This window comes from Zeugodacus cucurbitae, chromosome 3 (genome assembly GCF_028554725.1).
Source record: "Zeugodacus cucurbitae isolate PBARC_wt_2022May chromosome 3, idZeuCucr1.2, whole genome shotgun sequence".
Classification (NCBI taxonomy): Eukaryota; Metazoa; Arthropoda; class Insecta; order Diptera; family Tephritidae; genus Zeugodacus; species Zeugodacus cucurbitae.
In genome coordinates this window covers 71,171,242-71,293,220 of record NC_071668.1, presented here as the reverse complement: position 1 = coordinate 71,293,220, position 121,979 = coordinate 71,171,242, and the positions used below count along the sequence as shown (strand labels likewise).

Below are 121,979 nucleotides of genomic sequence, written 5' to 3'. Positions count from 1 at the left end.
TTGCCAGAAATGTAGTAATAGGATATGAAGCATATAGAACCGGATATGGGGAAACCGGATACGATGTTAATCCGGTAATGTGTAATAGGATATGAAGCATATAAAATCGGATATGGCGAAACCGGATATGTGGTAATGATGTTATCAAAACCGCAAATGATGTTACCGGAACCTAAATTATTCAACTGGAACCAGATGTACAATTACGCTCATTTTCCATCCGTGTCATCAGAGTGTGTAGAAAGTATTATGTACCGAATTTAATTGAAATCGGTCGAGCAGCTTTTGAGATATGTTTTTTGACCCATAAGTGGGCGACGCCACGCCCATTTTCAATTTTTTTTTCAAATCTGAGTGATGACCTTTAATAATTTTTAACATAACCTTTGTATGGAAGAAAACGACTGCAGAGAGTTTGGTTGATATAGCTTTATTGGTTTCCGAGTTATTCACAAGCAAACTTATTTAGGGGCGGAGCTACGCCCATTTTTCAGAAATAATTACATCCAGATATTCTTCTTCCTAGTGCGATCCTTTATACCAAAGTTTACTTGCGTAGCTTTATTTATGGCTTAGTTATGACACTTTATAGGTTTTCTGGTTTGTGGGCGTGGCAATTAATAGCAATAGCAACCCTCCTACGGTCCCAAGGAACATGTGTACCAAGTTTCGTCAAGATATCTTAAATTTTACTCAAGTTATCCGTTGTACGGACAGACGGACGGGCAGAGAGACATCCGGATTATAACTCGTCTCGTCATCCTGATCATTTTGATATACAGTGGCTCAATATTATAATTGGACACTAGGTATAAGAAAAGTTTTTATGCTGAATTGTATTATATAAATTATTTCTGATAAGTGAAAAGACAAAAAATAATCACATTTAACAAGTTTTTTCAACTATCAAGTTTTCTACTATCAAGGATGGGAGAGATTCGTTCAAGGTGTGGGGATGTTTTTCTAGTGCAGAAGTAGGGAACATTCACATTAGAGTAGGTAAAATAATTGTATCCAATATTTGAATAACTATGAATCAAAATGCGTATGAATTAAAAATGTGGATCATTTACAATTGTCTAATATTGCTTCAAACTCCGACACAGTCGCCAAACCTCAACATTATTGAGGATTTCACTAGATGCCCCGACATATAGAAACAATAATAAAAGAAAAAAGGTTTTGCATCCAAGTATTAAAATTGTAAAATTACGACTGTCTAATTATACATTTGAGCCACTGTAGTACGGTACAAAATTTTTTAAGGAATATTTTCTAAGAATGTGTAACTCTATAGTTATCAGTCGAGCTTGGTATTAGTGATGAGCGATATGTCACTACCGGTGATTTTTTCACTGTGATTGAAAAATCACATATAGCAACTGTGATCAATTTTTGTAAATATCAGTTATTTAAAATCGCTATTGCAGTTAAGTAATTTGAGTTCGATCACAGTAGCTATAGAGAAGTTCAGTGCTTTTGTTCGATCACAGTACTTATAGGAGTTCAGTAATTCTAATTCGATCACTGTAAGAATATCAGTTCGAAAGTAGCAATCACTGTTCAGTACCAATATCAGTTCGAAAGTAGCAATCACTATTCAGTACCAATATCAGTTCGAAAGTAGCAATCACTGTTCAGTGATCACAGTAGGAATTTTAGTTGTGATTTCGATAATTTTGGATACGGTGATTACAAAAGCAGTTAAATGTACCCAAAATTTATTAATTAGTGATAGTGATTACAAAAGCAGATAAATTTTTGATATTGTTAAAATTAATAAAAATGTGTTATGTAAAAATTAAAAAAAAAATTGGAGTACAAATTCTCATAAATTCGTTTTTTTTGTTGTGATCGCAATAGCAATAAAAAATCACAGTGATTTAAAAGTAGCAATCACTGAAATCGCAGTGATTCAAAAATAGCAATATCGCTCATCACTACTTGGCATTTTAACCTTTTTCCGAAAAGCTCTCTTCAAGTAATTTTGAAATGCAAATATTGCTTGGGAAATTTCGCAAAAGTTAGTCAAAGCGAAACACGAAATCGCAACAATTAAACTGAAATAAAAATCGCATGCGATAAATTTTTTAGTTCATCACAAATAGCTATATATTGGATACAAATAATTTGTTGCATACTTTCAGGCAGTATCCTAATGGTCAACATACTCTCAGTACACACACCAGTAAATGAACTGAATAAACATTATTTAATTTTCCAGTTATATTCCCTTTAAAGTATAGAAATATTTTCCTTTGCGTGAACTGAGCTTTCCACTTTTTCTGAAGTAAAAAAAAAAACATTTTAAACATGCTTTTAAACGCTCACTTGCATTTCGAAAGTGGAAAGCATACTTTATTCTCAATAAATCAATACTTTAAAATACATTACATGCACACTTGTTTTATATATGTATTATATATAAAAACATTCACATATATAAACACACTTACATACATGTACATAGACTTTTCCTTTGTAAATGAACGACTGCAGACATATTGCCTTTGCTTGCAATCGTTTGAGAATACAAGCCTGATAAGTAATTTTTTAATTAAAAATCATCAAAGAGTGAAGATAATAATGAATTTGAGGTAAGTGTATGGCGCTTCGTAATTGTTTTATTGAGTAGTAATTAAATTCATGTAATTAAAATTATAAGGAGTAAAAAATATTGTGGGGCCACAATATAAAAAGATTTAAAAAATAAATGGTATGTTGAAATTTATGAGCAAGAGATGTTCATACAAACTTATAAAATGCATGTATATTTGTATGAAGACATGAAAAATTGCACTAAAGCAAATATGTTAATATGTGGTAAGAAAATTATTTGCCAAAAGAAAAAATTAAAACGAATTTAAAAAGATTTTCAGAGAAGATTTTTGAAGAAAAAAATAATTTATGGTGGTTTTGAATTTAAGTTTGCTTTGCTAAGACTTTTATTACTCATTTGAATTTTATATTCGATATTAAGTCCATGACTTGCTAATATTTTTGATATTAAGAGGCACACCTAGTGTGAAATTTCAAAAAAATCGATATTTTCATATTCAAATAATTTTTGAGTTATAGCAATTTAAAGAGCAGCCGCTCGGCAGCTAGAGAGTCTCATTAGCTACGAGACGTACCTGAGGTATTGTTCAGAGACTACTGTCCCTTCCAGCCCCTATAACACGATTCCGGTTTTTATTGTTGGCTCTCAGGTATACTAAAATATATCATTATAATAATTTCTAGACATTTTTCACTATCCACTTATAACAGTGAAAACGATCATTTTATCTTTAAAATCGTTTTTCTCGAAACAGCATTTTCCGAATTTGCTGCAGTGATTACTCAAAAATAAATGATCCGATCACTATCGATTTTTTTACATGTTCTATATATAGTTCACCGTACAATGACCTATCAATTTTTGATCTGATCTGATGTGGCAGGCCAAAAACGACCAAAATTTTGGGTAAAATTAGACTATTTTTTTTAAACGCCGCCTTATTGCCACTTTTCGATTTTTTTTTATCGTAGGTCATTGTACAGACAATATTATCTAGTTTAATGAGAATTTTTTTTTTTAGATTTCATCCACGGAGAAGGCCGGAATCACTGCAGCAGTGAAGGACAAGGATAGCTTAAAAAATATTTAATTTTTTTCTTCAAAAATTTCACTGTATATTCTTGAAACATGTATAAATAGGTATATTCTTAAAATTTACTGATAAAGTATTTTTTTTTAATAAAAATTCTCAAAAATCACCTTTATTTAGGCCATTACACTAGGTGTGCCCCTTAATACTATTTATATTAACACTACTAATCAGTATGTTATTCTAAAATACCATAAGTGGCTACACTAGTGTAACCCATGAAAAATTAGGCGATTTTCGTGAACTTTTTTTAAATAAAGTATTCGATCGAATGTTTCGAAATTTTTTGAACATACAAAAAAAAATATAAAAAAAAAGAATTTTTTTACAAAAATATTGAAAAAATAATTAAATAAAACATTGCTATATTCGAAGGTGTCAAAAAAAAGTTCCCCAACTGCTGATATGATTCCGGCCGAAAGAAAAGCTGAAACAAAAAAATTCAAAAAGGTTATTAAAGTTGAATATATTTCCAATATAATGGCATACGATTTATGAAAAATATCAGAAACTAACCAAATGGCGTAGTTCTGAAAAAAGTGTCGTTCTTTTAGGTAAAAATTGTTGAATGCTATATTGACAATTTTCAATCAAACAAAAAGAAAATAGGTCAATCCGTTCTCACAACAGTCGGTTCTACGTAACCGGAACGGCCCCGGATTTTTATCCGGCCAAGGACTGTCAAATCGGCAGCATTCCTCAAAATTATTTGGGGAATGTCTTAAGCCGCTACAATAACAACAACAACAACTTAGGTCAATTATGGTAAATATATTCAAGAAAAATCAGTTTAAATCGGTCAATTTCCCATTGAGTTATAATGTCAGCAATTTTGAGAAAAGTCGTTTCGAGAAAAACGCGTTTAAAGTTTCGACTATAGCGGCTTATAGTTGCGAGCGGTCGAACTTTAGAATGCTGACATTCAAAAACTATTCAAGACCAATATAACGACGCTTTTTTGACCTTACCTTCACAGGATATTTTTGAAAAATGTAAGCTATCGAATAAGTAAAAAACAAAAAAAAAATCGAATTTTTTAAAGAGTCACTCTGGTATAGCGCCTTAAACAGAACACACAATATTTAACAATACTTGAAAATCATAGTATTGTAATTATTTTTCTCCGAAAGGTCTTTCTTTTCTTGCTACCCTTATCTCTAATGAGGCCCAATTAGAAGTTTGATGATCGCTGAAACAATTTTCTCATACATTTAGTTTACTAAGTTGGCAACTCTAGTGAGAATGTACGCTTTTAAAAATAAATATTTAGTTTCAATCTCAGATATTCCATTTTAGTTCTGTTCAGCTAAAAAAATCATTTAAGTGAGGTTTTTACAATATCACTCTTTTCCTAACTTCTTCTTCGCGTAGACACTGCTTATGCGGTTATGGCTGAGTTTCCAACAGCGCGCCACTCGTTATGCCTTCTCTCAGTTTGGCGCCAATTGGAAATCCCAAGGGAAGCCAGGTCCTTCTGCACCTTGTCTTTCCAACGGATGGCTGGCTGTACTGCAACCTTTCCTTCGAAAAGTTTTAGTGCCGTTCATCGGATGTTGACATCGTCCATGCTTCTGCACCATAAACTAAGACGGTGATGAGGGATTTGTTGGGGTTGGTTTTTGTTAGTCGAGAGGGGACTTTACATTTCAATTGCCTAATCAGTCCAAAGTAGCACCTGTTGGCAAGAGTGTTTCTGCGTTGGATTTCCAGGCTGACTTTGTTAACGCTGCTTCTTAGATAGACGAAATGACGATGAGACTAATAATTGATTATGTGTCAAAGATTTCAAAGATTCTGATATGTTTCAGTGTTGGATACTTGTTTTACTGTTACTGTTGTATTCTCTCTTATAAAAATGTTTTTGCTTTTTTATTTTTAGGTATGGGTATATGGCTTGGTTGTTACAAATGTTTTTTTTTTTTTTTTAAATATTGAGCTTAAAATATTTTTTAACTCTGAACTATTTCTATTTGCTTCAAGTTCAACGTGGAACAATTTTAAAGTTGCTGTTGTTGCTTTTTATGAATTATTTTCTATTTTAGTGAATATTCCCCAGTTGCTGCCTCACCACCAGACAACGGGGCAACTGTTATTTCATTAGACGTGCTGCAATGTAAGCCACTGCTAACACAATTTCCAAAGCAGCAGCTAAAGAACAAAAGTCAACAGCTGCGGTCAGCGGCGCGCAACCAAACAGTTGAGTTCACAACAGCAGCAGTTGAGTGAAAAAGCAGCGCTGCGGCTGCCGGCTATGAGTGAGCGCAGTGAGTGTATGAGCTTAAAAGTCGCTTGTCATGTCACAACAACTTCATTCAAGAACTAACTAAATTTGGTGAATGCGGCTGATGTATGAAATCAATCAGCTGGCAGTAGAGGAAGAATTAAGTTTTAATAGATATATATTTATGTATATATCTACACAAAGTTTAGCTAACTCTCTCACACATAAGGCAGGCGCTTCATTAACGCTTAGACATTCTAAGTTGGTAATTGCTAAGTCAATCAACTGCTGCATGTTGCTTGTTGTATATGTATATATACAGACGCTTGTATATAAATATGTGAAGTAATACAAATAGAAATAATATTTTACCGCGGTTTATGATTGTTTCCAATGCTTTTGCAATATTCCATTCACATTTTGCGCGAACTTTTCACCTGCTGACGGTTGGCCACATTTTTATTTCTTATTGATTATTATCTTCTTCGGGCACACATACACACTCATACATATGCAAGCATGTCTATATTTCACAATCGTTCTGTGCATCGGCCTAGTTTCAGTGCTTTTGTTATGTCATTTCTTAGCATTGAAAATCAGTAGTCGCAGCCTATTATATAAGCCCAGCTTTGGAAAATATTGGTATGGAAGAAATGGCAGCATTGATTATTGCTTTGGACATGCTCAGCGTGCTAAGCTTAATATGTGATTCACAAGTTTAATGACATATATATATATATATATATATATAGCATACAGACATTCTATTCGGCTAATAAGTCTTCTACCAGCTGGTATATGCTCCATTCACTACCTCTTGCCACTCTACTGACAATTACAACTACAACATTTTGTTGAAAACGGTGCTTAATGAATATATATAATTTTTCAAAAAAATATTTTTTTTTGTAATTCTCTGCTCTTGTTGTATTTTTCAATTTTTTCGGCTTTTTCGATCTGTTTATCATTTCTTTTTGCTTAATTTCTACTATTTCTCTCGGCTTCGTTTTATTTTGCGCTCGGTGAACGTCTGTATATTTGTTGTTTACCAAATTATTGTAATTTTTTTTTGGTTTTTTTTTTTGCTCAGTGGACAGTGGTAAATTATTTTTGTTAGAAATTTCGCGCTTTCTCGCCAAAGGTTCTGCGGGTCACTGTCTTCCTTGACTTCAGTTACTTATTTGTGTTTTTATTCAATTTTTTCTTTGTAGCTTTCTCAGCAATTCGCTAATGATTTATGTGTTTACATTATATATATGTACACATATATATATATGTATATATGCTCGCACATGCAAACATATGTACATATGTGGTTGTGCGTAGATTGTTTACTTATAAATATATTTGCTTGTACCTGCTAGTGTATAACGTGAAATATTTGTCAGGCAATTAATATAACGTTAGTTGAGACATTCCAAAGGGACTTTGAATTTTTGACTCTGAAGAATATTAAATCAAAACAACACTTAAAGAACCACAACACGCAGGCAATATTTAAAAAGGGCGTAAGTCTTTTATTTCGATGAAATTTAAAAACGTAAGTAACTTGAGTTAGAATTAAATGCTCGACATTATAATTACGTATTTCCTATCCAATTTATTTCATACTCTACTCTATATCACTCAATACTCAACACTTATTTATCACATGAAATAAAATTGTTGGACCAAAATCAGATAGATGGCGATGGTGTCAAAATATTGCTAAAATTCATTTAGATAGTTCATATTGAGAACGTATACCTGTATTTTTTCATAGAGCTCATCGCAGACTAATAAGAGAAATCTGTCAATGAGTTAACGTCTTTACATCAGTTATTATTCGTTGAAGTTAAAATATTTCATATGATGTACAATTATAATTATCTGGAAACTAATGAAAAAAATCTTCACTTGTTGGTGTTGTTTAGATTGTATGAGTAAGATTGTCTTATTGGCAGTATAATGATACCAAGTGGGTATGCTAGATATTGAACTTTGGAATACTGTGAATCCATTTGGTATTCCCTTTGAGTCTTTTGATTTTTAAAGTCACATTCTCATATCACACAATATGGTTATATGGAAATATGTATTTGAGAAGCATTTTTTGCACTATATTTATTTTTTCGATATTTTATAGCATGCCACTCTGTGTGTTTTTTGTTTAAATTCACCATGCCATACTATTACTTATTTACTTAATTCCATATCATATCACTTGTTATGGTCATGTGATATCACATGAAGTGAAATCATAAATTTTCGACTAAATAAAGTTATGATACTACATATATCATACCACATCACATAGAATATAATCACATCAATTCATCGTACCATGTGATATCACATCACATCTTATTAAATCATATAACGAATTATTATTTCACATCGTATTAATAACTGTATAATATTTTAAATCAATTTAACTATTTTGATACTGTACACAAATGTAATTTAATACGAATTTAATATTCTTGCGTGATTTTATTTTTGTGATTTAAAGCCGTTAAATACGGATCACATCATATGACATAGCATCACATCACTTCATCAATTGCACTGTATTAATTTGTTATATGTTTTAACATTACATTAATCATTCATATATCATTTTAATTGTGAGATTTCATTTAAACATATATTTCCCCTACTTTACATCACATCATTCCATAAAAGACAAATCACCACAATTCTGTGAAGCAATTTTATGTTCTTTTCTTTCAGGCATGTGCTGGCATTCGTTTTCGCATGAAATTGCCATCGAAAACGTAATGCTATGTGCTGTATTTCCCTGTTCCGTTTTCGTTTTGGAACATCAAATCGTAACGATTTAACAAGTGCCAGAAATCGTCATATTTTTTCCGTTTCGAAATCGGCCTGTCATGTGTATCTGATTCGTATACATACTTGATGGTTTAAAAAGTAGTTAATTAGTTTATTTGCTTTATTTAATAAATTAAACAAAAATTGTTCGCATAAAATTTGCCGATTCAGTATGAAAACGGCGGATGAACGGCAGGCTTATATTGGATATTTTTTCATCAACTTCTTCCATGACAAAATATAAAATATGAAGGCGGCGTATGGAAAGCACAACACACACGTTCGGCCAAGCGCTGGATCTATGAAATTTCTTTCCGTGAGAAATATCAACGTAGCTGCTAAACAGATATCACCGTTTTTCATTATGTCGCTTATATCGCTGGGAATATTTTTAAAGACTTATTTATTTATTCTATAAAACGAAATTAATCTATAATCAGACTCTGTATGTTGGCATACAGCTTTATAAGTTTATGCACTTATATTGACCCTGGAATATCTAAAGTATACGTTCGGTAACTTTTTCGCGATTTTCCAATTATTTAAGTATAGTAAATTAGCAAAAAAAGTGCGATTTAACAATCTGCTTATATTTACAAAAATATTTTACACACAATTTTTATGAAATGGCAATTGTTTGACTACCAGCTGTTTCGAATTTAAGTTCGAATCAGAATGAATTCGAGGGAATTTTATCACACCTCAAACGAATTCATGCGATTTGATATTTCAGTATCAAAATGAAATCACACGATTTCCAGCACATGCCTGAATACTTCATTTTATTAATCTATTAAGTTTAGTTATTTTTGTATTAACCATTTAAAGTTATATATTCATAATTATCATTAAATTTAACACTCAGTATAATTTACAGAAGAATAAACACCATGTAATACACCCGTGGAATTCAATATGGACAGATTTATTACATACGTATAACAAACTACGTGCAATAATTTAAACAAAGACATGCTGTCATAGCTGAAACATGTTAAGATAAAAGATAAAAATTATAAAGTATTGATAATCCAATAAAATTTTAATGGCTGGGAAATTTTTTTAATTAGAAATTTTTTAACAGACATTTTGTTGAATGTTGCATTCAATGCAAAAAAAAATAAATAAATTGACACTAATTAAGTAAGTCTTCAGAGTATATTCTTTAATTTAGCTTTAGCCTTGAAATATTTAATGTTTTTTTTTATATATAGGGTTGCTACTTTTGTTAATATTTTAAACAGAGTATTTAAATAGCTTATCACAAAATAGAGTGACTAACAATTTTAGAATGGGTTTGAGAAATTTTGCTATTCATTTTTCTTAAAGTTCGTATTTACGTGATTTTAAGATTGCTTGTACACCCTAAATGTAGGCAACATATTTTGCTAAAAGCGTAGTAACCAAGAAATATGAAGAAATGTTGCCTACATTTAGGTGACATAATTTTTTAATTATTTATGAAACGATAGAAATGATTTTTTAGTAAATAAAATTTGGTTAATTTTAATACTAATACTAAAAAAAGATACTGTTCACAAAATATTCTACACAATTCCTCCTTAATACCGTTAACATCAATCCCCTTTGCATATTATCCTTTTCCACTCGCACCTGTTAAGGATACTGTCAATTTGTTGATTGTTAAATTATTCCATTTTCTCTACACGCTCTGTTTCTGAACTTGCGACACTTTACAAATACATGCAAACAAGCACATCGATTTTAATCAGCGCAAAGTACGGTTACACTACCAGAGGACCAATGAACTGTTGCTGTCTGTTTATTGACTTGACAACATGTAAGCAATAATCTCCGTTCTTTGTAGATCAAATGATAAGAGATTTCTTAGAAAAAAAAATATATTTACATTTATATTACTTATTTACTTTGCTCTGTCTCTCCCATTTGTTTTTGCTTTTCAACTGCTCACTGTTGCTCACAGTTTGTTGACATTTCGCATTCCTACAAAGTGCACAGTGATAAGATAAGCTTCTAACGAGCGGATGCGCGCTACATATACACAAATGGATTTACTTAACAGCGGCAAATGCATGAAGTCAGGGATATATACTGTTGTGTTTTATAGCGAATTGTTGTTGCTTGTCGCTCAAAATAGAGCGCTGTATCCTTGTACTGTTAAAATAGTTGTTGGCATTTGCAGGTGAATTGATTTCTCACAGCTGGGTGCAGTCTATTTACCGCTTGCAAAATAGTTTGCATGTGTTGCAGACAAATTACAGTTATATAATGCGCTTAATGTAAGCTATGCAGCTCAATAGGATCTGATAAGTGTAATAGTAAAGTTAGACAATAGAGCAAAGTGTAGATTAGTGAAGCCTTGCTTTGTAGATTTGCATGGTGGAGACAAGTTCATGCAACTAATAGATTAATAGGATTAAATATAAAATAAGATGAAGAAGCTTTGATTAGAATTGATATTTAGGGATTTTAACTAGGATTCAAGAAAGTTATATTTTTGAAAACAAATTTCAATATATTTTGATTACTTAACAAGTATTTTTTTGGTATATTCTTTAGAGTCTTTTATGGCGGTTAGATGCAGTTTTGTAGTATTGGACTGAACAGATCTATTATAAAAGATATTTAAGAAGAATAAAGGCTCTGAAAGTAATTTTAGATGAATTATAACAATTAAACTTATATGAGAGAATATACCTCATAACATCTTTGGAACAGTAACAATTTCAAGAAATATTTTAACTCTTCAACGACCAGTGAACTGTTGTTTCTTTAGTTTGTTCTTGAATAAATAGTCAAGGGGACTAAAGGTGTAAAATGTCTGCGAAAACGGTCTCAGAGGTCTTCTTCGCTACTAGTCAGTTGCAATAAAGGACATTCTAATAAACTCAGCGAGTTCCACTTTCTACCAAATATTACGGACGTAATTTCGTTTAGAAATGAATCTTTATTCGGTCTTTCACATATACTTCCTCTCTAGAGAGGAGTGGGTATCAATCAAATCAAAGTGAGTATCAAAGATAAGTATCTATACAGACGGGTTCAAACTAAACAAACGAGTGAGAGGCCGTGTCTTTTTAAAAAAATTAGGTAGCAGAATCGCCTTCCGGCTATCGGATCACTGCATTGGCTACAAAGCGTATATTACTGCTAGTAGAGAAAGTCTTGTCGTTAAACAACAACAAATATTTTTATATGTACAGATAGACAAGCGGCTCTTAGGAACACATCGAAAGTAGTGAAAGAATGCCCGGAGATATTAGTGGGGCCCACATAATGTTTAAGGATAAACCTGTAATGTTCGAGGACGTAGTGATATTACTGTAAACTGATATTTAATCGAATGCTGAAGTCATAGCTGAGTCCCGGTGAAAATAATCTCTGACTTGCTCAACAAACAGACAAATGTGCAATAATGGCCGCACATGCCGAAAATTGAAATTTATAAGGAAAGACATAACAAAAGTAGATTTGTTAACGGGTCTAATTGCCTGATTGGGAAATACGCCAGCAAACTGGGGATACTTTACAATGATTGCTGCAGAAGCTGCCAAGAAGTAGAAGATCTTGTATGCGGATATAAAGCTCGATATAGGAAAAGAAACGTTAATCTCGGTCACGGTTTCCTCGACCATGTAGCGGGAAGTTGCATATATCAAACTCTGTGAATTATTTTTTTTTTAAGAGGACAGGGTAGTTCAGAGAGGATATAATAGTGTGAGGTAGTGATTTCAGAATGGGTTTCTCAAAAGCTTAAGTGCGTCAACAAACTTCCATTAAACCCAACCTAACCTAAAGAGTAAAATATTTTATGAAAATAATAAATATAATATTTAGATGTAAGAAGAACATCATCTTTCGAACAAATATTTTACGGTAAATATATTGGAAATCTCCAGTAAGTGTTAAGCTGCATTTCTAATTTTAACTGATATTTTTTATACTCTCGCAACAAATGTTGCTAAAGAGAGTATTATAGTTTTGTTCACATAACGGTTGTTTGTAACACCCAAAACTAAACGAGTTAGATATAGGGTTATATATACCAAAGTGATCATGGTGAAGAGTGGAGTTCAAATCCGAATGTCTGTCTGTCTGTCCGTCCGTCCGTCCGTCTGCGCAAGCTGTAACTTGAGTAAAAATTAAGATATCTTGATGAAACTTGGCACACTTATTTCTTGGCACCATAGGAAGGTTGCTTTCGAAAATGAGCAAAATCGGACCACTGCCACGTCCACAAAATGGCTAAAACCGAAAACACATAAAGTGCCATAACTAAGCCATAAATAAAGCTATGGAAATAAAGTTTGGTATGAAATATCGCACTATGAAGGGGCATATTTGGATGTAATTTTTTTGGGGAAGTGGGGGTGGCCCCGCCCCCTAATAAGTTTTTTGTACATATCTCGCAAACCAATAGAGCTTTATAAACCAAACTTTCTGCAGTCATTTTTTATAGCCACTTCCTAATACAGTCCAAAAATGAAAGAAATCGGATCATAACCACGCCCACCTCCCATACAAAAGTTAGATTGAAAACTACTAAAACTGGGTTAACTCACTAAAGAAAAACGCCAGAAACACTAAATTTCACATAAGAAATGGCAGATGAAAGCTGCATTCAGAGTTTTTTATAAAATGGAAAATGGGCGTGGCGTCGCCTACTTATGGGTCAAAAACCATATCTCAGGAACTACTCGACTGATTTCAATGAAACTTGGTTTGTAATAGTTTCCTTACATCCCAATGATATGTTGTGAAAATAGGCCAAATCGCTTTACAACCACGCCTACTTCCTATATACCAGAACTTTGAAGACATTCTGAATCGTTTACTTTACAATATATAAAGTAAGTACTAGTGAAGATATCGGTGCAGAACTTTGCACAAATACTATGTTAATAGTGTGGCAGCCCCATTCTAAAAATCGCCGAAATCGGACCATTGGTTTTTAAGGCCCCATATATCGAACACGAGGACCTTGGTGCTTCTAACCTAATATTATAGTTTCCAACTTTCAATGGACTTTATACAATATATATGACGAATATGTGGGTCAAATTGTGTATTATATAATATAAGTAAAGTTAAATAAATAAATTGCGAGAGTATAAAATGTTCGGTTACACCCGAACTCAGCCCTTTCTTACTTGTTTTTTTACGTTTTAATTAATAGTCAAGGTGACTTATGAGGTAAAATATCAGCGACGGACTCAGACTGAGAGAATATTCGCTAATAGCCAGTTGCAATAAGAGACATTATAATAAACTCAGCAAGTTCCTCTTTCTACAAATATTCAAATATTACGGACTTTCGTAATTTCGTTTAGAAGTGACTCACGGTGACTCGGTCTTTCACATACACTTTCTCTCTAGAGGGGAGTGGGTACGAGCAAGGTGAAGCAAAATTCAAAGATAAGTATCTATACAGACGGGTCTAAACTAGAAGACCATCATCTTTCGAACAAATATTTTATGGTACATATATTGGAAATCTTCAGTAAGTGTTAAACTATATTTCTATTTTTAACTGATATTTTTTTAATAATAATAATAAAATTTTATTTAATTTCATAATATTCATGACTGATTTTATTTTTTATAACACTTAAGTATTGCTGTCCAGAAAAACAATTTAATTGCAAAGCATAAAAGTAGACATGCCAATAATATTTGTATTTGTATTATTTTCTTACCAGAAAAAATCTACCAACAAAATCAAAACTCTTCTCGCTAACTCTCTTAATAATTCATACTCATATTATTAACCAACACTCTCTCATACGCTCTTCTAACGTTATTAACCTCTCACCATTGCGTTCCGCTCCGCTCTCTCCCTCTCACTCACTTGTTACGCCGCCGGCATACTCTTATCACAACAATAAAATTATATTCTTTAACATAAAAAACCGCTTAAACGCATGCACCTACGAATACTGCTTGTGCGCATGCGCACTGCATACACATAAATAACACCAACTATTGTTATTGTTGGCAACAGCAATCAACAGAAAGTCAGGTTCAATGCCTGCCCCGGCGATCTAGTCATCCACTACATATACTCGTGTATCACCCTATCGGCGCGCTACGCCAATCGTTAAATACGAGCAGCACACTCGTAAATACTGTGTGCGTACTAGCGATATGATCGCATATTTTGCTTTAAACAGATCTTCTACGTATTTTTAGACCATGCGTATGCAACACGGACTGTGTTGGCAACTTAATGCGCGATCGTAGGTTATTGAGAGAAATATATGTATTTTTGTATAGAGAGGCATACATATATATTATAGCATATATAGTCACTGCGTTAATGCCATCATTCTGCTTTTATCTTTCTTTTGCGGTTTTTTTATTGTTACTATTTTGCCTTCACTCACCTTTATAATTCTTGCTTGCCACTTTGTCCACAATCTGCGCGCGATCATTGCTCTCTCCACTGCTTCTGTGCGCTTCTTAAATAACTCATTGCTGATACTCATCAGCTTTTTGCTTTCTTTTACTTCCACTACTTCAGCGCTTTATAACTTTCTTTCTCTACTTTGTTTTCTTTTTCTTCGCTTTGCTGCTTTTGCTTCTACCATTTCAATTTGCTGTTTGGCTGTTTTCTTATTGCCTCTATTCGTTGCAGCGGTCTAAACTTGATCTTGTGGTAAAAGCAATTTCTTCTTCAACGGCCGACTGTGATTTGCCTTGACACGCTCAGGCGACATCAGTTCTCTTGCGACTGCGTGCGCGTTAGCAACATAAAAGCGACTCTTCTTCTACAACTGATTTGGTAAAATCGCGTCGGGATAGTGTGTGTACACGATTCTTGCTACATGAAGTGTGGTGAAAGAGCACGATAAAGGAGTAATAAGTGATTATATATGTACATAATATATAGAAGTGCTAAACAAAAGACTTAAGCAACGAACGTGTTTGAATTAATAAACATCTGATTTTGAATTAAAAATATTTTTGATATATAAAAAATTCTAGAAATATTCTATACAGTGTACTTCTTCAACTTGCAAACTCTGTAAATTCTACTTTGATTTCCATACATACAGACATATGACTGTGTGCGCTGACTTTGAACTCGCCACTCAAGTTCATTGACGAACTTTTGTTGGGCGCTTTGTGTGGAAACTGAAGACTGACTGAAGTTGGCATTGTGGCTGCAGCCATTTTGAGTGCTACTTAAACTGTATACTAGTGCTGTTTCTCTAATAAAAATTAATAGATTTTTGCAAATTCGAAAATATTATTGTTTGCTCTAAAGAATTATATGTGAATTTTCAGTTTTGTATTCACTTCCATTTATAGTTTAAAGAGCCTTGTGACTTAAAATCACTCAGTGCAAATTATACTTGTAATATATTTGTTTATGTGTAAAGTAAATGCAGTTTTTGACATTAAAAGTGGCAGCTGAAGTACTATACTTTTATGGTGAGTACTGATTTTATATATTTATTTATATTTTGAGTGCCCAAAAATAAAGTTTCTTTTAATATTTCTTAAAGAAAAATATTTTTATTTTAACATTTTATTTATTTTTGTTGTTTTTTTATGATTTTTTCGTTAAAGCATTTTTTGTAAGAAAATATATATTTTATTTCATTTAGGGAGATTTGGAAATAGAGTATATAAATTTATAGCTTACTTAGGAAATCAATATGTAATATATAAAAGAATGGAATTTTTTACTCGAAAATGTCTTAACTGATTTTGATAAATTTCGCCGTAGCCTCAGAACCTACAAATAATAAATAGTTGACTCTTACTCAGTAGCACCAGAAAAATATTTTTCGTATAATTTTTATTTTTCATATAATCCACATGTCAACTCCTGTTGCGGCAATTCTCTTCGTAGCGCCCTCTCCTATAAACAAAAAAATGTTTTTTGAGGAATTTTTCATTGATCATACCTGGATCACATATTTTTTGTATAAAAGATAAATATTTGTAAAAAATCATAATAACCATTCAATTCAATTGATATCTGGATCTCGCATATTAAATATACCGACGGGGGGACATGAAAGACGGTCTATATAATCGGACCGACCCTTGTTTTGACCTAGTCAAGGACTGCTAACTATACAACAATCATCAATATTGTTTGGGGAATGCTTTCTGTCACTGTAACAACAACCGAATATGCTGAAGTCTGTTGTAAGAAGTAACAATCTCTTTAGAATATGTTCATATGTATTAGAAATATTTCTTACATATTTATTACGCGCGTTATACACTAATCTTCGGTTCTCAATATGTCAAATTCAATGACGCTAAATTTACAATATTAAAACATTAATGACATGTGCCTCGAGTCATATTACAACAGGCTACAAATATGAATTATGAAGGCATTTCAAATCAACTTAAAGAATACGTAATAACAACACTGGAAAAATGAAATACCAACCACTTTTACAGGTTGGATTAAAACTGTCATTAAATTTGACATAATGAAAATATCATATAATAAAGGATAATGTTTAAGCAATCCTCTTTGGTGAACATATGTTTAAAGTGCTCAAATATGGCAATCTCTCGCACTTCTTTGAAGTGTATGTAAGTCTTTGTACTTGTGAAGATGTCTTTCATAAAATTGTACGAAATTTTTACAATATTATGACACGATGATGACACACTTTTCTGTTTTTATAAATTATTGTGATATACAGTTGAACTTCCATAACTCGAACTTCTGCAAACTTGAAGTTCTTCATAACTCGAACACTTGAATGGGTAATAGAAGCAAGATTTCATATATATTAACTTCCATAACTCTAAAGTCTCTCTAACTCGAAGTTTTTTTGTGGATTATGGTGATTCGAGTTAGGGAAATTCAACTGTACATCGGTTCTGCATAATTGTTACTTTGTGGGATTAATGCTTCACATTCCGAGTTCAACATAGATAATAGATTAAAAAATAATAGTTTCATCAAATTTTGGTTTTAATTTTCTAGATGTGGTAGCGCATCATATCAAAGAATATTTTTTAGAAGAGTTGAATAAATTGACTGATCTTCCAATATCTGATATATTTATAAGGTGTATATGAGATTCATTCATGGCTTGTTTCGAATGTCACTCAATTTAACTGTACATTCACATTGCTGTGAAAAATTCTATCATCACCTTAATGCTTTTTACTGCTTCTCCGTTGTTTTCTCACAACTGACTTAGTTGGATGAACTTGTTTAATGTTTTAAATACCCTAGACGATTATACACAAACTTAGAGTCACCTATAAGTTACTGCAGGTTCCCCACTACAAGCCATATTACAATCGCTCCCACACAGCACAGTAAAAATAATGCTCTCACGCACTGCAACTGGCGGCTATAAAATTCTTCGCAGAACTTTAAAAGTTTTCAAGTACAGTGTGTCATAAAACACAAATGACATAAAATGCAGTTGCGCCGCGTGAAATATATAAGCGCACAGTCTCAAAGGTAAGCGTGAGTTGTGCACTAAGGTGACTATAAAAGAAGCACCTTTGCACTGAAGAGAGGTAAATGCCTAAGATATGAGCTGCCAGCGTTAAGTTAAGAAAATTCGCAGTTGAAACCTGCAACTCGATGCTGCGAATAACAGTTTTACGCTTCACCAGTTTCCTGCGCAGTGTTCGGGGAAGAAGACAGCAGCACCTAAGCATTGTGCGTATGCAAAGAGTGCCTACATAGACAAGCAACATAAACTTTTCGCTCGCGAGATTGTGCACATTTCATTATCCTGCCACGCACTGCCGTTGCACTTGAGCTCGCGCTCTGCTTTGGCACTAACTTTATTGAGGGAGGCTGCTGAGCTGACTCAGTTTGCAGTTCTTACAAATACTTGCGCGCATCATTGTAATCTGCAGTTAAGTTTGTGTCTTTTATCAGCTGCCAGCGTCGGTTTCTTGCACTAAGTCCACGCTCGGCACACTTAAATGCAATTTAGTCGTTTTTTATGCGCTCTGCATTGCCTTTAATAGCGCATTGCCTTTAATAGCGCATTGCTTTGAAATTTAAGCCTTTGAGACTGTTTGTGTTTTAGAAATATTGCAAAGTTTTATCAGCTAGCTGTGATTTTATTAGTAGGGTTCGTAGTAAAAGGTTAATTCTATCATTAGCACTATTTGTGTGTACCCATGTAGTCATGGAAGGGTAAATTAGTGAGTTAGTTTACAATGATGGAAATTCACTTTTTAAATTTCTTAAATTTCATAGATGATCTTAGGAGTTGAAAAGTCCTGTACCCATTCCTCTCATTGTGTTTAAACAGGTAAACTAAATCATGCGCTCTTCGGATGTTGGAACTTTACATTTAGTTGGTGTTTAAGCCGAGCTAATGTAATTGTATGTTTAACAATGCCAATAAACTCGAGTTTGTTGTGTAAGAGCACGAGTTAAAGGTAGTTTGTGAATGACTGTTATAATTGAGAAACTCTCAGTACAATCGATTAGTAACTCTAGAAACACGAAAAACCCTTGTATGGGGAACATAAACAAATATAATAAACTCGAGTTTATGATACAAGTTGAAAGTGGTATTTTTAGGTCCTGTAGTGCTATGTCCAACCGATGATTTTTAACCTGAACTCTCAATGTTAACTATTCTACGAAATCTAGTCCCCTAGAAAGAAAAATTGTTAAGCGAGTTAGTCTAAATTCATTGCTAAGCTGCCGACAAGACTTTGAAAATCAGAAATTAAATTCAGCATATTACTAAAAATTCTGTTTAGTTCTGAATACTAGCTTTAGTATCTATTTTCTTCGACTTAAATCTGTACTGTATCAAAGGACGAATTGAAAAGTTTTCCTTTATTGACTTGACAGTCTATGAAAGACCTGAGTCTTTCAAGTTAGAGCTTAACTTACTTAACAAACCAAAGTTGGTGAAAAGTTTTTTTTTGGCATAATTTGAGAAAAAGGTTATAAGAGCAGACTAGTTTAATGGCTTGAGAAAGTGGCTTAATATTCATTAAGAACAATCTCATTAAAAATATAAACATTTTCACCAAAATCGCTATAAATAATATGCTAATATACCACCTACGGAATTTCTACAACCTCAACTCCTAATTTCCCACTTTCCACCGAAAAAACAATGATCAATATGCGCTTGTCTCGATTTCCCATCAGACTTTAGCCATTGCCATCTAGGAATATAAGTTTCTTAATCGCAATTAATGCTTAATTGCCTGTCTAAATCGGCGGTCAATCAGACATGATGGCGACACGCTTAATCTGCTCGCTAATCTGTTACTTTCGCTGGCTATCGTACTCGTAGCAGTGTTGGCGGCATTGTCTGGCTTGAATGAGCAGAAAAAAAGAGAAAACAAACGCGAACAAGAAACAATTAGACGCACATAAAATGCCTGCCAAAATAAAGAATAAGTGAAAAAAGTAAAATAATTAGCGAATTTTAAGTGAATATGAAACAAAAGCAATGACAATAGAAGCGACAAAAGAGTGCGGAGCTTAGTTACAATTACGATTGGCAACGCTGACAACTGGAGTTAGTGGGAAAAAATTTCAATTTGTCTTCTATGTAGTGACAAAGAAGTGTCTTACAGACATATGTATATAAGTATAGAATATATAGTATATAAGTAAATGTATACAGCGTTGTTTACAATGAACTTGAACCGTCTGCTTTGTGATCATTGTTTAGCGGAAGCAATTACCATTACGACCATGAAAATAAGAATTGTTCTTTAATATTACTCCTTCTTCTCTTAATTTCTTTTTGGCTTGTAATTTTTTTTAATATTATTTTATATATATATATATTTGTGTGTTGAAAGCCTTTATAGCTCTATTGTGCCTGTCTATAGTATGTTGCTTTGTTAAGATGTGCGCTGAAGAGGCTTAAAGTTAGACTTTGTTACAATAAATGAGGTTAGAAACGATATGTATATATTTTTATGTATATAGCTCTTTGAATTCTTTGCTGTCATTGACACTGTTGTGACTTTTTGTTGAGTTAACAATTTTTCGGTTAAACCTATGACAAGAAGGAAGTGTGTGGCAAGAACAAAATGCTATAATTATATATAAGAAAGAGTAATTGTAATGAAACAGAAAATATAAGGAAGAATGCTTGACTAAGCTTCTTCTAATATTTTTTGTGTGGCCTTGGTATTGTACGAAAAATAAAAGGTTTAAAGACGCTTTCGAACAGGTAATCGAGGAATAATATTCGTGTCAAAAGTACGTTCATAGCTTTAACAAAGCCTGTCGAAGTAAGACTTTATATATCTTTTGCTTTATTTGGCTCGGTTGCGGGAATATAACACGTGAAAATGGTAGTTCAACATTCCATTAAGTAAGCTACAACTGAGGCAAATTGGTATCATGAAGCACGATTCGGGTTTCACAAATATTCAGTATTCACAACTTCTTGCATACTTTTAAGATTGCACTGTTTAAAGACCTTGATCAAGGCGACCTATTAGTATTACGTTTGTTGAGGAACACTTAGCATTTTAAATCGTACACGAATATTATTACAAATCTATTGTATAATCATTTCTTGGAACAATATGTTGAAAAACATGTCACAGAATAGAGTTTTCTAAAATTAGACGCTAAAAAACTATGTTTTCAGAAGAGTCGATATACTTATATACATATCTTAACTTAACCTACCTTCTTACTTTATGAGTCTCTGTGTATATTAGATTCGACAGGTCTGAAACCATACTCAATAGTTTCGGTATATCAAAGTGCGACAATCTTCTTCACAATTAGTTGTTCAAAATGTAATTTTCGGTGCAGTAAAAGCTCTTTATTCGTGGGGTATATGTTCCATAAATATGCCGCGAATACAGATACCGTGAATACGGGATGGTAATTTATAAGGGATTATAGGGGATATGTTCCTAGGTAACAAAAAAAAAAAAAAACAAATAGGTATATAAAAAAATTATTTAATTAAACATTTTAATTAATTATCTTAAGGCTTAGGCAATGGTTTGAAGAATTCTGTAATTTTTTTTTGCTTAGCAGTTTTCAAAAGCTCCTTCAATTCAGACTGATACACAAAAGTCGCATTAGCAATTTGTCTCTTAAAAATTAGACTTCGTTCCATACACGGATCAATGTTCATAAAGAAATCGCAGAGCTCATTTGCCATTCTTAAACCTTCTCTAAGATTTTTCAAATTGAATGTCACGTTTCCAGTGCTTGTTGAGGCCTCTTTTTCAATAGGTTGTGAATTTAACATTTCCTCCAAGTCAAATCTTCATCTTGCGATTCAAACAATTCCTGAATGTCACTTGATTCTATCTGTTCGAACCCATCTCGTCCTATTCCATTCGCGATTTAAAAATAAGAAATAAGTATCGTGGTTGGCGAAAAAAATTAAAATAAATTCGCAAGTGATCTAGTCGGGTGTACTCATATAATTAAGCCAATGTAACGAAACCTTAGCAATCACGATCTGTGTAAAAAAATTATTATTAAAAAAGTGAAGAGTTTATTGGTTCCATTTAATTTAAAGTGTTTTTTGAAAGTTTTCTAAAAAATGGGTAAGAACAAGAGTTCAGAGAGTCCATGTGAGCCCCTTCTATATGTAAATATTACCAAAAGTTCAAAAATATTGCGAAAATAATGGAATATTTAACATTTTCTTGTAATAAGATCTATTTTACTTTTTTATTAGTCCATTTGACAAGATTATTCGGTTTGACCCCTATTGGAATAATTTCATTATTATGTATGAACTTATTAGATCCGCGTATAAAACAAAAATTTAGACGCGAATATAGAAACTGGGCCTCATTTTTTTAATCCGCGAATAGTGAAAACGCGAATAAAGGAAGCGCGAATAAGGAGCTTTTACTGTACTTGAAAATCGGAAATCGAAAACTTTGGTTATTTTTGTATCAATATTCTTTTTTAGGCTCATCTGAAGAATTGTTTCGATAGTCGTTGACGAATTTTAGAAAATCTATCAGTAAATATTCCTTCGCTGACTTTGTTAAGCTTTAGTTGGATTATATCTGATCTTTCCTTCTTATTGTCTCAATTCATACTCATAAATTGGAAATCTATCGTTTGAAATATTGCTCGATTATAATATTGTCTCTAGTGTCCACATATCATATTACGGTATATTAACTATGAAATAATATTAGCTCTATTTTATAGCAAAAATAATCAGCAAAAATTTATTACACTCAGTTTCTCAATTTAGGAGTTCCTCATACGATTACCTTTAAGTAGTATTGCGATATATTTCCTTGTGTTTATGCATATATTTTCAACTACATTCGCCTTCATACCACAGCTTTTATACTTTGAAAGCATAAACACCACAAAATCTTACCAAGTTTTATCATATCAATTTCAGTTTCTCATCTCTCGCCTATTAATCTTCAGAATCCATAAATCACTTTAAAAACGCCAGCAACACAAGTGAAAGTTCAAAAATCCAATCAATATCAATTCTTAACGATATGTATGGCTTAAAGATGCTTATTACAGCTGCGGCTGCTGTTGTTGTTGCAAGAGCGTTGGATTGTGCTAGACTTTCTACGGCAGTTGTAGTCGCTACAAGCACAAAGCTTTGTTGAGCTTAAGTTTGAAGCAGTTGATTTCTTGACTGGTCAGACAGTTAGTCAGGCGAATTGTTATGCGGTGATTCACACACAGAGAGTTCTCTGCTGTCTTACGTTGACGTTTAGTTGTCAGCGTTGAAAGGTGTCTTAATAACACTTATCTGTAAAATTTGCTTTAGAAAATAGCAATTCATTTGACTTTATGTAAATGTTTGTGCTTTCTTATTAGTTGCAGATTTCTGATTTGCATTTTTTTCTAAACTTATTATTTTAGATTTTTTTTTGCTAATGATTGCTTTGTCTTTTGCACTTTCATTGACAAGCTTTCACTTTTCGTTGCTAATTTCTAAGAAATTTGAAATATTAGCTCGAGAGCAGACAAGAAATTTTGGCAATTTTCTATTTGCATTCTTAAGTGGTGTTTATGTTGCTTTTGTTTTTGTTTTTTTTCTACCTTTATCTGTATTTATCATTGCTAAAATAGTTTTGTTAGCCTGCATATTTTCATGCTTTTAAATGCTATCTTTTGAATATCGATAGTCTTTATAAGCTTTTTATTGACATTAATCAGAAAGTTGTTTGCATATTTTTTGAGGTTATGTGAAAGTAAATGTGTATTTTATTATGCAAATATTCTAATCTTTAAATTTGTGGCATAAATTGTTTATCAAATGATTTATTGAAAGTAAATTTTAAATTTATTTGTGAAGATATGCAGAGTTGTTTATGTATATAGTAAGTTATTTATGCTCTTACATGTATATATTATATAGATGTACACACAAGTAAATATATATAGACATTTATAAATGTTAAAATTTTATTATGCCGGCATTTTAAGAGGATTAAAATATTTTTATGAAATTTTAATTACATTCTCTAAAATATTTATATTTGTAAGCTTCCACATTGTTATTGCATTTTGTTGAATTTTTGATGAAACAAGTCATTTGCAGTGTGAGTAAATACAGATAGTTAATTAAATTATAATTTGTTTGCACTAAAAATGTAGAGATCTTAATTTATAAGCGTTCAATAGAAAAATTATATAAAGAAAAAAATAAAATGGAATAAAAAGAATTATAAATAAATTCAATGAAAATTCCATTCTGTATGCTAACAGGCCCAATAATGTTGCTTTTGGAACATATGCTTTTAAGAGAAAATATTTCCAACTTATATAAAAATATATAAAATATTTGAATATGTAAATAAAATATTTAAAATTGTCCGCTTTGATTCTACCTTCATGCCCTAGTTAACTATGTTTTAGAGGAAACATCTGCTTACCGTCAGCTGATTACTTTACTGCGCTCTGTCGAGAAGAGTAAGGTGTGCGCCTTTGGGAAGATTTCTTGACAGGGAATTGTTAAAAATTTTTTTCATTGATTTAGCATCAGTTGGTAAAGGCAAGTATCTGGGTATAGGCAATGAAGGAATTGAGTATGGAGTTCTCAACAGTTAAAATGTTCGGAAGTATAATTACTGCACCAACGTAGATAATTGGAGGAAGGTTATACATAGAATATATTTTAGGGTTTTTTTCTGAGCTTTAAGTTTTGAGACTGTAGATTAAGCAATATTGCAGTTTAAAGGTTATGTTAAATTATTTATTATAGATTTATTTTCTGATATCAAGACTTAGATAGGGTTAATGTCTCATCTACGGTTAATCAGGAATACTATAAATGGTATTCTCTTTTTTGAAAGGAAAGCGTAGTACATATGACTCTTTCTTATGCTTTAAAATATCCTGATGTATACATTATTCTAAGTAAAAGTACTTCACTACTTAATACTCCTAAAATGTTCCAAATTCAATTTGAAATCTGTAAAGCCTTTCATTCTAAATAATTTATTGGCAACTTTCTTCTTTATTTTAACTTTTTCTCTGGCTGGTACTTGTATCCAAAATCTTCACTATTGTATTCGTACGCTTATTTCATCCAATTTATTAGGTTGGCATATATCTCGCTTCCGTTTTTTTGCTCTTTTTGCAATGCTTTATAAAAAGTGTTCAGTGTTTGGATTTAGTTCAAATATGCGCCATGTTCGATAATCTGTTTCCATCTAGACGGCAACTTCATATCTCTCGTAGAAGCCCCTTCCTTATTTGCGAAGAACTCGGATAGCCTCTTTGCAAAAGCCTCTTTTGAGTTACCACCAAGGGCGTTCGCAATTAACAGGAACAGGTGGTAATCACCTGGCGCTATGTCCGGGCTAAATGGTGGATGCGATAAAACCTCCCATCCAAGCTCCCGTAGCTTCTGACAAGTCATCAACGAAGTGTGTGGTCTGGCGTTGTCCCTACTACACCCTTCCTGATGGCCTGATGATTCTGGACGCAACAGGTCGATCGACTGTTTCAAGCGGTCCAGTTATTCGCAGTAGATGGTAGAATTAAGCGTCTTGCCATATGGAAGCAGCTTATAGTAGATGATTCCCTTCCAATTCCACCAAACACACAGCAAAACCTTACTGGCCGTCAATTCCGGCTTGGCCAATGTTTGGGACGATTCATCAGTCTTCGACCACGACCGTTTTCGCTTGATATTGTCGTATGTGATCCATTTTTCGTCGCCAGTCACCATACGCTTCAAAAATGGGTCGAGTTTGTTCCGTTTCAGCAGCATATCGCAGGCGTTGATTTGGTCCAGAAGGTTTTTTGTAATAGTGATAGAGTACCATCCCCCAAAACACAATTAATCTCACGGAACATTTCTCTAGAAGATTTGCCTCTAACGAAGGAAAACTTTAAAGTAGCGCGAAAATAGAATGCTGATGATCGATTATCTTCAAAATCGAAAATTTTCGATCAGAAGAGATTTTTCAAGTGAATATCTTCTTCGCGTATGTTAAAAGTGATTTTAACGGTACCAAAAAATTCTAGGAAAAACTATTCATAAAAACAGTATGGAGATTATACATTTCTAAAACGTATTATTCTTTCGTTGGCACCACTGCCTTCAAATCGTTTTTTCAACACTTATTCACCAAATAGAACTTCAGAACAAAAAATCAGCTCAATATTAAATTGGTCAACTTTGCGTGTTGAAGCAACATAACCTCAAATTAACACGCTGATAGCAATAATTATACACCATTTGATTTTCCACAATTAAAATAGCTAAACAAATTTGGATCGGTGCATTTAATGACACAGTAAGCTAAAAACAAATCAAGTTCTTGTGTAAAAAAAAAGAAAACAAAGTTAACTTCTCAAAACATCGGAAAAGCATTTCCATCACCAATTAATGGGTAAAACTGGAAAATGAAACATTGTTGTTTGTCACTTTGGACGGCAGCACAACTCTAAATAGCCATGTCAACACACGGCAAGCAGCAACAACTTTCAATTACCAACGAAAACAGTGTCAACAGCACACCTCAACCACAACAACTCCAATAATTATGACAATAATAATAAAAAAATAACAACAACAAACACAAAAATAAAAACAACAAGCGTTTAACATATAGAAACTTGCGTGCGGAAGAGAGAATCGCATGACAGTGATAACACTTAACCTGTATAAGAGTTGTTGTTGTCACTGCAATAGCAACAATAACGAAACTCAAATATATACAAAAAATGCCAAACCAGAAAAAACGCAATATAAACGTGAAAGCACGTAAATTTATGAAGACTTCAGCAGCAGCAGCAGCAGCAGCAGCAACAATAATAATATAACAACAACAATAGCGTCAGCATTAGCATCAGCATCGACGCTCATCGACCACCCGACATTGATGCAGCACACAACTTCGATGCGACAACTTTATTTCAATTGCTAAGTATTTGTTGTTGTTGTTGTTGCGGTGGTGACTGCGCACACACCGCGCAAACCCCTTTCGATTGCATTGTGGCGGCTGGTTGCTCATCACAGCACGGCTGTGGTTGTTGTAGTTATATTATTTTATTGTTTGTTGTTGTTGTTGTTGTTGCTGCTGAGATTTTTTAGTGTACTTCTTTTTGTGGTTTAACCACTTTCACATTTTTTAATGGAGTCAAGCTGACACACGCACATACTTACTTGTATTCATGCCACAATATTCACACATTTGAGGTGTGGAAAGAAGCGAAGTTTATACAAATATACCAACATACAAACATATATATAGGTAAATGTATAGGTGAGTGCTTAAAAGTATGTATGTATATATTGTGTATCGAAGCGCAACACCTCGGGCAACAGCTTGTCACAACGCTGTGGCGGCATTCTTTATAAAATGCAATAAATTCGAACTGACGTCGCTCTTGAGTGACGGTGTGAGCATAAAAAAATATTTAAATCTGGAGACATTCATATACATATATTCCTATATATAGTACGAATGCATTTTGAGGCATATGTGGAGGAATTTTCTGTTAGTCACACTCAGATTAATTAGAAATTATTTATTTGGCGGAATTTTTTGGAAATTTCTCTTACTGCACAGAGTCACATGTGAGCCTCTAGTTGATCTCCAAATTTCAGTGGAAATTTTGTATGTGTCTTCACTGATTTGCTGATTATTGAATTAAATATTATTTTTGGACAGTGTAAATCCTTCAAAAGTATGTTCATAAAATCTGTTCTAGACGAAAGAACTCTCAACCTTCCGTGTGAAAACCAGAGCTTTGGGACAAAATTTCCTACCTCTAAAAACCGAAATCTCTTATATTCCTTTAAGTAAAATATCTAACTAGTCAGGCATCGTCCATTGCAGTTCTTGGTTGTTTATGAAATCTACTGAGATATACCAGAAGATCAAAAAGGTATTGTGAGATGTTGGTAGAAGCTAAAGACAATATTTATTTAATAACAAATTCCAAAACAAGATATCATCAATGTTGTCCCTAAGTGTTTTTCTTAGATGAATACCCAAGCTTTACAATGTTGAATACAATTAAAGAATTTTTAAAAAGTAATTAGCATGAAAGGTTTCCGCACTCTCTCCGTTGATTCGAATGTTACCAGGATTCTAGCTATAACTTAACTTATGCCTAAGAAATCTTTGAGAACCTCCGATGGTTTCCGGAAATACCATACAATTTCAGAAAATATAAGATGATAAGATTTATATAATATTCTGAGTCCAAACTCTGAGCTAAGGTCTTCTCATTTAAATACGTAAGATAAATTTGGTGAATGCTTGCCTACCTTATACTATACTAGCTGACCGCGCAGTCATTGCCATGCGTGAAATTATTTGTTTTGAAAATAAAAGAAAGTTGAATTTATATTGTACTAACCTACTTATTTAATTAATAATCTACATGAAAACAAAAAAGGATTCATTACTGTGAAACTATTAGAAACAAAGTAATATACTAAACAAAAAAATCTACTATGTAGAAAACAACTACAAAATGAAAATGTGTTTAAAAAGTATTATTACGATAATAATATATCGCAAAAACAAATTAGCGCTGCTGCGTTCGACCGTTCAGTACGGAGCCGACCAGCCGGCCAGCAGAGCAGCGCAGAGTGCGAGTTGATTTTGATTCGGAGTTATTTATTTGCAATATTATCTTTTAAGCTGTTCGTTGAAATTAAGTGTCGTCAAAGACAATTTTATTCAGAATTAAATATTCTTAACCAACAACACATTTATTTGGAAAAAGATTAATATTATTATGTTAATACAACTCTAACTAATAATTTCGACCAAATTAGTTATCACCAAAACGGTACTCACGGACTTTTTTTTAGATAATTAAAAAAGAAATAATTCTTTCATACATAACTTTTGTGTATCTTGAACCGCTTTCGCAGCACAAGGAACGGAAGCCGTCAAAGATAAATAATTTCCCCCGTTTTTTACACATTTACCACTGTTTCTTCGCTCTATCGCTATTGGTCGATGCTATATAGCCTATTGCCTTCCTCGATAAATGGACTATCCAACACAAAAAGAATTATTCAATTCGAACCAGTAGTTTCGGAGATTAGTGCGTTCAAACAAACAAACATACTCTTCAGCTTTATAATATTAGTATAGACATTAGGTCTACTACTTTGGTTCCTCTTTTTTTTTGTAAATTTAAGTTTTTTTTTGTATAATAACGGTTACAAATGTCGATGAGCCTCAGCCGCACTTTTCTTGGAATTAAAAAAGAAAAGGAAAATATCCCGCAAATGTCGAGAATTCGACTCAAAAAGTGACATTTTCAGTTGAGAATAAGTTTGGGATGCAAACAGATTTCTACAAATATTTGGGTTAATATTGGGTTAATGTTGACGCAAATGTCCAAGATCGACATAAAAAAAATCAATTTAATCGACCGGTGCTTGACCCTAGAGACATCTATTGGAAAACGGCGGAAGCAAAGTTGTAGACCTAATAGTATATTTGGTGTTTGTGTTTCAAGAGTAATACAAAAATCTTATGTTCTTTGTTCAACGCGGATGATTAAGACTCGAGGGCTAAGGCTATTATATGGACTATCTCAATTAAATTGATAATCAATTAAGACTTTGATTACATTGCTCTGCATATGATTCCTAGTGGGATTGTTGGAACGTTCCGTCTTCTGGATTCAGGTGTTTGTCGGTCGCGTGTTGGAAGATCACCATTATTTGTAGTATAAACATGACGAACGTATCCAATGTCTGAGATTTTGAATAAATAAACTAATTGGAAATTGATAAATACTAGTGTATTTTGAGAACATATGAAGCGGTTCGCATAAGATGCCCAGAATATATTATGGACTGTGATATAAATTGGAGATAGAGTTTAATATATGTACATATACTTCGATAGAGTAAAGTTTACATGATCATTTATATATTACTATTGTAAACCTTAAGGATTGGAAAAGTATTTTCTAAGTGTTCAATGATGGTATGAACTTACACTTTGAGTAGCACTCCAACATTCCGTCGTAATATTTACTCTATAAGAGTTAGAGTTTAAATTACATTGTTAGGTACTTGAAAGTTAAGAAAGAACACTACTTCAACAGAGTTTCTTGGAGACATATTTGATTTTTGAAGAATTGTATAAGATTGCTGAAAATAATACCAAAAATGAGGATGCTTTAATTATTAAAATGTATTATTTGCATAAATAAATATATAGATGTACACTATTTGTAGTTTAATGTTACATTTTGTAAGCAGAAAACTTAACACTTTCTTACAATTTAATTAAATGTGATTAAAACATGTTAAAACTTAAAATTAGTGCCAACAAAGTAGACAATATTTGCCAAAAACTAAAATTTAAATGTTTTAATCACATATAATTACCAAAGAAAGTGTTGAAGACGCCATTAAAGGTAAGCTTTAATAAGTAGCATACATACATACTATATTTAGTGAGCGAGAAAACCAGCATAGGCTTGAGAATTATGAGCAATAAAAGCACAAAACAACTTTGTTGTCATTCGTGGAACCAAATCATAAAAACGAAACTTGTTGTACGCGGCTGCACTTAAGGAAAAAACAAAACAAAAAAAAAATCAAAGAAAAAAGTGAAAATTATACGATTCGCGGTAGCAATTAATAAAGCGATTAAAAGCGGCCGCCGCAACAACAATCACGCGTATAGGCTGCAAAGAAAACTAAAGAACTGAGGGAAAAAGTGGAAATTATAATTATGGCGGCAACAAATATCGAGAGCAAGCAAATCACAGCCATACGCACACGCACACACACACACACACACACACACACACACACACACACACACTTAAAATGCCCGACAGGCACGTGTACTTAATCGAGCGTGGCCAAGCAAAAGGGCAATAGATGGATTGGCTGCAAGACGATGGCGGGGAAAATCACCAGCAAGTGAGAAAAAATACATTAATGATGGAAAATATGCAAGAATAAAGTTTATGAGACAGCTTGAACGGCAAAAAAAAGAAAGAAAACAACAACAACTAGAAGTTATAATTTCTGCGTCAGAGAAAAGCTCAAGTAATAGTATAGTGCAAGCAGGGCAAACTATCCATCGCCAAAGAAAAGTAGAAAATTGCGAAAATTTAGAAAACAGCAACACAACAATTAACACAACAACAAAAACTTGCATACAACAACAGAAAAATCACAAACGATTAACCCGCAGTTCAAAGGTGTACGCCGATTATTTGCGAATTCTAGGGAAAAAGCAACACGTATGTAGGTAGAAACACACCTTTGCGAAGAGAAATTGACCAGCAATCGCTGTAGGTCGCCCGCTGAGTAAGAAGTAAAAACAAAAAGCCATAAATCAAAAATGTCAAAACTGACAAATAACGGTGAAAATTTGCATTTGATTGTGCCGCCAGAGCTGCAATTGTCATAGAGTTGCGGAGAAATACACCGTTCAATGAGAGTGCAGACTTTTAATTGACAGTTCGAATGGAACCTTGTGCATGAGTTTTAAAAAATAAAGGTTTACTTTTCAAGAGAGAGGGGAGTTTCAGATTATTTTATGACATCTTTTGGAAATTTATGGTACGAAAGGGAACTCTTAAGTTTTTGGTATTCTACTTTCTCCTATATCTTGTTCCTTAAAAACGATTTTGAAGATAGGCGTGTCGATTCTCGAAGAACTCGAAGGTATATTACCAGTTATCTTCGACAACCTTGGATAAATAAGGGATTCTTTCTAATGACATCTGAGAGTCAATCACGTAATAATATGCTTGAAGTCGGGGGGAAACATGAATTTTGTAACACTAATAGTCTCCTGTCGAAAATTTTACGAAAAGATCCGGCGACTAACTGAAGGTTTCAAGACCGGAGCACACACCTGTAGGACCCCCAGAGGTGATCTAGTTATTGATGACCAGAGTATACAGAGTATACTGAGTTGGTGGAGGGAACACTTTTCCAGCCTGCTGAATGGCAGTGAAAGTACAACACCAGGAGATGGCGAACCCAATCGACGACGATGGAGCAGATGTTCCATTGCCCGACCGTGAAGAAATTCGAATAGCAATTACCCGCTTGAAGAACAATAAGGCGGCGGGGGCCGATGGATTACCGGCCGAGCTATTCAAATACGGCGGCGAAGAGCTGATAAGGTGTTTGCATCAGCTTCTTTGCAGAATATGGTCGGAAGAAAGCATGCCTGACGATTGGAATCTCAGTGTACTCTGCCCAATACACAAAAAGGGAGACCCCACAATTTGCGCCAATTACCGTCGGATAAACCTCCTGAACATCGCGTATAAGGTTCTGTCCAGCGTATTGTGTGAAAGACTAAAGCCCACCGTCAACAAACTGACTGGACCTAATTAGTGTGGCTTTAGACCTGGAAATGGGATCGACACACACCATCTCTTTGTCGACTTTAAAGCTGCTTTCGACAGTACGAAAGGAGCTGCCTTTATGCCGCGATGTCTGAATTTGGTATCCCCGCAAAACTAATACGGCTGTGTAAGCTGATGTCATGTTGTTCGAATGGATGAAAGTGGTCCAGCTCTGAAAGTATTCGATGCAGTACCCGCTGGTGGAAGCCGAGGAAGAGGGAGACCTCCACTCCGATGGAGGACCTCCTGTGAAGTTCCTAATTTGGTAATTCAGTGAAAAAGGGAGATTGCCTGAATGCATGATCGGAAGCGACCGCACTTGAGCCATCCTTGGTGTTATTGTATTCCAGATTTACAAGAACGCTAGAATATTACATAAATATTTTTTTCTAGTAACTGTTAGCGAAGTCAAGGTAAAGTAGACTCTAATTGAAGAGGTTTGGACATACTTTTATGTATCCAGAACTGATTCCAAACTAAAGTTCCTTACATTCTGTGTATGAAGACACCCCTTCATAGTACGAACTACCTTTCGGTTCATCTTCCTTTGACTAAACCGGCCATAGTAGTTGTCTTCTTGATCTCCATTTACTGTATGGTTGACTTTGACTAATTTTATGTTTGATATAGTCTGAAGCTAATATTGCCACTGCTGAATCTAAAATTGTAACACACTAGGATCGTCCGTATCTTTCAATGAACACAATATCAGAAAGGATATTGCAAAATGACTTAACCAGTATGAGATTAGGGTATTAGTGATACGATGATAAGGCTTGAAGGGTTCTTTGAGCTATATATGAAGCATCTTCATCAAAGAATTGAGTTACTAGGAACAAAGAGAATATAGACTTAGAGTAACAACTCTCATAGCTCATGATCTCGGAATATAGTATTCTATTAATTATAGACATTATAGAAAGTTTTCATATATCTGGGTTATAAAAACTGAGATCGTTCCAAAAAGAGATCATCATTTGACATGTTTCTAATTACTGGGAGAGGTAAGACAATTTTTCATGACGATTTTTAAATCCTTTCGAAGTAGATAGAAGGCGAATTTAATAATTGCTTTGTAATCGAGCCTTAAGTAATTTGTAATATCAAAAGGTCTAAGGACAGAGATCTCTTTACGATAACCATTGGCTAGAAGGGAAATGGATGTAGTTTTATAGGTAAAGAAGTTGAGTATGAAGCCATAGCTCGCTGAGCCTTGGGTCCGAAGTTTTAGAAAGAAGAGATTTTACAATGAAGGCAAGTGTAAGCATGAATATTGACTGTGATACAATAAATTATCCTTTGCGTTCAAATCACGTATGGAATCACTGGTAGAAAATCAATTTTGGGATCCAGGCTACAAAGATTGGTTAAAAAGAATTGCTTATTAGAAGACTCTTTCTTCCGATCTTTGAGAAGACATTAGGGTGTGTTAGAAGTACTTCTTATATTTACCAACGAGAGTTCTCTGCCATAAAACCCATGTCTTTGCTTACACATTTGCCAACGCTATGGCACATAAATCGCCAACGAATGCATACACTTTAAAACGACAAAGCCGTAATGCTGGGCAATAAAGTATGACAATAGATTTGCTTTGGCAGTGATGTTGCACAAACACCAACTGATACAGTCAACACACTTTTTGCATTTATTTGCAAGTTATTTTCCACTTGAAGAATTTCCCTATTTTTTTCTACGCGCACTCCATTTCCCTACACACCGTGCCGCTGTGACTACTCAACTTCATTACGACAACTTTCAAAGTTGTGTGCGTGTGCTGCATGTTGCACGTTGCTATGTAGCCAGTATGCATATGTGTGTGTGTTGTTTGTGTTCTTTACGACTGCACTTTGTGTCAGTGGCGCATTTATGCGTTGAATTATGATGCCATGTCTCGCAGAGAACTTGTTGCACGTACCCCTGCACACGCACACGCAAACACACGCGCACCCATATACACGTGCAGCAAAGTAAACTTGCTATTTATTCACATGTGTGTACCTTTGCTGCAACGCTGCACGCTCAACGATTGCTGTCCGTCCCGGCACTTATGGGAGTCGTTAGTAGCATGAGTGTGTTTGTTGTTGCTGCCGTGCCTTGCCTTGCCGCCCACCACTCATGCGTGCGCTGTGCTTGCCACTCGTGGAAATTTACAACTTTTTTCATTGCCCTCTTAAAGTCTCTCTCACAAAGAAGTATTACCTACACTTTTCCGCTTCAATCTGCGGCAGCGTCATTTAGCTGCAGCCACGCGGGTATTATGTCTTGCCACAGTCTGCCCGCTTGCCTGCCGCACAGTGCTGCATTTGCCGAGTGCATGTGAGCCAACTGAAATCTTATAGCCTTGCATGTTGTTGTTGTTTTACACTCCTGAGTTATAGGTTGCTTGTTGTTGCATGTTTTTGTTGTTGCTGTACATGCAACCTTTGGTTGTGCAACTTTTTCGCCCATTTTTGTTCTTACTACTTTTGTATTATTTTTGTTGTTTTTTTTTTTTACTTCAAACTGTCTCAAACTACGGTAAATTCTGTGGCGTTCTTTTCGAAACTCTTCGGCTGCAGTGTACGCCCCTTTTTGCCACCGCCATTTGTTCTCTGCTAGAACTTTTATGCGAAGTCGTACTTATATGTGGTTATTATTATTATTGTTGTTGTTGTTGGTGCGAAAGAAATATGTGCTCCGGCGTTACTCACACGGTCTCGGCGGTGTTGTGAAAAAAATGAGGAAAAAATAAAAAAAAATAAAAAAAGAGTTTTTTACTTCGAAATTTTATTTTTTCCCTTTGCTCTGCACTTCAGGCGCGATTTAACATATAAAATAACGGTAATTAAATGTTACAAATGTGCTATGAACGATCGTCTGCTACGGTTGCACGTTTCGCATTGCTTGAGCCTGGGAAGTTACTTAACATTTGATTATGTGTGTAAGAGTATACACCCATCTGAGCTGTCTGGTTGTAATGTGTAGTCTCTTAAGAACACACACTTCGCAGCGTCTGATTTTAATTAAGGAGGTGTGCAATTTTTACTACTTTGAATGACATTTCAACTTTGATGACGCTTACTAACCTGCTTGTAGTAGGTGTGGGTATATAACGATAAATTTATATATATGTGGTGTGTTCAAAAAATAACGGGAATTTCGTGAGTTTGGTAAATGCAATTACCAATTTTTTTCTTTTTAATGTTGATATTCATATATGAATGAATTCATGAATTCTTTGCCAAAACAATAATGTAACGATGCCCCAGCCTCCATATTCGTCACACATGACTGAATGATTTTACAAAAATAAATTGAACTTTGAAGGGCCATCATTTTACAAGCATACCAAAACTCGTTGAAGAAGCTAAAGGTTATCCCAAAAATTTCAAAAAAAATTGAGAAATGTTTCGACGATAATAATATCGAATGGCGACGTCGTGAATAATTAAAAAACGAAAATTATCGTTATTTATTGAACACACCACCTATAAGGGTGGGTCTGAAATAATTACTATTTGGAAGATGGAATTAAATTTTATATTTTTTTCGGTTTTTATCTAGAATTGATAGTAGTATGTAATACCGAAGCAATTATTTTTTAATATGTTCCGATATTCATTTACCTCATTAATATGGGACTTGTGAATGTTAAAGGTTTCTTCCATTCCATTATTTTTATTCTTTCACTTCTTAAAACGAACGAATATATTAGATCTTCTACTGAAGGTATGTATGGCAATGCAAAAGGCGGTGAAAGCTTAGGAAAGACTAAAAAAGCTTAAAAGATGGTTCAAACGCTCGATGACACCATAATCACACCAAAAATTTCTATTGTAAATTTTACTAGAAGACTACTATCAATATTTCAGTCAAATGTCGTTATAGCCTTGACAGACGGCAGCGTTAATCCCGATTAACTCTGCACTTAATCAGATCCAAATTTGTAGGTTACAGACGGCAGTACAGTGAGTTTGAAACTCTCTTAAATAGCCATTTTTAACAATGTTGCCAATGAAAGATTTTGAGGATTAAATCGGAGTTGGCAAAATAGTTAACTGAGACGATTAATCCGGATAAACGCCGCAATTTGTCAGGGGTATACAGACCTCTTATGGTAATGAAATTAAATAAAAGAAGATCAGTATCGGTTGTAAAATTTTTATTTTCCATTAACAATTGAGTATTTTATCGACAACTACTCGTAATATAACCTTCGTAGCCTTTAGCGGTACCCTAATATTCTTACGAATAAGATATATTGAAGTAGTAAAGGAATTGATTTCTAAGTTGCTCTAAGTTTTATAGTCAGAGTATCGAGTCTATAGATGCATGTATAGTATTATTCCATACGGTGAACATAAAAAGAAGCTTTCTGAGAATCAGTGAAAAGCCGAAACTTTGAAAGGTGATATTTTGGTAATATGAAAGTTATCTTTGACTAAACTTGTGGTGCAATGAGGTTGTTCAATGAAGTTGCACTATATTGCCGGTGATATCAACGAGGATGTTTCTCGCTGCTGTTGGCAGACAATTTAACTGTTCCTGCTTGGTATTGTTCTGAAAAGTTGGGAAACTGATGTAAATCTCGAATAACTAATAACAAAAAAAAAAAAAGGATCTTGAACGATAAATAAATAAAGCTAAAAATTACTTAGTTAGTGCTGTGTTCTAATGATAAAGAAAGAACTTTTACTGATTTCAAGAGTAAAGGACTTACTGGAATACATAAGTAATTTCAGTAAACCACTTCAAGAAAAGTGTAATCTCGTAGACTATTTCTTATTATAATCATTTAAGCAAAGATTGAAGAGAATGAAAAATCTTTTAAACTTGAGTGAAAAACATTTATTTAACCTTCAGCTTTCCATCATTATATTTTACAAAATTTGTGTGCTAATTAATTTAATTTTCCCATAGACAAACACTACACTTCACCTCAGTTAAGCTCTAAATTTCCTATACTTTATACCACCTCAAGCTAGTCACAGTAATGAAACTTTTTATAAACAACAAATTCATCGCAAATTGCCTTGATTTCTGTTGACATGTAGAAAATTGCTTGTAATATTAAGAGCACTGCAATTTTTTGCACATTTTAACTTTTTTTTCCAAGATTTTCTTTACCTTCAAGCATGAGTAATATGATTTTCATGGCCCATACTAAACGTTGTTGCTATTATTGTTGCTGCTATTTTTCCAGCAGAGTGCACATTTGCTCATTACTGAATGGTTTACCGCATCTTTCTAACGCGCATTGAGGTTTTTTTTTGCTACTTTTCTATGTCTTTATTGTTGTTGTTTGCGCTGCCTTGAACGTACTCAGTCAATATTTATTGCAGTTATGACGTTTCCAACATGAGTGTGAGTGTGAGTGTGTGTGTGTGTGTGTGTGTGTGCGGTGCATGCAACGTGCAACCGAATTCGTTCTGTTCTATTAAACAATATGCCGTTGCTGTGCAAAATGTTCGTATTATTGTTTTTGCTGCACCGTTCATCGTTCGCTTTAACCTTAATGTGCGGCACACAAGCACGCGGCAGACAAATAGACAGACAGACAGACAGACAGCTGGTAGGTGTAATGTTGCCATCGCTTGAGCATGCTTGCCACACATTACATACATACTTGCCACACTCGCTGCTTTTTAACGCCCATTGGCTTTGATTGCACTTTGTTTTTGTTGCAAATTGTTGTTGTTGCTTGCTGATTTGCCATTTCGCCAGCAAAATATTTTGACTTTTATTGAACGAGCAAATATTGCGCATTCGACTTGACAGTTTTGCCGTGCAATGCAGTGTGCAACATTCTGCTGCTGCCTCTTCAATCTCTACTGTTTACTTTGTTGTTGTTGTAGTTGTTTGCCAAATTTTCTCCTCCTCATTGCCATTTATTGCGCTCTAATATTTTTTTATTACTTTTATTATGATGTGTGTTATTATGATTTGCAACAATGTGTGTGTGTTTGGCAGTTTGTGCTTTGTCATTGTTGTTGTTATTGTATGGTATTTTGACATTAAATAGGGCACTTTGTGCCAAGTCAAATGTCGTTGAAAGTCGTATTTGCAATTTTCCACGTGACCGCTCAGCATTTGCCAATCCAACGTACCGCTTTCACATCGTCCGTCACTTCTTCGCATCGTTTCCAAGTGTTGCCCTTCGACATTGGCGACAGGTTATTATGGACACTTAATTCGTTGCATAGTTGCTAAGATTTCACTCTTAGTTACACATCGGTATTTGTAGACATGTATTTCGTGTATGATAGGTACAGTGACGTGAAAAATTTGGTAAAGGTAATGTTCTGAGATCCCTAGTCAGATCAGTGTCCAGGAATATTAACGTTTCCTAGTAAAAATTATTAATAATAAAATTATAAAGGTTCTCTCTTATTGTTATAGAGAGAGACTTATATCACTGGTACTCTCTGTGCAGTTTAGTTAGCACAGACCTTGCTCTTTAACCTAATCATCGTTCTAGCACTATATGATGAAGAATAAATAGTAATCGGCTAATAAAATCGAATATGAGGTTTAAATAAAATTTTGTCTCGAGAAGAACTTCAAAAATATGAAAATAGATTTTCTGAAGACTGTGTTCCATTCGAAGTACTCTTCCCAACGATTCGTATTATATTATATTTGAATACATACCAAACATACGTGATTGTTTAGTCCTCAGTCGGATTAAGTTTTTTTTTTGCTACGCGCTGAATTGTAGGCAATGTTTTCGGAACACAAATTTCTTGAGTAGGAAAAATTGGAAGATTGTTTATTGAAAGTCGGCTTAAGAAGGATCTCAGTAATCGGTGTTTAGCACTTTTCATTCTATTTTTGAATTGTCTGCCAATATTTTCGAAACAAGAGTTATAAAACGGAAAATTAGGAATATAAATGTTTGTAAAAACTTAGTTATGTTTCATTTAAGGGGGGGTAAGGTTTGTTTCGTCGAAAAAAGACCTTTTTTCATGAATTTTTTTAGATCATCCGAAACCAAAATATCAAAATGCTTTCATTAGTTTATTAGTTTATCTTTCAATTGACGTCGAGTTTTTTTTTAATTTTTCAATTTTTGGTACCATTTTCAAGCCAAAATGACGTTTTTAGACGAAAAAATCGGCCTATTTGTTATTGTAAAATTGTTAGTAATTAAAATTTTTGGAAAAAATTCGTCATTCGAGAGCTATACATATGTAGAATATTTGGTCAAAATTGAAAAACGATCGATGCAGTAGTTTTTCCTGTAGGCTGGTCACCGACTTTAAAAATGACATTTGGGAAAATCGATTCAAAGTTTTGTACACTCAGCGCAGGTAGCTGGAGGTACCGTCATTCAACCTGCTGTAACTTCGTTAGTTTTTCTCCGAATGACCTAAAACTTTAACACAATATTCTTGAGATGTTGATGGTTCTGAAAAAAAAAATAAAAAAAAATGGAAAAAAAAGTTGCATGAATCAATTTTGAAAGCTTATAATAGAATTTTCGCACAAGAATTAATTGATCAATTAACCGGCTCGATTATTGCTTGATTTAGATAGATTTACCATACAAAATAAAAATCTTGTTGTACTACATTAATTTTTAATCGAATATAAATTGAATTAAAACTGGAGCTTTGCGGGTTGTGGTCTACGCCTTAAATTTGGCTGTGTTTATTGATCAAATAGCAATCAGCTGATGAACCTTACCTACTTTTTATGAACAACTAAAACCAAAATATATTACAGCTGATCTTTAATCGAGTCGCCGGCTGTGTGAAAGGTAAAAACTGATTTTTCAATTATATTCTTCATGTATTAAATTTATTTGGCTGTGCCAAAAGGCTATAATGCTTTTTATTTTTTGTTTTATATTTCGGAATTATTTCAGATAGCAACATATTTTCAGAGAAGATAAGTTCCGAAAGGAGTATATAATTTAATGGTTGGTGATGATTGCGTATACTTTTCGGAGCATTGTAAATTTAACTTTCTTGTATCTTCATTTAACAATAAATTGACGGCTATGAACTTAACTAATAATATATCATTATAAACACAGATTTAAGAAAGAAAAGAAGGAGAAGATTATGTTTTTTAATTTGTTAAATTTTTATAGAGCCCTAAAATATTTAATGCTAATATTTTCTAAGGTCAGGACTATCTCAATTTTTTTTCACCACCACTTTACTGTTAGTTATTAATGATTGACTTATATTTATTTATGTTAATATGCCAAATTGTCAACTCATTTTTTATCAAGATTTTTATTCTTCATAATTGCACTCTATCTGTTGACTTCGCCATAAATAAAAACTTTTCCCTGCCAACATTTTCTAGACCATTTTGCGGTCATTCGAACATAACTTGGCATTTTCTCACAGATTAGAATTCTAATGAAGATATGTGTGGCAAAGAGTTACTCGCCATGCTTTTAATGACATTTTAAGTGTGTAAATGTGACAGTTTTATTTGCATTACAAGTGCTATTATTATGGTTGTTTGTTGTTGTTGGCAGTTGTCATAGACATTTATAAATGACCAGTTGGATGCGACTAATAATAAATGCTGAAAAAGGGGGAAAATTGGCCAGCTGAGCGTCATGAAAATGGTACATGCTAAGAATTTATGCAGATGATTGTTGTTGCAGTGCTTGGGTTTTAGAAGCGTAAACAGAGCGTAGTAAAAGCTTGGTTGAGAAAATTCAGTGAAGTGTAGAAGCAATAAAACAGTAGCATCCACTTTTTTCATTCTTTCTAGGCTTTGATTTAGCACGAAAAGGGCGATAATTGTCAGCGCGCCGCAAGCGTGTGAAAAATGCTGAGAATTTTGCTTAAACAAAAACAAAGAGTGTGTTGCATAAAATTACAGTTAGGTTTTGTAGACATTATTATCAGATAAATTCTAACTTAAAATGCGCTTAAATAGGCTTTAATTAATTGAAAAAGTGACTGTGAATGTTAAGTATGTGATTAATTACAGAGAATCAGTGAACATGGTTGTCACCCTTCTTTCAGCCGCAGTCATATTATAGCAAACTGTATTTAACAGCAATCCATAATGAATATTCGTCACACTATCGACTTTTTTCTTAAATTTTAATGAGCGAAAGTGTCGCATGTGGCCAGGGTACTCATGGCAACACTGACTGCTAAGCACCAAGTAGATCCATATTTCATACATATATAAAATAAACGCTGTAATTTCTCCTGTCTGCGGTTGCTTTATGCTGGTAGGTTAAGGTTGTGCCAAAATACATAATGAAATAATTATTGTAGGAATTCAAAGGTAAAGAAAAGAAAGGTTTTTTATTAGAAATTTTAAACTAATAGCGACTTTTTGAAATTTTGAACATGTTCATATAGCAGAGATAGCTTCACCAAAAAGGTGTATAACTCTCATATAATATGTTTTGAGAATTTATTGCCTAATTGTAGGCAACGATCTATATTTGAATGCTATTTGCCAAAAATGAATTAATTAAACTCAGAATGAAATGATTAATTTAATAATATATATTTTTTTGATACCACTTATTTAATTCTATTGTCGCGATTGCTTTCAATTCACCGCTTTTATCCTCATTTAGGTTGAGCTTTTAAAAAAAATAGAATCTATTCAGTTGAGTTTGATATTTTAAATAAAGGGTTTTCAATAAGAGTTTTTTTTAATAAAGCAAAAACGGTTCGACTGGGCCATTTAGTGAGATAACACGTTTAGCAAACTTGGTTTTCAATAAATCGATTGTGACATTCGCTGTGGAGCTTGTGGCGCCGTCCTGTTGGAACCACATATTGTCTAAGTCCATAACATCCAGATCGGGCCAAAAATATTCGGTTATCATTTAACGGTAGCGAGAAGTAACGAGTGGGTTGCTGCATTTCAGCAGAAATAAGCCGACCATAAATTGGACGTAGTCTGGTTGAGGTCACTGACTCCGAATTTCGGTAGTTGATTTTAATAATTTCGACTCGTTTTTGTATCGTTCCTCTTTCCATGATGAAATGGCAAACCTTACGGAATAGAAATGTCGTTTGCTTTCCCTATCGGTCTACTTTTATAGCGTTCCTATTGAAAACCCCTTTGTATATTAAAGTGTAATAACAGCCATTCGATATCCGTTTGATTATACCAGTCCATTTATACTAGTAGTTTATTCGATTTGTTAGTTTACAAGGTCTACAGAATTTATAGCGTCTAGTACATATTATAGGTGATTAACTATTATTTTTAAGTAAATTTCAGAAAACGTTTTTTCAACCTTATAAATCGATTATATATAAATATATAATAAAAAAACGTTAAGCATTAATTATATAATTACTCTTTTCTTTTGTTTTTTGCAGAATGACTCTCCTCAATAATATAATTTTTCAACTTTGACTCAAAGGTAAGTACTTGAGTCTAGAGAACAATGTTAAAATTATTATTTTCAAATAAGATTTAACCCTTTCGTCTGAAAATCCGTTGAAGTAAATAAAACATATTTCGCATAATCCATCGAGACAAGAGGCATCGTAAAGTGGTCCAACCATTCGCTCTATTTTGGCAAATGAACACGATTCTATTTAAAATATCACGAATGCAAACAAATAATGTTAAGAATAGACAACCAATAACCCATTTTAACACTTATTTTCTACGATAGGTATCTTTGAACATTCGGATTGAGAGGGTTAAAGGGTATAGATAACTGTTCTTCTTATGACATTTATCGTAATTACTGAGCTTACTTACTAACAGCCAAACCTCTTATTAGAAACGAAATTATTACCATATTATTAAACTGTAGCTTAGGTTATATTACATTTGTTAGTGCCACAATAAATTAAAGGGTTATTTTATGGAATACATTAATTTTTAATTTTTCCTTAAGTGTTGCTGTGAAAAATTCGATATGGAATGTAGATTGTGTTCTCAAAGAGCTTCTTGGTAAGAAAATCGTTATTATTTAGAATCCCTTACTTAGTAAACTTTCAGAGCCGCAGTTGTCCGTAATTTTTAAAGCCACCGAGAGAAAATTAATCAAAAATATTTTTTGTAATAAAGAATAAGCAATATGGAAAATCTGATTGACATTTGGCCACCATTTCGGGTACGAATTTAGCTGAGGTGAATAGTAATGAAGTTGTATTTCGATTACTCAATTAATATTCGTGAATCTTATTTCAAAGCACTTTATTTTTATTTGAGTCTGCTGTACTCCCATCATTCTTCTCCAGATAGAATTAGACAGACAGAGAAAATATTCAGCGGCTTTGCATAGACTCTTGTTTTATGTATGCTTTGAAAAGTATCATGAAACCTTTAATTTTACTGCAGCTCTTATACATACATTTCTAACAGTGCACTAATTAATTTACTTCCTTCAAGTCTCCACTCACTCTTTTACTTACTGGTTACTAGTTTGTGCAAATAAAAGTCAATAGGTCAGGTTAAACCAACATCGAAAATATGGTAAAGCAACTAGAACAAATCGCTTGAATGGAAAAATTGTGCGTTGAAAAGGCAATTGTGGTATGACACTTCTTTCTATACGGCCAGCAACATAATACAATAGAACAATAACAACAGGCGAAAAGCAGAAAAAAGTAACAACAAAGCAAAAAAACACACGAACAAACAAATGCAAAGAATGCGTGCAACAATCATAAACCAACAACAATCACGACAACAACAGCGCGCTGAACTTAGTATGGCAAAAAGTATGAGAAACAACAAAAACAACAAAACTATTATATGGTTTGTCATAGCTATAAAAGCATGCAATTGTGCTACAACTGACACCATTTGCGTGCATGCGGTGGCGTATGAGTAACCGCCGAATGGCCTACTTTTTCAGGCAGTCAACCAAACCAACCGAACAGACAATGTCTATTAATGAAGTGTCTTCTTGACTATGTGCGAACTATGCGAGTGCATAAATGTAATGTGTGTATATGTGTGTGTGGTTGATTTTGCTTCTCACAGTGCTGACATTTTCTTGATTCATACAAACAGACATACATAGAGTCTTCATACAAAGTATGTATATAAAAGCCAACAACTTTTGACTGTCAATGCTGCGGCATAATTGTTTGTTATGATGACGGTTTATGCTTGTCAACACCGCTATAAGCTGCAAAACATACCTTACTCACTCGTGCACACTCACTTACTTGCTAGCGCCCTGTGCGCTGCCTGCCTAGCAGCAAATCTAGCGGTATTCTTAGCACCATACCAACGTAACGGTATATCCGGTAAATGTGCAGTCAAAGCATAAAAAGCGAATTAGTGAAGAGCAACAACAACATCAATAAAAATAAAAACAAGAAAAAAGGCACAAAAGCATCGACACCGTAAAATTGTGGGCGCACAGCTGTGAGAGTGACATCGCGAGAATTCCGTAATAATCGCGCAACTGTTGGCGTGACAGTTGGGGGAAAAAACAACGGGAGCGGCTCAACAAATAAAATACAACAAACTAAATGCTTGCGGCATGTTGGCGCGCTGTGAGTGTGACAAACGGTGCTGCCGGTTTTTGTCTGCACTCCGCGCTCACCGGGGGAAGACAGTTTTAAGTCTTCAAACGACTGTGTTGTTGCGCTTGCGCAGTTGAGGTGCCACAACTTCCGCATTTAGTTGACAAAATAAAAACAAAATGCAATTAGATCCATTACTGTGGAGATTAAGTTGCATGTGTTGGTTGCTGTGTGCTAATCATTTGGGAACAGCTGCTTGAGATTCTTATGTAATGCTTGTATTTAGTAGTAAATGCTAAGGCAAAATTGTTACAAAACTAACAATTTTATTGCTTTCTTCTTCTTTGTAGCCAAATTATTTGTTGAGAGCTCAATAGCAACATGAACTCAAATATTGGTAGAAATACTGTTTTAGAGGTTAAACTAAGTGAGAAGAAATTTTTAAATTTATTTTTGGAATTTTTAGGTTCCTAAATACTTATTACATAGACTATGAAGATCTCAGGAGATGTGAATGAAAATGAGATTTCGATAGATAATCGAATGTATCGAGCTAATACAAATATATATCGGACACAAAACCATGGAAGAAGCAACCCATGGAAAAAATTTCAAGGCACATTTCGAAGTACCCGTTAGAGAGAGAACTGACGCCTAGTATAATGGGAAAAATATCATTATTTTGATGATATTTTATACCAAAAGATGTTTCATTGTTGTAGTTGTATTAGTAGCCCTTAATTAAATTCGGTTCAGTTTGGGTGTTATAGATCCATCGGTCATAGCAATGGTAATAATGATATATCTTACCTAGATTTTAACCTCAAAAAATTACAAATATTGGATAAGAAAATAATGTTATTTCAATACAAATCTGTCAATAATAATTTCTTGCGAAAAATATTTAGAATATCCAAACTCCAACTAATGTTTAATACATATATGTATATATATATGTATATAGCTGATGAGGATGGTTCTAATAAATCCATATTTGCAATTTTCATTCACATCATATCTACATTTTTCTGCATTTCCACCCCAAATATTATAAAGGAAGATTTAATATTTAAAATCAATTAAGATTACATAACGGATGGCCTTAAGGGGCTGTCTCAGTGTAACCCATGAAAAATTAGGAGATTTAGAAATTAGAGAATATTTTATTTAAAGAAAGTACTCGATCGAATGTTTCAAAGTATTTTGGACATAATAAGGTATATTTTCAGCTATATTTGACTTTTTTTTACAAAAATATGGAAAAATAACGGAGTTATGTGCTATCTTAAGAGGTGTCAAAAAAAGTTCCCCAAACGCTGATATGATTCCGGCCGAATGAGTAGCAGAAACAAAAAAACTTAAAATGTTAATTAAAGTTGAAGGTATTTGCTATACAACGATAATACAATTTTTAGTTAAAAAATTATCGTTTTTATATACCAAATGGAAAATTTTCAACCAATTAAAATGATCGCAATCATTGTATAGTAAATATATTCAAGAATACTCAGTTTCAATTTGGTCGGTAGTCGATCGGTAAATTTCTCCTTAAGTTTTGATGTCTGCAATTTAAAGAAATGTCGTTTCGAGAAATTCCGTTTAAAGTTTCAACTATACTATTTATGCCTGCGAGCGGTCGCTCCTAAGAACGTTGCCATTATAAAACTATTCGAGATATCTTGCCGATATTTAAAAGTATAAACTAGCGAATAAGCAAAACCAAAAACGATTTTTTTGAATTTGTCACACTGGTACGAGTATAGCTCCTTTAGACAGTTTTTGGAAGACTTATTTATCAACCCAAACAATTTCAATTAATTATTAGTAGTTAAGGCAATGAGGACAAGACGAAATATCTCCTGTCATCAAACAAACAGTCAGCGCACTCGCGTCTTGGCTCCCACGTCACTGTTGACAGTCATAACTTTGAAGTTGTAGATAATTTCGTTTATCTGGGAACCAGCATTAACAACACCAACAATGTCAGCCTTGAAATCCAACGCAGAATCACTCTTGCCAACAGGTGCTACTTTGGACTGAGTAGGCAATTGAAAAGTAAAGTCCTCTCTCGACGAACCAAAATCAAACTCTATAAGTCGCTCATTATTCCCGTCCTGATGTATGGCGCTGAAGCGTGGACGATGACAACATCCGATGAGACGACTCTTGGGGTTTTCGAGAGAAAGGTTTTGCGCAAGATTTATGGTCCTCTAAACATTGGCAACGGCGAATACCGCAGACGATGGAACGATGAGCTGTACGATTTATACGACGACATTGACATAGTTCAGCGAATAAAAAGACAGCGGCCACGCTGGCTAGGTCATGTTGTACGGATGGAAGAAAACACTCCAGCTCTGAAAGTATTCGATGCAGTACCCGCTGGAGGAAGCCGCGGAAGAGGACGACCTCCACTCCGGTGGAAAGACCAAGTGCAAAGTGACCTGGCTTCACTTGGTGTTTCCAGTTGGCGCCAAAAAGCAAAAAGGAGGAATGAGTGGCGCGCTCTGGTGGATTCGGCTATAATCGCTTAAAGCGGTTCCTACGCCAAATATATATATATATAAGGCAATTTAGAGTCAAATCATTTATGGTACTTTTTGACTCTTTCATTCCTGAAAATGTGTTCTGGAACTACAAAATTTACCTAGCCCAGTTAAAATAAAATTGTTCAAATAGTTTATGTAACTTTATCCTAAATGTAGGCAATGTTATTTTTTAAATACAGCAGATATACTGCAAAACGTTGCATACATTTAGGCTTTTTTTGTTTTTCTGCGATTTTCTAATATTTGATAGAAGATGATAACCGGGTGGTCTATCGTAAACTTTAACAAATTTTTGCTTAGGAATGCTTAAAAAAATTAAATTATAGTTAAATATCATATTTAATTATTTGTGGAGCGCAATAAACTTACTTGAGTTCTTAAGTACAACTATTTGTGGACATTTAGTTCACGTAATGTTTTCTTTCAAAAAACTTATATACTTACTTGTAATTAACCTCAATATTTATGCCATGAGTTAGCATGATTTTCATAAAAGTATCAAAAGTAAGTTACATAATTCAATTCAACATGCGTTCGTAATTTCACACAAACATAAACATAATTTTTTTTCAAAGAAAATCCCTTCCAACAAAACGGCATTTTGCAACGGTTTAATTGAATCAGAATAGTTCGTGCATGCAACTAGTCATCAACTAATCAGTAGACGAGGCCACTAGCACAGAAAGCTAAACAAAGACACACACCTGCTTACTAGAATAACACAAACTGTCAAAAGAACATCAAAAAAAAATGTATGTTGTCGTGGATTTTCGCATGCTCATCGTCACAACTGACAGTTGTCAGCTTAGAGTTTCTTTCATTGCTGCTACAGCTTATTACCACAATGTATTCGGCTTTTCGGCTTGTAATGCATTTTATTAGCTGTTTATGACGTTTCCGCAATGGCTTGGCTTTGTGGTTGTCATTGTGTAGCGCGTCACCGATTGCATTCGTATTTGCCGTTAAATCGCTTGACATACCGCTAGTTTACTGTTATTTTAGTAACGCCTCTGTCATCAGCGTGTTTAGTTGGTACCTTTTTTTTATTAAATCTTCTTTTTTGAGTTGTAATGAAAAGCGTTGGCAGGTTGTGAATTGAATTAGCGAAACGAAAATTGTCATGAGTACAATGGTGAGAATTAAAGAAGTTTCATAATAAAATGTCATGAATTCACAACTTTAACGAGCCATTTAATTGGCTTATTTGCCGCGAAGAACGGAAAAGAACGATTTGTCACAGAAGAGAACTGTTGTGGTTTGTCTAGTTGTTTGAATATTGGGATGTGGTGTCGAAAGAGAATATTTGACAATTTTTGTTGGTTTGAGTAAAATAATTGTATTAACTATTTTGTGGTTTAATTATTATTGCAAGGATTGCAGCAGCTACCTCACGAATCTCATATAAATTGAAACGTATAAATTAAGCTACGTAAGAAATATAGTTCGTTGATTTACTTTCTACTCACAAACGAAATAATTTTCAACTCAACCTCTCCAAAGTTTATTGCCCTCTACAACAACTCCAAAAAAGTCCGGAAAATTATATAAAAATGTCTTTAGAAAGCTCTTAAGTTAATGTCCGCATACGAGGGCTGATATATATATTTCTGGCCTAATAATAGGAATATTTATCAACGAAAATGGTTTTATTGTTTTTCAAAATATTCTCCATCAAGATTTATACACTTTGGCATGCACTCAAACCAATTTTCGAAGCACTTTTTTTGAGCGATTGTCAAATTGTGCGGGATCTAACGAGAACAAACCTTTTTTTGCGGCCAGGTGTTCATGCAATATCGAATGTATGCTGGTGGGAGAAATGCATAGGCATGCCTCTTTCTGAAGGTATGTTACATGACGGTCTTGCATTATCAGTTCACGTACGGCATCGATGTTTTCTGGCACAACGGTTGTTTTTGGACGACCTTCACGAAATTCGTTTTTGAGAGAGCGTCGGCCACGATTGAATTCGTTGTACCAGTTTTTCACAGTGCTATAGGATGGTGTTTCATAGCCATACAAAGATTTTAGTTCATCGATGCACTCTTGTCGCGATAATCCCCGTCGAAAGTTGTGAAAAATGATCGCACGAAAATGTTCATGAGTTAACTCCATTTTTTGGCCGAGATGAATTTTTTAATTCCCTGTAAATAAAACAATTCACGATTAAATGACAAAACGTTCTGAGTGATGTTATGCTAAAAAGTGTCAAACTTTCCAATGGAAACGTCAGATTGCACCTGGCAACACTTAGTGTTGCCTAGGCCAGAAATATATATATTAGCCCTCGTATAACAAAGACCTCTTTAAGTTCCACTATGCGAGTAAATGAAGACTGAAGGTCAATGCGCTCACTAGTGTTTGAAGCAGCCTGCGATTGCTTTGAGCCATTAACTTTATTGCCAAAAAAGAATTTCGTTTTTTCTTTACACAATAGTTGAATCTAAGTTTTTTAATACTCAAAAAGGTATTTCCCGCACAAAATTTCTTTCATTAATGCTACTTGTGTTGAGCTCAATAATTGACTTCATTTAAATTATATCTGCCTCGTCTTCTCTTATGTCTTATATCTGTAGTCCAATTTATTCCGAGTTCAATAGCCGTTTTAGTGGTTTTTTGCGAATATTTGTGGATTTTTATTTGGTATTATTATCATAGAAAAAAAACTTCAAAATGATGATATTCTCATTAAAGTTTCTTAGACAGCAAATATTTTTGTTTCTCTGCAATATATGTACATATACTTTGATATGTATATAGTAGGAAAAAGTCATGTAATATAGAAAAATAGTTTTTATTAGATCAACATATACATGCTACGTTTATATATGTTAATTATATAATTATGTTAATTATAGCTTCATTAATACTTAATTTAGTTCATCTAACACCTCTTTTAATTGTTTTGTTAACTAAATTGTAGAGATGTTATTCATAAATTGTAAATTGAGTTCAATTGAAATCTTTGTTAATTGCTCAATTAAGTAATTTTTTTTTAATTAATATATTTTTTTAATTTTCTAATTAATATATGTAAAATTTTATTCAAGTTCTTTGTGTTTTAATAATTTTTTTGAATTTTTAAGTGTTGTCAAATCACATAAACCACGAAGCTTTCGCCACTGATGAATAAGTAATGTTTAGTTAAATACAGTCAATAGAACACTTCTAACATACAATTTTAATATTTTTTCATACTCTTACTTTCCAATAATATTGTTTCAAAAATATTGATTTTCTTTCTAGTTGCAATAATATTGATGGTTATAAAATATTTTTTTTTTTAACTTAGCGATTAAAAATCTAATTTTTAATTGAATTCAATTTAGGAACATCGAAAACTGTCTTAATTATCAGAGTAGGAATGATTTGTCGGATATTGGCTGTGCACCTTTGATGTTGTTGTGATTCAATCTTTTAAACTTAATACTTAATATTATATTAAAGGCTTAATCGTCATTCATATTTCAGCTATTTTTATTCAACAAATTTCATAGATGATTTTAAATTTTATAGAAGTTTAATTGAGTTGGGAAATAACGTCTTGATTTCTGTTGTAATACTCCAGGATTAATATTTACAAACTGGCTAATTAATTAATGTGAAATGAGGTCAGCCAACACCTTGATTAAGTCAATTAGTAAATTGTCTTCACCAATGTGTACTAATTGACTCAATTAATTACACATTTTATAACACACATTCTAAAGTAATTAAACCAAATGCAACAGATATTTTTTATACTTTTCTGGGTTTTCTCATTGCAATTTGACATAGTGCACCATAAAATTGCATACCATTTACAATTCTATAGCTATTTATTGTCTACCAAAAACTGCAACTGGCCGCCGAAAATGTAGACACTATAATTGCTTGTTTACTTTGCAAATGCGAATGATTGCCCGACTATATAAGCGCCTATATTGCATAGCCATTTCCTATTACAATGCAAGCCCGACTTAGCGACGCTTATGGCTTATAGCCGACTTTGGCTAATGTCAAGTTTTATAGGTTACGACGGCGCTGACAGCGAACAGAGACAATAACAAAGACAAATGCAAGTCAAGCTGGCTAAAAATATTAATCAGCTGTTGGTTGACTGTTGGCCTACTGTTTACACAACGTCTGAGGTTGAGTGACTTTTTGCGGTCTTCGACACATACATATATACAAAAAAATAAATCGCCTTATTGGCAACAACAAACAGTGACAATGGTACGTGTCTGCAGCGAACGAGCGAAAAAATGGGAATGGAAAAAATGGCACAGCCACTTGGCGGAATTAAGTCGCCGCGTGCGCCAAAACGGCGCACAATAAATGGTCGAAAAAATGCACGTAATGAATAACTGTGCTTTTGTGAAATAAAAAAGAGAAGCGCTCGCCGAAGACGCGCCGCCGACACTAAGCGAATGTAGGCGAAGACATTTTTAGAATTTTAATTAGCTGCAAACAGCAAAAATAAGCAGAATAAAAATAAAATAAAAACCGATAAATTCTTGCAAGAAATTGCAAACAAATTGGCTGCCGCTGTACAAATGTATATAAGTGTGTGTGTCTGCTTTGTGCCGTCAAAAGAATGTTGTATTGTATTTGTGCTACATTGCATTTGCCGAGAATAAAATTTAATTTAATTTACATCAATTAGTGACGCTGGTTGCCTCACTTTAATTAATCTGCTCGACAATCGCCGTTGAGTGGTCACGCAATTGGGGCGTGACACATTTAATCGTTTGCAGATTTTCAAATACTCGTACCTTGCATTAGGCAGGGATTGAAATGGTGTATTTACATAGCGATTAAGTGGCGGGAATTGTCATGCTGTGCACGAGAAAATACAAAATAGAGGTGGTAATGTGAGTAGTAGATCAAAGAATCGAGGATGGAAGAAAATTCGATAAAGGAAGTGAGTTTATAGGTTAGGTGAAGCTTTGAGATAGATTCTACTCTGTTACAAGATAATAAAAATATATATTAGTGACGGAATGGACCAAGACTGTGCACTTAATACTCGAGCCGTTTTCGAAAAATATTGTAACCTACTACAACAAAAATAGTATCTGCAATTTTACTACTTGCACTTTTATTTATGCCCACCCTTTTTAGAGATTTAAATACTACTATGCTAAAAGTATGCAAAAATCACTAATTGAGTAATTAACGAGTTCTCAATTGAGGAAGTCATTTAATTAAATTTACATTAAAAACTTTAGATTTTTAAGAAATACTCAAATATCACTAATTGCGTAATTAAATAATTCTCAATTAAGGCATAAATTGAATTCAATTTATAATGAAAAAGTTCCTAAAATTACAAAAATATGCAAAAATCACTAAATAACGAGGTAATAACTTCTCTCTTAATACATTAATTTAATTTAATTTACTAATTGAATATTTAAGGATTTCTCATTACAAAAAAATATATATTAATTGCGCAATTAGTATTTAATTTGATGAAAATCGAATTAAGTTTAAATCAAATACCAATTTAAATGTGAACATACAATATACTAATTGACTCAATTAAGGACTACATAAACTGACTTCTATATAAGCCAGTTTAATTTAACTGTGAAAATATTTTTAATGGACAATTGTCTTCGGTTCTGGACTCTTTTCCGTTTAATTTTCCAACGGTCGATACTAAAATCTAATGTTAATGAACTTACTTGATCTAAAATGTGCAGTAGAACAAAGTTTGAGATCAAATCTTCTTCCTTAAAAGTATCGACCATCGTAGCCCAACCAAAAACCTTGAAATAACATTTTTTCACACAACTATAACTGGAAATTGGAAATAATAGGTACTTGAGTATAAATATTTTTTTTTAAAGTACCTGAAGAAAATACGTACAAACTTGCTCAGGTTTACTAGATAGATTATCAACAATAGGACTATTTTACTGTCTAGGGAGTAGGTGTTAGATGAAGCTTTAAAGGCTACTAGTTTTCCAAACATTTTTCAGAAGGTTGAAAGTTGAAAGCATATGCATCGAAAATGTCTGTCGGAATTTCCTGACCATTTCGCACTCAACATTTCAATTTGCATTTGGAAACTAAGCTATTACTCACATCAAATTCCTCTGACTATTCATGCCTCATTAGCTCCTTTCTTTTCACAAAACATTTCGCACCTTCATAAGTTTCGAATACCTCAAGGGCAGTCTTCAAATCGAATTTGGGTCGAGCGCTGACAGGGAATTCTTTCTGAGAAATTTGACTAAGCAATCTGTAAATTAAAGCAAAAAAAAAAACATGAAATTAAACAAATATAAACAGATAAAGGCGGAAATCGAAGTGAAAGATCACAAACAAACAAATCGTTGATGAGCATCTACAGTAGAGCAACAACAGCGAGAGTATAAATAGAAAATTTGACTTTACATCGCAGCCGTAAGCGTTAAGCGCTGCTTGAACACCGGCTAGTGGTTAGCTGTAAACACAAAAACAATAACAATAACAAGAAAAAAATAAATGCTATAAGTTAGCTTGTGGACTTTAGTTAGAAATTAAGCGTCGCATGCAGTTTGAAAGCGATTAGCATTTTAACTAAATAGCGCTTCTTGCTTAATTTATTTAACTATTTTTCAAACGAGTAGCTGTAATTTTTCCATTCATAAAATTAAAAAAAATACATACAACCACAAATAACCAACCAACAACTTTCAATAGATCGCTGTCGAATGGCCGGCAATGAAAGTGAAATTGTCATAAACAAATAATAAAATGAAAAAGTTAACAGAAAAAAAAATTTGAAATAACTAGAAAGGCCAATTCACTCAGAAGCGATCTACAAATACTGTCTCATACCTTTTGAAAGTTCACCAAATATATTGACTAACGGACAGACGCATTTTAAATGAATTTCGTGATTCACAATGTGATTTCATTTTGCAGAAACCAACGGCGAAAGCGAAAGTGCGGATGACACATGGCAACATATACACTTGCAGTTACATATTATACATTTCCACTGAATTACTTTTGTTATTTGTACTGTTGAGTGTCGCATAATGAACCGTTAAAAAAATTGCAGAACAATTGGATGCGTTGGTGCGGGAGAATGCGTGTGTCCGTCATATAAAGGCTAATGTAATAAAAAATAATTACAATAAATATGAAAAAATATTGATGAAATAAATTCAATAATAAATATTTTTTCATGGGTTTAATTTTTTTCATGTGTTTAAGTAATTTTTTGTTATTTTTCTTAAATAAATTTTTTACGATTTTCTATTACAAGTGCTTTTCAATAGAAATCGCAATAGTGAAATATGAATTTCACACGAGTTTATGTAACCGGTACTTGCATAAATTTTAAGTTATGAATTAATGTTGACACAAATGTCCAAGATCGATATAAAACGATTTAATCGATTTAATCGACCAGTGCTTGACCCTAGAGAAATTCCCGCAAACGTCGAGAATTCGGCTCAAAAAGTGACATTTTCTGTTGAGAATAAGTTTGGGATGCAAACAGATCTCTAGAAATATTTTGTTGGGTTAATTTTGACACAAATGTCCAAGATCGATATAAAACTATTTAATCGATTTAATCGACCAGTGCTTGACCCTAGAGACATCTATTGGAAAACGGCGGAAGCAAAGTAGTAGACCTACTTCTACTCAAAATATCGAATGGTAACAGAAAATTTTTCATTGCTTTCATTGAAATATATTTTGTAATAATTAATATTTTTATAATTTTTATGGATTAATAAATTGTATTATTTTTCGAAGATATAGTACTCAAAAAAAAAAAATAATTTTATAATTTTTCGAAAATATAATGTTTTTCTTTCTTTCTTTCTTCTTTGACCAGTTTCATTTTCTTAAAAACCTCTCTGCACTCCTCTACGAATCTTATTTTGAGTATAAAACTCCGTCCATTAGAGTTGTCATAACGGTAGAGTTCCGAAGCCGATAGCGTTTCTCTAGCATATTCGCCCTAATGTTTCTTATGGAGCTATAAGTTAGAGAGCGAAAGACTGCGAGAGGGTTAGCACTAATCATCGTAAGATTTTGCTTCTATATAAAGAACCGAGCGTGGGCCAAGAGTAAGGCTCAACTTCAGTTATAAGACCAAGTTGTTGATATGCTTTGAGCGCACTTACAGACTTCTAAAGTAACTTTAGGAATAGAAGGTAATATAATCTGAAGCTATTAGAAATTTTGAAGAGATTTCAAATTATTCGATCCGCAGCCTCGGTTCACCATCATCTTCCAATAAATATACCTACAAGAGCATACAAAAGTGTTGAAAGAAAAAGTGTCAGCATTACACTAATTGCGATTGCTTAATTGGCTTTATTAAATAACTCAGCTGGAAAAATGCAATCATACCAACTGAAAGTACCAAAACAATGACAACAACAAAAAGGCCGCTTGAGTGGACACAAACAAATTGAGCAAATGAAGCTGTCAAAAGCAGACTACTATATAGCAATACAATATTAATAACAATAATACAAACCACAATAACAACAATAATAATAATAAAACAATAACATGAAAATAATAACAACAACTATAGTAGTAATAACAACAAAAAATACAAAAACTACTGCAATAAAGAGTTGCTTGAAAAATGGCAACTACAGCAACAAAAATAAATTAATAATTCAGAGCAAATACAAATAAATAGAAATAAGTAATATTTATCACAAAAACAATAACTACAACGTCATATAATAAATGAAAAAATAATAAAGATTGGGTAAAAGAAAAAAATTAAACAATAAAATGTGAACTTTGCAAATCATTAGCGAGAAAATATTAGTCAGCAGAAAAACGCTTTGGTTGCACACACGAAATTAAATATATATCATATACATATGTATAAAAAATATTTGTAAGTAAATAAGTCAAAAAATTACAAATCGTTGCAAATATTTCAAATAACCATGCAAATTATGAATCACAACAAAATACTAAAAAAAATTAATAAAAATTGAAATAGTTAAGCAATTATGTTGCATAGTAAACACAAAGCGTTGCAGTGATTCATGCAACGACAACAAAGTGGTTATTAAAAATGCTGGTTGTTGTAATATGTAAAAGCTTTATATAAATGTGAGAAGTATATTTTATGATTTTACGAATTTTTGTAAATTTTACTAAGCTTTTATTTAATTAAAGTGTAAGTATGTGTAAAATAGCCAGTTTGATACAATAAAGCGTAGTGTGTAACACCTAAAACAAATTGAGATGGATATGGAGCTACATATATCAAAATAATCTAGTGGTCAAATCGAATACAATTTGGATTTTGAAGCATTGGGTTCGCGACATTCTCACAAGAATTTCTGGGAGCAGTCTGAAAGTGGACGCAATCAGACACGCCTACTTTTAATATAACCCAATATTGTTAGCTTAACTCACAAAGGTTTAAAGTCAGTCGGCCACTGAATCCGGTGTCGGTTTATCAAGCTGGATGAGCTGTACGAGTTATACGATGACATAGACATAGTTCAGCGAATAAAAAGACAGCGGCTACGTTGGCTAGGTCTTGTTGTCCGAATGGACGAAAACGCTCCAGCCCTGAAAGTGTTCGATGCAGTACCCGCCGGAGGAAGCCGAGGAAGGGGAAGGCCTCCACTCCGTTGGAGGGACCAGGTGGAGAGCGGCCTAGTTACACTTGGGATCTCCAACTAGCGCCGAACTGCGAAGGAGAGAGAGAGGTGGCGCACTATCGTCGATTCGGCTATAACCGGATAAACGGTTGCAACGCCAATCACATACATACAATAAAGGAATGAATACTTCATCTATGTTCGATTTTCTGCTTCCTCATTTGATATAATACTTCGATTTGTGAAGTTAATAAATCGAATGAAAGTATTTTTTGCATTTTGTTGTTGTGCAAAAATAATAAATATTTGCTGATTTTCAAGCGAAAAATTTTCAATAAAGCGCAAATATACAAATGTACAAATCAAAAATTTGTGATAATGAACAAATTTAAATTTGTATTTCTTCAGGCGTGAATTTGTATGGCAATCAGTGGAACGAAATTGATTTTTTGAATTTTCAAAGAATATTTTTTCTAAAAAGGTTACAAACAACAATCAACTTTGAAAATGCGAATTGTTTGATTTTTTAAAGGGAAATGAGAAGATTGAAATTGAGAGATCGATTTAAATATCAAAGAATATATTTAAAATAGTCTTATTTAGAAGCAGCTGAAAGGTTGTTCAAAAATTGTTTCAAAATTATTCAGACATTCGATGAATTTATTCATGCTAGTTTTAAATTAAGGCTAGTAGGTTTGCGTTCTAAGCCGTTTGGGAGATACAAACATTATTTAGCTCAAACAGAGAAGAATATCTGAGCGCCTGTTCTTTCAAGAAATGTGTATCTTTAACACAATTTAAATTTTTGGTCTATAACTGTTCCAAATCATCATATCTCAAATGGGAACTACACTATATAGAGAAAGGAGCTTATTTTAGGAACAAAGATAGCTAAGACAGGAAAAAACTATAAAACAGAGTATCTAAGATCATTCAAAGTCGTAAAATAGCCACTCGAAGTAGAATGTTTTTCTAAAGGACAAAAATCATCACATAGAGAGTGAACTAAATAATATCAATTGAGTTTGGACACTCTATTTGTATACTTTATGCTATCATAATGAAGAGAGGTGAGCAATTTTGACTTAATGTATATCAGAGCTAAGGAATACGATATCGTTTGAGCTTATCGGTAATATTTTGTAATGAAAGTTTCATCATTTGCAGGGTTTTGAATCATTTTGTTTCCCCACATCGCGATTGCTTTAAAAAACAGTTTCTCAAAACAGCATTTTATCAAGTTCTAAAGAAGTTTTCTCTGTTTAGCTGCTGAGTGCACTCCCCACCTCACTTTCATAATTCAAGTAGTAGGTAAGAATGTTCTTAAATATAGACAACAGGTAATATCGATAGATTGTTTAAAAGAGTACTTCAAACCGACTCGTACCATCAAGTACTTTTCAATCCAGTGTGACATTGATTCTGCCTTTAGGCATACGTATAACTTCTTTTGAATAGGCACAAACAAAAATCTTACAACAACACATATTATACAGCAATTGAACTTTACTTGAAGTGGAAATATTAACAAGACTCATATTGAAGTGGTGATATGTAAGCAGACAGGCTCACACACACTTAACTCGGTGTGTATTCGAGTGCTTTAAGCTCACGTGCGCGTCCAAAGTGTAGCTCAGTGAACTTTTAGTAAGATGAAATGAGCGAATGCGGCTTTTGGCTCAAAATATTCGAATGAATACAAACATATACATACACTTAACCAGCAAGCAATCGAGTTCAAAACTTGCACTGTAGTTCATAAATCAAAATCAATGAATACAACGAATGAGTGCTGCACTAAATATGTATTCATTACTATACATATGGACTTACATAGATACATAAACATGTTTACTGAATTTGGTGTTGGCGCATTTCTCACGCTCCCAGCGGCCAGCTATATGTATATCGGGCGACTGGCTGCCATAATTTCACTTATTTGTGGCAACAAAAATGAGGAGTGAAAAAAGTAATCAATACCGCAGATAAATCTTCGAGTGGTGTAGGTAAAATTGTAGAAAATCAATTTGTAATCGATAAAACGCTTGAAAAAGTGGAAGAAAGAGGAGAAATTAGAAGAATGAAATAAATAATATAATGAAGTGGGTGAAGAAATCATAGTAAAACAAGCACTTAATTTGTTAAGGAGAAACATTAATTTGAAGAATACGAAAACTGTGAATTTGTAGAAAAATAAAAACAACAACAGCGTATGTTTTGGTATAAATTGGTTTTGGGTGAAATATTGTTTAAAATAATTATTGGGTATCCTCATATCTTACTAACAGAAAACAACAAGTTTTATTTAATAATACATTATCCGATTCAATTAGTGTCACTTCAGGGGTTCCACAGGGTAGTCATCTCGGCCCGATTCTGTTCTTGTTGTTCATCAATGATATACCTTCAGTAATTAAGTTTTCAGAAATTTTATTATATGCGGATGATGTAAAACTTTTTAAATCATATACTTCTCATAACGAAAGGACTGAGTTGCAATCGGATTTAAATAATTTAGTTACTTGGTGTCACAAAAATGATATGCCACTGAATCTTAAAAAATGTAAAACGATGTGCTTTTCCCGTAGAACTGTTGATCTTTCCCCCTATGAAATAAATAACTTCAGTTTAGAGCAAGTTTTTAGCTTTGTTGATTTAGGAGTTAATATGGACCCTAAACTAAATTTTAATTCTCATGTAAATTCAATTGTCTTAAAAGCTAAAGGTGCTCTTGCTTAACGTTAACGTGCTTTGTTAAACGTTGGTCTAAAGAATTTAGTGATCCGTATATTACTAAAATTCTTTTTACAACATTGGTAAGGCCTATATTGGAGTATGGTTCTGTGGTATGGAATCCTAGCTATCAATCCCATTCTGATAAGCTTGAGTCCGTTCAAAAACAATTTTTACTTTTTGCTTTAGGCCACTTACATTGGGATTCAAGATTGAATCTTCCCCCGTATACTAGTCGTTTAAAACTTATAAATCTTCCCACACTCACTAGTCGCAGAGAAATGCTAGGTATAATTTTTCTAGTAAAACTTCTGAATGGTTTAGTTTGTAGTTCATTCCTTTTGTCTGATATTAAGTTTAATGTCCCATTGCGTTCATCCAGGCAGTTTAGACCATTATTTCTAAAATCTTCTAGAACAAATTTTGAGTTAAATGAACCATTCTGCAGAATATGTCATGATTTTAATTCGCATTCCAGCACATTTGATCCATCTGACTCAATATTTAGCATCAAAAAAACTATTTTGTCTTCTCTTAATAAATAATATTCAGAAATTTTTTACTTTTTGTTTTTATAAATTTTTAAATAAAATAGTTTTGGACAATCATGAGTGTAATGTGATAATTATCTCGTTACTCGGGGGTTTTTGGGGTCGCTGATGAAGAATCCGGTGTCGGTTTTTCAAAATTCAAAATGGCGGATTCGTTTTTGAAAAATTCATCGGACTTTTGAAAAACGGACACCGGATTCTTAATCAGCGATCCCAAAAACCCCGAGTAACGAGATTCTAACGATTTTGATGAATTTTAAAAATCGCTGTCCGCCAAATCTTGATCTGATGGGGTTAAATGGACCTCAGATTCGGATTCAGCGACCCCAAAAACATATGTTATACATATTAAGAGCCCCAGGTTATGGATCCACACTAAGATCTCAGAAACTGAATTGTTCGGGGCTCAACTTATTTCCAGGTAATCTAGAGTTTAACTAGCACAAATGGAACTACTCCAAGATCACTCCTCAAGCACTGCTAAAAGTATATTTCTTAGGTTAAGCCATGTCTACAAAGTGCTTTCATGATTTTCTTTCTACAATTCAAGGAAGACAAAAAGCGACTGCGTGTTTAAGCTTTGGTGACTTCATTTATATTTTATTTACTTTTTTCGTCTTGCGGTCGCTGCTTACTGTTTGGAAAAACGAGGCGAAATACAAAAACAATAAAAAAGACAGCAGTGTGCCCAATGCCAAGAACTTAAATTATGAGCTTACGCGAGTGTGCAGACGCACAAATACCTTCAAAGAAACCCAACATATGTAGAATTCTTCAACGTAGCAGCTATAATATGAAAAAATAATAATTGTTGTTGTTTCTGTCTTTCCACTGCGTTTTGCTTTTACTTTGGTGATTCCAACGCCAACACAGCTTCTACCTGCGCTTGACTGCGCGTTTAGCTAACGCTGTTTGCGCATGCGCAACACTTTAAACGAAGTAGGTCACATGTCTTCATGCCTTTGTAAGAATTCTTCTTTTTGTTAGCAACTTACAATTTTTTTTTCGACATTTAAGTTAATCATTCATTAATTTGGCTTTTTTCTACACTTTTATTTTGTTTTGTTTTGGCATTTTTTCGTAGTTCTCTACTAGCCACCACCTTTTATTTAGTTATTTATTTGATATAAGCTATATGGAAAAAATCTGGTTTTAACGCTTTCCATACTATTTACTTTGCGCTCATTTTATTTTATTCTACACACTTTTCACGTGTTGACTTTGTTGTAATGATTTTTGGAGCATACCAGTTTTTGAGTTTACAAAGGCCGGTCTTCTTTTTTCATAAACAATACAAAGTGAATTTTCTAGGCTTTACCTCCATAAAGTTCACGCATTTAAGCTTTATATTCGCTGTACTCATATGATTGGTAGAACACCTCTTTTGTTTGGCGATTTAATCAAAGCATTCCGAATGCTAAAGCGCTTGCATGTAATTGGAAATTAAAAGGGGAAGTGCGTGGGACCTAGAAACGCTAAAAAGTAAAAGGTAAAATTCGCTTTTTCTTCTTTGGCGCATCAGAAAGTAATTTGTATGAGATTAATTTAATGGAATAAAAGCATGAAATCGATTTTCAATTGTTTGGGAGCTTTGAGGTGTGTAAAATCTATGTGAAAGGTGTTTGGCTGCGTCTTTTGGAGGAGAGTATATGTATATTGAGAATTATAAAAAAATTTCTTGCAACTATAGTGAATAATCGTAAATAAATCATATTCGAATATCATTTTCTTCTTTTTGAGCTTGCAAAATGATATATGGAAATTGATAATGTGGTGTCTATATGATCATACGGCATTATCAATGGGTTAATTGAAAACAAAAGCACAAAGAGAGATTTTTTGATTCAGCTTAGTAGCCAATAGGTGAATGAAAAAACTTATCCATATCTAAGGGCCTTTTAAAACAATTGAATAGTGCATAGAAGATGATGGAAATTTATATAGTTTTATATTAGGACTTATAATACGATTTATCTAGTTGATATCTGCAAACTCGCTTCCATAATAATTTACATGTATAATCTATATTTTTTACATTAACTGACCAAAAGTTCAATTCAACTAAGATTCTGTAAAAAATGAGGAAAATAAGTGGAATTTTTATTTTAGTCAAATATTAGAATATTTTCTTAGAAGTTTTTTGTTGTTGGTAAGCCATTGCAAAACATTAAGCTGAATGACATCTGGATCTCCTAAAATCATATTTAGAATATACATATAATATATGAGGAATCGGACAAATGGTTTACCAAACTAATTTTTTCCGAGAGATTGAGTCATAAGAGAGAAATTTATAAAAACTATTTATTCGGGCAGCGATAGACATTTATAAATGTAGATAAAGAAGTAAAGATGAGCTTAAAATTCAGATTTATATTAAGAGGCTACACCATATATTATGTTGCTTATTTTTTCAACTTAGTCTTCCGCACCCCACTTCACGTCACTTTAAATTGTTTTAAGCTCACCTAACCAAACTCACCATTATTAGACTCACCACTGTTGAATTCAATATTTTGTACTCATTAACTCTGATATACTCATCTCATCTCACCTTATCTGTGGACTTTTATTTATTTATTTCGCCTCACGTAGTTAACGATATCAGTCTGACTTTTTTCCTCTCGTGCAAGCGATAATTTGAACCACAGTTAACAACAAGAATTTGAAAAGTCAAATTTGTTCTTTGGAAGAACACATATTGATTAAAATACAAGATGGTAGGGCTTATAATGTCCTTCTATACTTCAGAACACTCCTCCAATCTGTACCAAATTCAGCAATTATCTTATCCCAAAGTTCTTTGGTTTTTAAACTGCGAATAGTTCTGACGAAATTCTTTAGGCTATATTGAAATCAGAACGCAACTTTAAGCGGCCTGGTCCTGGTAGGGTTTACCAAACTATTTTTTTTTCCTGGAGATTGGGTCATAAGTCAAAAACCTGTATTCTTTGATATTGGAAGTTAGATTTCAGACTTTAGACTTCAAAGTTCGAAAAAGGATTTTAATATTTTTGACATTGAATAAAAAATAAATGTGACTTTCATTCTATACGAAAAAATATTAAATCGGAATTGTTGAGAAAAAGCTTGGTAAGTGCCTCGTGGCACTTAAGCGGGATTCATTTAAGTGTCTTTCCCGCTTAAGTGCCTCAAAATTCATGCATGCTACGAGGGGGCACTTAGGCGGGGATTACTGTACTGTCTGATCTTGGAAGTTAGACTCCAAAATCGAAATATATGTCTCCAAAGTTCGAAAAAAGAATTAAAAAAAAAGAATTACAGAATATAGTTACTAATAATCCAAAATATAGATATAATCTACATTTTTCTCTTAATTCAATAGTGTTTACAAATTTTCGGCTAATCTTATATGACAGATGCTATAAGGGGCCAGTATTTTTTTGATAAATATTTTTTTTTAATTTTTTCGAAGATCCAATTTTGTCAAATGGTTATTTGCACCTTTTTTTGACCTTCTTAATACAATAACCAATCTAATTAAGAATTTTACGACTTCTTTTCCGCTTTACTGCGTTTTTAAATAATTAACTAGAGAAGACCTAAACCCGGTTTAATGTTTACTTTCTTGTGCCAAAAATATTTTTTGCAAAGTATCTGCATATTTAGCAGTAATCGTTAATTTAATCAATATACTAACCCAATTATGAATTCACCAGTAGCAAAAGTGGACCAAACTGCAGTTTTCACTGACCTTCTTGGCGGAAGCAACGAAAGAGAAAACAAAACAAAATAAAACAAAAAATTAAAATATTATTATTGCTAACTTCAATATTAAAATTTTTGTTGTTTTTTTACAACAACAATTTAGGTTAATAAACACTTAAGCATTAAGGCTAAATTCCATTTTATAAACACACACACATACATATATATACTGACTACATTTTTACTAAATGCCAAATCGTGCTTTCCGCTGGCGAACAAACGCAAATAAATATAATCATTATCGCATCAATAACGGAAATTTACAATTTCCTTTCTACTGACGCTGTCAATATGCGGCAAGCAAGTAACTGTAGCTGAGTGTGTGTGTCTGGCATACATGCACGTACCAATTTAATAACCATAATAATATAGAAAACGAAAAGAATTAACTCTCACTGCGCGACAGACAGACAGTCCGAGTTGGAGTTAGAGTTGGAGTTGGCGTTTTCTGCTGGCGGGCTGTGCCGGCAACGAATTGTGGCAAGTAGGCAGGAAATGCGGCACAAAAGCACATTGAGAAATGATTGAGTGAATAGCGAAGAAGTAAAGAGACACACAAAATGCGATGAAATTATAGCAAAGCGTGTAGCCGAAGTGGAGCTAGTCAGGTTGGTGTTGGAGTTGGTGTTTGAGTTGAAGTTGTTGAGGTGCGACTGCCAGGTGCCGCTTTCTGGACGCCGTTAGTTTGTGCAACTTCTAAGACTGGTCGCTGGCATTTCACACGACACTTTAGCGTTGGTCGGACATTTTGACAAATTTAATTATAGCAATTCTAATGCTCGCACGAGTGGCGGCAAAGCGAAATGAAAACAACAACAATTCGTCGCCTAAATAAGTGTTAGACAGTCGTATGTCACATTCGGTGTCGAGTGTATTTTGCAATGCAGCGCTGTGTGTGTGTCGTGGAAAATGAGGCGGAAAGCATACACTTATCCAAATGTATCTCATGCAAATGCTCCACAGCGCTGCTTCAAATGTGCTAGTTACTTTTGCGTCCATTTCTCATACACACACACATACACACCTGTGCGAGTTTGTGCCAAAAATTTACTTTTGCACGGTAAACTTGGTTGGCGCAGTGAAAACACTACTCTACCTGCCACTCTGCGAAACTGGAGTAAAATGTTGTCACGAAGCGGGTAAGTGGCGAAATGTGTACAAAGCGCGTGGTTTATATTTCAATCAGACAGATTTGGATTGAGATAAATAGTAACTTTTACCCTAAATTAGTTGCGATATTTAGTTAGTAGTAAATAATTGAGTGCAACGAAATTGCGTTACGCAACAAAATTTCGTCACATTCGCTGCATGCACTTTGCCAGTATAAAGTAGGTCGAAGCGTTTAAAATAAATATTTTGTATTGATAGTTGTATAATTCACGTAAAATGTGATACAAGGTTGCCACAATTAAAAAAAAATAAAAATAATAAATTAGCCAAATATGTAGCTTGAGTGAAAGACACTACAGTATAGTTATTAAAGTGATATAGTTTCACAAAGTTCACATTCGTAAATACTTTTTAGGTAAGTGTTGCCACCTCCTCGAAAATTTCGATTCAGAAAATTGATAAAATAAACGAGTTATTACAGACATTTTAGTAAGTAAAAAGTAAAAAATAAAAACATCTAGAATAAAACATTTTTTGGGCAGAGTTGCCACCTATGCGAAAATTTGTATTCAATAAAATTGATAAAAAACGAGTTATTACAGACATGATTACTAAGTAAAAAGCTTTACAAAAAAATTTAAAATAAATTTTTTGGCAAGAGTTGCCACCCATTCCGAAAACTTTATCAAAATAAAATTGCTAATATAAAGAATACATTGTGGAATCTGTAATTAATATATGATAGGTGCTGCCATCTGTTTATATTTTTTTTTTGCTACTGAGAAGTTCATTCTTATTGATTAGATGCTTTGAAAGATTTAAGTCATTTGTGCTTTATATTCTATTTTCTTGAGGATTGGACAGATCATATATAATATTAAATATCAATTCTATTGTTGACTCATCTATATAGGAAAATTGAAAGAATTTTCTCTTTTGCTGAGTAGAATGCCCTGAAAGCAGTCGGTATTCGCATCATTAACTCTTGTATTGGTTATTGCAAATTGACTTGCTTGATATTGACTTTTATTTGTTTTATGTACTAGGAACTAATTTATTCACTTTGTAGAGAAAACTGAGTAGATATTAAAGATACCAGTGGATAAAAGTTCCGGAAATTGCTTAGTGTCTTTATCAAACTACTAACTTGAGTTCGGTTCGGTCTGATATGATCGCTTTCCTTCCGATATTAGTTTCATAAATTTTTTTTTCTAAACGATAAATAATCTAGCTGAATAAACGATATTCCGGTGATTAAAGAAAGAAATACTAAACGGTAATGAATCGTATTTTCTTACAAGCACTGTCCCAGTGAACGAAGATGTTGGAAGGGTGGACTCTAGCCCAATTGATTGAGTGGTGAAGTCACTTCAGGTTTAGTTGAAAAGAGTGGGAAGGTGCTGAAACCGATTATCAAAGACTGTATGTATTTGCTTCGTATGATGTTTGGAAACTAAAAAGATATATAAGATGAAGATATACCTATAATAAGAGGATAGTTATGAGATTCTCTCATCCGAGGCTGTTGTTTCCTTTTCATTAGGGAAGTTTTTTTATGTGTTGGGTCACAAACCCTACACACAATCGCATAAGCGGAATTCGCCGTCTCACTTTAGCACGCCTCAATCTATTGTCTACCCAGAGGATACTTGGAAGACGTGAGCTGTGAGTTAATGCAGTGCTGAACATGCCGAGGAAGTCTTCCACTTCGTTGGATAGATCAGGTAAAGAAGGGCACTTGGGATTTACAATTCGCGCCAAACTGTCAAAAAGGGGAACGATTGGCGCGCTGTTGTAAACTCGGTTAGTTAGGTTATGAGATTCAAAGTAAATGAAGATTTCGCTTACTCATAATTCAATAAAAGGAATATAATTAATAAAAATTAAATTATAATAACTTGTTAAGCGAATTTATTTCTAAGAATCCACATTTATCACATTTCTTGTACTGCATTTATTAGATTTACAGCAGCTATCTAATAGGGAATAATTCGTGCGTGGCTAGTTGACGTGACTTCCGCACGAATGAACTGTAATCCAAGTAAGTGAACTTATATGCACAACACTAAGATTTTATGCCAGCGCCTGCATAGGGTATATCAACTGCCTGTATATCCACCAGCAATATGTGTATGTAATAACGACAACAAGCTCTTCAATCACTTCGCCAGCATTGCGCCGCACAACCGACCATATATACGAGTTTGCATGATGCTGGCTGGCTGGCCAATCGATCAACATTGAATCAATATTTGACGCAAACTATTGGCATTGCTTGATTACAAGCAATATAACAAATGTATACATACAAATAAATAGGTAGAAACAGTTACCTGCATGTGTGTGTGAGTATTGCGTGCATTGGAGCGGTTGAATATTTGCAGTGCCCAAGAGCGTGCTTTACGCGCATGCAGGTGTACACTTCTACATATATATACAATAAATGTATTTGATTATCTTGCAACAACTGGCTGTTTGTCTGGCTGGTTGCTTCGTGTGTGTGTGTGTATGTGCCTACTGTTGTCACTTCACCAATAGCGGGGTCCACAAAGGTGCCCCACACAGCGGAGGCCACAGTACGAGTAGTCAGTCGGCACAGAGATAGCGGTGGCGACAGTGGCAGTAGCAATCTGGCATTTGACACAAGAAATGCCGAGCTGACATGACATCAATTTCATGTTGCAAAGATGCATTCAACACGCATGCCAACGGCAGATGGATGGCTGCTCTTACAAATGTATGTTTTATTATTAATGTGTGTGATTATATATAAATATATAGTAATGATGGATTTAAAAAGGTGAGAAGTTGAGCAAGTGCAAACTAGAGAGTGTGTGTGACTGAGTTAGAAAGAGAAAGAGAGAGAGCGAGGGAAAAGGATAGGGAGAGGTAAACAGCTAAAAGCTATTGATTACTCAAAAGCAGTGACGTTTAGAAGTGGCGGCAACCATAAAGCTCCACCGATGAATTGAGGAGGGAGATACTTATATGGGAGATGCAAAGTAACAAGGAAGAAGTGTCTACTGACAGCTTTGTGTAAGAGGCAAAACGTAGTTAAACTTGTTATAAATTGTAAATTCTACAAATACTAGCATCTCTTTAGCTTTTCTTATTTTATTGCTCAACAAAAATCAAGATAACAACAACAACAACATAAGAACATCAAACAAAAGTGCAACAACACCTGCTGACTGACTCTTACCGTGGTTAGCAGCAGTGTTTGGGTGCATTGTGGCAAGCGATGTTGCTGATGAGGCTGCCACAACTGTGTTGCTGACAGTAAGATGTTTGCTGCCTCAATGGCGCTACCAGTACATAGCAATATATTTAAATATAATGAGTAAAGTTATGTGCCGTTGAAAGATGTCTCAAAGCACCAAGAAACACCAATACTTGCTTGGTGAGTGCTTCGTGGTGTGCAAGTCTGCTAAGTGGCAACGGCGTGGCACTCATGCAATTATGTTGCAAACTAATGGAGTTATCAACATTTCAAATTTTCAATTATTGTGGATGGCGACTCAGTGACAAATTGAGTAAAATTTTTGTGCACCAATGTGCTGTTGAAAGCTTCATAGAATTGCCGCATGGCTACTAAGAAGCTTAAAGAGAAAATAGTTAAGTATTATTGCTTCCTTTGACAACATAAAGAGGCTGGCGCCAAATTGCATGGCCAAAAAATGTTTAAATTGTTTGCTATTTATGGGCATTCATATAAAAAATAATATGTGCTGTATAATTGAGCGAAAATTTACCAAAATACCAATGCTAGAAAGTTGTAGTTAAATCGCAGGTGTGGCAACTGCCGTATTGTCTTTCGCTTTTCATTGCATTTTTTTTTTGTCAGTTTGCTGGTGACACACATTCATGCAATATGCTAAAAATAATGGCAGTGTCACGCTGACATGAGTAAAGTGGCAATAAATAATCAAGTCATTAAAATTCTCGAAGAATTTGAAAATTTTTTGGTTAATTGTCTTCAAAATAAGTTTAAGTCGGGCTGATAATAATTTTAAAAACCGGAGATAGTTTATCATACTCAGGTAATTGACGTAATTTATAACTTGTATTTGTATTTATACAATTGTAGCGTATTTAGACAGTCAAATTAATTGATAAATCAAAATTTTTATTGAGAAACCCTTTTTTGCCTTTTATACTGTCGGCTACTCGATAACCGATCAGCTCTCATACATTTTTGTTTTTGCTTTCAATAAGAAGTTGGTAAGTTTCATCAGCTGATTAATATTTTTCAGCAGCGACATCTACCGCAGCATTTTTTATCAAAAAATTCAGCCAATTTCCCTGCAGCGTTTCGTCTTTGTCGCAGAGTTGAATTTGATTTTCAAGTCGATTTAAATTCAATTTAAAATAAATGGAGATTTTACTTTGTATGGTAAATCGATCTTAGTAAACGTTTGAATCGAGCAGAGGCCGGTAAATTGATCAATTAGCTCATGTGTAAAAGGGCTATTAAGGAGATTAAAAGGGATGCAACAAACGAATTTTGATTTTCAATACAAAAATAAGTATTTCGAAAGTCTAAAAACATCGTTAATGCTAGGAAATACATGACTGCATAATTGAATTTTGGCAATTCAGCAAATTTTGGTTCAATTATCTAGAAAATGTTTTAACCAACACAAGCTTAATTTACTTAATTTTTTATCAATTATACAAATTTGATGTAATTGACCAATACAAGCAATGAGAACTAAAATTTATTAATTGAGTCAATTAACAAATTGTTTACACTAATTTAGTCAATTACTGAATTTATTACATTAACTTAGCCAACTAATAAATTAAATACATGAATTCTGTCAATTAACAAATAAGCTGCTAGGGTTTTAATATACATTTAATATTTAATAATTATTATTTTTTGTTATAAAAGTTAAAATCTCTTTGAAATATATTTTTTTTTATTTACATTAATCTTTAACACATTTTCTGAATAAACTTATTTAATACATGAAATATTTATAAAATATTAAAATTGACTGAAATAATTTTTTATGTGACTACTTGATGTCATTGATAAGGGTAGGCAGTTAATCCGAACAAACAGTCAATTAGGCAGACATGAATGTATGCAATTTGGATCTTTCAATTTTAAACTTTTTTTACGAAAGTCCAGAACAATATTTTCTCCAAACGCATTTTGTTAAATGATATTTATAATATTGAGAATCTGAAAACGGTGAATATCCGTTTGAAGCTTGGTAACTCTTAACAACAATTTATTACTAAATAGGCAAAGACTTACACCTCATTTACAGAGCAAGTTGGATGTGATCTAAGCTACTTTAATTCGGAATGCAATATAAACTCTTTGAACTGTTGTCTTCAATTTTGAATTATTTGGAGTATAACAATATTCATGGAGACGATTTCAATATTTCACTGCAACTTATTTTATGAGTTGAGTTGCCTTTTCGAAGTTTCAGACATGTAGTGAGCACTCTGAAGGTTTCATAAAGTATACTCGTAATATTGCAGTACTTTGTTCAAGAATTTTGAGCATCTTTAAGTTTATGCTTTGGAGAAGTTGTAGCCTAGATATTTGCATTAATTGTGTGATTATATAATATTTGAATCATTTAATCATTTGTGGAATAACAAGATATACGCATATTAATATTCTTTCAATTTTATCTACTCAGTTAATTAGATCGGTACAGTTCGTGACAGAAACAAAGTCCGTGAGTTTATTTGAACCCCTAGTTGCAGCTGGAATATATTCGTTGGTACTAGATAAATTGATTTATTTTCCAGTATAACAATAGATAATTTTGTATAAATGATGACTAATCGATTAAATTTGTACGATAGATGGCACTGCTGTCAAAATACTTTTTAAAATGTTATTTACACTCCAATCTTGCTCAATTTAAGTATATACATTAAGTGAGAGTCGAGAGAAACCGTTAGTTTTCAATATATATTTAAATTTTTTATAAAAATTGTATTCTGTCTTATTTAAAGTTTTCTTTAAGGCATTTGTACGCTTTGATGTCTAACTTTATAGCAGCCTTTATATTAGCTTAACTAGCTGTGTATTATATTTCACTTTTTTCACATTTTTTTCTTCGCTTTTGCAACACATTCCATTTCCTTTTACTCCATTAGCCGCTGGCTAATCACACAACTTTATCTCTACTACACGTACTTTGCTTTTGTTGTTGCCCCATTGTCGCTTGCTGCTAAGTAGTCTTCTTCACCTCTTGCGCTCCAATTTCCACTAACTGTCTGTTGCTGGCGGCTGTTAGCTGCATTTCCACACCGACTGAGCACAAGAACGCCAGCAAGAAAAGTGTCTTTGTAACTGAGCAGCGCTACTTTGTTGTAAAGTTGTTGTGAAGCGCTAATCTTTGTTGCTATCATTGTGTCCATATTGCATTGCCAGCTGCTGGCTGTATGAATGCGCAATTTATTTGCTGCTGTTTTTTCTTTTTTTCTTGCTTTTGTACCAAAAATTTTCACTATTCTTGTTGCAAGTTTTTGCCAGCGAAACTCGTTCTCAATTTTGTTGCAAACAACAAAAGGAGGCAGGCAGGCAGTCCTCGTTGTGGAAGAGGAATTCGGTAAAACCCGCCGGTTCGCAACTGCTGGTCGCAGCTTCCACTCGCTTGTTGTTCAGCACTTTTCCTGCTTTGCCATTTATTTGTCGCCAAGCGGGTGACGCCGCGGTATTTGTGGGCTTTATACTTGGACTTGGACTTTGGGCGTCACATTGCGCTTGTTGCTATTGTTGTTGTCGTTAAAGTTTTCGCCGAAAAGTGAGAATTTCCCTGCAGCGTTTCTTCTTTCATTTCGTTTTTATTTTCTGTTTCGCATGCAGTTTTCCATTGCTTGCACTCCTTGCTGTCTTTCTGCGTCGTCGCTGCATGTTTGTTGCATAAACAGGATTGTCCACTTTTGTTCGCTGTTGCGCGCTGCTATTGGCATTGTCAGTCACTTTGACTTTGCCCGCTGCTTGACTACTTGCCTGTCTGGCCTTTAAACTGGCTGACTTGCAATTTATCTATCTATGCTCATTTGTTGTTGCGCATATCATATTTATTGTTGTTGTAGAAAAAGAAACGAGTTGTTTGTTGTAAATTGCGCGCTAAATAAAGTGACTGGACAATTAAGTAAATACTTAGCGGGTGGCATGTCGCTTTTGTGTTCGGCGTCAATTTATTAATAAATACGTTTTTGCTGTTGTTGGAAAATAGTTGTAGATCTATGCCAAGCTATGTGTGAACTGTGACTATCAGCAATATAAATAATCAATTTCGAAATTTATTGCTTTAAATAGCTATTTAGATATTGCATTGTATAAAGTAAAAGGTTCTAGGGTTACCAAGTTATTGGTTTTAATACCACTCGATGGAAGCTGTCAGCTTACCTTAGATTTTGTTGCAACTCTAGAACTCAGCTCTTCATATTACATAACCTCTATTTACTTCTTCAATTGGGCTTGTTTAACTTTGAATAACACAGCCACACAAAAAAATGTTTGTCGTGACCTGGGAACTTACTATGTGAGCCTTAGGTTTTTGGGTCTAGGTCCATTTAATCATCAGGTCAGAGGGTTTTCGGGGTCGCTGATTACGAAACCGGTGTCGGTTTTTCAAAATTCAAAATTACGGATCCAATATGGCGGACGCTATTTTGAAAAATTCAACGTAATCTCCTAAAACTTGATACTCGGTGCTTTTGGGGTCGCTGATTCCAAAAAAATTCGGGAACATGCGCGGTCAAAACGGCCCGCTGTCCTCTTCAGGCTAAAAGTATTTTCATGTAACACCATTTGGCAACTTTGTTTTAAAGGACGAATTTCCGAACAGAGAAATAATGGATATCCAACGAATATGAATATTAAAATAAAATAATTGAGAATTCTGAGGCAGTTTTATTACCTTACATGTTTGCGATCTCTGTTAATATGTATGAGATAAGTCAACACATGAGGCTTATAAGTCTTAAAGGTCATCGAAATCATTCAATTTCAATATTTTATAAGTGATGGAAACTATCACCTCGCTTTCGGCAAGTTTTACTACGAAATGATTCTTAAGAAAAAAATTTCTTTCATATTATAAGGTATACTTCGTTGGAAGGTGTCAGGCTTTCAGATGCATCAATTGACCTGTATGATTCAATTATAGAGGCATATAAAATGCCTCCAATAGTGTCGCGGAATGTTAATGAGATGATGCTGGGATATGGATCCGACTGTAGTGGGATTTGTTTTCTCTCCTAAACCTTCTTAGATCTAGGAGATAATATTCGAGACAACTTTCTTTTCGCAATTTCCCTATTCTTACAAATGCAAAGCTTTCACAGAAAGAGTCTTCTTCATATAAATCTCTTTGGACCTCTTCTCATGTTTTGGGTCACTCAACCACTTGTGGTTTTTTAAGTTACACTCACTTAGTTGGGGTTTGAACTCATTTATAATAAAAGCTTGAGACTCGGAGACAGTTAATACCTTTATATGAGTATACGAATGTTAAGAGCTGTGTATTCATTCGCCGATGAAAGATTTAATTAAACTTTTCATGACTGGTACGTGTGGACTTCCGTACGTGTGCATGTCATTGAACTCCTGCTAAACAGCTGGACCGATTTGGATGAAATTTGTATTTGTCTTCAGGTGGATTCGAGAATGGTTTGTAATCACCATGGCCCAACTTAAATAGTTTAATTAATTTGTCAAAAATGAGTGGCGCCATTGTTACTGTATAGAAATCTACAAAATATATACATATACATCGTTTTGGGAAAATTTGTTTGGGAAGTGTTTAATAATTGGGTGTCGCTACTGTCGGTGTACTAATTCTTCAACCAAATTATATATTAATTCTAATTATTTTATTATGTGTGTTTTATTTCATAGTTTGTTTAATGTTTAATCCGCTAGTAATGGTATACAATTTTCCTAAGTTTAAAAAAAAGTTGAATTAAAATTTTTTTTCACACTTTCCAGCATTTATGGTTCTTAAATTATTAAATGTTCTTCTTTTTTACAGATTAACTGAAAAAGACTCCACCTAAAGCTACATTGCTCACCTGCAACAGAAAATCCACAGGGTAGCGAAAAAAACAGCCAACGGCGACAACTCATCGCTCAACATCAGCGAACGTCATAACGGCGACAAGCAACAAACCAACGGTACAAACAAACTTACAAGCCAAGTCACTCACGGTTGGCAACAGCAGTCAGCGTCGAGTAGCAGCAACAACAAAGACGTGCAAATAATAACAAAAACAACAACGAGAACAGCAAGCACTGCCAAGCTCAATTTCATTACGCATATTAAGCGTGAACAGCAGCAGCTGCACTTTTGCAACTTTTCTGTCATTTTTTCTTCGCTGCGCTGCATTCATTAGTTAATGCTATTAATACAGTTCCACGCGCCGCAACACACACACACACACAGACACAGACACAAATACACACGTCACTGCGACTCAGGTGTCACTTCAGCGCTGCTGCTGATATGTTGCAGGAGCGACTTTGTGAGTGACGCACGTTATGACAACGAAATTGCAGGCATCCGCTTAGCAAAATGCCGCTCACAGCTACTGGCCGGTGTTGATGTTCTCCTACATAAAGTGAAAAAAATAAAAATTTCTGTCCTTTTTATGTGTGAATTTTCGAGAATCGCGTGAAATTTAAAATACTGCGCTGCAAGTGATTATTGCTGAATTTTTTTCGGAAGATAATAAAGCGGAGCTCAGCGCTCAGTGCTAGTGTATTGAATTGTAAAACGTGAAAAATATATATTTTTGTGGCGTATTACTCTTCATTATTGATAAAAACGGCGGACTACATAAGGAACGCGAAAATGGATACCGTTTACGGCACAAAGAAATATTTTCAGAGCCTCTCTGGCGCTAGTGATATCTATCGGACGCCGGCATGTCGCGCTGTGGTGAGTATATACTGTTTGATTTATATGATAATAATGGTGTTTTTGGTAATTCATGGAGGAAATTGATAGAGTTATAAAATAAAATAAAATAAAATAAAATAAAATAAAATAAAATAAAATAAAATAAAATAAAATAAAATAAAATAAAATAAAATAAAATAAAATAAAATAAAATAAAATAAAATAAAATAAAATAAAATAAAATAAAATAAAATAAAATAAAATAAAATAAAATAAAATAAAATAAAATAAAATAAAATAAAATAAAATAAAATAAAATAAAATAAAATAAAATAAAATAAAATAAAATAAAATAAAATAAAATAAAATAAAATAAAATAAAATAAAATAAAATAAAATAAAATAAAATAAAATAAAATAAAATAAAATAAAATAAAATAAAATGAAATAAAATAAAATAAAATAAAATAAAATAAATATTTTAAAAATAATTTAATTTAAATATACATTTTTTAATTAAAAATAAATTTTAGAACAATAAAAAAAACAACAAAACTGAAAAATTATATACTATTAAAAAATATTTTTCTAAAAACTTTTCCAATTGAATTATCCGGAACTCCGTAGGGAATCAGTTGTGTTTTATATTTATTCTAATTTAATTTTATTAATTTTATTTAGTCATAATTTAAAACTTTTGGGAGTATTTATAAATTCATGATTTTTTTTTAAATATTTTTCATATGTAAAATATCGCAATTTTATACATTTAATATTTTTATTACTTATTCAGTTTATAACCTTAGGTTGCTGGCGATAATGTAATAAACTTTTTAAACCACTCAACATATGTATGCCTGCATTAGGTTACTCATACGCAGTGGCGCACATACTGCCTAAAAACAAAAAAACACCGAAAAGGCTTCAATTATATGAAGCAACAAAATAATTTTACGAGCGAAGCCATTATCCAGCTTACTTTTGTTTAATAAAAGACGTCTACATAAAATAGTTTAAGCCCACAAATAGTGGACTGAGGGGGTGGCAACCAAAACTATTACTACCCGAACTGAGCATTTTGTTTGCCCCACCATTTCTCCATTTCACTATCACGCTCGGCAAACGCCTTTATTAGCTGATTTATGCACTCGCTGGAGTGTTGGTGAAATATGTGAAATGCTTAAGTGGTTATCGGAAAAGTGTTAAGATTGACTTTTATTGGCACTTAAGGCAGCAGCTCGCTTCGATAGCATAGAATAGAGCTAAGCAAATACTCCAAACTATTATTTAGTGCGAGTGAGTGGCAGTGGAGGGCGAATACATATATATATTTATATAAATGCACATTATTGTTTGCTGCCTGCTATAGCGTGTATAATAAAATGAAAGTAGTGCGAGTTATTGAGTAGCTAAGCACTCGTGAGCTATTAAACAAATGTGCCATGATTTGCGTGGGGTCAATTTAATGGTTGAGGCAAGAAGCGTTGGAATTTACGTACTAAATATAAATAAGCTGCTGGCGGGATGTGTAGTAAATTTATTTATCAGCTAGAAAGGAGTTAACACATTATTATGCTTTAGTAGCATTAAAGGCGTAGTGTGGATTATGCATATAGCGCTAATATATTTAATAGAATATATCTTATGAGGCCACTAAAATAATTTTATGGCAGTAAATGTGGGTATAGTAATAAAATGAAGTGAAGGTGTTAGTGGTGGTGAAATAAGAGAAGTGAGTTAAAGAAAAGTTCTTAGCCAAGAGCTCAAGGATATAGCATATAGGTACATAGAATATTTGCCCAATTTTAATGAAAATTCCATTTTAAGAGACTCATATTATTGGGTACAGTAGCCTTAGTACAGTTAGAAACGAAACTCCCCTCGAGATCCAAACCAACCAAAACCAAAACTCCACTATAAAATGATGTTTCTGTCAAAGCTTGTTCTAACAAGGACTTGACTCACTTAATTTTTTTCAGATCTAAGACCCCTTCCGCATTTCAAATTAAACAGATTAAGAGTTAATCCTCTCTCTTTTTAAATGCCAGAATGGATAGAATCTTTAGGTGAAAAAGTATTGCCTTTTATATGATTTGGTTCAATTTTAAGGGTGTTTAAGACGCATAGACTGTACGAAAATTCGTTTCCTGTTTGTTACATTAATTTGGATATAATGAAGTCAGGATAATTCAAAATTTCGTCTTTCAGCTTAGATGAATATGAAATAGACCACAAAGGGATGCCCTCTTTAGTCTAAGTGTGTTTCCTCTAGAGAAGAACAGTCATATAAACTAACTTAACCAAGTGGAAAGGAGTTTCAACTGGTTCCAGTTGTGGCGCAATACTAAGCTTCTTCACTTAAGTCCACTATTTATGCAATTTTTTATGGCTATTTTTACTTAATTTAGAAAAGTTGTCATAAGCAACTAAGAAAGTGGTAACAAATCTTTTCTCAGAGAATATAAAGCTGGGAAAATAAGAGGTAATATTGAAAATCTCACATTAACAACAAAAACAACAACATATATGCCATAATTAAGCATAAAAGAGGAAAACTTACGTAAAGTGCCTAAAAGTGTGCTACGATTTTTTGAATAGCACATTACCAGGTGTATATGTGCACGTAGCCGAAGTTAATTTTATTAGTGGCTTAATAGTAAATCATTTTTGCTATTTTCATCAAGCTGAGCATTAGTTGATTAGCTGAATGGGCGCTACTTACAGCTGAGCTACATAATATATTAGAGCATATTGTAGCATATCGTAGCATATACATTTTTTGTACACCTGTATCAAGAATTATTACATATTTGCTAACCCAAATTTTTTTTTTTTTATTAAATTTCATTAACATAAGAATTATAAAATCTTAAAGCGCCTTAAAGTATGCTACGCTCATATTTAAAACTACACGCTCCGGCATTATTTGCATGCTCAAAGCAAATCAGCACAGTATTTGCAATGAACATAAGAAAGCAAATACTATGTATAAAGATATTTTGAAAACAACAACAACAAAAATAATATTTTCTTATAAAATCACAAAAAAAATTATAGAAATGCAATAACCAGCCAACAACAATCAAAAATATTTAACAACAAATGTAATCAAAAACAGCATGTGGGCATTGAAACAACAACAACAAGTACCATAACAAAAAAAAAAAAAAACACGAAGACAAGCAGATAAGATCATAACAGACCAACTCATACAACTTTATTTACATGCATCGAAAGGCATGTGTTGTCTGCAAACAACAACAAGAAGAAAGAAAAACAAAAATAATAAAAAAGAATAATACAAAAACAAAAAATAAAATAAACAGTAAGCAACAAGAAAATTAAGAAATGCAGCTAAAGTTGAAGATGTTGCACAGCTTGTCTTCGTGCAACATGTACTTGAAGTGCAGTGGGGGAAATATGGAAAAAGTCAAAAAGCCAGCAAATGTCACTGTAGCGCACAGAAAGACGTCGACACCGAGCCGCACGTCGCAGGCGCTTCTTATCAGCGCATGTACTTAGTATGCGCATGTTGCCATGTTGCAGCAACTGCAGCGCATTGTTTGCTTTATCTGCAGGCGACTTCCGGCAGTGCTGGCAACACACACACACACAGAGATGCATACATGTGTATAACGTTATATTTATTTGTATATGTGTCCCTGCTCCGCTTAATGTTGCATGTGGCGCCTTTTCAATTTTCATTCACGAAGCACAAGTAAATCTTTGCTCGTTGTTGCTATTATTGTTGTTGCTGCTGCTGCTGCGCATAATTTGCATATGAATGTAGAGCGTGGAGTTTATATTGTACTTACTGCTGTCACTGCTAGCTGCTGGTTATGTGACATTGATGTTGCCACTGTGCTGTTGCAAGGCAAGTTTTACTAACATATGCGTTGTTGTTGTTGTTATTGCTGCTCGCATTTCGCTTTCTGATTATTATTATTATTATTATTGTTATCATGTTGCCCGTGTGTGTGTGTTGCATGTTGCAGACTTACTATTGTTGCTTTTGTTGTGCTGCTTGCACTGCTGCCACTTCATGAGTTTGTTGCATCGGAAACCACTTATGTGGCAGACGCTTTGTATCGACTTCCGTTCTGATGTCTTTACTTGCCACGCTACGTTGCATATACTTATACATATATATGCATGTTGCATGCAACACAGTGTTGCAGCTTTCATGCAGTGTAACATTTTGACGTTGCCAGTGTTGCATATGTTGCACTTGTTGTTTGCATTGCGCTTTTAATGCTGCCGAAAGCTTGCAGCATACATATATACACACACACACACAAACACACATACAGCATGTAATAAAATTTACAAAACATTTTGCATGCTTGATTTCTCGTTCCCCCCCCGAAAAAGTTATATGCAACATCGGCGCTTAAACACTTATACAATGTGGCAGAAGGAGCATCAAATGAAAGGAGCAAAATAAGAAGAAGAACAAGAAGAAGAAAGAGGCGAAGCAGCACAACACAATAGAAAAAGGATTGTTTGTGCCGCACAGCGAAGCGTCGGCGTTAACGAGTATTTGAAAGACTTGAAAGTTGTTGATGGTGTTGTTGTTGTTGGTAGCTACCTCATTGTTTGTGCTTGCTTTTGTGCACTCTACTTATGGCACACAACAATGTTGCGCCGATAAGTGAAGTAGGTGTTTTGAAAATAAATTGAAAAGCCAATGTGGCAAGCAGCAGCGTCGTTGGCGGCGTTTCCTATGAATTACATTAAGCAGCTCCGTGTTTGTTGCCGCAAAATGTTGCATACATAGTATGCCCATGTAATGAGTTGTAAAGGCGAGCGCAATGGTGTATTGAAAATAAATGACAAACTGATAAGCAAATGATATCGCAAAGAAGATGAGGTTAGAGTGAAAAAATACGTCAGAGTTGCAGGGAAATTGAAAGTTAAATTTTGAAAGGTTTGGATTCAAATATAGAAATATGGAATTTAAAACCTTTAAATAAATATAAATAAAGATAGAAATAATTTTGTTGATCATATTAATCCATAAAAGCATTTTAGAAAGGCTCTTTTCGACCTCTGTTTTTTGAAAGACCATTTAAAACAAATTTCTGTAATCGCTAGAGGGTTAAGATGTTCTAGAGAATTGTGCGCCATAATATTTTACTAGGGGTCTACTCAGACCATATATCTCTACAAGCAATCAAAAACTCTGCAGGCATAAAAATCAAAATAACGCCTAAAGGTATGCTACGAATAACATTTTTTTTTAATAAAAATGCATACATTAGCTATGTTTGAATTTTTAAAAAGATCTTAAACTGAAGAACGTCTCTGAATATATATAATATAACTCCACGGAAAAATACAAAGAAAAAATCAATATATCGCCTAAAGGTATGCTACGAAAATCAAAAAATGTCTCTAAAAGCGCATTCAGCTAGTAACTTTGTAAAATAATTTGACAACAAAACAATCTCTTGAAACGTATATATATCAGCACTTTTGCAATATCTACACTTTTCTTCGCTAATTCTGCACCCTAAATTGCAACACTGCTCTATCATTAGCTTTACGAGTAAAAGTGCACTCAGGCAACTACTACAGCATGTCTAATTAACTGGTGGGCAAACAGGAAAAGCTGCTAAAGTACTTGGAGAGGGATTATACTACAGGTAACGTAAGCTAAGGAAGCGCTTAAAAGGAAGTACCAAAAGCTGAAGACAAGTTTAAGGAATAAGAAAATAGAAAAATAAAAAATTAAATTACTTGTAAAGGCAGCAGTAGTACCCATACGCCTATAGCAGTGTACTCTTAAAGCATTATACACACACACATAAAATCTTGTTAGTAACCCCTTAGCATGTGTACCTTTCACCAAGCAACAACACTATGAAGAATCTCTACCTCATTATGATATGTTGGCGCGCTCATTCAGAGGTAGTTTTATTTTTTGGACTTTTTAGTTGTTATAAATAAACAACTATGCTAGTACATTACAGCTTTTTGACTTTTCGCTATGAAGATATGTGGGTATACCTGTGGTAGTGCCAATTCGCGGCGGCTAAAGCAAAAATTAACTCTCCTTCTGCGCGCTCAGCTTGAATAGCTAGTTACTGCCACAATTTTGGCTACTTGACACAAGAGGCTCATCACGCTATCCTCTATAAGCTGGTACTATACATCAAACATATTAACTTCTTATATTTTTTTTTTGAATGTTTGCTTTCGCAGACTACACACAGAGAGCATAGGTGATGAGAAGTATAATGAGTTTAAGCTTATGTGTGAGGGAAGTAAAGCTAAAAATTATTACAAAAATTGAAAAATGTCTGGTTGTTGTTGTTGTTAATAGGTAAAAAAAAAAAAAGAATTAGAAAAGCAAGAAATACGAATTTATGAACATAAGAATTTGTAAGCTTAACCTCTTTTGAGGAGCAAAGAGACGAAGTGTTCCACATAGTGTTTATGTTGTGTAAGAAAAAAGGCAAGGAATTCCCTTTTTGGGTTCCATAGTCCCAAAAAAATAAAACAACAAATACTATTAATTGAACTCTCTGAAAAAAGATCTGGTCTGTAATAGCCTTTTCACACAGGAGCTAATTGATCAATTAACCGGCCTCCGCTCGATTAAAACGCTGATTAAAAAATTTTTAATACAAAATAAAAATCTACATTAATTTTTAATTGGATTTTAATCGACTTGAAAATGAAATTTAACTCTGTGACAAAGACCGAATTTGTAAATATATATACGTTCTTTGTCTGTGAGTTGTAGTTCACGCTACACGACGGTAGATCTCGATGCTAAAAATAGCAGTCAACTTCCTATGAAAAGCAAAAACAAAAATGTATAACAGCTGATCGTTAATGGAGTTGCCGCCAGTGTGAAGGGCAAAAACTGTTTTCTCAATTAAAATTTTAATTGATCAATTAATGTGGCAGTGTTAAAAAGGATATAAAAAACTTTGAAGAATATTGCTGTCATTCCCAAAACTCATTAGTAAGGTATTTAGTATTATAATACCATAAGACTCCTCTTGATAAGACTCTTCTAAGTGTAATAATCATATCCAACGAAGCAGAGTAAGTGATATTTTTTCCAAGTCAAAAATAACGGGTGATTTTTTTGAGGTTAGGATTTTCATGCATTAGTATTTGACAGATCACGTGGGATTTCAGACATGGTGTCAAAGAGAAAGATGCTCAGTATGCTTTGACATTTCATCATGAATAGACTTACTAACGAGCAATGCTTGCAAATCATTGAATTTTATTACCAAAATCAGTGTTCGGTTCGAAATGTGTTTCGCGCTTTACGTCCGATTTATGGTCTACATAATCGACCAAGTGAGCAAACAATTAATGCGATTGTGACCAAGTTTCGCACTCAGTTTACTTTATTGGACATTAAACCAACCACACGAATGCGTACAGTGCGTACAGAAGAGAATATTGCGTCTGTTTCTGAGAGTGTGGCTGAAGACCGTGAAATGTCGATTCGTCGCCGTTCGCAGCAATTGGGTTTGTGTTATTCGACCACATGGAAGATTTTACGCAAAGATCTTGGTGTAAAACCGTATAAAATACAGCTCGTGCAAGAACTGAAGCCGAACGATCTGCCACAACGTCGAATTTTCAGTGAATGGGCCCTAGAAAAGTTGGCAGAAAATCCGCTTTTTTATCGACAAATTTTGTTCAGCGATGAGGCTCATTTCTGGTTGAATGGCTACGTAAATAAGCAAAATTGCCGCATTTGGGGTGAAGAGCAACCAGAAGCCGTTCAAGAACTGCCCATGCATCCCGAAAAATGCACTGTTTGGTGTGGTTTGTACGCTGGTGGAATCATTGGACCGTATTTTTTCAAAGATGCTGTTGGACGCAACGTTACGGTGAATGGCGATCGCTATCGTTCGATGCTAACAAACTTTTTGTTGCCAAAAATGGAAGAACTGAACTTGGTTGACATGTGGTTTCAACAAGATGGCGCTACATGCCACACAGCTCGCGATTCTATGGCCATTTTGAGGGAAAACTTCGGAGAACAATTCATCTCAAGAAATGGACCCGTAAGTTGGCCACCAAGATCATGCGATTTAACGCCTTTAGACTATTTTTTGTGGGGCTACGTCAAGTCTAAAGTCTACAGAAATAAGCCAGCAACTATTCCAGCTTTGGAAGACAACATTTCCGAAGAAATTCGGGCTATTCCGGCCGAAATGCTCGAAAAAGTTGCCCAAAATTGGACTTTCCGAATGGACCACCTAAGACGCAGCCGCGGTCAACATTTAAATGAAATTATCTTCAAAAAGTAAATGTCATGAACCAATCTAACGTTTCAAATAAAGAACCGATGAGATTTTGCAAATTTTATGCGTTTTTTTTTTTAAAGTTATCAAGCTCTTAAAAAATCACCCTTTACTATCAGTTTTCAATATTGCCTTAAAAAGCTATACTTTCAAACCAAAAATATTAAGAAACCTCTAGAAAGACTAGCTTTAAGAATTCCTTAAACATTTCCAGCCATCAGAAATGTCTTAACAGAAATGCATCTGCAATTTACAAAGAGTTGAACTTGTGGAACACCCTCTGCAGTAAGCATCAACGCCACATAAGCGGCTCAACATGTCGCGCCTTTATTTGCACCTAAGGGATTAGCGAAAAGAGTGTAAAAATGAACAGTGAAAGATACTTCAAGAAATTAAAAAAGCATGTTTATAAAGCAAAAAAGTGCATACGTCAGCGAAGGCGACGTCACTGGTAGACACTGTCAGACAAAAGCTCATTCATAAATTCATGAATGAAATAACCGGGAGTAGGTAGTCATTGGCTTACTCATTATACAAAAGATCTTGAAAAGGTGTTACTTTTATACTCGTATTAGTATAATTGTGAGTAGCTCTATACCAAAATCCTTTTTTTCCCGGCGCCACTATGATTCTTGCAAAAGCTCATGCGAATTTACAAATTTTTAATAATATGGCAGCATTGGTTAAACAGCACTAACGCACAGACCAAAGTGCAATAGATAGCAATGAATGCTAAAAAAGTAATAAATATATATATTTATGTGTGAGCAGTCGGAAAAGCAGCCTGGCGACTCCAATGATTCGCAGCATTGAGAATGTGACATTCCGTCGCCGTTGGTTGTCGTAATTCCTCATCCGTTTCCGTAGACGAGTACGTTTCCTGCGGCTGTCTGTCGCATGTTGTTGTCACACATTTGTAGTTTTGCTAGTCACGGTTTTTGTCGTTGTTGTTGTCACACTGCCTTTGCTCCTAGTTCACCCAAACCAGTCAATCAACCCGCGGCGAGATAAACTCCACTAGCTTCTGACAGACTTCAGCTGCGCTCAAAGCCTGACAACGGCGGCATTTGTAGCCCTTTTAACCGTCATTTGTTGGTTGAAAAATATGAAAGCTGACGGAAACGAAAAAAATATATAAAAATTGAAGCGCTGAATAAAAGTGACGAACAAAGTGGGTGCAACAACACATTCCATTTGAAAATATGCAGACGTCGGGCATTTGCAATTTTGATGACTCAACTAACGGTTTTTTATTGGCAATTTTTGTGATGTTTAAGCTGCTAGCTGTCTGAGGAATTAAAAAATAACGGTGGCAAATAAAAGCAATTGACAAAAAGTTGTAGTTTGCCAACTTTTCTTCTCTGTTGGTCCTATTGGACGTGTTATTTCACTTTGCTTTTATCACAAAAAAAAAACTTTGTTGGTTCCAAGGAGGGAACAGAGCGTCGATTAGGGTTAAAGTTGGTGAGAAAAGTTTTAGAAAAAGAGTTAAAGAATTACAAGCAGGCGCCACTTGAATGGAGTTTTACTTTTTATATTTAAATTATAAATTAAATTTAATGAGAGTAATTAAAAAAAAAAAAAGAAAAGGAAGGTAGGGAGAGAAAGAGAACTAGCATTTGAGAAGGAAGAGGAAGGCAGAGGTATAGAAAGAGAGAGGAAAGAGGTAGAGATAGAGAGAGATGGAAGTAAAAAGAGACAGAGACAGAATGAGAGAGATGGTAAAACGAGACAGAGATTTATTGAAAGAGATGAAGATAAAAAGTGACAGAAATATAATAAGAGGGATGGGGGGAGAGACAAAGATGGAGAGAGAGAGAGAGAGAGAGAGAGAGAGAGAGAGAGCGATAAAGAGAGATGAAGATAAAAAGTGACAGAGATAAAATTAAATCGAAATAGATAGATGGAGACAAAGATGAAATGAAATGGAACTAGAGAGATAAAGGGAGATAGAGGTAAAAATGGACAAAAGTAGTGTGCGATTGAGATAGAGATAAGTATAGTTGTCTAGGGAGTGATGGAGATCTTGGAATGTAAATATGAAAATATATTGAAGAAGGGAACACTGATGAAGAGGTTACTAGAATAGTTGAAAGTCTATTGAAAACTACAAATGCTAACTTTTTTTTGGAAATTTTCGGGAGTTGGGTGATCTTTGGTCGATGGCGTACGATGTTTTTCCCGAGAAAAGTTCGGAAGCTAAGTCAATTGAAATTTTTGGAGCCTCGATTTGAGCACGTTAAACCTATTATTATATATTGAGCAAATCTAGGTAGAGATGGAACCGGAAACTAAATGGGTTGTTATAGCACAGTTATATTTTACAAAATATATATATAATAAAAAGGGCTTTGATGAATGCGATAAAATGAAAGTTCGCCAACAAAAATCTTCCTGCACCGGCGTCAATAAATTTTCGTCACTAAAATATCCAATATTTGTATATTTAAGTGTTGCATCAATAAATTGACAGCTACTTGATTGTTATAACGCCTTTTGCTGCCATGGGCATTGTTGCTGTTGTCGCCGCTGCTTGTGTTGCCTGTGTTATCGCTCACAATTTACGCATGTTTTCATTTGTAACTTTCATATTGTTGTTGTTGTTTTATTATTTTGTAGCAACTATTTTGTTGCTGCTTTTGTTGTGTTGGCACTTTGGAAGCTGCAGTGTCAACTGAAAATTGTGCAGTTGACGTTTTATTTATTGTTGTTGTTGTTGTTGTTATGCAATAAACTGCTAAACAGTGTTGTTTATTTTCGTCTTCGTCTTTTTTTTTGTTGGCGTGCAACACTTCAACCGGCAACATTATATGCATGTAGTCAAACACACACACATATACATATTTGCCACATTAACATTGCCAGCAACAACAACAGCAACGGCAGCAACAGTAAATTGTGTGTTTTTTCGCCTTTTGAATAGAACTTGCTTTATTACTTTTTCCATATCACTTACTTACGACATTGTTGTTGTTGTTATGGTTGTTGCTGTTGCTTTTTGTTGTAGTTGTTTATGCTGTTGCTAACAAGTGTTTGGTGTTTTGTGTTTATTGGTCGTTTTTTGTGCTGCTTTTTATTGTTGTTGTTGTTTGTTTATGTTTTGTTGTGGCAAAGAGTTTTGGTGTTGCAACATTATTGTACTTTGTTGTTATTACAACGTACTTTGCAACTTAACATATGCCACTTACGCAAGCAGCATGCGAGTGTATTCGATTGAGTGTGTGCGCTTTTTTGCGTCTGTGGATGTGTGTGTGTGGTTGTTACAAGTATCATATAACAAGTAGTTACACAATTTCTTTATTCGTTCTGCATTTTTCTTTTATTTTTTTTTTATTTTTGCTTTTTGGTTTGTGTCTTGCTTTTACTTATTTTTTTTTAACTTTTTGCATTGAACTTACTTTTTTTGCTCCTGGTGAGTTGTAAATTTTCCTTCGGTAGCTGCCATTGACAGCTCTTCAGTGAGGTAGCGCGGCTTAGCGCCTTGGTGTATGCAATGCTTTTATATACTTCCTCGGATTTTATATCTTTAGTAAATATTTATTTTTGATTTTCACTTTGTAGCCTTAAATAATTGCATATTAAATTTCAGAATTTGATATCTACTCCATTTTTTTTCTTATTTATTATTATATAAGCCTCAAGTGGCTTGTTAAGTTCACCTTAAGTTCGCTGCAGCTTTGACGATTGAGTTGTCATTAGTGACGTTTAGGTATATCGATATCATTACACTGAAATCTGTTTCCCCTTAATTGATAAGCAATTTAGAAAACTTTGCTATATGCTTTGAAAAAATACCAAGGGTTCCGTCTTCCAGGTGTTTCTTCACAGCTCAACAAAATAGTGTTGATGAGCCAATGAAAGTAAAGTTTTTATACAAGACCACGAGTTAATCTCTGAACCGTTCTCGCTGATCTCTACGAGTTTTTTGATAGAACTTTCTTTATATTTGTTGCCTGTACTTTAATCAACCCTAGCAACTCGAAAGATCACTGCTAATTTAAGCTCAACCCACACTGGATTAGTCAAGACGTATTTTCAAGTCTAATAAGACAACCGCCTATAATTTCATATGTGACAACCCACACCGAACAAGACGAGACAAAAACTCATGTTCGCTTGGTGTGGATTAGAACAAAATACGTTTTTGTGTCCTATTAGTCAAAGACGTTTTTGACTAATCTGGAGTGGGTTGAGCCTTAGTATAGAGAAGAAGGCGATTGTAATACTGTGTGATTTTAAAATGTTAGAAGTCCAGCTATAAATTAACTAGGACAGCAATTGTGCGAAAGAAAATCTACTCTGCATTGAAGTTTAGGCTATAATTCATATAGTCGAGATATATACAAATATCTTACCTGTAGTCTCTTGAAAATCGTCTTTGATACAACTTGGTACATAAACTAATAGGTCTTAAAGCCTCGTAAATCGTCTATTGCTAAGTCTAAACAATGGTAGCTTGGAGACATAGCTAAAAATTGAAGCTCCGTTAAGACTAGTGGTTAGTCAGAAACTTAGCTCTCTCTCATCTTCCTTCTAAACAACAAAATTTATATAATGAGAAAACGCGGGAAATGCTAGAGGTAAAAAACTATTCGGAGTATTTGTGGAAAATATTGTCTGCCAGATTTGTAACAGTTAAATATTAGCGAACAATATCCTTCATTGCAAGATTACCTAATACAATTGATAAGAAATACAAATCGAATCAAGATGAGCCTCAAAATTGATGAATATTCTTATAAAGACTTTGGCTACTGAACATTTTCAAACATGTATTTGAGCGATTTAGCATTGAACATTCACTCAGGAAACAAGTTTATCAGGCTCATAAGCTGAAGGATACAGGTAAGGTACGTTCAAGTGCGAATCATAATATTGAAAAAATAGTCAGACTGTAAGTACCTGAATCTTTAATGGATAGAGTTAAGACGGAATTTATGGCATATTGAAACTCTCCACTAGTTTCTTTATATACGATTTTAAAATTATAGAAAATATATGCTGCCTCAAAAGACCACTTCATACTTCAATTGATTTCTTCATAATTAATGTTGTCCATCAATTATTTCCAATAATTGGAAACTATATAAGAAATAAATAAATTATTCAAATAAAATAAATCATATAAAAAATAAAATCAATAATCTCACTGACTTGTAGCAGTTATAAGTATCGGCATAAATTAGTCTGGCAACCATTGGAATTCAACTTCATTTCCATTCATGCACAGACAATTGAGCTGCAGACGTCTACTACTCAACTATTATGTATTCATACATACAAATAATTATATATACACTCACACAAACACTACTATCAACCGGTACGTGCTCGACTGCGATTTCATATCCATCTCGTGCACATAAAAGCTGTGCGTTTTCAATTTCTTTTTTCCACAATTACATGCAGCTTCACTTAATCCTTTCGCTCAATAGTTTTTCGTGCCTTGCACTTGTAAGTGTAGTCCACTAAGTGTACATATATGTGTCTGTAACTGTGTATTTGCCTTTGAGCTTGGCATTTAATATGCAAAAGGTGTTGAGTAGCCTAGTATGAGCGCATGTCGGAGATATAGTTTATATAAAACAAGTTGTCTGTAAGACTTTTCTTGCGCTCTCTTATGGATTTTTTTTTTTCAATCTGCGACGCGCTGTCATGTTGCATGAATGAGTGTGTGTGAGTTTGCATGATATATTTTTCAGCTGTGTAAGGCTTAAATCTATTTGTTTCGCCTGTCTGTCGGTATATTATAGTCTGCGAGCATGTCTACTTTGCTTATTATTACTCACTCTCTCACATTTTTACCGTTATATGCCACCACCTCTGCGCTTTTATATTTCATTCAACGTCATTCAATGCAAATGCAAATACCACATTCGTAATGTTCCTGCTTTCTGTTTCTGTTATTTTTTCTTCTCCCTTCAGCAATTTTTGGTTCTTGTTGTTGCTATTTTTATATAGTGCAATATTTCCATGTAGCAACAAAATGCCACCGTATGCCATTTGGCTTAAAAACTGTGTCTGACTGTCTCTCTGTTTGTCTCTATATATCTCACAGCAAGCAACACTACTACAACAACAACAAAAACCACTCAGTGCAGCTTCCCCAATTGCATTGAACCTGAATTGCACACGAAATGAACCCTGCGGGCCAGCAATGCGCACCGAGTTCTGGCAGTTAAGTTGCCTGTGGCAGCGCCGTTTTCGTATTTTCGACAAAATGGTCGTATTTTACAGTTACCTGCGCTCGAAAACACACACTCCTTTGCCCCGACACCAACACTTGCGCATTTTCAGTGCTGCTACCGTTGAGCTTTAAGTGTTGCTGTTGCTTTTGGGGTCATAGCTTTGCGTTTGATTGAATTTCTAGTCGTCGGTGTCGCGTTCGGGTTCTATTTGTCGCCACATGAAAGTCAAGCGGTAAGCATCCGCCGCCAGGAGTCAACTATCGTTTGCACTGCTTTCATTGCAAACTAACATTTAATGTTTCCTGTCACCTGTATGTTGGTGGTGGCTGCGGTTGACTGCGCTGATTGCTGGCGCTGCTGGAAGTGGCAATCACTGTTTGCGAGTGGCTTTGCGCTGGTTATGGGGTTATTTATTTAGAAAAAAAGCTTAAAAAATGTAAAAAAGTTGGAAGTGATGAAATAAAATTAAGTTCAAGAAATGGCAGGAAGCGATTGCTATTAAAAATGAAACTGCCTTCAAATTTGCGAGAAGAGTATAGTTGGCCCATTTCGAAAATTTTTATAGTTAATAAAAGTTAGGTTATGGGTACTTTGGTTGGCTTCACAAATTCAATAATTAAAAGAAATGAACAGCATAAGACTTGAATTTGCATAAAAGTGTAAGCAGATCAAAAAAAGCTTTTTATAAGTTCTACAAAAAGCTCTTAAAGCTTTATGACTCTAATAAGAGCTTTTTCTAGAACATTTATATATTCGAGTTTAATCTTATTGGAATATTAATAAATATTACTTGCTATTATACGAGATTTTAATGAAAGCATTAGATCAACTAAAACTTATTTCTGGTGAAATAATAATTTAATCTTACCGATTTTTCTCTCAACACAATTCCCAAATTTTATGTTTGATATCATCACTTATCTAAGAGTTCTAAGATAAAAAATCTCACGGAAACTCTGAAAGCTCGTTAAAAAGCTCAAGCGCATAATTGAAAGCTTTTCTGGCAGATAATTTATATAATAAAAAAGCTCAGGGTAACGTGAAAGCTTATCAGTCATAAAAAGCTCGAGCGCATACCGAAAAGGTTTTCCGGTAGTTAATTTTTAAAATAAAAAAACTCAGGGCAACCCTAAAAGCTCGCCATCACTTCAAAAAGCGCTATGACACATTTAAAAGCTTTTTTTTAATTTTTTGAAATTCCAGCCGACATAACTCACTTTCCAGTGGATATTTAAAGCAGGTGGTTTCTGGTGAAATTATTGCGACTTTGGAGAGCTTAACATATCAATTGTCAATGACGAAGACTCAAATATTATTCTAACTTATAAATAACTAGACCTTTTTTTGCTTAAGTTCACGATACATTTCTTCCATTAAGGGTTTAGTATTTTGTGCTGTCTACAGAATTGTTCATTGTCAGGGCCTCTTCATTCCAGGTTCTAATAATTATTTGGTTGAAATTTCTAACTATGCAGTTTTTCAAGACAACAGGATTTAATAGAGCTTTTCAAGCTAAAAACAAAATTAAGATAATTAGTTCCTTCCCTGGAGAGGTGACTTTTGAACTTTCAACTCGGTCCAAAGTTGTGACAAATGGCATCAAAAATGAGAGTCCAGAAAAAATGGAACCAGATGGTTAAGCTAAGCTTAACTCCCTCAAAAAGGCTTTTATTTCTTTTATTATCAAAATACGGAATGTGGTGAATATTGAAGAAGGACGGTATTTAGCTTGATAAACATCATAATAACATAAATTCTCTTTCTCTCAGAAATTTATAGAGAGAGAGAGAGAGAAACAAAAACGGATTTTCTTCATCTACTTGGCTATAGCTTAAAGCTATGTATAAGCATTTTGCTCGAATGACTATGTCTATAATGACTAGAAGACTGTCTTCTTGTACAATAATTTCACTTTACTTCCGCCACTCAACATTCTAGTGCGATTATATGCGATAAAGAAATGAGAAGCTGCCTTGCAGCATATAAAACCTAGTATTATATGAAAATTTAGTAGGAAAACTGCAAAACCATTTCCTCGCATAATCAACATACGTGCAATTTGCCTATCCACGCAAGTCAGGCACCACGCCTTATGCAACAAAAAGACGGAGCTGCTGCTGCTGCTCTCGTTGCCGGTAGTCACTCTGCCATAATGCAGCTGCTGTTCGAAGATTCAATTATAAAGCAATAAAAATCAAATAAAGGCATCAACTAACTATATAAAAGCAGCTAATGTGGACGAGGCGGTGGCAACGGGTAACCAAGCGACGTACGGCAGCAGCAACAGCAGCAGTCAACCAGCCAATAGACCATTAAGAAAATGCCACTGTCTCTATAGCCAAGCAAAGACGCCAGATAAAATGACTATGCAACAGTGTAGTTAAAGCGAAAGAAAAAAATTGTGTTATATTAAACATAAAAGCACACTGAGAGGCACTTGTATGCATGCAATGCACGCAACGCCGTACAACAACAACAACAGCAATAGCTGAAGTGCTAAAGTTGCTTTTAGAGCTTCAATAACTTTGGTTAAGTGCAAGAACTTCAACTGGTTGGCTATGAGGCGCTGCTGTGGCTATAGCACTTCAAGACAAAGAATGGTGGCCAGGAGGGGAGAGAGGCGTTCAGTATAAAGTGTGCAGTGGTTACGGAACAGCGTGGTGTGCTTTAAGGGTGCTAGCGAAGCCAACAAGTTGTCGTACGCAACAGCTATCTGCTGAGAGTGTGCATATTTATATGGCTGTGGGTGTATATGTAGACACATGAAGGACGCACTTGCCACAGGCAAACTTCGATAAGATTTCTGCATTAATGCTTAGTGTTTTTTGTTGTTTTTTTTTAATACGCTTACACTTACTTTATCCACTGTTACTTGCAGCTTATGCTTGCTTATGGTCATTGTTTCGGTTGTTGTTGCTGTTGCAGTTGTTATAGTTTTTTGTTGTTGTTGCAATTACTATTTAATGTCTTTTAAGCGTTTTTAATTTAATTGTTATTATGTCTGTCTTAAGCGGCGAACGCGCAAATGCTTTGGATTTTCATTGTCTGCAACACGCTTCAATTGCTACTTTGCTGGCGAAGCTTTTTTCCAACTATTTCGCTTTTCGCTTTTCACTTTTTACACACAATATGCGGGTTATAGGAAGCTATGGCACTCTATTCACTTTGTAGATAAGCAGTAGATAACAAAAATGCAGCGTTAATGAAGCTTGACAATGAAACAACAGAAAAAAGCGTTGCATGAAAGCTCAATGAAAGCTTAAGAAAATTGCTGAAAAATTCTGCTTAAGCGTTTGCTGACATGTTTTTATTTAGTGTCGGAAATTTTTTAAGTGCACGCTTGTTATAGTTGTAATTTACTTAATAAGCAAGCAGGAGAGTGAAGTATTTTAATTGAGACACAGTGAATTTACCACTCTTATTACTTTACTCTCAGAGTGCGAGTGAGTGGTAAAGAGTGTTAGCAATTATGTAGTGGATGGGATGCATTTTTAAAATGGTGGTAACTCATGCTTAATGGGTCTTAAGTCTCTTAAGTCTGCGGAATTGATTTGAAAATTTCGTAATATTTACAGAATTGTGGAAAGTAGAAAACAAGAAAAAGTTTTTTCTTTGAAGTTCACAGAGCTCAATTTTGATAATTTTTTGCTTAATTTTGAGCTAATGTCCCCCAAAATGCAATATTTTTGGTCATTCTAATTAATCCTTTCTTCCAGCAGTAGCCTCTGCCTTTGAAGTCCATGAAATGTTTAATTGCTCGCATAGCTCATTTTCATATCTAATCCATTATAGCTTTTTCGCACAGCCAAATAAATTGAGTACATTAAGATTATAATTGAGAAACCAGTGTTTGCCTCTCGCACTATCGGCTGCTCGTTTAACGACCAGCTGTTATATACTTTGGTTTTTGCTGTTCATATGAAGTTGATAAGTTTCATCAACTGATTGCTTCATTATCAATAAATATAGTAAAAATTGCATTCCGGTTTCCACTCGATTTGTATTCGATTAAGAATTAATGTAGTAAGTAAGCTATTAAGATATAAATCAGTTTTTTTTATCGAGCAGAGTCGGGTTAATTGATCAATTAACTTCTGTGCGAAAAGGCTATTAGATATCGATAGTCACATTCAAATATCAACCTTTATATTCTTAGTATATCTTTCGCCGAACCTGTTACCAAATGCCTCAACACAAGCCTACTCGGTTATTAGTGTCCACGGAAGTCAACAGTATCTAAGTTTGTGTAACAAGTTTCAGTCGTCGAGGAAAAATTTCGATTTTGAAACACTATTTATTTGCAAACATTATTAAGCATTAAATTCAGAAATATGTATTTATTGTGAACATAATTGTGGTAACGACTAGGTCGAAGCTCTATTTCTACTTTAGAGAATATGGACGGAGACCTTAAACTTCTTTTTATAACATCTGACAGCTCCTGAAAGTCATATCTTTATTTTTGACGAATAAGGTTCTGATACTAGACAAAGCTTTGTGGACAATAGTTTACCTAAAACAAGGTAGGATTTCAAGTTAGTTATCTTGTCAATTCCACAGATCATACTTAAAATTCAGTCAAAAGGGAAAGAACTTTGCTGTTACTTTCACTCATATTATGACATACGGTAGTTAACCCATTGAATCATAGCTCAGTTTCAGCGATCTCTACTGGACTTTCCCTTACATATTTCATTTTAAACGTTGGAAGTTAATGTTGACAAATTTTCTCCGCTAAAAGAAGATGACCTTGTATATTTAATCAAGTGTCGGTAAATTTATGTTATGATCTGTTTTAGATGAGACCAGGGGCTGAAGACAGTGAGATTCCTAAAATCGTTTAAGGATTGTCAATTCTATGTTTTTTCTACTCTTTGGTTTTCCAAATCCTAATATTCGAAAATATTGTATATGTAAGATTTTACTACGGATCTAAAGTGCTCTCATCCCGCCACTTCGACCACTATTAAAGTATGTAGATTTATTAGAGCTACCAAGAAGATTTTAATGCTTAAATTATTAATACTGTTGTGTTTTAAGAAGCGCGGCTGGTCTTTTCTCTATTCCTAATACTTCTTTGTTAAAGAAGGTTAAAATTTTATAGATATTCTATGGAAGGATGTATGTTTAATGAGTAAACCCTTTAAAAGTGTGGGACACTAATATCTTTTAGCTTTCAAATACTATATGTAATCAGCAGGTTTGAACGTTTTTTGTCCACGCTTCAAATACATAGTATATATTATAGAATTGAAAGAGCTGATAACTGACATACGTTGGGATTGAGAATAAGACCTTCTGAAACTTTATATGGTTTCCTAATGAATTCGAAACACGAATTTTCGAGATCTAATTACTTGGAGTCAGAAAAACCTATTTACACTTGTTAATGGAATTTTTCACATTCTTCATTATTAGCTAATTTACTCCTAAAAATACTTATAAATACATATTTATATAATAATATTTTCATATTTTTCACACATTTTGTAAATTACAAATGAACACAGTTTTGTGATAATATAATCGCATATATGATTGCACGATTTTGTGAAATATGTATTATGCTTGCAATTTCGCTGTCAAATCTTGTTCAACAAGTGAAGATCTGCATAAAATCACAGCTTTTCGGATACAAAGCACTTGAGTTGCGCGCACAAAATACCTAAAAATCCAATTTAATTTTCTTGGAAAAAAATTGTGCATAAGTTGATAACAGAAAATCCGTATTTGACATACAAAAAAGCGTGAAAAACGTGCATGCATTTCGAGTGACTTTGAAATGCGCGTTGAGTGTGTGTGTAGTGGCATAAGGATGTATAGAATTTATGTTTGTTTGTGGGGGGTATTAAGCATATTTTGCATGCAAATTGCCAACACGTAGCCTACACAAGCACACTTATATATTTAGGCATACACACATTTGTATACGCATAATCAGATTTATGTGGCATATCCACAAGCAAGTTGTATTTAGAAATTTTCAACAACATCAAATCAGCATAATCGCTTTATAAGCGGACGACACAAATCAAATGCCACACAAAATCACACGAAAATCGCTGAAAGATGAAGTGATGCTGCAAAGCTGAAGCAGCACACACTTAAGCCACCGCTCAGCGGGGCGCACAGCGACAGGTCGACAAGCCGACAGGCGACAGTGTGGCGCAGCAGGTACGGTGGCTCGGTGGCAACAGCAACAGCAGCTGCATCAACAGTGCTCGGTTGATAGCAGATCTTTGTCAGCTACACACAGTTGACTGCTAGAAAGCCCGCCTGACTGGCTGACTGCATACTCATTCAAATCAGCATTAAACATCAGTGAGAATTTCCTATTTATGCTTGGCGTGACGCACATAAAAGCGACATTCAATTCAAGTGGTGCCACGAACTCTAGGCGCTACACGGTGTCGCACAACAAACCGCAAGCAGACAGACACACAGAGACCCCATACACACTGTGATAGGCAGACGTAACCGACTCCAGTCAGACAGCAGATACCGCAAGCGCACAAAGCCGGCAACCCAATATGGGTAGGCCGAATGATTAGACAGGCTCGGCTCTGCTTGGCGTGGCTGTGATGGAGGGGGTGTGCGTACTCACCCATCTACTGGGTGATGTTGATACTCATCAGAGGCTTGGCAGTTTGCTGAGGCGTGAATTTCTAGCATAAACAAATTGAAAATTGCCGAAGGCAAATATCAAATTAAAGTTAATTTTCATATTTTCCATGGAGCGTGTATGGGTATGCGGACAGAGACACACGAAGATATAGAAAATTGGTATACGCAGGGATGCTTTTGAGGCGTGAAAAATGCGAAAATCAGGCGTGGAGTGTGAGGAATGTATTAAGAATTAAAAAAAAAGAAACTAAATAAATAAAAAACAACAACAAGGAGTATAAAAACAAAAATAATAACAACAACACCAGATATATAAAAAATATCAAAAATAACAACAACAACAAAATTTATTTCAAAAATACAAAAACGACAAAAAATACTAAAAAAAATAGCAAAAGGTAAAAACACAACAACAACAATAATTAAAAAAAAATACAAAAACAACACAAACAAATTCCAAAAAGTTGCTTACTTTAATGGATGCCAGCTAAAGCACACATAAAACAGCAGAAACGAAACCTGTTAAGACCAAATCACTACAGCAACAACAACAACATTAGAAATACAATTTACGCCAGCTAGAATGCGCCACAGCACTAAATTACTCATTGCAATTCGCATACAGCAAAAGTAGCCTTGAGGGTCCAACACAAGCAAAGCAAAGAATGAATAGCGAAGAAGAAGCAGCAGCAAGTGAAGGAAGAAAAGTCAATTTAAAGAAAATAAATAAATAAAATGAAGCGAGCAACCAGTACAAGCGGCGTGATACGCGTGCAGGCGTGTGGCACGTTTTAGTGATATCTGATGATGTTGTTGCTGCTACACATCTTCACCAATGCTGCCTCTGTTTCATTGTAATGCTCCCCTCACAGTCGCACACTCACTTACTTGTACTTATTTGCTTACCCACATACTTCTGTTTTGTTAATAGAGCTAGCTGCTGCCTAGGCTCGTGAGTCGGAGTCACTTATTATACGCTGCTTAGATGCGCCTGTGTTGTGTTGTGCTGTGTTGCGAATGCCCCAAAGGTGAAAATATGCTAAGCAACAAAAGCAATGCGATCCATATCAGTTACAGCATTGTAAATACGTTGAAGGAGCCCAGCTTCACTGAAGTGCCCGTATGCTGTGAATGTTTTGTGGCATCAAATGGTTGGGGCACAAATGGCAGGCACTGTAGTGTTATGTGACGCGTAGTGAGGTGTATGCAAATGGTTATGGTTGGGGCGCTGTGAGTGCTTCGTACATTAGTGTCTACAAATTGGCCTCTAGATCCGAGTATTAATGAGTAGGTATGGTGTTGATGCTCGCGGAGGAAACTTTTTATTTTTTTTGTAATCTAAAGAAGTATACTTTTTGACATTCTTATACAGTGGTGGGTATATGAATGGAACATGCGCACAAATATATATATTTAAACATCCGTAATTCTCTTCTCTAGAAATAACGTGAAGAGACTTGATTTTAAATATATTTTATGATTTTAGGTGCATTTCCTAACTTGAAGAAATCAATCTCTCCATATAAAAAGAGTCCAGATTTCTTATGAGTTTATGAATTCGTACAAAATGGATCCATTGATAGGTTTAATATTGTTATTTAAAGTAATCTTAAGGCAGTAGTCTGCTTTACAGGCTTCAAAAAATCGATTTTTTATTTTTGGTTTAAATCTCTTCCAAAACTATCCAATAATATGTTTTTAAAATTCCAGAGACGAATTCGACATATTTTCGAAGCTAGTGCAAATTTAGTGGTCGAGCAGGTGCAAATGCTCAGGCAGACTTTAAGCGCGTTTTCTCGATTTTTCATTTTCACAAGTGTTAGAAAACGGTGCCGGCGATAGCGAAAAAAATATATGTATATCCTATCGAAAAACACCAAAGTGATCATCTAGCTTTAGTATTAAATTATCTTCTATTTGAACTATTTTCAATATTTTTTAATAATAAATATTGTTTTTAAAGCCTTAGTTTACTATATAACTATTGTCTTAAAATTACGTTTACCGCAATCATTTCCTTCCCTTTCAAAAAAAATTGCTAAAAAACGCTTTTTACGGCTTCTAAAGCAGACTACTGCCTGAAATGGTTTACTATTTTGTTCGAATGAGATTATTAGCGACATCTTTCGTTTTAAATAGTTACATACGAAAAAACGTTGATTTTCAGTCAGTTGGAGCTCCATACTCTCGCATACTCTGCTATCACAGCTTTATAGGTATTGCACCCGGTGATATCTATAACCTCCTACGACTCCTCAGTGGGGACATTGACTCTATCCCAATTATCCTTCAGAAGTGTAATTTTCCATAATTATTTGAAACCCGTTCATTGATCAATTCTAATTGTAAATGCTTGTAACACTTTCTTGTCAAATATTTTCACACAGTCTAATGATGGTCTTTTTTAAGGATTTCGAGCTATCAAGTTTCTAAAGTAAGATACTTACCTAACAATTTGGATCTAAAATGTATCTCATATTTTAAGAATATCTTTCAATGAGGCTTTTTGACAAACAAATTATGTCATTGTCAATTGACTAATTTGTCAAAATTTTTGGAAAACTTAAATATGAAATAAAGTTCAAATCTGCAAGTGACAAAGTCGTAACTATTTGCTAAATTCATTTTGTTCTTGAATAACAAAAATTTTGTAGCTTGGCCTGAACATAATGATCAACTTGCGTGATACCATTTTTTGACAACAATTTATAGTATTCTTAAATTGTTTATACTTATGCTAGTTCGTTGAAAGTCCCTTAGCAATGAATGAAAAATACATAATTCAATGTACAAAAATATGTACAATATTTAATTAAATTTCTTTCACTATAAAGCAAGTGTCAAAATACTGACATTTCGTCAACTTGGTTAAGTCAGAAATAATTAATAAACTTGTATTATTCCCGGCATTTTGAATTGAATATGTTGAAATACTAAAGTTGAAACTAAATTCCGTGTCAAATTTATTAGACTATTTTGACAGCGAAGTTATGACAAGCAGTCTTAAAATCATAGCTAAAAATTTACATTATTTGTGCATATTACGGTCATAAATTATTATTGTATGTGTTCATATGTATCAAAATGTAAGTTGTAAGTGAGTATCTGAGTTAGATCAATAAACTATCGAGATATATAACCTTAAAACTAGTAAAGATTTGTCAAATTTACTGACATTTTTTTCACACTTTCATCCTAAAAACCACTCTTTACTAAACCATCCATATTAAAACACCCTGTATACACATTGCAACTATAGATTTGCCATTAACTCTGCACCTCCGAACATTGCTGCATTCATTTATAGCCTTTTTGTGGTCACACGAATCTGCAAAAACCACTTAAAGAGTCACAGCAACATGGTAATGGGATAAGAGCAAAGCAGAGCAGACCAACATAGGTGAGCACACAAACACATACGCATGCACAGCTAAGTGAGGTGAAGGAATCACAGATTAAAATTGCCAGCTGGTTGTTGCGGACAAGGTGGGGGTGTAGAAAACCAAAAAAATATATGCGACGTCCTTTTACAAATATGCCAAAGCAATGTAATGTGATGTGATGTGATGTGAAGTGAAGCGGATAGCGGAAATGCCAGATAGATTATGTAGGTTGCAAGTGTAGTAGGAAAAAAAGAAAATGGAGGAGCATTAGGAGTGGCAGAAAGAGAGAGTGTAAAAGGAAGTTGTTGGAAACAGAAAATCAAACAACACGTTTTGCAGTTTGCAATGCGAACGGTGGGAGTGTGTGGGTGTTTGCTTGTATTTGTATGTGTGTTTGTGAAAAACTATTAAATGAATGCTGCAAGCAGTTCAGTGCAAATTTGTCGTTGCAAATAGTATTTGCTTTACTATTTTTTGCTCACTCCCCTCCTCAACACACTATCTCTCTGTATCTCTGCGTTTATTTGCATTTTTGTTGCTGTTGTTGTTTTTGTTTATTTTTTTCTGCATCTACCGCAATTGATAAGAAATAATAAAAAGTAGCAAAAGAAAATAAAGCAGAAGTCAAATAGTGGTTTTTAAGAGGGTAGCTATGTAGTAGCAGAGTGGCAAATTGAAAAAGACTGCCAGCATGCGGGTGTTGAGTGCTGAGGTTTTGCTTTTATGGTTGCTGTTTTGGTTGTTGTTGTTGTTATTTTTATTGGTTTTTGTTGCTCATCAAGCGATAAACAAATACATGAACATGTTTAACTGCCGCTTTTATATACATACATATATGTATTTGAGTGTGTGCGTGTTGCAAGGGAAAAAATGTTGAAATCCTCATTTTTTTGGCAACAACAACTTCTACAACTACGCTTGCAACACTCGCCTGCACTAGTATTTCCGCTAAGTGTTGCTATATTTTGAGTGCTAGCTTTGGAAAAGTGTCTGTGTGTGTGTGTGTGATGCCGAGTGAAAAGCGATTTTTCATATGTCAACGATATGTCAACTTTTGCTGGCAACAGACACAGCATGTGGCAAAGAAAAATGCAAAACCGCACAGCAAAAATACTAAATATGTTTATATGCATGTTTATATACATCTATGTGTATACATATGTATATATACATATATATGTGTGTTGGTATGCCTTTCTGTGCCACTCAGCTTCTTTTGACGCACCACTACTGCCATGCATGCAACAAATAATATTCGTTGTTTTTGTTTTGGTTTGTTTTTCATGCATTGAATACGTCATAAAAATGTTGCTTGCTCGTGCTATTGCAACATTCGGTGTTGCATGCCGCATTAAAAAGGCAGCATTCTTTTTTTTTGATTTTGTGCCATGCTTTTTATGCACTCAACGCTTGCTAGCCCAATGCTCGAGTTGAGTTTTTACTCAACAAGTTTGGTTTATGACTTTCAAGTGTGTTGCTGCCACTTTCTTTGCATACAAGTTGCATATATGCATGAATCTGTTGCTTGTTGTTGTAGCACTTGCTGAACGTTCATGAAAAAAAAAAAACGGTTGCGCATCTCAAGCTGTGCTGTGCTGCATAAGCAAATCGCCGAGCAAAAAAGCGACAGTGTGGCGCTTCAACACCAATGTGTGTGTGCGTGTGTGACGCAAAAGTGTTCGAAAAAAAGGTTGCGAGCACGCAGAAAAAAAGTCGTGCAATGCAGTTGAATTGCTGTCAAAATGCACACGTTTATGACACATGCAGTTTTTGTTTGGCTTTTTTTAGTTTTTTTCGACGAAAAATCAACAAAAAACTGAACAGTAAAATAAAAATATATCAAATATTGTAGCCTGTCATCTTGACACAAGTTGTACCGAAGACGCAGAAGCAGTAAAATTTCGGGTTTATACTCCTGCGGGTGCGTGTGTGTTTGCACAGGTTGGCAAGAAATTAATAAAAGTTTGTTTGACACTACAGCAATGCAATTGTTGTTCACTTTTCTCGCATACTATATTTTATATGCCGCATTTTTGGCAACATTGTTGCACCTGTCAGTCAATTGCAACAAAACATGTGTGTGAAAAGAAACACACGAAAAATAAATTTGCGTAATAAAAGTCACTCATTGAGAGCGTGTTATAAAAGTAGAATTTAAATTTTTTACTTCTGCAATTTCTTTTAAAAGCACTGACATCAACGGTGTATGTAGAAGGAATGTTATTTTAAGCATATTATGTTCATAGAGTTCCAATATATCATGTTTGAAAATGTCAGTTAAAATCAAGCTAAGCTTAAGAATTCTATTCAAAATTTAATGTTAATTGAAACCCTCAAGATAAAGCTGGGTAGATAGTGAAATAAAAATTCCATAAATAAAAGCTTACATTTTACCTAGAATCCATAAATGTTTTACCTATTCTCAGTTTGCCAAAATATGGAGTGTGACGAATCGAACACTCAACTGGTATAAAACATCCAGATAATACACACATAGTGAAATATAAATTTCACAACATTATGTATCCTGAGTTCCCATAGAGCACTTAAATGGTTAAGCTATTCTCAATTTGCCAAAACCTTGAGAGTGGCGAATCGAACTGGTATAAATCCACTAGACTGTTCCTTAACGCAGTTCCACAAATGATTGAATACTTTCATTGCTTTATGTATCATAGAAACTAGTTACAACTAGAGGTTAGGTTAGTTTGAAGCGTGATATGGTTGATACAATCCACTGACTGGACTCATCATCACTGTCCCTCACATCAACAAATTTTCCGAGATAAACTCATCTAGTCATCCTCAGTGAAACATTTATACTAAATTTATGGTTGAACTCGAACAAAGCCCAAAGTAGGTCGATCGGCTAGTGAGTTTCTGGTTCACAGCCAATATAACTTTTTGCAGTAATCTTAAACGAAACGGTAATCTCTTGAATTAACTGACTTTAAAGAGCTATCCATATTGTTTCTTGTATTAATCGACAGGGTAACATTGTTGTGGCTCTCAAGTAAAAATTTCTGGACAAGAAGGCAGACATCAACTTAAGCGAATAAAGAAATTGTGAATCTTAAGTGAACAGTGAGGCGGTTAACCAGCAACTTAATAAATAAAATATATAAATTATGTACCAACTATACTCTCTAATGCCTAATTGTTATATTTCTTAGATTACGTCATTGACTTAAGTAGTTCGCTTAGGCTTTGAGAAATTTTAATTCTCCAGTGCCAGATATAGTTTGTATTTTTTTGAGAATAGAAGCTATGATCAATTCTTGATGTGATTCCATAATATCTACTTTAAAAGTACGAGAAGAAGTTGCTTGAGGAGTTAAGGTCATTTAAATGCAGAATGTGACAAGATACTTGGGCATTTTCAACTTATCGTTAGAGCGTTTACTGCTTGGATTAAAGCAGTTATGGTGTTAGAATCTTCACATTTCAAAAAATTAAGATTATTTATAAAAATAAATAAAAATTATTTGAAAGAAAAAAAACGGAAAACTGATCAGTTATGATCGCTAAAGAAACTGATTTGAATATTTTACATTGATATGATGCTTTCCAAAGAATCTTAAGATTAATAGGGCTCTTAATAAAACATACATATTATAAATTATTTAAAAATATATTCTCAAAATCATTCCAATTTAATATTGGATAAAAAAACTACAAACAAAAATCTCCTCGTTGTGGGAATAAAGTTATAAAAATTATAGCAAATCAAAAAATATATATTTCTCGAATAATGACAACAATTTATGGTATTACTACCTTTTTAGCTCATATTTTCTCAAGAATACGCAAGCAACTCTACTAAGAATTGGTAATTTTACAAGAAATAGATAATAGAAACAACAGAATCAAATCCATCACGACGCATTTCATACTAACATATGCTAAGTAGATAAAGAACTTATTTCAGCAATTCCACAAATCACACCTCATAAATGCGTCATTACAACAATAAATATTATGTAAACTTATTTGATTTAAAGAAATCTATGATAAAGTATACTAAACAACATGAAATGGAGGTTATTGACATCGTTTGCCTTACTAATTGTCAGCGTTCTATTGTTACAGTTAGCTTAATTTAGTAGAAGTGGTTGAATGCAAAATAGTTATTAACCTAACGATCGGCGCTCTTCTACTTTTTAGTGCTATTTTTTATGCTTTTTGTGTGCGCAGAAAAAATTATTTAGTTTTCTAAGCGGCGACTAGGTAGAAGCTATGTAAATTAGACACTCTTTAGTAGTATAGCTAATGGTCTCTTTGTCTCTCTCTCTTTTGTCTATGGTGGTGAGTGAATTGCAAATGATCTCTTAGTAACAATTAAGAGCGCGGTGGTGAGTTGTAAGATTTTATAAGATGGAGTAACTAAGATTTATTTATTATTCTGCTGCGTTAAAGAGTAATGTGACTAAGCTTAAGGAAAAACAGAAAATAAAATATGCAACGATCTTTAATACTATTTGAGACTAAAAGCTCTTTAAGCTCTGTGTAGAACTTTCGTTGGTGAAAGCTCTTAATAACGATTCTAGGTAAAATGTGAAAATGTTCTTCTACTAAGATTTTAATAAACATTTTGCTGAAGACTACTCACGGCTGGAATTGTTGGACCCTCTTAGGTATGGAACTAAAACCGTTCTACATTCTTCCAATCTTATCTAAGTTGTTCTAAAAAAAATGCATGAGATTATGCATGTAAATTGAGTGCCATTAAAACTATATGCATGTAAATCTGTTTGTTTGCTTAACAATTAACATAGTACCCACCTGCATACTCACTAAGCAAACATGTTGCCAGATCGGACATTATTTGATGTACACAAACAAATATAAATCTCGGCATCCTTTTTGCTGCACTCAGCCTACATAAATGTTGGCGTGTTTATGCCGATTTACGTGTAAATACGAGTATGTTGCATTGCAGTTGTAAATATTATTTGAAAATGAAAATCAAAACACCTGCCATATGCCACATGCCACACAACGAACGATGTGGAAACAATCAAATAGAAATTAAGCAAAGAAAAGAACGATAAAACTACCGGTAAAGGCCCACAATTGTTGCCGCCGACAATAGAATGTGTAAACAAGCTGAAATGAGAAGGCAAAAAACTAAAACAAACAAACAAACGGAAAAGCGAAGTAAACGTACCACAGCGGAGCGAGGGCTCTGACAACAAGCCGGTTGATGTTTCGTCAACAGTTGGGTATGAGACGACATGAAAGTAATATCGGCAAACATTTGGTATAAAAAGTGTGAAAAATGCCGATTGGAAGGGAAATAAACATTACAGCATGCAATAGAAGCGCTGGCAACAGTTCAACCACTTGAGTATATACCACTTGTTACATACTACATCATTCCAATGTGTATTTGTTAGGATTTGCGGCATTAGTGTAGAGTCTTAAAAAGAAAATGAAAGAAAGATCGGTATGCAAAAGATATGCAGAAGTAATATGAAAACGATGCAAAGCAAACAGGTATTAAGAACTATCGATATTTGCTAAAAGGCGCTGAGGTTTGCTAGATATACTAAAGTTACATGGGTGACCATTTACTTTGAGAGATGGAGGGAGTTTAGAATTCATACTAGTTAAATTCGGGCATAAAATTTTAAAAATAATTTTCACAATAGGTGTATATAGACAAAACTAAGCAATTCTTAAAATAATTTTTTTATAGAGTTGCCATCTAGTCCCAAAAATAATTTATTTTTATATTTATATTTTCAAATTCCACACAAAGTTTAGTAAGAAAATTGTGATGTGGAAAAATAATTAAGAATGTAAATATTTATATTCAAAAACTTTTTTTTTATCAACAGAGTTGCCACTAATATAAAAAATATTAGTTATTATGTATAACGAAAAATGCTACGAAAAGGATGGTTTCAAGATATTTATTTGCAGATATTTAAAAAAAATACATATATAGTGCTGCCAGATTGTTCATAATTTGTGATTTTTTTTAATTTGTGATAAAACATTAAGATTAAAATTTTTTTCTAGGGTTGCCACTAGATAAATTCTGATTTGGTATTACATATTTTATCAAATATGAAAATTAAGGCTTGATATTTTGCAAAGCGAAAAATTAGGGTTGCCATACTTCATTATTTTTTTATTCAAACATCTAGTTTTAGCAGCAAGTCGAGCTTGCGCTGTTTTGAAAATTGCATAAATTCAGAAAAACTGCTTGAGGCACAAAAAATTTTGTGCATAGGGTTGCCACTTGTTACTTAAAAATATATTAAAAAGAAAAATTAGGTTTAAATACAAAATAAACTGTTATACGGTGCTTATATCACATTTTGTTAGTTCAAAAATCAAGGGATAAATATTCCGTAAATTAAAAAAAAAATATTAACCTTTGCGGTGACCCTCGTATGACTCAAAAATACCTATGCAATGTATACAGATGTTAACACTCACTTCCTGCAGGCAAAAGTACTTGTATACCCATACGAAAAAAGCGCACAAAAGCAGTCTAGTTGGACAGTTCAATGAACTAAAGCAACAAAGAGCGAAAGCAACACCACCAACACTGTGTGAAGTGTGTGGCTAAAAGAAGATTTTAGCAGCTTGAGCATGGTATGAGCCGGCTAAAAGCGGCGTGCAACCATAAGAGAGTGTGACTAAGAGCAAGAGAAGCAGAAGTGATATGCGAGTTAAAAAAGGAAGAAAGGTTTATAGTGGCGAGTAAACACTTTCGTTATAAGCTATGAATTGAATACGGGTGGTAGAAGTTGTAGGTATTTGCAGTGCCTCAATGGAGATTGGTGTTTGCGTGTATGTGTTAGAAAAAATATCACAATTATTGTATTTTTTATATTTCTTTGTGCTTTTATCTACATATTTATAATATTTCCTGCTGTTAGTTGAGGTTTAGTTGTATGACGCGCTTTATTGCAACAATGTGTGGCATGTACGCTTACAGTTGAAAGCAATTTAATTGAGTTGAGCTATGCAACTGATATCACAAACAGCTAAGTGTGTGGTTGCAAATACTTTATGATAGCCTTGAGCGGCCAGCGGAACTGCTATTCGCACAGACACACTTATATATATGTATATAGATTCACTCACATATATATCCATACATAGGCGACTAAAAGGAAGCTATTAACGGCAACAACATGTTGGTGGCATTTAAAGAGCGCTATTATAATTGCTTATGCTTGAAAAATGTAGCTGCAACATGCACACTCATATTTGTATATATACATATACATATGCATATGTGCCTGTGTTCCACACACTTGAGGGCCCACTCTAAAGTGCTGCTAAGTATTACAAAGTATTAAATTCCATTAAATGCAGGAAGCTGTTGCATTTGCTGCTAGTGCTTGTGCCACACAGCATTATAACAGTTATAAGTGCGCATAGCAACATTTGTATATATGTATGAGTGTGTGCCTAGTAACCATAGCTGGCAGTTAGAAGCAAGTAATTTATTTTAATGGCAACACCATTAACGACTGATGATTTTAATGTTTCTTCCACTGTATTTTTGGTGCTTCTGCAGCACATTGTTGCCTCCGGCCGGTGAGTTCAATGAAATCCTTTTAGCCAGCGCTCATTCCTGCCACACTAAGCATATGTAAAAACAATGCAATGTAAAGTTTTGTTGTTGGCAATGACTGCTCTTGAAACTGCTTTGAAGGTCTCACAGCCAAGTGGCACAAACACAGGCATACATACATGCCACATGTTAAGCCATACAACATAGCGCTTATAAGCAAATTTCTATAATTACAATTCTGCCAATTTAGTTGGTATGTAGTGTCTATCAAATAGCTAGTCAGTCGTGTAGTCGGCAGTCAGCAGCAGCAGCAGCTAATAGAGAGTTGAAGTTTTGTGCCTGCCACAGCACTCAAACATCTATATATGTATATATAACCATATGGCAGCGTAGTTGGTTGGTTAGTTATTTTTGTAGTGATTATCTACCCAACATTATCTTGCGCTCACACATCGCTCTATTTGTATGAGTATGTGTGTGCGTCAGTGCGCGCTCGTGCCGTCCCCCGGGACATCATTGTCTGCCAGACGAAAACTGGTTAATTGTTAATCAGTTGACTAGCATTGGCATTGGCATGTGTCGGATTACAAATTGGCTGAGTAACTGCAAGCGCTAACACACACATACATATACATATTTGAGTCAGGTTGTGTATGTGGCATCTGCAGTACCTCGCTCATATTAATTTCGTAGTTTGGGCGGTTGCAGCTAGCTGCCCACTTAAAGTTAGCCCCGTGTAAAGCTTTAATTAACTAGGCGTTGCCACATAACTGGTATCTGATAATCACTTGCTGTTAATTGTTGATGCGGCAAATCAGGCAGGCGTTAACGACGGTTGAGTGTGGAGCGGGAATTTTATTGGCATTTTTCAGCGTTATTATCGCAGTTCCACGCATGCTTGAACACTTTCATTACATTTGCTATCATAGAAACTAGTTTTATCGAGACTTTAGATTAGGTTGAAGCATGCTACGAGTGGTACTAAACTTGAAGAGAGTCCTGTGTGCGTTATAAAACTTGCTTTAGAAGGTCTCAGCTCACACAAAATTACTTTCAACAGAAAGCTCACATGAATCTGAAAGCTCGATAACTCAATTCAATCCAGTCTTAATATATAGAAAGCCAACCTACTTTGTGGCACTTCAGATATGTCTGTCGCATCTACAAGTTCTTCTTATTCAATTATGACTCCTCCAGAGTACTTCAGCTTAAAAAGCTTCTTAGTGAAACCTGAGATATATGAAAAGCTCTTACTAAGCTCAAAAAACTTATAAAGTTCACTCCGCTGAGAGAATCAGTCCTACATCAGTACACTTTTCGAGCATCTCCAAACATAATTAGATCATGAAAAGTTTAAAAAGCTCTACACCATAACTTAAAGTACTTGAGAAACTCGAAAAAAGCTCAAACATTTTTATAAAACTCACTATTTGACCATATTGGAATATATTAGATCTTGAATACCTTAAAAAGTCTTACACTAAACTGTAAAGTATATGAAAAGCTCACAACATAAAGCCAAGAAATCTTTCAAAACATATATATTTTTTTTGCAATTTCTTTTTTAAATATCCTGAAAATACTTCATAATTATTCTATATATATAATATAGCTCTAACAATAATCCCATTCGTTTTACTTTCCACTTACAGTCCAACGATTACACCTACCAAAACACATTGGGACGTCGCTCAACACTGGGGGCCTACTATCACATGAACAAACAGCCTTCGTACACGAACGAACACAGTCTTAATAGTCAGTACAGTTACAATGCGTGGGGTATATGGCGTGATGGACGCAACATAGCGCCTTCGACATTCTCCGCCAAAACGCATACACACTACCAGAAGCCGCGTTCATTCTCTATTATACTGACGACCGCAGTGTTCATTGTATTACTCGCTGTGATCTCAATAGCCGGACTGGCGTTCTACTTCAGTTCAGTGAAAGCGAATATGGAGGATCGTGAGTATTTTTAGGTTGAAAAATGGATTATAATTAACAAAAATTATTTTATTCTTCCTTACAGCTGTGTTGGGTTTTGAGGGTTCGTTTCGCATAGCGAAGGGTGATCTCTTCTCGACGGGTCTAAAGTACAATCACACTACAACTTATAAGCAGAAAATCGAATTTTATAAACGTTTCATTGAACGTTCGCTGATGGATAATGGCTTGCAGCCGTTGCGTGTGGATACATGGGGCTTTGGTGAGGGACCGTTGATAAAGGTGTCTTTTCGTACATTTTTGGATGTGAGAAAATTGCCACAGTGAGTTCGAAATTATTAGATATCTGCATATCGTATAACACTAATTATAAAATTTTATTGCAGAAATATACACAGCGTTGAGGACTACATTAAGGAATCACTCTTTCTGGAAACCACCGCTGCCAAATCGCTTTATCGCTCGCTGCGCATAGATTCCGAATCGGTTGTGATTAAACGTATACTAGATGAGTCCGTTGTGCGCGCTGCGTCGCTCTTCAAGGATGCTGTACGTATTATTTGATTTCACAAAGCCTACTTTCTAACTTTTGAGTTCGTTACTTACAGGTGCAGCAGCCCACCAGTCAGTCACAGCTTGAGAAGCGGCTAATGAAGAAACCGAATGCGCCAACTCTGTTACCGAAGGCAGGTACCACCGTCAAACCGCGCACCACACATCGCCCACACTCGGTTGATGACGAACCCGATGTCGATGTTGAGAATGCACCAGTTATACAAGGTTCTTTTGAGGGCTCTTTCGAAATTACTAAAACTGATGCTGATATCTCGCGCAAGAAGGTTACGCCGACCAAAGCATACACTAGTTTAGCACCGAAAGCTGTTACACCGTTTGCATTGCGCGTCAAGCCGAAGAAACCATCAATAGAGAAGCTGACGACTATTATACCACAGAATCAGCCATCACCGACGACTTCTGCTGCAACATCTACAAGCACTACTCGTGGCACAAGCACAGCTAAAACTACGCGCACCACTTCGACCACAACCACCAGCACGACTACCACAACATCAACAACAACTACGACACGAAAGCCGACCACAACAAGCACTAGCACCACTACAACCACCACAACTACAACAACACCACCACCACCGACGCCACCACTCACTACAACAACTACGTCTACCACAACAACGAGCACAACAGCCAAACCTTCAACCATCTTACCATTAACATTCCCACCACCGACCGCTTTTTCACCGAAACAACAATTCAGCTTGCCACCTATGACAACACCGTCCATCGCTTTGACCGTACCAAAGTTGGATGCTAGCCTCTTTGCGTCTGTACCGGTGCTCGATACACAACCTTGGCGTCCGATACATCGTGAAGTGCCCGAACTCTTGCCGGGTCCACCGCCAGCATTCCCTACGAAAACACTCGTTGGTGTAGACAAGCCGATGCTCGCAGCACCACTGGCACCGTCGTTTAGACCTGATATGCCAATACGACGCAATGACGAGATGGAGCTACCGTTTATACCAGATAACCCTTCCCCGCCAACACCAGCTGCCTTCAATCCATACGCATCCGGTTACTTTGGTACCGCTGTGCGTAAACCGGAAATGAGCGCGGAAGCGACGAATCCACAAGATATGCTCTTCTATCATAGTTTTGGTAATCCTGTTTTCATGCCGGGCACTGAAGATATAGAACGATTGGGCGCAGGTGCACATGTTAAGCCACATCCACTGCCGGTGCCGCTGATTGATGATGTCATCATACCGCCATTTAAACCGCTCATACCAGGCATGGATAAAGCGCAAATTGAGAACAATGAGAAGTTTGAACATCTCGGCGGTGGTGTGATCGTAAAGAAGCATGAGTTGGAGTTGGCGAGTGGACAGGAGAAGTCGAAACCCAACACCGAGGTCGTGGCCAGCGATAACGATAGTGAGAGTGAGACTGAAATACCAACATTACTGCAGCAATTCGCTTTGGAAGGTGTCACAACCTCGACGTTTAGACCAAAAGTCAGCACACCGAATATAAATCGCATTGAATCGAGCGCTAACTCTGAGTTGGCTGACACAATTGGTGAATTCTTTATGGGTTTATTGAACTTACCAAAAGAGAATGCGCAAAATGCGACGAAACCGGTGGTTGAACCTATCGAGTCGCGTGTTGAACCGGAGGAGAACGTGGAGGAATTGGAATATGAACCAGAAACCAAAGTGGTACCAAACGAAGAGGTTGAGGAGGAGCAGGTACAAGCAACTAGTATACCAGTCACGGCTGTAGCGAGCGAATCAGCCTCTGTTGAAACAGAGATTGCTGAAAAACCAGTCGTGGAAAGTGTTGAGGAAGTAGTCACCACTGCAAAACCGACTTTCCTTAATATTAAAGAGCTCATACTGAAGCGCAATCAAGCCAAAAACCAAACACGTAATATTGAGAACATAACCGGACGTCCAACACCTACAACAACACCGACCACGACTACGCCAACCACGCCGCCAACTTTGTTTAGCCCCACACTCCAGCCACCAGTGACAAATTGGAATCGCCCCAGACCCACATACAATCAGAAACCACCGACCATATTGGATGACTCTAATCTCTTTCCATCACAGTCGAAATGGGAATTCGTGAACAGTTCAGCGACCAATAGCTTCGGTCATACGGGCAACATGCGTAAGGTATTCAATAAGACACTGCAGGCGTGGATTTCCGAGGATGTAGGCGGTAATACGGAGGATAACTTCACGCTGAATGACATTAAGACACGCATAAATAATGCGACCAACATACAAGATATCTCGCTTATCTTCGATACATTGGCATCCAAGTTGGGCATTACGCCGATGGTACCAACAAAAGTGCCACCATTCTCACAGAACAAGCTCAAGCATACACAAGTAACGAGTGACAGCAGAACGAAGTTGCCAAGCACAACAGCAATACCAACAACTACCACCACAGCACGTCCATTAGCGTTTAGAGACAAACCAGCAACAATGACCACAGTTTATTGGATGCCCACAACTAGAAGAGGCACAATAACGGCAGTACCAGCGACCGCAACCAAAATGCCATGGACATCAACGACAACAACCACAAGAAGAATGACAACAACACCAAGCACACCAACGACCATGCCAACAGTGCGCACGAGACCGGTCACAACCACGACAACAATTGCAACGCCCACAACAACAACAACAAAAGCACCACCACTGGTCATGCCAACAGCAACAAACGAACATTTCATTGAACTTCCGTTACGACGACAAGAGCCATTCATCAAACCCATGTCCAGTTTCATGGAAGACACATCCTCTGAGGGCATCGGTGCGGCCATACCCGTTGTGGGTGAGGCCGAGGTGGAGGTCATCGACCCAAATAAATACGAGGAAATGTTGAAGTCATCACAGTTTGCTGCGGATACCACAACGGAAACGGCACCACAATTGGTCACATTGCTGCCCGTACGTTCCAACTCGGGCATACGTACATACGGCCGACCGGCTATGGATGATGAGGAGTCTGAGGCGCGTAGTAGCAGCAGCAGCAGCACCAGTGATCAATTGCCGTTGGCTGAGGGCACCGGCCAGGTGGAAGTCGTGCCAGAAGTGCTGCTCGGTACGGCTGGTGTGGCAGAGGTTGTGGAGGATGCCGTAAGCGACCCGGTGGTGCCGACAACATCAATGCGTCCGAGTGTTGTTACGGCGCCACGACGTGGTGGCGGCTTTTTCGCAGGCATACGCAGAAAGAGCGACATTAGTCAGGCGAGAAGATTTCCGCCGGCCGAAGCGGTGGTCAAGGGTGGGCTACATGTGAAAGTCAAGTGAGTGAGTTTGTGGGGAGACAATACGAAGGAAGCAGCCTACAAAGGCATAACTCAATTAGTGCGAGATTTCTGCGTTTGCATTTGCCTTTGCGTTTTGTGTAAAGGAAGGAGCGAGCAAAAAATAAGGAAGGCAAAAAAATGAAACTTGAAAAAGAAAGAAATTGCAACGAAAAAGGTTCAGTTAGATAATTTAGACGAAAGTATTTAGTCATCTTAATTGTGTGAGTTTTTTAATAGCCGATCTGGATGGTAGGGTCACTAGGCATCCTCATCTCGCAGGCGTTTATGTAATAAGTACCATTTTTAGTAGTCCGCAAGCAAGTTCTTGTTCATTGGTTGTTCGCTGTCAGCACAAAGTAATAGTCTGACAGCTTGAACAATTTCTGAATGACAACATTTAATTAAGATCGGATATTAGGTTATGTATTAAAAAATCTCTGCATACCATAATTTTAATTAAAAGTAATGATTTTTCTTATACATACTTTAAAACTAAATATAAAAATAAATATACATACATTTTAAGAAATAATAATTTCAAATAAACTAAAAAATAATTATAAAATATACGAATAATAAAAATATAAAAAAATAAATATTTCTAAAAAACAATATATTCTACTTTTTTAAATATAAGTATATATATATATATATAAATATAATATAATTAATAAAAAATATATAATTCTGTAGATTGAATAAAAAAAATAAATTAATTAATATTAAAATATTAATTATTATTAATTAAATATTAATTGCTTTATAAACAACAATGACAAATAATTAATTTTATAGATATTTTCTAATTTATTTTTAGTGTTTTTAACGCTAGCAATAAGGCCAAAAGTTCTTAAAGTGCTAAATTTAAACCTTAAAGAAAAAAAAACATTTTCGTAAGAAAAGAATAATGATTTTGTAAAATTTATAAAAGAAAATTATTTCTAATTCTTAGTTAAAGAAAAAATAACTTAAAAATCGGTTTAACGAAATATTAGCGAAAGTTAATTGATTTGAAGTGAGATTAGAAAGTTAAACTATTTAAAAATGTTTAAATTTAGAATACCTAAATTATTTTAAGTATTTGAAATTGCGCGGGGTATTAAACCGAACAAAGTTTTATTTTTTTGCATGTATTATAATTATTAGTGAATATTTACGAAGTATTTTTTCTTACTTACGATTTTGTAAAAAGAAATTAGTTTATATTTTATTTTGTACTAAAATAAAATTAATGAATAAAAGTATTTTTAATTCTAAAAGATTTGACTTCATAATTAATTCTTGAGAGACTACGAACTCAAAATTGTGGGAAAATTAAAAAAAAATCGGATCAAGTTAGACACCAGACAAAAGAGAGGCCATATTCCTTTTGATTGGAAAGTGAGGTTAATTAAGTACTGGATACTTTCCATAGGAACAACGTGATCGTAACTCCCATCCTTTAGATTTCACCTTTCATCTCAATGTAAGTGTCTTAAGCGTTCATATCTCAGATTGATATTGAGTATATTCTAGAAAACTTAAGCAATTGGAAGTCGGAGAGGTGTGCTAAAGTGTAAGTGCTTAAGTTAAATAAAGTCAGGCGTGTTTACGCGTTTTTAAGACTAATGGTGTCTCCTATAACTTAGCGCTGGATCAGTTGTCTTCATATGAATACGGTAGGCGTTGGCTAACGACCAGTAAATGTGCGATTTCAACAAAATTCTGGACTAAGTTGGATCGCAGGAGATCTACTGAGCTATTTGCTCTTAGCAGTGTTCATTGTATAGTAATGGTAGGAGTCTATACTGAACACTGTCTGATGGATAGTAATGGTAGGAGTCTATACTGAACACTGTCTGATGGGCTTATTATCTCCAGTTTTCGCTTTCTACCGAACTTCAGAGAAACAGTTGAACTGTCCCAAATACAAATTAGATGCCTCAACAAATTCGTCAAAGGCTTAAAACGACAGTCACTTGAGGATCTTCGGCATTCATTTTGAGGAGTTAGCGGCATTTAACTATCCAAGTGGGATTTCTTGTGGTCATAGCACAGGGATCTGCTCTTTAACCTAATCTATCTACATTTGTGGAAGAGTGTGGCTAAGATATGGTGAGTTTATGTATATTAAGATTAGTTGAATTGAAAAGTCTTTAGATGATTTGAATTTAGGTGTTGTTTGCTGACATTGCAATATAACTAATTTTAGAATAGAATACCCTTATATAGTTTTTGCAAAATGTCCATTAATGGTGTTAAGGTATCGATGAGAATATAATTGTTACGAACTCGAGACCTTTCCTCGGTTTTTTGGAAAAAAATTTCAACATTTTCCTTTAAAACATGAACAGCCAAAAATAACGTTTGCTGCCCCAATATTGACATCGACATGTGACTTATGCTGGTGAAAGCTCAAGTGGGAGCTTTAACTTCAGAAAGTAAGGACATATTTGTAAGGCTTTTATAAGGTCATTAAAAAAAATTTAAGCGACTCAAGCTTCATTCCGATGGAATTAAAATAACAGCGAATGAAACCGAATCCAACTGATTTGTAAGATTCCATTAATTTATATAATATAACCAAAATTCAGCGGTTCCTAAAGTATAATTCATAGTATTCGCCAAAAAACGGCGGAGCAAATGTTTTTAATTTCAAATAATTACATTTGCATTAAGGGCAACATATTCTTTTAATAAAGAAACATGCCTTTTTATTTTAAATATATTTTACTTTTAGTTGAAAATTCTTCATTTCAGTCGCAACTTCATTACGTGAAATTTTCAAAGCTCGCCCGAAAGCGCTTTTCATGCTTTAAACTCTCTTTGTCACCCATTCATTTGCAGAACTTTCCGACGAAATTACAGTGAATATTTAATTAGCGAATTTGTTTGAACAACGCAATAAATTCTTGAACTAATTAAAAGTGCAGTTTGCAGACAATAAAAAGAAAAATTTAAAAAAATATCTATGCAGCTGTATGAATATGTTAGGAAAAAGTGGCGGAGCATGCCGAAGAAAAAATGAAAGCCAAAAGCGAATGGCATAAAGGGAAATTAGCTTAAAAGCATTGTGCTAACGAAATGACCAGAGAAATGACGAACAAAAACAAACAAGCCGCGTCACCGACGCGTACAATGCAGGCGACAAGTAACCGCAGCAGCAACTGCAACAACACCAACAGCGAGGAGCGCGTCATTGGAAAATCTTGCCATTTCCGACTTCATTTCCATTGCAATTACATTTGCATTTTGCATTTGAATTTGAATTTTGTGCCGCGCGCGTCGGACTTTCGCATTTGCATTGCAACGCGGCCAAGTTGCAACGCTAATTAAGTGTAAACTCTGACAAAAGTTCAGGCAAACAATGAGAACGGGCGCGCCACTGCCGCCGGAAGAGTTGAGATGAAGCGCGGCGGCTAAACGCAGCGCGACACGACGAGAGCGGAAATCTCTAAGATGAACTTCGTGCAATGGCGCACACACCGCAACCCAGCTACATAATGTCGCAAAGCTTAAAGCAAGGAAAAATTAAGGAAACGCGGTGTTGTGCTTCAACTGTAGTTAAGCAGCTAAGTAACGCGCAGGTTGCAGCTAGCTGAGGAGAGGTGTGGTTAGGTGAGCTGTTACAAGAAAAGTTCAGCTGCTGCTTATGGCAACATGCGGTTAGCTTCCGACTTGTGGCGACAATGCGCGCCCACACACAAACGCTCATACTTGCCGCATGTTGCATGCGCGCAACAAATGCTTTGCAACCGCAGACATTGTGTCCGTGCCGGTAACCTTGTGGCGCAAGACAAAGCACTCGCTGCCACGGATGCGAGAAGCGCGCTGACTTTAAAATATTTGTCGCAAAGTTTATTTGTGTGTGCTTCTGTGTTTGTGTGGCAGGAAATATGCAGACGGCCGCCGTGGCTGCGCGTGATGCGACACAGCGCAGTTGGTTGCGGTAAGATTTGCATTTAAATGCGTGGTTTGCCATAAATAATGTGACATTGCGGTGCGCCGAGCGAGCAAGAGGTGAAATATTTCACCGGTGTAAGAGCACCGCGACTACGGGCGTTGCAGCTATTTGTGCGAAATGTACTTACCACAACGCTGTGCCGTCTTGGTAATCTACTTTCTTATTCTTCATTAGCTTCATGCCACAATTTGTTGTTGTTGCAACGCTGTTTGTTCCTGCAATGCTAATAAGCCATGCAAATCGCTCTTTCATAATTCAAGTTCTGCTTAAGAGTTTCGTGCAACGTATTTCCATTTTCTAATTATGTATAAAATATATATAGATAACTGTATATCTGTAAGTTTGCGTTCATTTGCACCTTAATGAATTTTTAATATTGCCAACTACCGCAAATTGTATGCCACTGCACACAGAGCAAACAGCTTCTTGGGCTACAACACGCTGCAATGAGTGTTGCAAGTTCAAATAGTCGTCGTGGAGCGTAGCGGAAAATTCATTAAATCGATTAAATATCTGCTACTGCAACTTTTGGGTATAATTTTCATGTTTTTTCCATCACTTTTTCATGAGAAAGCAACTACAACAAATTCATATAGATATGCGTCTAAAGAGAAAACCACCGGACAGCACAGGCTGAGCAAACGTCACGCAAACGCATTAAATTTGCGCAGACAGAGATAATATTTTCATTATAATAATTCAAAGAAAATTATTGTTTTTTTTGCATGGCAAGCTTATTATGTCTAACTGTACTTGTACAATGATGAGGCTGAAAAGCTGAAGAGGTTTTGAGAGCAAAATATGCTATTACATAATTTATATTACTAGCCAGTAGTTTACATATTATTTTGGTGACACTTTTTAGTGCGATTTCGGAATTAAAAAAACTCAAATGCTTATAAATAGATTCCACATACACTTTTCTTAGGTAATAAAAACCATTTTGTGCGAAAAGTTGCTAAAATATATATACAAAAACGTTAATTCAGTAATTTTTAAATTTTATCAAAACGTTCCACATGAGTTCCACAAATTGAAATTGGTTTCTGGCAAGTTATTTCAGTTTCTTACACCTACTTACATTTTTCTGGCAAGTTGTGGTTTGTGGAACGTATGTACAATTACGGAAAATATGATTAGTAACGGATCTCTCTCTGCAATTTTCACTTCGTATGTTTTACTAACAATCAATATAAATTTAATTATATTTTTCTTCGAGTACTTACAGCGTTTTCTTGGCTAGCCATAAGAAATTTCGCATAAAATTGCATTAGTTAGTTAAACGGTAGTTTACTTTTTATGTAAGCAGTTTTTCTAGGTTCCACAAACCGAAATTTTTCATGAGAAAATATTTGATAAGTATTCTCATGCTTTATTTAGTTATGGTACTATTCCTTATTTACTACATTTTGTATTGCTCTTTAAATTAGGCTATAGAAGAGCAGTAATTTCATATACCACAAATGTAAATCCACAATAAATTCTTTAATTATGCAAAACACAGATTATTATTAAAATATATTTCTTGTAGAATTCAGTTTTTGTTTTTTATTTTTCAAAAATTCATTTAACTCTCTTACGTTCCACATTCCCCTAGCAATATAATGTATAAAAATATATTTCTACAGAGTGTTTTGATTGAGTCTAAATTTTTCATATTACTTATAGCGCAAAATATTTACATTCCACATACTTTCCACACTTTTTACAGAAACTTAATACCAAATTATCATTTAAAAGTCTAACAGAAGCTTATAAAGCAATAATTTTCATTAATATCTACCATTTCCATTATGTGCTACATAAGTTCCACAACGTTTAATTAGTCTGCTATTGGAATATTTTGTAAAAACAAAATGCCCAACAGTAATCAATTATATTTCTCTCACTTTCCGATACTAACTAGCTTTATATGTGCGCTTACAAACACACTAAATACTTTACGAGCATTACTTACACGGCGGTCTCCACGTTGTCAAGACATTTGATACCCCAATTAAGTGTGCAAGAAATGCCGCAAAGAACTCGAAATAATTATTATTAAGTACTACATGTGCCACAACTTGGTATGAAATAAAAACTACTAACACTTGTAGTTGAAAATGTTGTGGTAAGTAAGAGTGGACCAAAAAAAAAGTACATTAACAAACTTATGCCACAAACTTGGCAACACACTTAATACACACAACTACATATGTGAGAAAGTATGGAGTCTATATATTTGTGGGTAGGGTAATGCGGGTAGTTGTGTGTCTGTTCGGGTGTGCCTAATTGCAAAAGCACTCAGCAAAGTGAGTAGAGAGTTGAGGAAGAAATACCGTAACAACAGCAACTACAGCAACTACGAGGAAAAACGTCTGAATAAAAAAAGGAATGTAATGTTGCAAATACTTGTGCATTACACCAACAAATGTACTTACATATGTGCTACGACTGCATAGGTGGCGGCGAAACATACCACCACAGGCACACATACACTTATAGATATGTACGTAAAGATTTGCTCGTAACTACAAGTAAATATTATTAACGATGAAATGGCATTAGAGTACCAACGAAAAAGCACTAAATTGGTGACTGCCTCGCAATGCACACCCACCCGCGTGCTTGTGTAATTGTGAGGAAGAAAATGTAAATGTTCTTGCGTTCCCCTGCCAATAAACGGCGGCGGCGATGGCAACCAGTTTGTGGTGTGTAAATTTTTGCCATTTTTTTTGTTTGTGTTTACGCATTTCTTATTCGTTACGCAAATTTCACTGGCATGCACTTAATTAGAAAAGTTTGTGTATGTGATGGTAAAAGGTGGGTGCCATATACACCTATACCTAAGGGATAATGGTAGGTAGTAGATAAGAAAAGGAAAAGGTAGAATTTGCAAAACACAAAATCATATACTTGGAATTAAGTGGTTACTTTACTTATATGTTAAGGTTAGAGGCAATAAATTAGCAAAAATCAATAATAAAGTGCAATGTGGAACGTGGAACTTGTTTACAAATATTTTATGTCAAAATTATGACAACATTCAGATAATAGCTTTAACTGTATACAAAAAAAAAATATTTTTTGAACTGAAAAAATTTGTGGAACTTAAATTATATATGTATATTTTATATATTCTTTAATAGCATTATTTTAACAGCAATATTATCAAACATATTTTCAAAAGTAATTTTTAAGTAAGTATATAAAAATAAGTAATCTGAACCGTTGTAATTCATAGTAGTTGCTTGTGGAACGTAACTTAAATGTTAAAAAAAAAATTAAATTCAGTCGTTTGTTTCCAAATTTAGCGTAAACAATACATACAATACGTAAATACAGCTAAAACAAATTAAATTTCTGTGGAACGTAAGTTGTCAATGGATTTTTCTCATATTACATATAAAAGAAAATTAACTAGAATGTTAATAACAGAATTAAATTAATTGATGGTAATTAAAAATGTGGAACGTATGTGGAACTTTTTATTTTTTATATATTTTTTTTTGTTGTAATTGTCTTAAATGAAACATTAACACAAATCTGTTATTTGGAATTAATTTTTGGTAGTATTCTCGTTCCGAATCTATAAAAAATGTTAGCTTCACAATATTACATACTTAATTTCCCTATATATGTACTTCCAAACTGTAGCAATTATATCAACTCATTTCATTTTTACAAACTCCACGTAACCTCTTTTCCTTAAGTAAGGTCTTATAAGCTGGCAATAAAGTTAATTAGACGACACGACCCATGTGCCACTTGTCCCACGCGTTCATTTCATTCTCGGATGTCAGCTCGTCATCGTTTTGCCAGCGCTTGGCTGCACTGATTGCACAACAAGAAAACGAGAAAAAATGCAAGGCATCGCAAGTAGTGACTACTTTTGCTTTGCATCTTGCACTACAAGGACTCAGCGCTAACGGTTATTGTGGCTGGTTGCCACTGCTATGCTGTTGCCGTTCTCAACATCTCTCGCTTGCTGTAGCTCTGTGTAGTAAAACATTTCCTTTTCTTTTCTTGCAACAATATGTTGCCACCTTTTTGTGCTTGGTGGTGCACAATTTTTTTTTTTGTTGCACTGCTGCAATTGCCGCTTCGTTGCGTAAGTTGTGTGGAATGCAATTATCTGCATGCACACGCAATTCGCTTGAAATGAGATTGAAGGTGCAGCAAAGTGATTGGATTGTGTCAACCATTTGGTAACTGACTAGTGAGTGTCGGAAATAAGCGTAGAATATAAAATAGCTGTAATCTTTTTTTGCTCGGATCAAATAATTGTTATGGGTAATTAAATAAATTGCTGAACATAGAAATAACTGATAGGATTACGTATGTCTATTTGTGGTATAAATGTGAAATATTTTTAATGAACGCTTCAAAAAAGAGTTAAAATGTGAAATCCTTTTATGTGGAACGTATGTGGATCCTAACTTTAAATGTACGAAATTAGCAAAACGTTATAATATACATACATAACCTGGTTTTATTAGTATATTTATAAGTTAATGGAAATTCTAGTATTGCTTCGTGTGGAACATGTCTGTAAAATCAGTTTTGTATAAGTCATTGATATAAATTAAGAAAAGTTTTACAATATTTTGACAGCATAATGATTATAATATCATTAAGTTGTTTCCATTTAATAAGAAGTAACAAAGTTCGTTGTGGAACGTGGAACTTGTTTACAAATATTTATGCGAAGTTTATGACAACATTTAGGCAATAGTTTTAACTGAATATTAAAAAATTAATTTTCTTGTATGGGTAAAAATTATGGAACTTAAATTACATATGCTTTAATAGTATTATTTTAACTGTGGAACCTAAATGTATAGGTAATTTGAGTGGCTCAGTGTTCCGTGGACAGCGTAGATTTTAAAATTTTTTTCAATATGGTGAATTATACCACATTTGAAGACACAGTGGAATGTGGAACGTATGTGGATTGTAAAAATCTAAGTACGCCTACTTTATTATTATACCAATTTTTTTTATAATATTCAAAATACTTGTGGAATGCATGTGGATTGTAGTAAATATAACGGTATATTTTTCAACTCCATTCAAAATTTTTCTTTTCCTAAACAAATATTTTTTTCAATCAATTAGCTATACCTCTAATTAGCATACCATTTTACTCGGACAGCGATATAAAATACCACAAAGTGTACACCACCTAGGACATTATTGATGCTTCCTATATTTAGTACTGTTGCAAAAATAATTTACAAAGAAATATGCTTCCTTTCAACG

General features: G+C 34.5%; 1 protein-coding gene across 1 annotated transcript; it reads left to right on the top strand.

The window, feature by feature from the left end:
* The first annotated feature begins 15,368 nt into the window (after positions 1–15,368).
* LOC105217592 (mucin-2) lies at positions 15,369–113,383 on the top strand. The gene is made up of 7 exons (XM_054227234.1): positions 15,369–16,098; positions 42,742–42,785; positions 74,118–75,023; positions 108,648–108,963; positions 109,028–109,265; positions 109,329–109,491; positions 109,551–113,383. Exons 3-7 carry the CDS (start codon positions 74,937–74,939, stop codon positions 112,794–112,796), a joined length of 4,050 nt encoding a protein of 1,349 aa, XP_054083209.1. The 5' UTR covers positions 15,369–16,098; positions 42,742–42,785; positions 74,118–74,936; the 3' UTR covers positions 112,797–113,383.
* The last annotated feature ends 8,596 nt before the right edge of the window (positions 113,384–121,979 follow it).

Coding starts and splice junctions, on each gene's coding strand:
- LOC105217592 (XM_054227234.1), top strand. CDS start 74,937: ATGGATACCGTTTACGGCACAAAGAAATATTTTCAGAGCCTCTCTGGC. Junction 108,964..109,027: donor GAAAGCGAATATGGAGGATC/GTGAGTATTTTT, acceptor TCTTCCTTACAG/CTGTGTTGGGTTTTGAGGGT. Junction 109,492..109,550: donor CGTCGCTCTTCAAGGATGCT/GTACGTATTATT, acceptor CGTTACTTACAG/GTGCAGCAGCCCACCAGTCA.